This window comes from Mya arenaria, chromosome 4, assembly GCF_026914265.1.
Source record: "Mya arenaria isolate MELC-2E11 chromosome 4, ASM2691426v1".
Taxonomy (NCBI): domain Eukaryota; kingdom Metazoa; phylum Mollusca; class Bivalvia; order Myida; family Myidae; genus Mya; species Mya arenaria.
This window is the reverse complement of record NC_069125.1, coordinates 10,177,247-10,321,425: the sequence shown is the minus strand read 5'-3', so window position 1 is coordinate 10,321,425 and position 144,179 is coordinate 10,177,247. Positions and strand designations below refer to the sequence as shown.

Here is a 144,179-nt window from a genome sequence, read left to right as displayed (position 1 = left end):
TTGATTCAGAAGAGGGACTTAGTTAAACCATTTTTGGGTTAATCTAAGTTGTGTTAATATTTTATTATTGTTATGCCTTGCATTTTATCCGAGTTTTATTTATTCTAGGTTATTCATCCTACTTAATACCCATATTTGATGTTTGTTTAATTGCAATAAATGTAAGTTAAGCCAAGTCAAGCCTTTTGAACTTGCTTATATTAAAAACTAACTCGTTAGTTGCTTGAGTACGGATGAATATTGATTAAATATATCATGAGGACCATATTTCTACGTAAACTGATTATTTGTAGTTAAATGTTCGCAGACAAAATCGGAAAAGAGCTTTTAATGTCTACTAATATTCATATCCATAATGTTTACAAACAATATTAATTTATGGGGAAAATCTTTCAAATAAAATATCAAACTTTATTTTGAAACACAATGACCTTTCTATAGATGCCCCAAAACTTCAACGGACCTGGAAACCCTTCTCCATTTCGTTCAAAAAAAACAAGAGAGCTGAGCGGATTTTACTTACTATGACTCCGACCCTTAACCTATGACTTTCAAAATGCAGTCTCTAAAGAAATTATATACTTAAACATTTATTTTCATTACGATTATGAGAGCGATATTCAGCCAATGCATGCCATACCGAATAACAATTAACCTTTGCTACGGCCAGGATAAGCCAACTATTTTTAGCCATTAAAAATAATTGCGATTTCTCCAGATAAATTTACGACTGCAGTTATCCGCTTTTTAATGCTGTATGTATTTCATACGTCTGGAAGTAATGTGTCGCGAAAAGACACAAACCATCACCGTAACGTCACCTTACTTATCCCCTTATAAGGCTGATCTTCCGATACAGATATTAAAAGTATTGGGCTTGGTTTTACTAATGAACGTTATTGGCATTACAGCCTAAGTAAATATCAGATATCAGCCGTTGAGATTTACTTCCTGCGTCAGGAAACGCACCAAACTCCGAGTATTGTACAAGAGTGTACAATATAAAATGATGTTAAAACGCACCAAACTCCGAGTATTGTACAAGAGTGTACAATATAAAATGATGTTAAAACGCACCAAACTCCGAGTATTGTACAAGAGTGTACAATATAAAATGATGTTAAAACGCACCAAAGTCCGATTATTGTACAAGAGTGTACAATATAAAATGATGTTTAAACGCACCAAACTCCGAGTATTGTACAAGAGTGTACAATATAAAATGATGTTAAAACGCACCAAAGTCCGAGTATTGTACAAGAGTGTACAATATAAAATGATGTTAAAACGCACCAAAGTCCGATTATTGTACAAGAGTGTTCAATATAAAATGATGTTAAAACGCACCAAAGTCCGATTATTGTACAAGAGTGTACAATATAAAATGATGTTAAAACGCACCAAACTCCGAGTATTGTACAAGAGTGTACAATATAAAATGATGTTAAAACGCACCAAAGTCCGATTATTGTACAAGAGTGTACAATATAAAATGATGCTAAATCGCACCAAAGTCCGAGTATTGTACAAGAGTGTACAATATAAAATGATGTTAAATCGCACCAAAGTCCGAGTATTGTACAAGAGTGTACAATATAAAATGATGTTAAAACGCACCAAACTCCGAGTATTGTACAAGAGTGAACAGTATAAAATTATGCTAAATCGCACCAAAGTCCGAGTATTGTACAAGAGTGTACAATATAAAATGATGTTAAAACGCACCAACGTCCGATTATTGTACAAGAGTGTACAATATAAAATGATGTTAAAACGCACCAAACTCCGAGTATTGTACAAGAGTGTACAATATAAAATGATGTTAAAACGCACCAAAGTCCGATTATTGTACAAGCGTGTACAATATAAAATGATGTTAAAACGCACCGAGCTCCGAATATTTTTCAAGTGTGCACAATATAAAATGATGTTAAAACGCACCGAGCATTGTACAAGTGTGTATATTATGAAATGATGTTAAAACGAACCGAGCTCAGAATATTGAACAAGTGTGTACAATACAAAATGATGTTTAAACGCACCTTGCTCTGAATAAGAAACAATAAACGTAGAATGTCAACCTCTATATGTTTTCACTATATGAGATTTGACTATGCCTCATTGGTTTACGCAAAATATATGAATGTGTATATCAAGGCGTTGGTAACCGTGCTTGTAATAGAACACCGTTTCAACGAGGAAAGACGACTTTTTACCCCTTCAGTTAAAGAAACTATTCAGCTTTATATAATATTCAAACAAAATTAAAAGGTGAAAATGAATAGGAAAGGTCAGTTTTGTTAAAATAACTATGATGCATTGTTTTGATGACTTTATGCATAGTGTTTTGTTCAAACTTGGTTTGGACAGTCAAATTGGTCTTTGTCGTTCGACAAATTTTCGCGTCCTCGGATTTAAATTCCGTTTCGCGGGTTTTAGCAAATTTAGAGGTTCAAGCATCATTGTTAATAATTGTATAATTGTGTTCTGACCATGACAATTTAAATAATTGATGCATACACTATTTGCTTACGAATCTGACAGTATAAGAAGCTGTGACAAGACAGCAACTAATGTTCATCTCATTAAACTTTAATATTACTTAAATGGCTTGACATATCCATATCAAGATAATTCAAAAGAAATCTATTCCAAAGAAAGTCATCGTCTGTGCCTTCAGTTTCCAATAAAATAAACTAGAGTCATTTTTGAGGTCGGCTCAGAACTAATGCGGATATGGAGAAATCATAAGAGAGGTGTTTACCAGGCAAATTAATTATTTTTTATTTATTAAAAACTTTAACCATCCTCATTAACATGTTATTAAATATATTTAAGAGTCATTTTGAAAACAATTACACAAATGTACACATACGTTTGTCTTCTTATTTTTTTACTCTCGTATATACAGGACTACTTTCCTCAACGACGTGCACACCAAAATTTGGAATTCAACAACATTCAATCATGCGGAAATGAACAATTATTTACTTTTCGTCAATGTTCAGCTTATTTCCCAGACTTTTAACAATCTTTCACAAAATCACATACTAGTACTTGATGCAATATCCAAACTTTATATGCGAAAAATTATTACTCATGGATTACAGTTCATTTATTTATATGTGTCCTTGTGTTAGCGCTGACATGAAGATTATTTCTCAGGAAGTATTGCAGATGGTGACTCTTAATTTCATCAGCAAATAAAATGAAGCATATTGCAACTATCTGAGTTGAATTGTTTTGAGTCTTTGATTATGTTGATATTTGAGAAGAATCTTGCACAATCAATTCGTCCAACAGGATCAAGTATATGTATTGATATTAGGTAACCAGATAAACAGGTATTTCATTGATTTCTATTTAATGTTTTTTACATGCTTTTCGGATGTCCTGTTGCTTCGAAATCGTATACAACACCACGTAGTAGACAAGATATGTACAAGTTATGCGTCGAAAATTGGTGAGACACGTAATGCAATTTGGCATATGTCGTCGTGCGGAGAACATTTATCCGTCGAGACGGTACAGGTATTAAGTCCCTTGACGTTATCATGTCGCAGCATCGAATTGCAATTCATCTCGACGATGGGTTCACAAATATGCGCGGTGAACACCCGGCGGTTAAGTCGCTGGATGGATGCATGTTTATTACTTTAATAAAAGTGCGACATGTGGTCATTGGACAAAACGAAGTAAAAACGCATCCGTCGAGACCATGTAGGATTGGAGTCTATAGCGGGATGAATGTTTGTTCATAAAGCCATAGCACTGCACATTCGAGTCCCGCCTCTTTTTAAAACACATACACAGATATTTCTATTTGTTTTGCCCACCTCATTTTTTTAATATAATGATAATTATCGGCTATAGACTACAATGTCGTTTATAGAAGGGATAAATTATGATTTCTTTAACAGGGACGTATTAATAACTCGTATTAGCATTTTAAGTAATATCGTTGGAGTTATGCCATGATGACTTTTGTTTTGTGACGTCATACGACGTGTTTTCAGCTAGGAACGAGATGGCAGCATTATTTGGACCGAAAATATAACTAAGAAAATCGCCTGTCTTCGGATGATTATGCCCAATTCCCGGCTCAAAAATAGGACCCCTGCAAGGGGCAGACGGATAAGGCCCTGCAACTGGCGACAGGATGCGGTTACATTGTCATCTTCAGTGGATCGTGTACGAAATTTGCGGACACGTAACATTAAGCAAAGGCGCGCAAATCCGGAACCGGGTTCTCTCAACCTCCAGTTAGTACAGCGACCTTAACAACAAGATTGGAACAGCCTGCTGACGGACCACTATGCCAATCTATACTTTATCTCAAATACATAGTAGCTCTGTAGGTTGAAATGAGTAGGTCAACTCTAAACTTTGATATAAAGTAAAATGCATTATATAATGTATACAATATTATTGTAGATGTGTGTGTATTTAATAAATATATGGCTAACAGCAGCAGAACTGCTTGTTATTTAAAATGGGATGAAAGACTTCTTAGTTTCATTAACATAAATTAAAAACGTTCCCCTTTCACTTCTACTATGTGTCATTAAGTAAACTTTAACTTAAACGTGTCCGGCAATAATACTTCAAGTTGTACAGGCAGCGCCTTGGTTCATGTTATAAAATATAAGCATCTGATCTCTTTATAGATAAAATATATATGATTTTGCAAACAACTTGACCACATAAAAAGTTGTTTTCATAACTTGTACATATGAAATAAAAACTAATTGTCAATGAGATGTTTAACATTCATATCATGATTATTGTCTATTCATTTTTAGGAGGAATATTTCTTGAACATGCTCGAATGCACAGATTGAGAAAGTTTACAAGTCATATTTTGACACCACAATTGTTTATAACAGTTTTGATGAGTTTTCTGGGAAATTCACTAAATTGTCGATACACTTAGAACATATACACAATGGGTGCCGGTGAATTGGGTGTATAAGCCATATTTGATGTATTAGCCATATTTTGGGACACTTTTTTTTGAGTGCTTGTTCTTTGTGCTGACCTGACTTTCGAGTTCAAAGCTACTATACAATCCTACAAAATAGATGTTTGTTGCCTTCAGTATTCTTGTAAAGACTGCTGTCAACATATTTAGGAATACTTAAAGGCATCCAACTTACAAAGTCCTTAAGGAATTTGATCCACAACGTTTTAAGGAAAGTCCTCCAGATATTTGTCCCATTCATATATGTAAATGTGTATGCCCAGTGACCCCAGATTGTTTTGGTATCATTTGAAAGGGTTTTGTTTAAAGAAAATAGTAATGTAAATACTTATGTGAAAAACTATAGAAACAAGCTCAGTAGCACAAAGTTTAAACACAAACCCGGTTTAATGGCACTGGGTAAACGCCAAAGACATAGAACACAAAAACAAAAAAAATCACAAACAAAAAACATGGAAGAACAGCAAAAACCTCCACAAACAGCACAGTGCATACATACTATATATAATAAAACTAGGTATGTTTATCAAGGGTTGTTAGGTACCGCCTTGGAACGGTCAGGAAAATGTAAAAAAGAAATGAAAATATAACAAATGTTTCGCCTATGTCGTATTTCAGTTGAAATAAAGAGCAAATATATTAATAACCTTTTTAAAGAGACCAAAATTATATGGGGCCACCAGGCATCCAAAGTGAACATTAAGGTTAATGGAGGTCCTGGAAAACCAGCTGGATTGTGAGTCCAGTTCCTTCAGTGATATTTCTGCAATTCAGCTGACCCAAGCCTGTAGATTGCCTGTATTAAGGTTAATGGAGGTCCTGGAAAACCAGCTGAATTGTGAGTCCAGTTCCTTTAGTGCTATTTCTGCAATCCAGCTGACTCCAGCCTGTACATTGCCTGTATATTTCAACTGGTGCATTTATCATTTGTACGCAAAACTTTGAAGACATTGAAAAATATTTGCATATGAAGTATTTAAATAACCAAATAACTGATAAATTCTGACTACATCATTGCTTGCTACACAATAAGTTCGCTGTCACTAAGCAAGCATGACTGAATAATGACCCCTGGTTTAAAACATCAATGGTGAACACACAAGTTTCAATTACAAGTCTAAACTGATCAAAGTCTAATCAGCGGACATTTTCGTATCTTAAAAGAAACCACCCTTAATTTAAGTTCATAAAAGTTGTTGGCGTTCAATCTGGATGTAAATTATTCATTGCATGATTACCATATAAAGCTGAATACATGTCGCAGTTCTAACGGTTATTAGATGATTTAAATAAAATGTTTTTAAAGGATATATTTTCCTTCTCAATAATTCATTTTCTTGCCAAAATATAAGCCTGATTAAAGCACATTTTTGCTGCGCCCACTATGTTTTCTTTTTGGTTAATGAAATAAACATGGTATCTGATGAATGCGAAAGATATTTACATCAGGACTTTTAAAGGGTGGTATTCAATATGTAACTTAAGTAAATCTTATGGTCATATATGATTGACTTCATTCACTCTATTGGTCAGTTATAAATAACAAGCAATCTGATAAGCTACATCGTTCTTAGATCCAGTTAAGACCAGTATAGAATACCAGCCCAGGACTAATCCGCACATCAGGTTTAAGAGCTTTTATCTTTAGACTAGTTTACAATGGTAAATATTGTTTTTGTCCCAACATTTGCATAAAGGGTAGGAAGTACCTTGAAAGGAATATAAATGACTTTGTTAACAATTTCAAAAAAGATCTAAGCCACTATGCCCTGCTTTCGGCATGAATCCCTCATACTCAAACACACCCCGGGCTTATTTTCAAGATGGACTTTTATCAGCAGTTAGAACCCCTGTAACAAATGTATTTATGGTGACTTTAAAAGAATTGGTAGATTTTCATCCCCGCCCACCCCCTCTGTTTTCCCCTGGCCCTTTTATTGACTCAAATAAAAAATGTTGAACTAGGGTCTGCATTTGTGTATCAGTCCAGTACTGTCTGGGAATTAAGTTTATTCATACCTACAGTGGCTCGTCTAGAAACACATGTATATGGTCCATAATGCAATAGAAAGAGCATGAATAAATATTGAAACAAGTCATCAAAGAAAAAAATGAAAAAGAAAATGTCACCCACCGTCCTCATTTAACACAAAAACAAATGGATGAATATCAAGCAATTAATTTACATTGGCCTAATGTCTTGTTCTTGGATGTGATATGCAGTGTTTATTCCTCAGGATGTTTGAGAGATCAATGTGTGTTGCAATGTTTTATTTCCAGAACCATCGAGCGACATAACATTACAATTGACGGCTCGTCTTCCCCTAGTAACAGTAGAACCTGCACAAGAATTCAAAACCTTTATACCTAACATATCAAGCAACTCAGGTTTAGCTAAGGTGTTGATACTTTGCTCCTCTACTATATCATAACACTTCATCATATTTTCAGGGTGTTCATGAGAAAAAACACATTTACAAGTAAGATTTTTGCACATGAACTAAAGTCTTGGCTTATTTCTCTACAAATGTTGCTGACGACATCTTGGTTAGGTCTACTCTCCCCACCGTGGACTTGTGGCATATTGCTCTCTACTTTTCGGTCTGGCGATCTGCTGATGTGCATCACACTAATATGGCTCTTACTACCACCTATTTCACATTTAACACGTGCATTACATTCTTTAGCTTGATAGTCATTAGAACTAACACATTTGTAGCAGATTCTATTCTCTCTGAGAACCATCAACTGCTCTTATCTCGCTGACAAACTGTTAACGCTGGTTGACATGAGTTCTCGAAGTTGGATTTGTAGTATCATACCGAAAACTAGGGTCATTCCTTACCCTGCTCTGTTCAATGATGAATTGCACAAACACAATCTGTGGCTCGTGAGGTCCACTTCCCTTAGATAATGTGTGGTAACTTGCAAACTATTGGAATGATACCAGCAGCAGAATCGAAATAAGACAACGTTGTAGCGTATGCGAGATTTTCTTTCAAACCTTCAATTTCTCTTAAAATGTCAGAAAGATCATACAGTCTCCCGTACCCTCGTGCTGTTTATTTTGGGAATGCTTCTAATTTCTTAACAGTTGCATAGTAAATGTTCTCAGGAGCTCCGAACATTTCATCAAGATGACTCCAAATCCTTTGCTAACCCTAAAACAGGGTCATTTATGTAGGCTGCTTTAAGAGACACCGCTTGTCTCCTAGACCTCTGGCAAAACCACTATATCAACAAGTCTATCTCCACTGAAGGACATGCATCAACCTCCTGAATGACTGCACTAAAGGTCGATTTCCAGGATTGGAAATCTTCCGGCCTCTCGTTAAATGTTCAGAGTTGACGGAGCTATCATGTTCAGCTTCCGCGATAGCCACCTTCTTTCTCTCTTTTAATAGCCTCATATCAATCTCGATGTCTGCTTTCTTTCTAGCGCCCCAGCAGCGTTTATTTGCTGTTATTCTTCTATATCCACCCGTTTTCATTCTAGAGCTGCAGTCTCTGCAGCATAGGCTGCCTTAGCTTTTGCTGTTTTAAGATTACGAGTTGATCTTATCGACGATATCCTGGAATCTCGGCTGTTTTCCGACATGATAGAGGAATTCTCATACTGAATAGGTCTTAATTTTTCAATGAATACATTTGTCATTTTCCTATTTGTAGACACTTCGTTTGAGAGTCGTGTCAACAGATCTTGATTTTCTAGTGAGCGCACAGTTTCGAGGAAACTTGTATATTCACTTGCTTTAGTGTCATATTTCCGGAATGCCTCGGAAGCTTCAGATTTTAATGGGTTTAATGTTATTGCATCGGCACTGTCTACGTTTGTACTAAGTATGGAAGCCACATGATCCCAGGAACCACGTAATTGTCGATCAAATTTCGCAACAGTACCTTCATAATTAGCCATAGCTTTGCTTGATGAAGTTCTGCTAGTCCGGACACTTTCTCGGTACATCTGTGTCCGACTGGATATGCCACGGTACCGGTACCTACACATGTGGTGAGGAGGTATGTTAGCGGTCCGGTAGCTCAGTCGGTAAACCACTCGCACTGATAGCGAGAGGTCCCGGGATCGAGTTTCGTTCTGGCTGAACAATTTTCTCTTACTGTGACATTTGACGCTCAACGAGGAACCGTGGCAGCACTGTTCGGCAGCATAACGCGCTCCCAGTGTTAATTATGTGTATTCATTGGCACTGGTGTTCCTCAAATTCGAGTACGAATTTCCAGTTTGTGAGGAAGTATGTCACGCTACCGATATCTATACAGGTGTTGAGGAGGTGTGTAAGCGGTCCGGTAGCACAGTCGGTAGAGCACTCGCCCTGATAGCAAGGGGTCTCGGACTCGAGCCACGGTTTGGCTGCACACTTTTCTCACACTGTGACTGATAAATTCTTTGTCATTGACGTGTTGTTTTTTACTGTTCTGCCCTAGCGGAGTCAGCGAACCGAGTAAACAACAATTTCCAAGTTTAACTTTATTGGTGTTGAGTATGAATGTGGTAAAAATATGTTATACAGAAATATACCACGTGGGTTACATTTTGACCAAACAATTAAAAACATTATACTTTCATCATATGTAGTTCAAAAACTAAATTACCAAAAAGATAAAACATTGAATAATTCTAGATAATATCAACTTAGTTCTGTATGCATGGTATATGACACTAAAATACTTAAAATCTTGGTTTGAACAATTTGGGTACAAAATCAGAAATCTTTCTTATCAGATTTTACTTAAAACACAGTAGATAATCTTAATGAAACACCCATTCATGATTGCTGGAAAGTAAAGAAATTAGAGTACATACATCATGGTGCTCGTCAGGCTCGAAAATACTGCCTAAACTTCAAACATTCAGACGACAAACGTCATGGTCGCCGTCCACAAAATTAGTAATGTCAGGATCGCAAGATCCTTTTCTTCAAGGTTACATTACACTTATTTTCTTTAGCGGAGATGGGGGAGCAACACAATGATGTAGGTAAAAAGAAATATTAAGATTTTGTCAATTAAACCTCAACACATTATCATTCATTGTCGTTATCCGTGTAGTGCTTAGGGCCTCAAGTATTTGCAGTGCAAATTTCATTTAAAGCGTCAGATTACTCATATACAACAATAAGACAAACCATAACCTTTAATGTGAGCGACCAATATGTTGACGACGCAACGGTAATATATACGGCTAATAAAACGTCGATATATGAATATTAAACATCGACTAATTGAAAAACTACTGTCATCCAATTTGTTCAAAAATGATGAGTATTAATGATACTAACATTATTAATAAAATAATTTTTGATTGAATTTTACCTCAATAAACCCAATTGAAGTGCACGAGCACGAAAACATTCTTGTTCTACCATTTCACTTGGCAGGCTAAGAGTGAGAGTTAAACATGTCTTTAAACCTTCTGGTAGTATTGGTACTTCTTTTGATAGCAACAAAAATTCAGGCAAAAGAGAAAATTCGAGCCAAAGTCTATACAGGGAAAGCAGTCACAACATCTACAAAGTATTTTGGGAGTTTCTCTTATACAATGTCAAAGCATGTGCGTCTTGGCTTTACGAAAGGGCAAGAGCAACATTTGCGGATATGACAAAGTGTCGAAAACATGTTTCCATAGTTTTGACACCCAAGATGACGTCATCAGTACTTCTGAACTCACAAAGGTCGTGCTTATACCCGATGAAGGTAAGTAAATATTGATTGCAGGATTAGCCTTCGAATTTCTGGCTTTCCGTTAAAAGACACGATTACATACAAATGCAACCTTTTATTGAGGAATCTTCTTGATATCAAAATGCTAATAATTCAAAATGATAAATTCATTCAACCCACTACGCGCACGTTAGCACGCACACACGCAAACACACAACGCAACACACGCACATAGGCACGCACGCACGCAAACACACAACGCAACACACGCACATAGGCACGCACGCACGCAAACACACATCGCAACACACGCACGCACACATTGGAATGCAATCTATTGTTAAAGAAACTTCTGAGAATTAAATTGCTAATAATTAACAGTTATAAAACCGTAGCTCAGTAGGGCAAGTGGTGGTTTAACTAATTTAATTAGGGATAGGAATAACAATTCAACAAGGTAGCTTAGTGAATGATTAATTTTCGACGTTGGTCAAGCCAAATACCAGACCCATTATTTCTGTACAAGTGAACTGTCATGATATAAGTTAGTATAAATAGTTATTTTTAGCCTATTTCAAAATATGAATGCACATTACCAAGGGAGACAATTCAGCCCAATTCAAACGTATCGTTCCAATCAGATAACACACTAATATTGCTTTTATATGTTCATTTATCAAATCACGGTGACTCTCAGACAACAACAAAAAACTGTTTGAAAATTCAAATTTTAATTAAAATTATATGGCACAATGATCGTACTTTATTACATGAAAATTCTCCTATTTCAGCATACTGTTAGTTATCGTATATGCAAAAGAAAGGCTTTTAGTAACTATCTTATTCCATATTGATATATTCTGAATGTAAAATAGGTGTTTTATTTGTTTGCGTTATATTACACCAAAACTTGAAAATTAACATATCAAAACGTTCATTTCCAAAATCGTATTTGAATACCGTTTTCATGGACGGAACGAAAAATGATCAAAATTTATTTTTTTTACCGTACAAACTTGAGCATTTACAGTTCAATGTTATAAACCTAAACATTAACTTCAACCACTCACGAGTAACCTTATAAAAGTTTATTCAGAACTTTTCCATTATACAAAGGAAAGGGATTGAGCATTTTCGGTTGAATACATATTTAGTGAAATGAAAATTAGATAAATGACATGCTGAATTTGTCGGTATATCCAGTGGTTTTACCACGAATAGTAAATTGAGTTTTCTATTTTGTTCATACAGATGCCTGTCTGAGCACAGAGTTCCTAGTAGACGGAACAGAGCCAGTGTCCGACGCCCAGATAACCGCCTCGTCTGTATACGATGAGATGCATGATACAAGTGGTGCCAGACTCAATTCCTGGCCGACTCTAACCAATTTTGGGGGATGGACTGCTAGGATCTCAGACGAAAATCAGTGCATACAGGTATAAATGTACATACGATGTGCTATACATGCCGTCCGTAACTGCAATCAGAATAAGTACAGTATGAATCGTACATATTCGGAATTCATTGAGGTACATATGCGTATATACATGTTTATTACATGCTTTCTGGTGAATAAAATAAATTTTACAGTCACTTAAAACTTGATATGTATTACTGTTTCGAAATTTACTATCGAAAGCAATCATCAGGGCTTGGCCACAATGCGTGATAAACCTCGTGTCCGCAAAACGTAGCACATTTTCGCCCTGCTATATGCCGCATTTCGCCTTGCGGCATGGCGCATTTTCGCCTATTCGCCCCACCACGTAGCGCATTTTCGCCCTGCTATATGGCGCATTTCGTCTAATCGCCCCACCACGTAGCGCATTTTCGCCATGCTACATGCTGCATTTTTGCCCTGCTACATGCCGCATTTTCGCCTATTCGCCCCACCACGTAGTGCATTTTCGCCCTGCTATATGCCGCATTTTCGCCTATTCGTCCCACCACGTAGCGCATTTTCGCCCTGCTATATGGCTCATTTCGCCTTGCTGCATGGCGCATTTTCGCCTATTCGACCAACTACATCGATCGACGCTGTTGAATTTCGGATAAAATGTGACGGTGTTATTCCGATACTTATCAACGTTTTTAACATAAGCTGAATAACAACACAATCATTCATTCGGACCTCCTCGGCCATTTTTATCGAAAACAACCTCGGATGTATGCCGATTCATCAGTTGAAGTATTTTTTAATTATATCATTAATTAAATGTAGTGTTTTAGAGTTGTATTTATTGATCTAAGCTTAAAATTTAACCGGTAAATTGATTGCCAATGAAGTGAATTATTGCAAACATAATTAAGATTGCCAAGAGTTAAATCATAAAGTTTTACTGCTAAATTAAATTCATACGCGATCTACTTGCAGCGTACTTAAATGTACCACATTTTGAGTATGTAAACCGTCCAAATACATCCGAGGTTTTTGCCGAGGAGTTCCGAATGCACTCTCATTTTGTGAGTATGCGGAATCATTTTAAACGAGCGATTTCATTGGCCCCAAAACTCCACCAGGTCATGAGGTGATCCATGATATGGCTGAAAAGACCCCATGAATGCAAATACAACTACATTTGTAACGCGCAAAACGTATTGTTCAATTTTCGATTGTGCTTTACACAGTTCGTGAGCTGTTTACAGTCTTATATAGACTCTTCAATCATAGAAGTCTTAACAAATACGTTTTTAGTTTCATTCAGAGAGAAATGTCACTTTTGATATGTTCAATGTCTAAAAGGAAGACACACAACGATAAAATCAGTGTGTTTATTACGTGGTAAATTACGTCATATACGCTTCTTTTACTTCACCATTTAAAATGAAACAAAGGGCAGTCTATGTGGCTTAAAGAGCCACGCCTTCGTATTGTTGCCGGAGTTTGATAAGGTGATTATTTTTATCAAACACTTCGACAAACCTGTTTCCAAAATAATGTTTTGACAGTGCTCCGTCAGACGGCCGTATTGTGAAAAGGTTTGTCGAAGTGTTTTAAGAAACTACACTCTCAATCAAACTCTGGTAAAAGACCGAATGTAGGGCTCCGTAAGTGGCGTAGATTTCGCTAAGTTTCATTTAAAGTGGTGAAGAAATAGGAAAGTTGTATTTGTTTAAAGTCTTCATTCGATGGAAAATATTGCCTTCCGAAGTAGCATTTATGACGCAATGTATCACGTGGTATACCCACACTGAGAATGAGAACGAAATAATCCACGGGTAACGAGTCAGTGGTATGTATAGGAGGAGGACATTCGATTTCGTGTATCCGATATTTGTTCGATATGGATCAGGTATTTTATAGGTTTCGGATTGGGATCTAGCAATGCATACATTAAATTTTTATGCTTGCTATATTTAATTAAATGCTATACTTTAACAGGTGCAGTTTAATTGTCCAAGCCACGTGGAAGGCGTGGCATTGCAAGGTCGACCACTTGCCAATCAATACGTGACCTCTTTCAAAGTACTCTACAGTCGTGACTGCGTTAATTTTCTCACAATCAAAGACACCAATGGGACTGATGTGGTAATGTATAAAACTAATAAACACTTTATTTCAGTTGTTTTCTTTGGGTGTAAATGTAATATGATGCCTAACAGCCACGATTATGACCAAGATCTAACTCAGTAGTTAGGGTTCTTGGACGATTCTGTAGAACATCGGATGGATTCAGGATTTTATTATTTTCTATCATTAATCCACAACTCTGAAAGTACATTAACCTAAGCAGAGTACACAAGAGTTATCAATTTAGTTGCTATATTTTCTAAAATACATTGAGATTCCTCATAATTAATACTTTTTCTAGTGGTCGTAATATGACATAATCTAATCATATTAAAACAATATAAATATATTATACAAATCAATTAAAAACACAGTTCACATCACATTACATATAAACAAACTCACCAGCTGTAGGCCAAACTGTCTTTTTTTCTCCCACCTCAGATAAGTAGATCAAAAACAATAACTATGCTAGAAGTCCTTGTCTAGCCCACGGGCAAAGATAAAACAAGTACCCGTATGGAACTCCTTTTTAATGGTCATCACATTGTTATTACCTCCCTTGTTGAAGACTGTCGTCTGTAGAAACCTTGTCTTGTGGCAATATTTAGCATGCTAATTCATTATTTCTCGCTTCAAATGTCACCATAAAAAAAATTTCACGCACCTTTCAAGAAATAATGCTTCACTCTCCTCAGAACAATTTAAATACCGATTTGGCTATTAACAAAATCTGAATCACTGCGCGCATGTCCATGACAACCACGAATCACATATCCATACGCATTTATTTTCACTAAGCACAAAAGAGTTCCAGCAAAATAAACATTTTTACTTTATTTTGTTTAACTGAGGTGGGAGAAAAAGCATCTACCATAGCCGCTCGTGTAAGATAGGTTCAACCCAAACCGCGTTTCCGCAAAACACCCTACGCTCGGGTCGGGATGAACCTATATTTCACTCTCGGCCATGGAAAATAATTATAATCTTCCCATATATTGCTGAAATGTGCTTTAGGATTAACGCAGCATTCGTTACATTTACGTTAGGAATTACCTTGTTCAATATTATTTGAACTTTCCATCAACTGAACGGCAGATTTGAAACTGTGTGTCAGCCTTTCATTAGAATGTAAGTATGAACATTAATAATGATTTTGGAGACGACCTAGAAGTTAATTCTTTAGATTGTGTCCGAAAAATTGATAACAGTAACATAGCTTTTGCGGTTCATTCCAACCCTCGCGCAGGGTGTTTTGAGGTAACTCGGTAAACCTCGTTTCCGTAAAACACCCTACGCTCGGGTCGGGATAAACCTATCTGTCGAAAACAATGGTTCTTATGAAGGGTACCGAGTTTAATTTGAAAGAAAGCATAAAACACGGTATTTCTACCTTATGAGACTATAGTAGACCACAGTAGATCTTTTACCATTCACCATTCGCTTTCTGCTATTCAATACACGGTTACAATCTTGTTTTCAGTAAGTAGTATTTTCCATAAATTCATTATTTAATCAGTAGTTAAAGGTTTATCAGTCAAAATTGATGTGTGTTATACATGTGTATGTATCGATTTTGAATAAGAGTGTCACTTTAAAGCAATGCTGCCAAGTCAGGCTGTCTAATAAAAACTGTTTTCCTTTTAAAATGTACTTCAAAATGACCAATTCGAATCGAGCTTAAACTCTTTTAAACTGCATGTCGAAGATGATATATCTAGAAAAGGTGGCAAATTATAAAAGTTATATTTGCAGTCAAACGGCGAACACCAGATTTCATGACATCGAACAGTCTATTAAGCTATACTAACTTAATAAGCAATAAGAATGTGTTTAAAGCTGCACTCTCACAGATTTACCGTTTTTCCAACTTTTTTATTTTTTGTCTTGGAATTAGCAAATTTTTGCGTAAATATCTGCAAACCAGTGATGAAGGACTGTTGACAAAAGATCAGATCGCAGATTTTCATATTTCCATTCCAAATTTAATGTTTTATGGCTTAAACCGTTAGTAACGGTTTAAAAAATGCATAAAACATCAATTTTGGAGAGGAAATACGAAAATCTGCGATCTGATATTCTGTCAACAGTCTTTTATCACTAGTTTGCAGACATTTACGCAAAAAACTGCTCGTTCCAAGACAAAAAATAAAAAAGTTGTCAAAACGTTCAATCTGTGAGAGTGCAGCTTTAAATTTGAAAAGTAAAAATGCAAGAACTAAGTCTTCTAATTTATGGGAAGCTATACTTAAAGCGTGTTTCTTTAAACGTGGAAAACTATCTTAACTCTGCCAATTTATTGAAACCAGCGATTGTGAGCCCTACATATATGCTGTAAGGTTTAATTATAGATTATGCCAACCAACGCATATCGAGTTGTGATGTTCGAGTAGTTATCAAAATTATATTATATACTGGCGTTACTGAACAGAACAGAACAGGACATACATTTATTGTTAACTTGAACATATACAGTTCATCATTATTAAAATAACATAATACATGGCATGGCAATAGTTGATAAATGCGAGAGTGCATTATACATATATACATATATAAATTATCAATGATTTCAACATGTTAAAATCAATAAAGTTAAGCATTATTATTCAAAGCATTATATCGTAGCTTTAAAGCATGTTTGCAATACAAAGCTAGTTTTCGTAGGCAGTATTTTCCGAGTTTAATAATTGAATGACTTTAAACATGCTTGGTATTGCATAGTAAAATTTATTTATGTATTTTTTCCTAATATCATATGATATTGCGGACAAATCAAAACAAAGTGATATTCGTCTTCAATATCATTATGAACACATTAAACACATTTACGCTGTTTTCTTTCAATATTAACATATCTGCCTCTTTCAACATTTAACATATGAGACGACAACCTAGCAATAATATTCTATAAGTATATAGCTATACAATTTATCTATATACGATGACAAATGAAAAGTAGATTTTAGTTCTCTGTATAACACTATTTAATTGTTGTAAGCACTTGGCTTAAGGCTGCACTCTCACAGATTGAATGTTTTGACATTTTTTTTATTTTTTTGTCTTGGAATGAGCCAATTTTTGCGAAAATACATGGTTAAAGCCATAAAACATTAATTTTCGAACGGAAATATGAGTCTACGATCTGATTTTTTGTCAGCAATCTTATATCATTGGGTTGCAGATATTTACGCAAAAATTTGATTTTTCCAAGATTGTTTTTAAAAATGTTGTAAAATGGTATATCTGTGACAGTGCAGCTTTAAACCAACGCAATCATAACGCATTGCTATACAATGCTTAAATATATCCATAGATATTTGATGGAAACACCGACCACACTACGGTTGAAACATCGATGTTGCCAAGTCAGGTGACCGCTCTCTGTGTTAGAATTAACCAAGTCACTTGAAAGAACAAAATCTGCCTGCGGTTCGATATTCTTGGATGTCCAAGAAAATGAGCAGCAATGAAAACATTGAGCAGCTGTATCATTTTCTAAATATATCTTCGGCTTTGCTTGTATCATTTATTACGACGATGCACGTGGTAAATTGGTTGACAAGCAGTATATAAAAAAATCAAATTTTGGTACACAGTGTGTGTATACCACGTGATTAATTGCATCATAAATGCTACGTCGGAAGGCAATATTTTCCATCGAATGAAGATTTTAAACAAAGATAACTTCACTATATTTTCACCATTTTAAATGAAACATAGCGCAGTCTACGCCGCATACGGAGCCCCGCTTTCGGTCTTTTACCAGAGTTTGATTGAGAGTTTAGTTTCTTAAAACACTTCGACAAACCCTTTCACAATACGGTCGTCTTACGGAGCACTGCCAAAACATTATTTTGGAAACAGGTTTGTCGAAGTGTTTGATGTAACTAATCACCTTATCAAACTCCGGTAATGCAACGAAGGCGTGGCTCTTTAAGACGCATAGACTGCCCTTTGTTGCATTTAAAATGGTGTAGTAAAACAAAAGTTATCTTTGTTTTAAGTCTTCATTTAAAGCTAAATGTTGCCTTCCGACGTAGCATATATGACGTAATTTACCACGTGGTATACACATGATTTACATATGATTTTACACGTGCAAAAGTGTCCAGTGTGACGTCGGCGTGCGATTGTACTTCTGATATATCGTCTTTGTTGTAATTGATGTAGATTATGTTGTTGTAGTGTTTGTTGTTTTTGGTTCTTTTGATAATGTTATTATTGTTGTTTTGATTGTGATTCTAAACAGTTGACAGATACGAATTGATTGCAAATTTTGAAAATAAAAATAAAAATATAGTTTTGATTAAATGGGGCAAATGCTTTAGATTAAAACTTGAATCGAATGCCGAAAGATGGGTTTCTGATCTAAATTTTATCAACATTTGCTTTCATATTATTTCCCCCTCTCTCAAATACTCCTAAACATATACACAATGATTAAAGAAATGGTATGCATATATGTTAGAACAGATGTGTCGTCATACTTATATGCTGAATAAAAGTTGTTGTTGTTGATGTTGTTGTTGTTGATGATGATCGTGAGTCTGCACATGTGACGTCTATAAATGCATGCAAATTTTGAAAACAGCAGTGGAGACTAACAGGGGCGTACCTGAAAGAAGCATTATAAACTTAACGCCTGGATACTTCAGTGAGGTTTCGTCATTTAAAGATATTTCATTAGTTTATTCTTAATATATCAAATTGTGTGGGAGCCTGAGTCCCTCTTTCAAGAATATTAAGAAAGAGGTTTTCATAGATCCATATTCGAACGTTTTGGACGCCAGCATTCTTTTTAATTACGTAAAAAACAACCCTTTATATACATGTATGTTCACTACCTAAGCATTCAAGATTTCAAATTTTAAGCAATTGTCATTTCTGTGAGCTAATACTGTTTATAACGCACGGGCGTACTGGCGTATGGCTAGGTACGCCCCTGACTATTATGATTGAAACTTTCATTGATAGTAAAAGTAAGCGTAACACTGTCAACATTACCACGTCACCACATAATTAGGACATATCAATTGATTCTGACGGACCAGAAATAAAATCGCACTGTCCGCACATAAAACACGCCAAGCGCGGGATAATTTGGTATGTGCAATTAGGCTGATAAGACATTAGTCAGCAGTTCGTATGTTGGGATCAGAAGAGTGTAGTAATTCGCGGCTGTAGACTAATCAGATAACTATTTGTAAATACACGTGTGAAAACTACAGAAACAAGCCCAGTTGCCAAAAGTTTGAACATAAACATCGTTTGATGGCTGAGGGTAAACGCCAAAGACATAGAACACAAAAACAAAACATCACAAACAAGAAACATGGAATAACCGCACAAAACTCCACAAACAGCACATTGTATATATACTATATAGGAAAACTAGGTATGTTTATCAAGGATTGTTAGGTACCGCCTTGGAACGGTCAGTAAAATGTAAATTTACTACTGGTTTAAACCAGTTTACGTGCACAAACCTCACTCTTATCCCAACAATCCTGAATAAAGTAATAACGTTAAAGGTAAATCTTATCAAAGTATGCATTAACTTCAGGGAACAATAATACAACTAATAAAAAACTAATAGATACACCCCAAGTACTTCAATGATTGGAGATCCCAACTCTATCTGCAGACAGAGGAATACAGTTCAGAGTACCTAATACAAAAACGTTTCGAGATACAATGCAGTCATTGTTTGAAACTATGAGCATCACACACAGACTGCCTTCAAAACATGTCCAGGTTCTGTGTCACTGTTGTAACAGCCTGTTGTTGCTACGTATCTAAGAACTGTGTCACTGTTGTAACAGCCTGTTGTTGCTACGTATCTAAGAACTGTGTCACTGTTGTTATGGACTAGGTTTCAACATGCCTAGGTACTGTATCACTGTTGTAAGATCATAACCGGTGTTTCAACATGCCTATGTACGGTGTCACTGTTGACATAGACTGGGTTTCAACATGCCTAGGTACTGTGTCACTGTTGTAAGATCATAAACGATGTTTCAACATGCCTAGGTACTTTGTCACTGTTGACATAGACTGGGTTTCAACATGCCTAGGTACTGTGTCACTGTTGACATAGACTGGGTTTCAACATGCCTAGGTACTGTGTCACTGTTGACATAGACTGGGTTTCAACATGCCTAGGTACTGTGTCACTGTTGACATAGACTGGGTTTCAACATGACTAGGTACTGTGTCACTGTTGTCATAGACTGTGTTTCAACATGCCTAGGAACTGTGACACTGTTGTCATAGACTGGGTTTCCACATGACTAGTAACTGTGACACTGTTGTCATAGACTGGGTTTCCACATGACTAGTAACTGTGACACTGTTGTCGTAGACTGGGTTTCCACATGACTAGTAACTGTGACACTGTTGTCATAGACTGGGTTTCCACATGACTAGTAACTGTGACACTGTTGTCATAGACTGGATTTCAACATGACTAGGAACTGTGTCACTGTTGTCATAGACTGGGTTTCAACATGACTAGGTACTGTGTCACTGTTGACATAGACTGGGTTTCAACATGACTAGGAACTGTGACACTGTTGTCATAGACTGGGTTTCAACATGCCTAGGTACTGTGTCACTGTTGACATAGACTGGGTTTCAACATGACTAGGAACTGTGTCACTGTTGACATAGACTGGGTTTCAACATGACTAGGTACTGTGACACTGTTGTCATAGACTGGGTTTCAACATGACTAGTAACTGTGACACTGTTGTCGTAGACTGGGTTTCCACATGACTAGTAACTGTGACACTGTTGTAATAGACTGGGTTTCAACATGTCTAGGTACTGTGTCACTGCAGATACAGACTGGGTTTTACCATGCATAGGTACTGTGTCACTGTTGTCATAGACTGGGTTTCAACATGACTAGGTACTGTGTCACTGTTGTCATAGACTGGGTTTCAACATGACTAGTAACTGTGACACTGTTGTCGTAGACTGGGTTTCAACATGACTAGTAACTGTGACACTGTTGTCATAGACTGGGTTTCAACATGACTAGTAACTGTGTCACTGTTGTCATAAACTGCGTTTCATTATGACTAGGATGACTGTGTTGTTATGGACTGGGTGCGTTTTCAACATGACTAGGTGCTGTGTCATTGTTGTCATTGACTTGACAGCACAAGACGTGTGCGTGTCTTGATTGACATATGCAAATGTTAGAATGATAGCAAAACACAACGTGTAGGTGTACATGTGTACTACTTGTTGTGCAATACGTCATCCGAGTATGACACAACGTGTATGTGTACATGTGTACTACTTGTTGTGCAATACGTCATCCGAGTATGACACAACGTGTAGGTGTACATGTGTTCTACTTGTTGTGCAATACGTCATCCGAGTATGACACAACGTGTAGGTGTACATGTGTACTACATGCTGTGCAATACGTCATCCGAGTATGACACAACGTATAGGTGTACATGTGTTCTACTTGTTGTGCAATACGTCATCCGAATATGACACAACGTGTAAGTGTACATGTGTACTACTTGTTGTGCAGTACGTCATCCGAGTATGACATAATGTGTACAGTGCACATAAATATAACATGTACGATAGCAAGTGGAATTCACAAATGACGTAAACTATTAAACTACACGTACAAGTACGCTTACTTTTCGTGTTTGACAACCTATTTATTAATGCCCGTCCAGCGTATTTGATGTTTATGTGTCCTATTTCTGTGTGGAATCGAGATTGTAACGGAACGTATACCAATGGCTGTTTACAATAATCATTTGTGTATATTTTATTGCACATAAAGTACATGATTTTGTTCACAATACGCTGCATATTAATGTAATATTAAAATGTAAGTACACGTTGAGTTTTTTTACAGTCGAACCCCGTTTGCTCGAAGTCCCAGCGAAAAATCTAGCCAAGCGGGAATGCTTACATTCATTTTAAAGAAATCGGTCCTTTACATACAGTTCGAGCCAACTAGGAATTCGAGCCAAGCGAGTTCGAGCCAACGGGTTCCGACTGAACGGTTAAAGTGATTTGGAGGTCTATTGTAAATGTTATTTTGAATCATGAATTGTCTGTTAAAATGTTTGTTACTACATGGTTAAATCGACCTGAAGTTTTAATAGTTTTGAATGCAAATAGCCATTAACACTGTTGATGTGCTTATATTGACGTCCTGATAAATCTTTGCTATGGTATTATCTGACCGCTGTTTACATGTTGTCCTGGTTCAACGTTGACGTTCATATATCAGCGTGTTATAAGACCTAAGAAGTCTGTGACAAACAATAATGCGTAAATATAATGGTTTGGTTGTCCACATCTAGGCGACGTATCTGAGGCGAAACGTGAATGAAGCCTGTGCGTACGATTCGGGACAGCAGCTGTATACTTTGTGTTTGACGTCGGCATGCGTCGAGACCAACTTCCAGTGAGGATTGAAGTCGACATCGAGGTTGCTGGTGTCCATCTCATCAGCCTGTAGTTTAAGGTCGAGCGTAGAGGTGCTGTGGGTCCAGGAGTATAACGTCAAGTGACACTCGATTTCATCGCCGTTCTGTAATTCGCCGTAAGAGCAGAACGTCTTGGTTTTCACAGGAGGGTACCAGCTTACGAATCCGCTAGAGTTGATGATGACATTGGTGTCCTCGGATTTAATAAAGACCGTTTTCCCGGCCCTGTGAATAAACAATGTAAAAAGACATTTTCTATCGGATACTTAAAACTTTTAAATGATATGTTAAGTTGCATTCTACAAGCCTAACGGTCTACATACACGGTTGCTTGAAGGGATATATCTCGAAAGGCATTCAAGCGCAAAGTTAACAACGCCGCCACTGCCGAAAACTGATGAGTACCCCCATTCATACTTTTCGAGATTTTCTGACTTTGTTAAACTGAAGAATATCGTAGGGCATTTATGTTGATCGTTTATACGAGTGACCCTGAAGAAAAAATTAAAACGTTTAGGTTAAAGGTCACTTAGTATTGTTCAAGTCATAAAACACCAAAACAGCAGTGCATTCCCTTCAAGAAACTATGTCTACAGAATACAACAAAGAAGCAACAGACATATGGTATACATCATATATTTGCGATTTATTAACATTGCAAGAGTCGCAACTACCTTCTAAAGGTGTGTGTCGAAAAGGTAAATGTTAGAGTTCTTTTTGGCGATGCAAGTTACAAGTATCCTTTATGTAATCCATGATACGATACCCGTAAAACAAGTATAAATCGGCGGCTCTGTGATCAAAAGCAAGCTGCTCTGAGGATTAAGTTACCAGTGGCGTAGCTACACATTGGTCTTGTAGGCCTGTAGCCTGGGCCTACAACTTTTTTGAGAAAAAAAAAAAAAATAACCCAAAAAAGCTATAAAAACTAATAGCTACTCGAACACTTTGAACAACTCAAAAGTTTGTTGTTTTTAACCAAAGTTTGGTGTTTATTGAAACAACGTGCAGGCAGTATTGCTTGATTTTATTGTAATAACTGCAAATATAATCAAGTGAGTATAATGCACATATAAAAGTCCCCAAACTCACATAGAACAATCGGGCCTACAAGTTTTTTAGCCCTAGCTACGCCCCTGGTTACCTTTCACTGAATGTTTGAGACTGAGATCATTTGTAACCCATAGTCATGAACACTCACCCGTCAGCCAAAGCGAGGTCGGGCTTCCAGATAAGGTCAGAGGGCAGCCTGATCTCTTCTAAGCCACCCACGTGACCAGGCCTCCACTTGAGATTATCCGCCTGCCAAATCTCTGTTATGACTGTATCCAACGTAAGAATCTGGTTATCCTACAAGCAAATGATTATAATTGTTACAATCTTCAGTTTTTGTATTAACGCACACATTTCGGGGAGTACGCAATCGTGTAGACAATATATGTATTTGTTTGATGAACTCTTAACCTCAGCTGGTATAGCCATTCTTTCAGCTTTTAAGTTGCTTAACGTAAACGTATGCACGTGCATGATGGACGGTTATTATTCTTGACGTCGTATATATACAGGTGAAAAAATGGAAACAATATTGAAGCTCAGAACGTCGTTGTTTTATATAAGTTGTTCACCATGTCAATGATTCGTAGGAGATCGACGCCTATTGATACGTTGACCGCGTTACCGTCGATACTGTCGGGCATGACGTCTTTCTCGTACTTGTACATAAGGTCATCACGCAGGTGGTGGCGGTTCTTGTAAGTTTCGGATTTGCTGCACACAACTTTGTGTAGAAAAAAAAATTGTGTTAACATTTTACGAAGTTGACTAGTAAAAAGTTCTTCACAAAACGATTCAAAATCCGTATTGGAAAACGTATAACATAGAGTGAACAATATTAAAAATAATTATTAAAGATGCACTCTTACTCCCAAATAACATGTACCACAATTAATGCAATTGTTTTAATTTACTTAAAAGGATGAATAAAGGTCGAAAACAATGGTTCTTATGAAAAGATAACGTGTTTAATTTGAAATGAAGGTGCAGAAACACGGTATTCCTACCTTATGTGTTGATGGTTGATCATTGTAATTTATTTAGCACTCACCGGTCATTTAAAATTTGTACGTTTTCAGCTATTAAATACACGGTTACAATATAGTTATTAGTAATTAACATTTTTCAGGGGCGTAGCTAGTCTTAAACTTCTTGTAGGCCTGATGATTCTATGTGAGTTTGGGGACTTTTATATGCACATTACACACACTTAATTATATTTGCAATGATTACAATTAAATCAAACAATACACCCTACATGTAGTTTAAATAAACACCAACCTGCTTTGGTTAAAAATAAAACAAATTTCAGAGTTGTTCAAAATGTTTAAGTAGATATTTTACTGCATTTTAGGGTTATCTAAATTTGTTATTTTTAAAAGAAAGTGTAGGCCCAGGACTACAAGGCCTATATGAAGCTACGCCTCTGTTTGTCATAAATGAACTATTTAGTAGGTAGTTAAAGGTTTATCACTCAAAATTTATGTTTGTTATACATGTGTACCTATTTATTTTAAAGACGAGTGCCACTTTATGGCAAACATACATTTTGACTCCATGATGACGATTTAAAGCTGCACTCAAACAGATATACCATTATAATAAATAAAAAAACTCAAGTGCAGCTTTAATACAAGTTGAATAAATGGAAAGGTCAGCGTGGTTTTGAAGGACACAATTAATAGTAAGTATATCAAGCACTATGTTCTCAATGAATGCATGACCTTTGTTAAGATAGGAAATTATTCAATAAATTGATTTTTAAAAGAAATAACATGTTCTTACCATTTAAAGTGCAAGATTAAGAACTTTAACTTTATAAAATATTTAAATAAGAATTATATAAATTCATATAATAATAATAATAATAATAATAATAATAATAATAATAATAATAATAATAATTCATATTCGAAGTATCACATTATGAATGGAAATATATATAAAAAACACACACACACACTGAAAGCATTTCAAGAATTAAAAATATTGCATAAAAGAACTTACCAATGCCGATGCAAGACAAAACAGCTAGTACTTTGCAGTTCATTCTGTCGTCTGCTAAGGTTTCCAAAAAACAACTCAGAAGCAACGAGGACGGGCATGTCTATATATACGTGTTGTTTTCCCAGACCCTTGAAGCAATTTGGTCTAAATTAATCACATGATGTCAAAAGTCAAATATTTTAGGTCATTGTCAAGAGGTTTGAAAATGCTGTCTGTGACTTTTTTGGTAATGCAGTATCAATGACCTTGTTTGATATTATTGACAATAACACATTTGGTCTCATAATGGAAAACATCATTGTTTGTCCTGGCTCAATAGTAAAAATATTTTTTTTATATATTTTCCGACACTTTTAAGTTCTATTCAATGATGGGATTATGTCATTTGAAAGAATATCTGTATTATTCTATGATTTCATAATATTACTAAAATATAGCAATTTTATGGAACGTATTTTTTTTTTTCGAAAATAGTAAAAATGGGGTCGACGGGTTCGAGAAACAAAAATTAATAAAAACAACTCTCGCCTAAAGGCCTAAGTCGAAAGGCCATTGCGCAAATTTTGAGGTTGTTTCCGATACTTAATGGAAACTTGGTGATTGTAATCTGCTTAATGCAATTTTGGTTGCCAAAGCTCTTCTAAATGCTTAAATGTGAATCTGTGCTGTTGTCCCTATTGAGGATATCTGGCTACCAGGCGAAATCTTTCAGGGAATGTTTGGGTTACCTGGCTATCAGGCAATACCTTTCAGTTAATGTTTGAAATATCTTGCTACCAGGCAATATCTTTCGGTGAATGTTTGAAATATCTGGCTACCGGGCAATATCTTTCGGTGAATGTTTGAAATACCTGGCTACCGGGCAATATATTTCGGTGAATGTTTGAAATATCTGGCTACCGGGCAATATCTTTCGGTGAATGTTTGAAATATCTGGCTACCAGGCAATATCTTTCAAGCTATGTTTGAAATACCTGGCTACCGGGAAATATCTTTCGGTGAATGTTAGAAATATCTGGTTTCTAGGCAATTTCTCTCGGTGAATGTTTGGGTTATCTGGCTACCAGGCAATATATTTCAGTGAATGTTAGAAATATCTGGCTACCGGGAAATATTTTTCGGTGTATGTTTGATATATCTGGCTACCAGGCAATATCTTTCGGTGAATGTTTGAAATATCTAGCTACCAGGCAATATCTTTCGGTGAATGTTTGAAATATCTGGCTACCAGGCAATATTTTTCGGTGAATGTTAGAAATATCTGGCTATAACAGGCAATATCTTTCGGTGAATGTTAGAAATATCTGGCTACCAGGCAATTTCTTTCGATAAATGTTTGAAATATCTGGCTTTACCAGGCAATATCTTTCGGTGAATGTTTGATATATCTGGCTACCAGGCAATATCTTTCGGTGAATGTTTGAAATATCTGGCTACCAGGCAATATCTTTCGGTGAATGTTTGAAATATCTGGCTACCAGGCAATATCTTTCGGTGAATGTTAGAAATATCTGGCTATAACAGGCAATATCTTTCGGTGAATGTTAGAAATATCTGGCTACCAGGCAATTTCTTTCGATAAATGTTTGAAATATCTGGCTTTACCAGGCAATATCTTTCAGTGAATGTTAGAAATATCTGGTTTCTAGGCAATTTCTTTCGGTGAATGTTTGAAATATTTGGCTACCAGGCAATATTTTTCGGTGAATGTTTGAAATATCTGGCTACCAGGCAATATTTTTCGGTGAATGTTTGAAATATCTGGCTACCAGGCAATATCTTTCGGTGAATGTTTGAAATATCTGGCTACCAGGCAATATCTTTCGGTGAATGTTAGAACTATCTGGCTACCAGGCAATATCTTCCGGTGAATGTTAGAAATATCTGGCTATAACAGGCAATACCTTTCAGTTAATGTTTGAAATATCTTGCTACCAGGCCATATCTTTCGGTGAATGTTTGAAATATCTGGCTACCGGGCAAAATCTTTCGGTGAATGTTTGAAATATCTGGCTACCGAGCAATATCTTTCGGTTAATGTTTGAAATATCTGGCAACCGGTCAATATCTTTCGGTGAATGTTTGAAATATCTGGCTACCAGGCAATATCTTTCAAGCTATGTTTGAAATACCTGGCTACCAGGCGATATCTTTCGGTGAATGTTTGAAATATCTGGCTACCAGGCAATATTTTTCGGTGAATGTTTGAAATATCTGGCTACCAGGCAATATTTTTCGGTGAATGTTTGATATATCTGGCTACCAGGCAATATCTTTCGGTGAATGTTTGAAATATCTGGCTACCAGGCAATATCTTTCGGTGAATGTTTGAAATATCTGGCTACCAGGCAATATCTTTCGGTGAATGTTAGAAATATCTGGCTATAACAGGCAATATTTTTCGGTGAATGTTAGAAATATCTGGCTACCAGGCAATTTCTTTCGATAAATATTTGAAATATCTGGCTTTACCAGGCAATATCTTTCAGTGAATGTTAGAAATATCTGGTTTCTAGGCAATTTCTTTCGATGAATGTTTGGGTTATCTGGCTACCAGGCAATACCTTTCGGTGAATGTTTGGGTTACCTGGCTATCAGGCAATACCTTTCAGTGAATGTTTGGGTTACCTGGCTATCAGGCAAATTTTGAGGTTGTTTCCGATACTTAATGGAAACTTGGTGATTGTAATCTGCTTAATGCAATTTTGGTTGCCAAAGCTCTTCTAAATGCTTAAATGTGAATCTGTGCTGCTGTCCCTATTGAGGATATCTGGCTACCAGGCGAAATCATTCAGGGAATGTTTGGGTTACCTGGCTATCAGGCAATACCTTTCAGTTAATGTTTGAAATATCTTGCTACCAGGCAATATCTTTCGGTGAATGTTTGAAATATCTGGCTACCGGGCAATATCTTTCGGTGAATGTTTGAAATACCTGGCTACCGGGCAATATCTTTCGGTGAATGTTTGAAATATCTGGCTACCGGGAAATATCTTTCGGTGAATGTTAGAAATATCTGGTTTCTAGGCAATTTCTTTCGATGAATGTTTGGGTTATCTGGCTACCAGGCAATATATTTCAGTGAATGTTAGAAATATCTGGCTACCGGGAAATATCTTTCGGTGAATGTTAGAAATATCTGGTTTCAAGGCAATTTCTTTCGATGAATGTTTGGGTTATCTGACTATCAGGCAATACCTTTCAGTGAATGTTTGGGTTACCTGGCTATCAGGCAATATCTTTCGGTGAATGTTTGGGTTACCTGGCTATCAGGCAATACCTTTCGGTGAATGTTTGGGTTACCTGGCTATCAGGCAATACCTTTCGGTGAATGTTTGGGTTATCTGACTATCAGGCAATACCTTTCGGTGAATGTTTGGGTTATCTGACTATCAGGCAATACCTTTCGGTGAATGTTTGGGTTATCTGACTATCAGGCAATACCTTTCGGTGAATGTTTGGGTTACCTGGCTATCAGGCAATACCTTTCAGTGAATGTTTGGGTTATCTGACTATCAGGCAATACCTTTCAGTGAATGTTTGGGTTATCTGACTATCAGGCAATACCTTTCAGTGAATGTTTGGGTTACCTGGCTATCAGGCAATATCTTTAAGTGAATGTTTGGGTTACCTGGCTATCAGGCAATATCTTTAAGTGAATGTTTGGGTTACCTGGCTATCAGGCAATACCTTTCGGTGAATGTTTGGGTTACCTGGCTATCAGGCAATATCTTTCGGTGAATGTTTGGGTTACCTGGCTATCAGGCAATATCTTTAAGTGAATGTTTGGGTTACCTGACTATCAGGCAATACCTTTCGGTGAATGTTTGGGTTACCTGACTATCAGGCAATACCTTTCGGTGAATGTTTGGGTTATCTGACTATCAGGCAATACCTTTCGGTGAATGTTTGGGTTACCTGGCTATCAGGCAATACCTTTCGGTGAATGTTTGGGTTACCTGGCTATCAGGCAATACCTTTCGGTGAATGTTTGGGTTACCTGACTATCAGGCAATACCTTTCAGTGAATGTTTGGGTTATCTGACTATCAGGCAATACCTTTCAGTGAATGTTTGGGTTACCTGGCTATCAGGCAATACCTTTCAGTGAATGTTTGGGTTACCTGGCTATCAGGCAATACCTTTTAGTGAATGTTTGGGTTACCTGGCTATCAGGCAATACCTTTTAGTGAATGTTTGGGTTACCTGGCTATCAGGCAATACCTTTTAGTGAATGTTTGGGTTACCTGGCTATCAGGCAATACCTTTCGGTGAATGTTTGGGTTACCTGGCTATCAGGCAATACCTTTCGGTGAATGTTTGGGTTACCTGGCTATCAGGCAATACCTTTCGGTGAATGTTTGGGTTACCTGGCTATCAGGCAATACCTTTCGGTGAATGTTTGGGTTATCTGACTATCAGGCAATACCTTTCGGTGAATGTTTGGGTTATCTGACTATCAGGCAATACCTTTCGGTGAATGTTTGGGTTACCTGGCTATCAGGCAATACCTTTCGGTGAATGTTTGGGTTACCTGGCTATCAGGCAATACCTTTCGGTGAATGTTTGGGTTACCTGGCTATCAGGCAATATCTTTCGGTGAATGTTTGGGTTATCTGACTATCAGGCAATACCTTTCGGTGAATGTTTGGGTTATCTGACTATCAGGCAATACCTTTCGGTGAATGTTTGGGTTACCTGGCTATCAGGCAATATCTTTCGGTGAATGTTTGGGTTACCTGGCTATCAGGCAATATCTTTCGGTGAATGTTTGGGTTACCTGGCTATCAGGCAATACCTTTCGGTGAATGTTTGGGTTACCTGGCTATCAGGCAATACCTTTCGGTGAATGTTTGGGTTATCTGACTATCAGGCAATACCTTACGGTGAATGTTTGGGTTACCTGGCTATCAGGCAATACCTTTCGGTGAATGTTTGGGTTACCTGGCTATCAGGCAATACCTTTCGGTGAATGTTTGGGTTACCTGGCTATCAGGCAATATCTTTCGGTGAATGTTTGGGTTACCTGGCTATCAGACAATATCTTTCGGTGAATGTTTGGGTTACCTGGCTATCAGACAATATCTTTCGGTGAATGTTTGGGTTACCTGGCTATCAGGCAATACCTTTCGGTGAATGTTTGGGTTACCTGGCTATCAGGCAATATTTTTCGGTGAACGTTTGGGTTACCTGGCTATCAGGCAATACCTTTCGGTGAACGTTTGGGTTACCTGGCTATCAGGCAATATCTTTCGGTGAACGTTTGGGTTACCTGGCTATCAGACAATATCTTTCGGTGAATGTTTGGGTTACCTGGCTATCAGGCAATACCTTTCGGTGAATGTTTGGGTTATCTGACTATCAGGCAATACCTTTCGGTGAATGTTTGGGTTATCTGACTATCAGGCAATACCTTTCGGTGAATGTTTGGGTTACCTGGCTATCAGGCAATACCTTTCGGTGAATGTTTGGGTTACCTGGCTATCAGGCAATACCTTTCGGTGAATGTTTGGGTTACCTGGCTATCAGGCAATATCTTTCGTTGAACGTTTGGGTTACCTGGCTATCAGGCAATACCTTTCGGTGAATGTTTGGGTTACCTGGCTATCAGGCAATACCTTTCGGTGAATGTTTGGGTTACCTGGCTATCAGGCAATACCTTTCGGTGAATGTTTGGGTTACCTGGCTATCAGGCAATACCTTTCGGTGAATGTTTGGGTTACCTGGCTATCAGGCAATACCTTTCGGTGAACGTTTGGGTTACCTGGCTATCAGGCAATACCTTTCGGTGAACGTTTGGGTTACCTGGCTATCAGGCAATACCTTTCGGTGAACGTTTTGGTTACCTGGCTATCAGGCAATACCTTTCGGTGAATGTTTGGGTTACCTGGCTATCAGGCAATACCTTTCGGTGAATGTTTGGGTTACCTGGCTATCAGGCAATACCTTTCGGTGAATGTTTGGGTTACCTGGCTATCAGACAATATTTTTCGTTGAACGTTTGAAATACCTGGCTACCAGGTAATATTTTTCGTTGAACGTTTGAAATACCGGCAACCAGGCAATATCTTTCGGTGAACGTTTAAAATACCTGGCAACCAGGCAATATCTTTCGGTGAACGCGGAGGCATGAGCCTGGACACAATTAACACTTATAATAATATGTGGCATGAAAGGACATACATACATGTTATTCAGTGCGGAATCGAGAAATCTATCGTCGAAGCCCTTAATAAACATAAAGCGTTTTAAACATCAATCCCTTTAGCTATAACTGCGATATTTGAATGACAACTGCTTGTGCCAGCATACAAAACTAACCAGTTTTTCCTTAAAAAAGGTCGTAATTTGGATAAAATTAAATGAACAGTTATGTAACTGCATTAGAACACAGGTGGATGTTTAATGAGTTTTAACTGAGATACGTTGGAGCCAGTTTTTGTATCTTGTACAACATGTTATAGTTTCAATTTCAAAGTTTAAGTGCGAATCCATTCGCTTCATTATGGCTTAACACCGTCAAGATATTGAGTGTTTTAATGCCTTAAGCTTTATGTGATAGAAGTATTGAATGAAAATCCCAGCCACATCTACTGAGACCTCCGAATGCCTCTATTAGGACGACTGTTAGGCAAAGAGGGCTACTGAAACTAAATTTTAACGTTATTCGGTGGGATGCTGTCCGGGATTGAACCCGTGACCTTCAGCACCGAAAGCGGGCGCTCTACCATCGGATGCCAGCTCAAGTTGAACCGAGCGATGGTGACGCTGGTGCGATGTCAACCATAACTGTCTTCAGTGATAAATATTACGGTTTTCCCACATATTTGATTCAGTAAGTAAACATCCAGCCGTAATTGATTTTATCAGGTGAAACGGTAGATATAATCAGTGGCTGGTCCAGTTAGCGCGCAGTTGACAAAATATAATGTAGACCACAAAACTAATGGTTGTGTGACATCAAGCCATTTTTTTTAAGTTCATACCGCCAGCATCGGATTTTCAAACTCATTTTTTAAATAATAAAACGTATGATTTCAAATTAAAAATTACGATCCCAAAATGGTGAAAACGTATTGATATTTTTCTCATTAAAATGCACTTGTATGTATTGTCTCTAAATAGTCAAATTTGACTAAGATATTTTGTCGGTGATTTGTTGAAAATTTCGTTTGCATTTAAACGGAGAAGTTATTTCGACAAATGTCCGAGACAAAATGTTCCAGAAGTTCAACTCAACATTGCCGTGTGGCTGCATGTGGAAATCTTGTCAAATATACATCGCGCAATGTATATAGAGTAACGCATTTAATTACGTGCTTCTGTTTACAGAAGAAAGGCCCAAAAGTTCTTCGTTTCCATTTACATCTCCAAAAATATGGTAGGTAAGAAGGCACAACTTTTTTTGAGAACCGGGAAACTGTGCCTAACCGATCTAAATCAGGGTAAATCACAATTATAGATTTCTTTCAGCATAAAATGGTCAAATTTTAATAAGTCCACTCAAAAAGCACTTTTCGGGGAATTACGAAAAAAAGCAAACTGGCAAAAATGTGTAGGTTCGGGAGGAAAATTGTTTTTTTTACGCCTTTCTCGAATCCCTTTGTATCAACATCAAAAGGATATCTGAAAACAGGGTCACTGATATACAGGGTCAAGGACAAGTTTTGAAACATTCACGTTCACTTGAGTGGACTTGATGGCTAAGTACACATGTACTTACTAAGTTAATTATGTTATCCTCGTTCATGTCAAAAACAAGCGTACGACCCAAGATGTTCATGTATGTCTTCCAAGTTCAAGAGAAATCAGTGTCACGCAATATGACCTCGCACCAAGGGAACTCACTCTTGTCCGCTATAAGGACACTAGTACTGGTGGTTTCTGCCAAACAACCGGTCACAAAGGAGATAAATATACCGTCTTGGAGCTGTCTACACAATCGTGTTAAAATAAACTGATATTGACATCTGATAAACTTTCATTTTGTCATCTTTATGCAAATAGAACTCAAAAACATTTATAACAACATAACATTACACGGGCAGACCATATGCTCTCATCAAAATGAAAGGACTGAAAGTACATATGCTGGAGAAAAACAATTAGATGTAACGATTTTATGTTGTCTGAAGTGTCCATATACTCCCTTTAGTTAACACAGGATGTATGACATATTTACTGCTTTCATTGGAGCAGTACATGTTAACTATTTGCTCTTTGTTTTCAAATAATCAGATAATCACAGTCCATTACACGGTGTACATTACACAGAGCATTATAGAGTACATTACACTGTGTACATTACACAGAACTTTACAGAGTACATTACACAGTGTACATTACACAGAACATTATCGAGTACATTACACTGTGTACATTACACAGAACATTACAGAGTACATTACACGGTGTACATTACACAGAACATTATCGAGTACATTACACGGTGTACATTACAGAGTACATTACACGGTGTACATTACACAGAACATTATCGAGTACATTACACGGTGTACATTACACAGAACATTATAGAGTACATTACACGGTGTACATTACACAGAACATTATAGAGTACATTACACGTGTACATTACACAGAGCATTATAGAGTACATTCCACTGTGTACATTACACAGAACAATATAGAGTACATTACACTGTGTACATTATAGAGCACATTACACTGTGTACATTATAGAGTACATTGCACAAAGTGCATTATAGAGCACATTACAATGTGTACATTATAGAGTACATTGCACAAAGTGCATTATAGAGCACATTACACTGTGTACATTATAGAGTACATCGCACAAAGTGCATTATAGAGTACATTACAATGTGTACATTATAGAGTACATCGCACAAAGTGCATTATAGAGTACATTACAATGTGTACATTATAGAGTACATCGCACAAAGTGCATTATAGAGTACATTACAATGTGTACATTATAGAGTACATTACACAGAGTAGATTACACAAATTGCTTATAGAGTACTTTGCAAGGTGTACATTATAGAGTAAATTATACAAAGTGCATTATAGAGTACTTTAAAATGTGAACATTATAAAGTACATTACACTGTGTACATTTAAGAGTACATTACACAAAGCCAATTATAGAGAACATTACACTGATTAAATTATACATTGTACATTACACACCGCACATAATACAGTATATTATAGAGTACATTACACTGTGTACATTACAGAATACATTACACAAAGTGCATTGCATTACACAGAGTACATTACACAGTACAACATTTCGTATATTGCACAGAAAACATTCTAAAGTATATTACAAATGATTTATGACATTATAATTTATTGCCATTGCACTACTACATGAAGCACTATTAGAAGTACATTGACACCATCCATAACAACACTTCACTCAATTGTTGACGTCCTTCATATGTTGTCAAACACCACTTAAAATACTCGAGATATGCCGATTTGAAACATAACCTTGGCCTAGCCCAAGAGCCTAACCTCAACAATAGTATGGAAGGGCATTTAAGTAACACAAATTGGTCCATGTACTTGGTTAGTGCATTGGTGTAAATTCTAAGCGCCTATAGGCAATTGACAACTGTATTGGTGTAATTGTGTCCTTATTACTGACAAGTCTATGCATACAGCTTTTAGTTGCCTTCAAGTCTTCAAGTAAATGACAGATGATGCGAGTATAATGTGCAATGTGTATATCAATTTTATGTCAGGGCTATTCCATTTAAACATATAACCCCCGGGGAAAGGCACTTTTAAAATCTACCACCCTCCTACAGAAGCAAATTTAACCCTTAAAGGGTCCAGTTTGGAAAAAAGACACCCACCCATATACTATTTAAACAATTGCCTCCCCCCATGGGTTATATGTTTTACTGGAGTAGCCCTCATATTGAGCCTTTTGTACAGAACTATTTTAAGGTTAACAACATTGTTAATGTCATTGTTGTTTACTTCAAATCTTGACTGCTCTGAAAGGTTCAAGGATACACTTGTGATCTGCAGTATTTCTAGCAATATTTGAGACAAGTGTTTCCGCTGTACTTGCTTTTTATCTAAGCACATCATGAAATATTTCACCTTTCAGAGATTCAAAATCTACAAATAAGAATATGATAATACAGGATTTAACAGAAATGTTTCCATGGCGACCAAACTTTAGCTAACTATTCCAAATGAGTGTTAGCTGAATGCCACTTTAACGAAGGCCATTACAATGATTGAGGCCCTAACATTGATTAAGGCCATTACAATGACTGAGGCCTTTATGATGATTGAGGCCTTTATGATGATTGAGGCCATAACATTGATTGAGGCCATTACGATGATTGAGGCCATTATGATGATTGAGGCCACTACGATGATTGAGGCCATTATGATGATTAAGGCCATAACATTGATTGAGGCCATTACAATGATTGAGGCCATAACATTGATTGAGGTCATTACAATGATTGAGGCCATAACATTGATTGAGGTCTTTATGATGATTGAGGCATTACGATGATTGAGGCCATTACATTAATTGAGGGTCTTTACAATGATTGAGGCCATTACCATGATCAAGGCCATAATATTGAACTACAAGTATGCCCAATGGGATAAGCATTATGTTTATAGCATTAGGCATTGTGGTTTCCAGCCTTGAATTTTCGTTTCCTTCCCGACAGCAAAACATCCTAGAATCTTAAACACTAGTTCCATTTCATTCTGCTTGTTCATTTCTTTCTGAATCTTGTACATCTTGCCACTGGCTTGTCCATTGTGACAGCTCTTGTACACCATAAATCTGAAAGGAAGGTATTGAAGATACAACATGAACAATACAAAAGTAACGGGTGCTCCTTGGAACACTAACATTACCTGCATTTTGGGAAAACAGTCTAATTTAAGTTTGTCCACTATCAAATTAAACATGAAGAAACTATAGAATTGCAATACCTGTCATTCTTTCTTCAATAAACCAATGTAACAGCCATGTATATATACAACTAGTGGAAGCAAGCGACCATCTGACCCCGGACTTAAGTGGACACTTGTCTTAAGCAGACACTTTGACCTCTTCCCAGAGGTGAGGTGAGCACCTGATGCATGTTTCATAAAACTACACTCAACCACTATTCTACACTCAACCTATCACACAATCTTTCAATGATCTCCTTTATAATGAAGATCTTCACTTTTTCACAAGGGACCCCAATCTGGGAGACATACTTTTCCATGCTAGCCACCTTTTCATCACCAAGATCTTTAACATATTGCTGAGTGAGATTGGATAGCACACAAAAATGTTTTAATTATTTTCAGACTTTGAAAAATTGTTGCTTCAAACTTTTGTGAGTATAAGTGTGTATTAAATTTAATAAGGAACAAACTTTGTGCAATCCTAAGCCTGAATTCTTTAGAAAATATGATGAGAGATACAATGAATAGCTTAAACAACTTTGCAGTTCTTGACACAAGTTAGATCAAGCTTAAATAAGAGGCTTCACTCACCTTGCTGACATATCCCAAAACATTACGTTTGGTGGTTTCCAGGTGTGCTCTCTGACCCCATCGCACTTCAGACAGCGGAGGTTCGGTGTTGGGTTGGCGTGTAATCTCAAGGTAACACTGCCGCACCCACTCCTGCGTAACCAGCTTCTTTACGTCTCCAAACACCTCGTGAGGAAGGCTGGGTAAATCAAAAGTAAAATGAAACATACATGGTGCAGGCAATCCATATTGAGAAAGAACTTCACCTAGTTTTCCAGTGATAAAGTTGTAAAACCCAAGAAATAATAAAAAAAAATTGGTAAAGCTGTAATCACATTTCACATATGCATGATGTCAGTGTTTACAGGTTAGAGCTGCACTCTCACAGATTGACCATTTTCACAACTTTTTTAATTTTTTATCTTGGAATTTTTGCGTAAATATCTGCAAACCAATGAAATAAGACAAAAAATCAGATCGTAGATTTCATATTTCCGTTCGAAAATTAATGTTTTATGGCTTAAACCGTTACTAACAATTTAAAAAAAATGCATAAAACATCAAGTTTTTTAACTTAAATATAAAAATATGCGATCTGATTTTTGTCAGCAGTCTTATATAACTGGTTTTCATGGATTTTTGCAAAAATTGGCTCGTTCCGGGACAAAAAAATAAACAAGAGGGCCAAGATGGCCCGATATCGCTCACCTCAGTAAAGTTTTTTGCTATAGACTTGTTGAATATTAAAGGGCAATAACAGGGATTTGGCTTCTCTGATGTATGAAAATGTTACCTCTAGAGTGTTAATAAGGTATTTTCATATTTGCACTCTGTGACCTAGTTTTTGACCCCAGGTGACCCATATTCAAACTTGAGCTAGAAATCATCGAAACAACCTTTTTGACAAATTTCCAGGATATTTGGGCTGAAAATGTTACCTTAGAGTGTTAACAAGGTTTTTCCATATTTGGGCTCTGTGACCTAGTTTTTGACCCCAGATGACCCATATTCAAACTTGAGCTAGAAATTGTCAAAATAACCTTTCTAACAAATTTCCAGGATATTTGGGCTGAAAATGATACCTTAGAGTGTTAACAAGGTTTTTCCATATTTGGGCTCTGTGACCTAGTTTTTGACCCCAGATGACCCATATTCAAACTTGAGCTAGAAATCATCGAAACAACCTTTGTGACAAATTCCAGGATATTTTGGCTTAAAATGTTACCTCAAGAATGTTAGCAGTTATTTCAATATTTAGGCTCTGTGACCTAGTTTTTGGCCCAACATGACCCATATTTGAACGTGAGCTAGAAATCGTCGTAACAACCCTTCTGACAAATTTCCAGGATATTTGGGCTGAAAATGTTACCTCTAGAGTGTTAGCAAAGTATTTCCATATTTGGGCTCTGTGACGTAGTTTTTGACCCCAGATGACCCATATTCGAACTTGAGCTAGAAATCATCAAAACAACCTTTCTGACATATTTCCTGGAAAATTGGACTAAAAATGTTACCTCTAGAGTGTTAACAAGGTATTTCCATATTTGGGCTCTGTGACCTAGTTTTTGACCCCAGATGACCCATATTCGAACTTGAGCTAGAAATCATCGAAACAACCTTTCTGACAAATTTCCAGGATACTTGTGCTGAAAATGTTACCTCTAGAGTGTTAACGAGGTTTTCCATATCTGGGCTCTGTGACCTAGTTTTTGACCACAGATGACCCATATTCGAACTTGAGCTAGAAATCATCAAAACAACCTTTCTGACAAATTTCCAGGATATTTGGGCTGAAAATGTTACCTCGGGAGTGTAAACAAGGTTTTTCCATATTTGGGCTCTGTGACCTAGTTTTTGACCCCAGATGACCCATATTCGAACTTGTCCGAGTAATTACTGGGACAAACATCCTGACCAAGTTTCGTGACAATTAAGGCAAAAATGTGACCCCTAGAGTGTTAACAAATAAGTGTGGATGGACGACAGACGACGGACAAGCATCGATCCTTATAGCTCACCCTCAGCCTACGGCTAAGGTGAGCTAAAAAGTGTAGCTTTAACATTCACCTTTTTTCGTTTAGTATTCAAAAATATTCAACTTGTTTGATGCCTGACAACTTCCTCAACAACAATAAATCTCAACATTTTATTTGCCATAATACTGACAATTACAATAATATGCTTCAATAAAAATATGCAGAATTTAGAGATGAACATGAGAAGATCCTACAATAAATCCTAATTTCATAAAAAGTTTCTATATAATGTAACCTTATTTCATTAAAAGATTCTAATATAACCCTATTTCAAGAGAAGATAACATAAAACAAAATCTCTTTTTCACGAGAAGTTGTATAATGTAACATATCTTTATTTCATGAGATGATTATTGTAAAATATATCCTTATTTCATGAGAAGATTGTATAGTATATCCTTATTTCATGAGAAGATTGTATAATATATCCTTATTTCAAAGGAAAATTGTATAATATATCCTTATTTCAAAGGAAAATTGTATAATTTATCCTGAACTTACTCCTGGTCCACACCAAACTTCTTTAGAGCACTCCAAAGTTGATCTATAAAAACAAAAACACACAATTCAATGATGAAGTCTACAAAAGCAAATATTTAAAGACATATTATTTTTTATATAAAATTACATGTATGTCATTCTTCAGTATTTAAGTCTGAACACTATATAAGTGTCATGCAATTTCCCAACCTGAAAATAGTATCAGTTTTTTTTCCAGCTAATCTTGGAAAAGATTCTTTTTAATACTCAAAATTGGCAAGATTTAGTTTGAGTTTGTGTAAGTTTTGTTAAACCAGTCATCCGTTCTTTTTTTTTCTGGTGATTGGAAAAAAGTAGACTTTGGGAATTCAGCTGATATTTGGCCCAGAAAAAAAGGCCAAATAAATTAAAATTAATGCAAGCAAAATCAACCCTCAGCCTCATAAGACCAAGGAGCTTTGAATGACAGAACGTATTCTCAGTTTTTTTTGTGATCTTAATTTCAAACAAAGGATTTATAGAGAGGCTGATGATAAAAACAACCCTTTGATTGAAGTACAAGTCTCCAAAGCTGAGACAAAGCTTTTGAAACAGGTCATTTTACATGACATGTCCTCAGAATAAAAACAACAATCACTTATGTACATACTGTCACTGATGACATTGCCAGACATGAAGATGATACTGAGCACGATCATCAGCAGGCCGTGTTTACTGTCATCTTCTTCACTCCTGGAAATACATCAATGTTTCATTCAAGATTCAGATTTACCTAACATATTTTCAAAAAATTCAAATTTTTAAGCGACCACTCATATTTTCATCCAAAATATGGAAGAAACCAAAAAAACACTTTCTTGTGAAGCCCTTTTGCAAACAAGCAATGTGAAAAAAAAGTTTACAGAGTTCTTCTGTAGCAAGTCACAGAAACTTGAAACAGGCTTATGAAATGATTGTTTCATAGGATATTTCCTTAATCTTAGAAGAATGAGTAATGTTGTAACTGTCAAGAATTATCATTCTCAGTACTTATTAGGCCTAACAAAAAAAAAATACATTTGGTTCCGGTTACAAGACCTACCTATGAAATAGGCGCCAACCCTACCATTTTTATAGTCAGTTTGTTTTTTTAAGTGCTTTTCAATATGTAGTTTAAAACTTTTACTGCTTTATACAGTAGATTACTTTAACACCATTGTCCAATGATGAAAATATCATTCTTATATAAAGCCTTATAAAAAAATAGCCTACCTACCCTACCTATTTTTGAATAGGATGAAACTCTAACCAAACCATTATTTTTAGGCCTTACATAGGAAAGCATGAGGATTCGCCTTCAGCAGCTCCTGTCTTTAGCAAAATGGAAAAATTGTATCTACTTGCCATGAACACACTTTGGAAACCGTGAAACATCTTACTTGTGTTATAAAACAACTTCTGATTTAACTGTCTAAATGTGCATGTATACAGAAAAATCCTTAACTATAAAATACAGCAGTGTCTTACTTGGTATATTAAAGATATAAAATGAAAAATCAAGGCCCAAACGCTAGTATTGTTATTTTTCCACAGTTAACCAAAGAGCATTGCAAGCAGATTTTAATGATATCCCAGAGGATAATGGGACATAACCGAAAATATTCTATCCAGAGTTATGAAAATTAGTACAAATTTGTGTACTGTGATTTTAAACATGTGTGTTACGTTTCATGTTTATAACTGACAGTTTGCAAGTCATCCCCAACATTTAAGTTTTAGCACGAAAATAATCAAAGCCATCACAGCGAACAACATGAAGCACATGACAAACAGATTAGCACAAATACCAAGTAAGGTGGTTGGTCTCGGCGTCAATGTCTAGGCTCCTGTCTTTAGCAAAATTGAAAAATTGTTTTTTTACTTTGCTCTCACACTCAAAACTATTTTTGGCTTATATGTATCTATTTGCCATAAAAACACTAAATGGAAACTGTGAAACATCTTACTTGTGTTATAAAACCACATCCGATGTAACAGTAACTACTGTTTAAATGTGCATGTATACAGAAAAACGTTTTAACTATAAAATACAGCAGTGTCTTACTTGGTATATCAGATATAAAACCAAAATCAAAGCCAAAAAGCTAGTTTTGTTTTCTTTCCACAGTTAACTGGAGAGCATTGCAAGCAGATTTTAACGATATCCCAGAGGATAATGGGACATAACTGGACAATTTTCTATCCAGAGTTATGAAAATTAAATAGTACAAATTTGAGTACTGTGATTTTAAACATGTGTGTTACGTTTCATGTTTATAACTGACAGTTTTCAAGTCATCCCCAACATTTAAGTTTTTAACACCATAATAAACAAAGCCATCACGGCGTATTACATGAAGCACATGACAAACAGTTTAGCACAAATACCAAGTAAGGTGGTTGGTCTCGGCGTCAATGTCTAGGCGGTTAATGAGGATGTAGCTTCCTTTCTGCTTCTCCTCCAGCTCCACAAGGTCAATACCAAACAGCTGGAACAACAGCATGGTTTCTATGGCTATAGATTGATCTAATCCAAAGGTAACAACTGCCCTCGGAGCATAATCAAACGCTAGTCTGTTGTTTTTTTCAAGTCAAAGAAGGGAAATAATTTATCATTTTTAAAAGTCAGTGTAATGCTATACATGTGTCTACTGCCTCTGGCGAAATGTGTACCAAGATTCATTTGAATACCTTGAAACAGACTTTGACTTATGGAAAAGGTTAATGTTAGTCACTACAGAAATGCTAACGAAGACACCAAGGTTAGGACAATACCTCACCTTTTTCTTCTGAGCTATCAACTTTTAAAATTGATTGATACTGTAAAATGAGAAACCAATTCCAAATACACTACCCATTTAATATTGAATTAAAAATAAACACATACCCTCTCTCACAATATTTAAATATTTATCATTGAAAAGAATTAAATTTTAACAATTTTGAACAAAGACAACATCAACATCACAAAGAAATTATATTATTTACATTTTTTTAAAGTGCAGGCAGGTTTAATGAAAGAAGAGTCTTACCAGTTTCAACCTTTTGGCCACCTCTTTGATCACAATGGGAAATGCCTTACTGCTCTCTTTCAGCACTTGTTTGTTGATGTCTTAAACAAGGTCCATGGTATACATAAAAACAAAAAGTCATGACGAAGTAGGACACGTCTTTAAATGATTACAATGATATTACTTTATCGTCTTGTATAATTTTTTACAAGATCATGGAGATTTAAAATGCATTCATAATAAAAATGATATTTTATTGTTTTCAATATCAGTCTATGTGACATCCGATTGAATGACAAAAAAAAGAGTAATTTTTGCCAACTCTTTTTTCACTGATTCGCTTAAATAATGTCAACTAAATTTATCTAGGATTCAAAAGTACTATCGAATCTTTTCACAAATTTTGATGCAATGCAGCATTCCAAGTAACTTTTTGTTGACCTGGCCCAAATCTAAATGTAACTGTCCTGTCGCCAACTAGTTTTAAACTGCACGCTTCATGTCCCACATTCTAAGGGCATTTTAGAACACAGTATTATTGTTGACAAAAAAGTGGAGATATTAGGGCCCGCTTGAAAGCGTGGAACAGTAGAACTGCGAGCGCTGGAGGACGCTGTGGACCGAGCTAAAACCTCGAGTGATCCGATGTTTTGAATGACCCAAGTTTCCATTTTAGTCTGTTATGAATGTCTTACAATGTATTTTCAAAGTTTGAAGTTGTCAGTTTCTTTCGGCACCGATTATGTATTGCACTGTGGAAATCGCTGATAAATTCATAAACTGTCATATACTAAATGTGAAAATGTGAAAGTAAAACCAATAGTTTTAAAATTTAAAGCGAAGTTTATTTTTGCAAAAAAACACCATGAGAATATGATTAAATGCTTGTCATTTACTTTGACAATTATCTTCTCAGATGCCAATATCAGGTACATGTATCAACGGTCATGCATATTCAGTTAAATTGGGTTTTCACACCTTTTCAAATTTCCTTTCATCCGTCACTGCAATTTTTATAACTTGCGAAAAAATTAACAACTGCCAATTGTTTGTTTTTTAGGAACATTCTTTCAAGAAAATGTGTGAAATTTTGACGTCGAGGTAGTCATAAGGTTTTGTGCATGATTTGTGTATTTGGACTGGCAATCGTGCTCGATTCCTCAACTTATTTAGGTTTCGATCCAGCGGCAGTATATTTTATATGAAAGTAGAAGGAATAAGGGTCGGGACTAAGCTTCGACCTGGACTGAACACCAGTTTTCGAATGACCGCCTGTTAGGGCGACCGTAGTTTTACTGTAATATATATATATATATATATATATATATATACCTATTGTTGAGTGGTTGCAGTATCCTTTACTTCCATTTATAATATCTAAAGTTTACTTCTTGCATCTAGACGTTCTTGTAAACAAGAGGCCCATGAGAGCCTATGCTCTACTGGCATGGCTAATCTGTTCATTTTTTATCCAGCCCATGTATGGGTAATAGGCAACATACTAATAGTTGGAACTGGGAACATTTTGTGTTTGGGTTAGTTGAAAACACAATTGTTTCCAGACAGACATGCACACCAAGCCATCGCTCTTTGGCCAGTAGAGCTAAAAACAAAAGAATGGCATCTTTGTTTTCCTCAATCATGGGGGCATAACTGAACAAATATCTTAGCCAGAGCCTAATGGTACTGGCTAAACATGATCTGCACATAATTTATAAATAAAGCAAGTTTCATGGTTCTTGCTTTTGCTTTTAGAGTTATGACCAACATCAACTTTCTGCATGACATTAGTGCTTACAGCAATAACAATGTTAGACATCAACACGATGATATACCAATATGATTATACCTCAAAAAATAGAGAAGCTATTAAAGAAGCAGTCAAAAAACTTTTTTTTTAATTTAAAATGGTGAATACCCACCTGCTTTTTTAATAGGAATCTTTTTGTTATCAATAATGAGGAGGTATTTCACCGTGTCGTTGACGATTCTCTCTTGTTCCTCTTTATCAAGACTGGCCATTGCTTTTTGGCTCTGGGTTTCCTGCAATAGGTTGAAAGTAGAAGATACACAGGGCTTCTAAGTCATTTTAAGAAAATGTAATATAGATATACATGTATCTGTTTATTCAAGATAATCAGTTGAATGTTGATCCTCTGTAGTAGCATTAATCAGATGAATTATAATACTGTTTCACTATTTGTTGTCAGACCGCTTTCTGCAGGCCTTAATTCATTATGACCGCAGCGTTCCTTGTTATGATCACCAATTAAAGAATTTAATGAGAATCTCATTTAAAATCAATTTTATATCAAACACTATCTAAATTGGCTTTGATGGCTCAAAAGCACCGCTTAAGCAGTGGGGATACATGTATATTTACTCATAAATGAATTGCTGCAGGTTCAATTTTTAATGATTTACCACAGGGGACAGAAACTGTGGATTTTACTAAAGTGAAAGAAAGAGTATATGCCCGAACAGGGGTAATTGAACCGTTGGTACCTTTTGACCCGCCGTTGACGCCATACCTGCATCGCCATAAAAGCTAGTTCAATAGAAAGGCTGTTGGAAGTGCTCTATATGGCTGACACTACATGTACACTCCTCCCTCTTTAACCTTTTTTGGGCAAGACCAGAACCCCCTAAACTGGATGTACTGAGCTGTACTACAGGTTCCGTTACCGCCCGTTAACAACCCATTAAATTTAGGCTCAACTGAATTATTTCTGACTCCATTTTAGTAAAAGAAAGAGTGTATGCCCAAATAGGGGTTTAAACCCCTCATGTTTCGACCCGCAGTCAACACCAAAACTGCTGGTTCAGCAGTGAGTAAGGTTGTGCCCTATACAGCTGACACTACATTACATTGACACAGTAAGCTCCGGGGAATTGCTTTTACAGATATTGAAAGAGCAACAAACGTTTAATCATTTTTAATAAATAAATACTAATTTGTTGTGTGTAATATGGAGCAATAGCTGAACAACATAATAGTGTAATAGTGGTGTGTAACCTTTCACAATTAAAAAAATGTTTCAAAAGCTCCAAATTGATCACGCCGATTTTGATTTATGACTTACCTTTCCAGATGCCATTGCTAATTATTGGCTTAGACGAAATAGATCGTTGAATGTCTGTAAAGGCTTGTACTGATTAGTGCACTTAGTGTTAACAACAAACTATCTTTTCCGCCAAATTTCAGATAGAGAGTATTCAAGGGAAGTTATTCAGGTTGACCCACACCTCCTTGACAGCTGTCTGCATCTTGGACTTTTCCGCGTGGTAAGCAATGACAGAGGAAAATAGCTGCAATATATCTTGTTATATAATTGATATTTATGTTTGTTTAAGTAATTTTATATTTATCTTTTTTTCATGAAAATCGCGTTGTTTGTTGTTATACTGGCGTCATTTCGGATATTTTATAAATTCGGATGATGATGATATACCAGGGCTTTTTCACCAAACATTGGGAAGAGGCCTAGCCTTTTCATTTTGGGAAATTTAAGCGCGTGAAATCCTGCAAATTGGGAAATGTAAGCGCCCCAAATTGGCAAATTCATCAAAGTCTTCGTCACTTAGCTGTGTCTTGATGAGACTAATTTGCATGAGAGCATCAAACTGGGAAGAGGTCAGGAATGTTCTTAGCTTGTATATCATTTATGCAACTGAATCTAAATTGTGAAAAAAATATCTGGAAATTGGGAAAAAATGACATTTTCCGCAATTGTGAAGTAGCCGAAATTCGGCCCCTTGCAAAGAATGTGAAAAAGCCCTGTATACATGTTCAGGTATGTATAAAATTAGTCCATGTATTAACAGCCGCTTCAGAGTCTTTGACAATTTTTGTTATAGGGAACACAATAAATATCCAAATGTTAAAAAACGTTCCCTAAACGGGCATTATTGTGGCTAGTATAAAATATAATTTTGGCTAGTTGAAATTATTTATTGTGACTTTAATGAGCCTTTGTCATCAAGCCACTGTGTTACAAGCAGTTTTAGAAGTACACTGTTGCAGTATGCAGTTGTTGTATAAACTACCTGGAGTAATCTTAATGAAATGCCAAATTAAAAATTCATATCTTAGCTTCACTAAATGAATAATGCGTGTTCAGGGATATCGATACTTTTTGATCAGTTTGCATTTCTCAAGTTTCCCTGTAATAAACTTACAAAGTCATCATAAGACTCATTGATGTTCATTCACAGGCAATGAAATTCATTTTAAAAAAATCAATCAATTTTGTTTATTTGCTGAGTCTTTGTTTATGCACCAGTTAATTGCAACTGGGCCGTGTTTTTACCTTCCAGGTGGCCCCGCAGTGCCGGTGGCATGAGTGGGTTTTGTCTTTGCGTCAAAAATAGTGGGGAATGGACCTTATCTAGGGTCCCTGGGGTGCGGGGGCATTTGGCTGCGATTTTACCAGCAGTTCGTCTCCACAGGGCGGTAATTTTACCCGAGCTTGGCTGGACTGAAAGTCAAAGTCCCTGCTATTCCCTGGACCTGGGGGAGCTGGTTACAATTGACTGGTGCATTACATAGTACATGTACAAATTACTAGGCTGCATGTAAGGTGACATGTAAAATATGTTGTTATGCACAAAGCATAATTTTGCTATACATCTATATTTCAGACCAGCATTTTATACACATACAATGTCAAGCAGTTCAGGGGATGCAGCCCCCTTACACATGGTGACCCCATGCATTCGAAGCTTCCCTATCAGTGCCCACACTGGATATGATGTGTACTTGAAACTTGAAAACCTCCAGATACCAGGCTCTTTTAAAATAAGGGGCATTGGAAATCTACTTCGAAATGTGAGTCTTATTTAAATGCATGTTAATCATGTACAGGTAAGCCCTTATTCTGTCTGCCCTCATTGCTTATGGCCCCCTGTAGCTAAGATTGCTGCTAGCATGGGGAGTATGGTAAGTCTGTGTATAGTTGTACTACAGGTTAATTGACCTTAATTTGAGTATGGGTCATAATTTTTGATGCATGTCATCATGGACCTATACACCATAGGATTATGTCCATGATGTCATGAATTGTAGGGATAACTTTGTCTAGTGTATGCAGCCCAGACTTCACCGCCACACTTATGTTTCCAATCAATAACTTTTAAATTACTTGTTGTAGAGTATTCAAACTTGGTATGTACATTGGTCATGGTCAGAACATGACTCTTATTGATTTGGGGTCTATTGGGTCAGTACAATGTAGGTCAAAGGTAAAGGTCATGATGACATTTTGTAGAAAAATGGTGCATGCTCCGGACAGACAAAACATCCGATTGGCCAAATTCTAATTATTGCTTCTGCATGTAACACACAAATGAAATACCCTGTCAGATGTCTTTTGACATAGTTATAAGAATGAAATGTTGAAAATTGTAGAAATCATGATGACAGTTCTAGCCAATAGACTGAACAAGATCACATACATTATTGTATTGATATTTTGTATCATAATAATGATAATTTTATAACAAAGATGTTTAATATTTCTTTTAATGAATTGAAATAGGCTGCTGTTCATGGATGTAAGAAGATTGTGTGTCCGTCTGGCGGTAATGCTGGACTAGCAGCAGCATACGCCGCCAAGATGATTGGACTGCCAGCTGTTATTGTTCTCCCACAGAGCACACCAGCATTTGTAGCAGATAAACTCAGGACTGAGGTAATGATTAGACTGGAAATTGTGTTTAACTGTTACATGTGTAGTTATGTTTAGAACTGAAAAACTAAGTAAAACATATAAGTATTACAGACATTTGTCATAGTATTGGTCTTGTTGTTGGTGTCTTCAACTTGCAACACTGTTTAACTCAAAAACCTTTTAAGCTATTCCACTGAAACTTGGTACATATATTGAAAGAAACAATATATGCATGCACAGAAAGGTCCGTAGCTCTGGTTAACCAGTACAGTGCTTTTGTGCTTGTGCTAATATGGCCACTGCTATTATTTGTATGTTTCAGTTTGGAGCTGAAGTGGAAATAAAAGGGAAGATTTGGGATGAAAGTAACACGTATGCCAAGGAATTGGCCAAACAACCAGGTATACATGATTCAGATTGCTAATGATGGTTCAATTATAAAATGTAATCAAATAACCAATGACATTGAATTGACGGTGAACGTTTGTAAACGTTTTTTAATGGAAATATTATTTTATTTGAATAGTAACCATAAGTACGTGTGTATAATAGCAGTTGTTCAGTGATCAGACTATACTTATTTATCATATACCCATCATAAATCCACACGCAATACATATCACCAAATACGGTAGTCCGTATTCCACTCCAGTGCAATACACCCGTATTCCACTCTTGTGACGTCTCGTCACCAGTAATGTATATATAATAAAAGGATTATTAGTACTGCATTTTGATCCGTAATGTCATATTCAACTCGAGTGGATTTTTGCAGATTTTGATAACTCTCGGCTTGCGCCTTGTGCAATCCGAATTTGCAAAAATCCACTCGAGTTGAAGACAACCTCCTGGATCAAAACGCAGTACTAATAAACCTACTTTACTTTCGCTCTATTATGAACACAGCTGTAAGATTTATGAATCAATCTTGGGTCTGTTTCTAAGTAGCTGTAAATGTGTCCTTTTTGAGAGGCCATTCCCGTTATGGGGCTCACACCCATGACCTCTCAGGCGAGAGGCAGACATCTACACGGCAATACCATACTGACCCTTCCCATTTCAAAAGTTTTAAATGTTAAAGCATGTTGCCATCTTATGGTTTGGATACATATGGTTTATATGGCACCATTTTATGATCCTCCATACATAATTAACGTTCCCAATTTTCTTTTTAGATTTCCGTCTGTCCATCTGTATTTGAACTTTTCTCAAAATGTATTCCTATTTCTAAATATGTTTTCCCCTTTTGTTTTGCAGATGTGTTGTATGTTCATCCTTATGATCATCCTGACATCTGGTAAGTTTTAAATAATATAATATACATGTAGGTACACAAAGTTAATGGAAATAAATAATTTGTTTTCTGTCAGGATTTGACATTTAATACAGCATTTTATTAAACAAGTTCAGAAAATATCATCCAGTCTTTAGCAAGCTTTAACTTATAACATATTTACTGGATATGTGATAGTGTCCTTTCAACATTCTGGCAAAATGTGAGATATGAACAGATTTGGAAATGTTTCTTCGAGCTTTTTATATCTTTATACATATATATTCATTTTAAACTTCCCTTTTTCTCATTTGAAGATTGAACATTTCTTTTGTACAAAAGTTTAAAAATCAAAAGAATTGATATTCAGTCCAAAGAGCATTTATACTACCCTAGATTTTTATAATTTTCTTATTATATCTTTGAAGTTTTATAAATTTCAATTGTTAAAAAATGATGTTTCAGAAAACATTTTTTTTTTTTTTGTAAATTAAAAAATGGGTAAGAACGGTATATATATATAGCACTGAGGCAATGAAAGGTCTTTCCATGAATGAATGTACTGTTAACACAAATGCACCACGTCAAGCAAAAGTTGCAGCCTTTTAGTAAAGATTTTAGTGCTCAGTTTTTGCCATTTGATCAATTATATTTTTCACTATAATGACATAACTTACCTGAAAAGTACCATTCACCTTAAAAACATGTTGCAAAATTAACATACAGGTAGTCGTTCTATTTTTGGCTATAATAATAATAATATTATGATATTATGATGTCATATTTCATGCTTATGTCATTTTTGCAATGAAACCTATTTCTGCTTTATGTGGTTCAAAATGTTTCTGTTTACATAAGGAAAAGAACGCATGAATATAGGATTTTTGATGCGCAGCACCGTTTGATAATGGTTTTGCATGGAAGCTGAAATGCTAATTGTAGTATTATAAATAACTTTAACATTAACATGGTGGACATTTGGTGCTGATGGTGTTTTACGAATTAACAAAATGTTTCGGATCATGCTTGAATTATGAGAAAGTTTAATTTGATATAAAAAGTGCAAAGTGAATGAAATTAAATTCATGAAAATTTAAAATAGTTCAAATAATTGTATTTGTAATGGCAGATTGTGTATTTTTCAGGGAGGGGCACAAGAGTATGATAATAGAGGCCTCTCAACAGATGCCATGTCAGCCAGATGTGGTCATAGCCTCAGTAGGCGGAGGGGGGCTGTTAAATGGAATCCTTCGAGGTACCGGTAGTCTTGTTTTAACTATTTCTCCCACCTCAGATAAGCAGATCCAAAATTTTAACCATGCTAGAAAGTATTATCTTGCCCACGGGCAAAGATAAAACAAGTACCCGTATGGAACTCCTTTTTAATGGTCATCACATTGTTATAACCTCTTTTGTTGAAGCCTGTCTTTTGTAGCATCATAGAAACCTTGTCTTGTGGCAATATTTAGAATGCTAATTAATTATTTCTCGCTTCAAATGTCACCATACATTTTGGATTTTACACACCTTTCAAGAAATAATGCTTCACTCTCCTCAGAACTATTTAAAGACTGATTTGACTATTAACATAATCTAAATCACTGCGCGCATATCCATGACAACCACGAATTAACAAATATCCTTATGCATTTATTTTCACTACGAACAAAAGAGTTCCAGCAAAAAATACTTTTTTACTTAATTTTGTTTAACTGAAGTGGGAGAAAAAGCATCTTCAATGGCCGAGAGTGTAAGATAGGGTCATCCCAACACTCATGCAGGGTGTTTTGCGGAAACTCAGTAAGCCTCGTTTCCGCACCCTACGCTCGGGTCAGGATGAACCTATCTACACTCTCGGCCATTGTAGATACTGATAATCTCCTGGTATAAAAAGCTAGACATACTGTATTGTAGTTATCCTCGAAACCTTCATAAAGGTATTCATAGAAGCCTGAAATACATTTTCATGGCAATGTTAGGTCCTACATTGTGCAAGAATGATAACTTGTCAAACAAAGTATGTCTGTGAAACTGGTGAAAGCAATTTAATGAAACTTGATAGATGGTGAAGTGAAATGCAAAAAATTGTAACTCTTGGGCAGTTTGATGCCATGATATCATATCATTTTTTTAAAACTAAATTTGTCTTTAGAATTCCCTCTAAAGGATTTGAAGGCATCATTTGAAAAGTCTAGAATCGGATTTGAGAGTGTTCATAAATATGGTCATTTAAAGATCATTTAATGGTGGCAGGACAACGCAATGATATATAACTCTCGAAACCACAGCTCTGTCACCTTTGCACTTAAATGGCAATTTAAAATTGTGCTGAAACATTATCTTTTGCTAGATACAATATTGTACTATAATAAGGACAACAATTTTTTGACCCTAAATTCTCCAATCAGCACTTTGAGAACAAATGTTCTAGTTCAGAATTGTAATAAAACATGTTATCCTTTTATCAAAGTTAAATCTGGGACCAATATTAAAGTACAATTAACATTACTTATAGGGATGCAGGAAGTCGGGTGGAGTGATGTCCCTTGTCTTGCCATGGAGACAGTTGGAGCGGATTGTTTGAACGCGGCCATCAAGGCTGGAAAGCCTGTTACACTGCCAGACATAACAAGGTGAGGTGAGTTATGTAAGGTAGATGTGGTTATTATTCTTCAAGTATATTTTTAGCTAGACCGTTCAAAGAATAAGGTGTCAACATTGGCAGGTGAACACGTTTAGGGTGTAATGGTCTGCTGTAGGCGGTGGATGTGCATTCATTAAGGGTCCGCTGTAGGTGGCGGATGTGCGTTCATAAATAGTCCACTGTAGGCGGCGGATGTGCGGATCTGTTGGCCTTGTTTGGTGTCGCACGTTACAAATGGTGGCAGCGGTGTGATGTTGACAACTGCCGAATCGTAGTTGCCTTACCCACGAGTTTCCCAGGCCAAGACTGAGGATGAGTCTTCTCGAAGAGGAAAGTAATGTAACAGTCCGCTGTAGGCCGCGGATGTGCATTCATAGTATAGCATTCCGTTATAGATGGAAGTACGTTCATGGTATGTATGTTTACTTGGTTGGTAATAGGCAATTAAGCAAAGCCCAGGCTCCGTGTGGATTGAGAATTTATTGATATAAAGACCAGCAGACCCCTTCGGGTCGAGCATGCTTTTCTCTAAAGGGATCTGTTGGCCTTGTTCGGTGTCACACGTTACAAGGGATTATAAAGTTTAGGATTATCTTGAAGTCTGGATTGTGAGCTTTCAGGCAAATATAAGTTAATTGCTAGATTTTCATTCAAGTTTTTTTTTTTTTAAATGGGTGCGGGAGGTGACATTTCTTTTTTCTTTTTCACCATTGAATATTATGTTCATGCTCTTTCTTATTGCATATCATTTTGAGTCATTCACCTTCTCGGTTGAGAAAAGCAAAGGATTGTTTACATCTTCTGCAATTGGTCTTGTTTCATTGACAGAAGTACAATAATATTAAACATTGCACTGTCCATCATCTATTGACTTCCTATTTATAACTTTCACTATTGACTTGTTGCTAATTTAACAAAAGAAATCTGTTGCTAAGTCTACTATTTTTCCCCTGATAAAGCTGCACTTTCAAAGATTAAACATTTTAACAACTTTTTATTCTTTTGTCTTGAAATAAGCCAATTGTGTTAATGACTGAAAAACGGTGATATTAGACTGCAGATAAAGGATCAGATCACAGTTTTTAATATTAACATTCGAAGAAACATGTTTTATGGGCTAAAAGCGTTACTAATGCTTTAAGAAAAATGAAATGTTCAGCAGTTTTCCGAACAATTGAGATCTGTTCTATTGTGAGTTATCTTAGGGCTGTTCCAGGAAAAAAGGCCTGGGGGGGCAAGAACGACAGTCCAAAAATGGGGCACCACCAACACAATTTTAACTGCTTTTACACCCCCCACCAACAGAATTAAAATAGGTAATAGACCCACCAGCACCACATTTAGATTAAACTCAACACCACCCTACAACACAATTGAAATTAGTATTTGTTCATGTCATTCAGTAAAACTCTCAAGTCTTCTTTTTTATTTTACGCCTCAGTTTTGCTCTCAACCCCACTTCAGGTATTAATTCCTTCAACAAAATGTGATCTTCCATCACAGAAAGCAATGCTTCGCCATCAATCAGATTTTCTGAAATGAGATAAATACATGAATTGATTAATGTTCTCTAGAAAATGGTTGGGCAATTGTGCCTTAATGTTGGATATGAGACTTCACAATATAACATTATTGTACATGTACTTGCCTATTTGGACAGACAACTTGGGATTTGTACTCGCTCGAATCAATTTTGACTTGCATGAATAATGCAATATAATTTGTAAAATACCGGAAGATGCATCTTGTGCAAAAATTTTGATCAGGTAAAATGTTTTAAAAGGATTTTTCTCATATTTTTCACTTGCCCTTTTGACAGACAAGAGAAACTTAAATTGACTATTACACCAGAAGTTTTACTTGTCTCGGGCTTCATGCAAGTGGGTAATTCCTTCAACAAAATGCTGTATGTACTAAGTGGTGGTTTATGTACAATGAAACTCTCTGGATTTTTGTATTTTTTATTAAAGGGCAAAATACCAATTTGTATTACTAGACTTCCGTATCAAGCATGAACCTTAGAACGCTGATATTCATTTTCATTATATTGGTTTCATCTCTGTCATACCTTAACACTAAGCTCTTATGCAGCAGGTTAATAATTATGCAATTCAACACAGTATAAATTTTCATTCTTGTCTTGGATATGCAACTTCTGTCAGATTTATTACTACTCATTACTAGCCGGAGCCAGATTTCAACTTAAACTTGAGCAGCAGCGTCTGCAAATTTTAAAGATTGTGATTGAATTCTATTGTGTGACAGTTGTTAGAAATCTTGACTAGGCAGCCAAGTCTATCCCTCTTCACAGAGACAACCTGGCATAAGGCAAAGTCCAGGCCTATGAAAGGTCATTAAACTTAAAATGAGATCAGAATTTTTCTTTGTGCGTCTTTCTAAAAGTAAATATTTGGTAAAGCACTTCTTTATCTATTTTGCAATAAGCATGGTAAGATTAGCATAAACATTGTGCTAATGCAGTTACATGTATATTCCAAAAGATAAAATCAACACGCCCAAGCCCAATTTAATTTTTGACTCTCTGGCTTAGAGTAGCTTTGTCTGGCAGTATAGAAAAAATAATACATGGTACCATATAGAAAATGAATCAAATTTTAATGCAGCGCTCATGCATACACGAAAAACTTCATATCAAGGTAGCACAAAATGGTATTTTTGGTCTAGTAAAACATATTTTTGGTCCGGTCAAATGCATTCAGGCAACTTTAACAGAAACTTCTAAAAAAACAGACACATCTCTCTCAAACAATTCCAGATTCATTAAAAATGCTTTCTAAGTTTAAAGAGTGTGGCTGTAGACAAACTTGTTAACAGAAAATGCAGTCATGACAGTGCAGTATAGTATAAATTATATACAGTAACTTAAGTCAGTAAGTGATTGATGTGCAAAGAGGGATCTAAGAAGTTAATTACGAGTGTGATGGTATGATTTACATGTGAGAACTCTGAATTGATTGCCAAGTTCATGCACCTAGGTCCAAGTTGAAAAAAATCTATACCAATACATTTGAGTTAATACATCTTTGAACAGAAAAAAGAACTAAAGATACTGAATGACAGAAAAAAAGCAGGTTAAAAAGCATTCCATCACCACTGAAAGACAGAAAAAAAACAGGTTTAAAAGCATTCCATCACCATTTCTAATCTAGGGTACAACACAGTTATTACCTGTCAGACTAATTTTCTTCTACATGTAAGTGTCAGAGCTGTAAAGAAGTAAACGGTAAATATTTCAGCACTATATAGCAGCCGCCTTTTAAGCTATCAGAATAACCAACAAGTAGTAAATGTTGGATGGTTTTTGACACAAGTGACCTTTACCTTAGTTATGGGAGGTTTGGGATCTCGGTTATCAGAACTTAACTAATGCTGTCCTCTTAAATTAATATACAGTTAGTGAATTGGTTCCGACACTGAATCTATTCCGGTACACTTAATCACATTATTTATTGTACAAACGAAAATTGTTTAACTTGAAGATTTTTGGGTTATGATTTATTGAAAATAAAGTATTTATGTTGTTATGCATCATTTTTCACTTGTTTGTTTATATTTGTGATTAAGTGTCCCGGAATAGATTCAGTGCCGGAACCGATTCACTAACTGTAATTTATCACAAAAGCTCGATAAATATACAAAGTAACGCGTCTTACCCATGTTAAAATGAAACTGATATGAAAAAATCATGTTTTTGAAGCGTAATTAGTGACTTTGTTTTTGCTGTCCCGTTTGTTTACATTTTCCCCGCCTATACGTATGCGGCCATCTTCCCTTTTGATGACGTAATGATTGTCTAAAAATAGCCATAATCATAACTTGGTCAACATTTGTACAGAAAATGCGGTGATATATATATTTGCCATTTACTTTTGCGGCAACGTGACATGATTGTATCTGTATACCTTCAAAGGTCGTGGTTAGCGAGCTTAGGTTACGCTCCATCAAAAACTGGCGCACGTCTGAAACACTCATAGCCTCCATGGTGTTACCGTAAGAATAGCCGCGTCGTGAGAATAGCATTCGGACTCGTTTATTTCGTACCAAAATGCCGTTTTCGATCGCGCAAAGTACGCATCAAATGTCATTTTAAAACAAATTTATACCTCATTTTTGGGCTCTTACGAAGAAAAGACCCACCAACAACACAATTAAAATACGAATTTGCCCCCCAAACAACGGAATTGGAATTTGAAATTTACCCACCTACAAGACAATTTCAACACTAGTTGCACCCCCCACCCACTGAATTTTAATTCGGTTTCGTTCCGACCCCCCCAGGCCTTTTTTCCTGGAACAGCCCTTATGACTAAACTGAAAGCATTGATGCCAAAATGAGATGATCCTGATGCAAAAAAAAAAAAAAATGTCAAATCGGTCATCTGTGAGAGTTCGGCTTTAATTTTATTATACTGCAAAAATATGTATAGCTAATAAAAGTTCTGGTACCCTCTATAAGTTAAATATTTAACATGTGTTGCCTATTATAGTGTAGCAAAGAGCCTGGGAGCGTTGACAGTGGCAGATGATACCTTTAATATGGTAAAGCAGTGGAAAAACTTTCACTCAGTCGTTATACAGGATGCTCAGGCAGTGGACGCATGTTTCAAATTAGCAGGTAACAGCAGTGCTCCAGCTAGCCCGTTTTTCAATGGCACAGTGCCCGTGCCCCTTTTCTTACCGCCCTGCCCCCTTTTTGAGTAGTGCCCTTTTCACAAATGCTCTATTACCACCAAATATCCTGTTAAAACACCTACATGAAAAAATTCTCTCAAGGATGACACTATAAACATATATCTGTCCAGAACCATAACTATGTAACTGACACACAAAAGCTATTTCAAATTATTTGAAGTGTGTATAACCAAAGTGGGATGTTAGTGTGTCGGTGCACCCACAATTTTTGTCTTGATTAGGACAGTCACATAAGAGTTATTGCCCTTCAATTAATGAAAGTCTTGAACTGTTTGTTCGTTGACTATGAATCCTTTAGCAGGGAATATCAATTTTCAACTCTGCCTGATACACATTTAAAAGTACCTCATTTTGAACTTAATATTTTTAGGACAGCATTGAGGTATTTTCTCGTAGTAAATGGCAGAAGTGGAAATGTGATGATAAATTCAATAAGTAAAAGTAATGTTCATGATATGATATCCAAGATGGTTGAAAAGTTAAGCGCATTGCTGATAGTTTAAATGAATCATGGACGAACATGCACAATGTAAACTTAAGGTTATAATTAAGAATTTCAAGATATTAATATGTAGGATGTTTCAAAGAAATCATGAGCATCAGTTTCTTATCCATTTAATCATTTTTCCAAGATTAAAACTTATCATTTTGTTTAAAGTCTGTTCTGATTTTGTATAAAGACTGTTCCTATTTTTTTATGAAGTCTGTTCTGATTTTGTAAAAAGACTGTTCTGATTTTGTATTAAATATGTTCTGATTTTGTATGAAGTAAGTTCTGATATTTCATGAAGTCTGTTCTGATATTGTATAAGTATGTTTTGAATTCCAGATGACCACCGTTTCCTAGTAGAGCCAGCATGTGGTGCGAGTCTGCATGCTGTTTATGGCGACGTTATCTCCAACTTACAGAAGGAAGGCAAGCTGGGACCAGTCAAGTCAGCCCTCGTTATCGTCTGTGGGGGAAGCTCAGCTACGATAAAACAAATGGAAACATGGAAGAACATTGTCAACCTCTGATGATCAAGTGTCTAGAAATTTGCTAATTTCTCAGTTTCTGAGGCAGGGTTAATGCTGTGATATCATCATTCATGTATATAGATATAAGTGTTTTAAACTTTATCATTTTAAACATTGTTTTTGAATTGTTAAATCATGCAATATTCTATTATTAAGAATTGTCCACACACACACACACACACACACACCCCCCCTCCATCACTTTGACAATACATTTGTAATCTTGATTTTAAGACATTGCAAGACAGTCAGATGTTTTCATTTCTGTTTGTCAACACAGTTTGTGTTATTCTTTATGAAATGTGGTCATTTATAAACAGGTATACATTTACAATATATTGAGGGAAATAATTTAATCTATTACAAAGACCTGTAATTTTGGTGTGGAATAAATAACAATACAGTATTATATGCTAGTCCTGTTTATTATATTCAAGATGTCTTATTTTATTTTACCCATTTTTTTTTATAAGTAATATTTGTATAATTCTTCGCCTTTAAAATCAGTATGTGTATACCATGCTATGTCTGAAGGCAACATTTTGCTTGAAATGAAGACTTCACCATTTCTAATGAAACATAAGAGCAGTCTATGCCGCTTAAAGAGCCCCACCTTTGTTTAACTACTGGAGTTTGATTAGGTGATTAGCTTTCTCAAACACTACAACAATCCTGTTTCCTAACTTTTATTTTGACAGTGTTACATCAGACGGCGGTTTTGTGAAAAGGTTAGTCAAAGTGTTTTCAGAAACTAAACTCTCAATCAAAACTCTGGTAAAAGACCGAATGCGGTTCTCTGTAGGCGGCGAAGACTGCGCTGTTTTATTTAAGATGGTGAAGAAATAGTCAAGTTATCTTTGTAAGTATTCATTCAAAGCAAAATATTGCCTTCTGACATAGCATTTATGACGCAACTTATCACATGGTATTCACACGCTGAATATGGACATGAAATATTTTTATTTGAAATAAACATTTTTCTTAGAAATGTTTCATGAAGCAAATAAGTAAATTACATTACGTAGTATCATATTATTTGATGGGAAGTTTCCGGCATTGGCCAGGGAGTCACTTGTAGTGAAAGGTCAGTCTACAGACCATCCAATAACATGTCACTTTCACCTAGGATCTTGAAATTTGGTAGGTTCTGGCTGTCAAAATTAACCTTATCCTGACCTTTATGGATCAACATATGATTAAGTGATTACCGAGAGTGTATCAGTTCCTGTGTGCATTTCGTGCATTCTCAATCAAAAGTTGACTATCCACATATTTGAGTTAATAGCACACATATTTGTAAATTCACTCATAGCCAAGAGGTAAACATTCAGATATATCTAGATTAATATACCTGCCACGCTGACACTTTAAATTTACTGCAGACATAGGGTTACATAGGGATAGGATACACTCTATGTCAATTAGTCAACAGGAACTATATTACTTTTATATGCACCCATTCATAGCATGGACTAATTATAGTTTTTCATTCGGTGTAGGGGCAGTCTGGCATATGCCCTCCAGTATGCTGACCAATCGCCATCAATTATGTCTCCCCCTCTCTGGGGGAGACATATTGTTTTTGCCCTGTCCGTCAGTCCGGTAGTCCGTCAGTCCGTCCGTACGTCACACTTCGTTTCCGATCGATAACTGGAAAACCGCATGACCTAGGATCACCAAACTTGGTAGGGAGGTTGGCCGTGAGGTGTAGAGGATCCCGATTGTTTTTGGGGTCACTAGGTCAAAGGTCAAGGTCGCGGCGACCCCCAATATAAAAAACATTTCTGCTCAAAATCTTGAGAACGGTTTGACCTAGGTTCACCAAACTTGGTAGGGAGGTTGGTCATGAGGTGTAGAAGATCCCTATTGTTTTTGGGGTCACTAGGTCAAAGGTCAAGGTCGCGGCGACCCCCAATGTAAAAAACATTTCCGCTCAATATCTTGAGAATGGTTTGACCTAGGTTCACCAAACTTGGTAGGGAGGTTGATCATGAGGTTTAGAAAACTCCTATATTTTGGGGGGTCACAAGGTCAAAGGTCAACGTCGCTGTGACCTCTAATGTAAAAAAATATTTCCGTGCAATATCAGGAGAATGCTTTGATCTAGGTTCACCAAACTTTGAAGTGAGGTTGGTCATGATGTCTAGATGATCCCAATTGTTTTGGGGGTAACAAGGTCAATAGTCAAGGTCGTGGTGACCTTCCATGTAAAAATCATTTGCGTGTAATATCTTTATGTCTCCCCCATTCATGGGGAGACATATTGTTTTTCCCCTGTCCGTCAGTCAGTCCATCAGTCTGTCAGTCAGTCAGTCAGTACGTCACACTTCGTTTCCGCCCAATAACTATAGAACTCTTAGACCCAGGAACTTCATACTTGGTATGCTAGTTGGTCATGACTAGTAGATGACCCCTATTGAATTTGGGGTCACTAGGTCAAAGATCAGGGTCAACGTGACCTTGAGGTGAAGAAACGGTTTCCACTCAATAACTAAAGATCCTTTGGGTCCAGGAACTTCATACTTGGTATGCTAGTTGTTCATGACTATTAGATGACTCCTATTGATTTTGAGATCAAAAGGTCAAAGGTCAAGGTTACCTTCAGGTAAAAAATGTTATGTTGGCAGTGACCTTAAGCTTAAAAATGGTTTCTGCTCAATAACTAAAGAAAGCTTGTACCCAGGAACTTCATAGTTGTTCATGACTAGTAGATGACTCCTATTGATTTTGAGATCAGTAGGTCAATGGTCAAGGTCACCGTGACCTTGAGGTGAAGAAACTGTTTCCGCTCAATAACTAGAGAACGCTTGCAACCAGGAATTTCATACTTGGTATGCTAGTTGGTCATGACTAGAAGATGACCCATATTGATTTTGAGATCACTAGGTCAAAGGTCAAGGTTGCCATGACCTTGAAGTGAAGAAAAAGTTTCCGCTCAATAACTAAAGATCCTTTGGTTTCAGGAACTTCATACTTGGTAAGCTAGTTGTTCATGACTAGAAGATGACCCCTATTGATTTTCAGATCAAAAGGTCAAAGGTCAAGGTTACCTTCAGGTAAAAAATGATACGTTGGCGGTGACCTTAAGCTTAAAAATGGTTTCTGCTCAATAACTTAAGAACGCTTGTACCCAGGAACTTCATTCTTGGTACGCTAGTCGGTCATGACTAGTAGATGACCCCTATTGATTTTGAGATCAGTAGGTCAAAGGTCAAGGTTGCCATGACCTTGAGTTGAAGAAATGGTTACCGCTCAGTAACTAAAGAACACTTGCACCCAAGAACTTAATACTTGGTATGCAAGTTGGTTATGTAGATGATCCCTATTGATGTTGTGATCAGTAGGTAAAAGGTCATGGTCACGATGACTGTGAGCTGAAAAATGGTTTCCGATCAATAATTGAATAACGCTTGCGCCCAGGAACTTCATACAATGCAAACTTCGTTTACATTTTCCATGATTAATCAACAACACTTTCTTCTCTTCACTATTTAATATAATCGAATAAACCAAACTTCACTGTTGGTTTGTCTCCAGTCCAAAGTTACAAATTTCATGTCCATCATTTATTTTTTCTCAGCTACGACCACACAATAGGGGAGACAAGCGCTTTTTCAAAAAAGCAATCTCTAGTTTTTTTCAGAATGTGTGGGCATAACATCTCAGTCAGTTTCGATAAACAGCCACATTGTCTTAAGTCACTCCAGAGTGATGACCCTTGAAATGGCAAAAACTGTATTCACAGTCTATTAATTTGGCTACCATACAACCAATTTTTACCAAACTTGTGCCCTTAAAAAAGGACGGGCATATTTTGCAACAGTTGGCGCTCTTGTTATTCCTTGGTTCTGACTGGAGAAGGAGTCATTGTATACAGATCAGCCATACCATGAATGATAAGATTCAATTTAATTGGTTAAAATAAATCATGCTAAACACTATATTCCTTTCAAGTACAATAAATGAAACATAAATTAAAATAGTTTCATGCAACAAGGCTAGAGATAAACCGCAGCAAAATGTTCACTTGAAGATAACATTTATTTGAAAGTATTCATGGATTAAGGGCAGCTAACTTTGCAATAATGGGTCAAATAGTTATCATTATTTTGCAGTTCACAAAGTCCCACTTGCACAATTTCACATCTAAAGTTTCATTGGAATCCTTTTTGAAGTTACCTTAAAAGAAAAAAAGAATGGTTACTTCAATACAATGTGTCTGAGTGACAATTCCATCTTTCCAGTCTTACAGACTTAATACCAGCGTCTTCTAAGTCATGCCAGACAAGCTTTGAAAATCAACGCACAAGTGGAGGTAATTTTGCAAGAGACCAAGATTTAAATTTGTTGTGTGGCGCAGGGCTTCTATAAACCGGCAATTTGTCGGTCTGGACCGATCTTGACTCTGGGGGACTGGTTGCAGTTACAGAAAATGGCTAAAATATCGGTCTGAAAATTGTGTTTCTGTTTTTGTTTTATTTCGGTCCGAAACGGACAAGTCAGTAGAAAAAAACAGAAATTGTATTATACAAACAGTGTTTGTCATACCACATCCTTAACTACCAGGGGACATCCTACTGTAGCTAGGGGACATATCCTTGAGGGCGATTAACTGTCTGTGTTTATTGACTTTGCTGTTTTCATTACATCATTACATCAATGTGATGTCAGATTCGCCATCTTTTTCTTGTGGAAATAATTATCACACTTTTGCTATGAAAATCCATGATCATTATATTATTAATGAAACACTTTAAAACAAACTGCCCTACCGAATATAAAAGGGACTAGACACCAGATGGTCCAAAACTTGCAAATACAGCATTTCCTCAACACAAGCCTAGAATTACCAATATGCCGTAAAACAGAAACGCAGAAGTATGAGGCTGATAATACATTATTTTACATGATTAAAATTATATATTGTCGCTGTCTCAGCTCAGTTTACCTGTTAGTTAATAGGGCATAACAGTTTCCAAGTTCATAGTGCGTTAATGTAACCTTGTGAATGTCACGTGATTAGTTCAGATATGTATACTGACGCTATATAAATTTACTGGGATCTACATGATTGACATGTACTTGGTGAACAAACCAAGTAAATTTCGAATTGGAAAAAAACTGCAAAAGATACATGTCATAAGAGATGTGGTACATCGTCATCAGTAACTAGAACTCCGCGAGTCGGATGTGTCGCCTGACGAATTATTTACTGTCGACATTATAGCTGTTAGATTGGCATTTTATTCATTTATAGACAATGATGTTGCCATTTAACTTTCAAGTGTAGGTGGCATTTGAACCCTCAATCAGATATACCTACGGAATAAGTTTCAGGTTGAAACCTCCTATAGTTTACGAGATATGCCACGGACAAAACCTAAGCAAGAAAATTAACAAAGGGCAATAACTCTAAAAATATGGCAGCAAGAGTAACGATTCTTGTGCACTGCACTTGCCCTCAATGAGATCTATCTAGCTATGAAGTTTCAAGTTGATAACTCTTATATTCTTTAAGATATGCCCCGGACAAAACTTAAAGCATGAAAATTAACAAAGGGCAATAACTTTAAAACTAAGAAAGCAAGAGTTACTGTTATTGTGCACTGCACTTGCCCTCAATGAGATTTATCTAGCTATGAAGTTTCAAGTTGATACCTCTTATATTCTTCAAGATATGCCCCGGACAAAACTTTAAGCATGAAAATTAACAAAGGGCAATAACTTTAAAACTAAGAAAGCAAGAGTTACTGTTATTGTGCACTGCACTTGCCCTTAATGAGATCTATCTAGCTATGAAGTTTCAAGTTGATAACTCTTATATTCTTCAAGATATGCCTCGGACAAAACTTTAAGCATGAAAATTAACAAAGGGCAATAATTTTAAAACTAAGAAAGCAAGAGTTACTGTTATTGTGCACTGCACTTGCCCTCAATGAGATTTATCTAGCTATGAAGTTTCAAGTTGATAACTCTTATATTCTTCAAGATATGCCTCGGACAAAACTTTAAGCATGAAAATTAACAAAGGGCAATAATTTTAAAACTAAGAAAGCAAGAGTTACTGTTATTGTGCACTGCACTTGCCCTCAATGAGATTTATCTAGCTATGAAGTTTCAAGTTGATAACTCTTATATTCTACAAGATATGCCCTGGACAAAACTTTAAGCATGACATATAACAAAGAGCAATAACTCTTAAAATATGGAAGCAAGAGTAACAGTTCTTGTGCACTGCACTTGCCCTCAATTAGATCTATCTACATATGAAGTTTCAAGTTGATACCACTAATAGTTTAGGAGATATACCCCGGACAAGCGAAAATGGGACGCGGACGCCGCCGACAAAAGTAACCCCTATATGTCGTCTTTTCAGGCGACACAAAAATGATTCAACGTGTCAATGTGTTTTATACAACAATATCAAATTTATGTTATTTTTTGACAATTTTCCTTTTTTCTGGCAGTGGCATCATCTGGTGTCTAGTCCCTTTAATGGTTCACGTTGCAATCAAATCCTTCCACTGCTATGGACAAAATTTTAAGAAAAAGATCATTAACTATACAGTCAAAACCCATTGGCTCAAACTCGTTTGGCTCGATATTCCTCGATGCTCGAACTAGATGTTAAAGACTAATGTCTTTAAACTAAAGATAAACATTACGGCTTGGCTCGAAATTTCCGAGGCTCAAGCTATTTACGCTGGTCCCTGGGAGTTCAAGTCAACAGGGTCCAACTGTACTGACAAAAGCAGGTCTCATTTTCTGACATTGGGAGACATATTATTAGTCAAACTTAATCTAGATTAAGAGTGCTATCAAGCCACCTTTTGAATCGGTGTTATTGTAACGGCCTGTGAAAAAAATAACTGTTTATGTTTTTAAATTAATTCAGCTGTTAACTATTAATCAAATTTTTGTTCTAGATGTCAGGAGGATCAATGCAAATTGTACAAATAATGAAAGCAGGACATATGTTATAGGCATTTATTTGAGATCCAGCTCTATTAAAACCTAATAATGAACTTGTTAATTAAATGAAAACAAGTATGAACAAGCATTTTCAGTGAAAAGATATCCCCCGCCAACGATGGCTTGTTTGTGCTTGATGGCTTGTTTGTGCTTGAAGGTTAAAAAAAATCTCAGAAAGAATAAGATAAGCACATTGGTTTATCCCTTTCCGAGCCAAATTATAAAATATCGACCGGGACTACTTTATGATAAATATTTTAACGAAATAAATCAGAGGGATGATTAAATAAAACTGTCTTTTCCGAAACTGCTTACTCCGAAACATCAATCATTGCAAAATAGTACTCAATAGTTGAGATAAAAATGTAGCCGTAGAAATTCACCGAAGAAGTTTATTGCAGGATGTTGGTTCATATAACATTCAAGTTTCATTAAATTCTAGCAGCTAGTTACTGAGAAACGGCTGCAAACAATGATTTTTTAATAAATCAAGGGCAATAACTCTAAGGAAAATTGACCAATCCAAAAGAAAAATAGACAGGCATCATCACAGTATGTTGGTTCTTATTTATTCCAAGTGTCATGAAATTCTACCAGCTAGTTGCATAGAAAAGGCTGCAAACATGGATCTTTTAATAAATCAAGGGTAAATAACTCATTTAGAAATTACACAATCCAAAATATAAATAAACAGGCATCATCGCAGTATGATGGTTCATATTTATTTCAAGTTTCAAGAATTTCTACCAACTAGTTACTGAGAAATGGCTGTAAATGAGAGTTTTTCAAAAAATCAAGGGCAATAACTCCAAGTACAATTGACCAATCCCAAAAAAAAGGGGGATGATTAAATAAAACTGTCTTTTCCGAAACTGCTTACTCCGAAACATCAATCATTGCAAAATAGTACTCAATAGTTGAGATAAAAATGTAGCCGTAGAAATTCACCGAAGAAGTTCATTGCAGGATGTTGGTTCATATAACATTCAAGTTTCATTAAATTCTAGCAGCTAGTTACTGAGAAACGGCTGCAAACAATGATTTTTTAATAAATCAAGGGCAATAACTCTAAGGAAAATTGACCAATCCAAAAGAAAAATAGACAGGCATCATCACAGTATGTTGGTTCTTATTTATTCCAAGTGTCATGAAATTCTACCAGCTAGTTGCATAGAAAAGGCTGCAAACATGGATCTTTTAATAAATCAAGGGTAAATAACTCATTTAGAAATTACACAATCCAAAATATAAATAAACAGGCATCATCGCAGTATGATGGTTCATATTTATTTCAAGTTTCAAGAATTTCTACCAACTAGTTACTGAGAAATGGCTGTAAATGAGAGTTTTTCAAAAAATCAAGGGCAATAACTCCAAGTACAATTGACCAATCCCAAAAAAAAGGGGGATGATTAAATAAAACTGTCTTTTCCGAAACTGCTTACTCCGAAACATCAATCATTGCAAAATAGTACTCAATAGTTGAGATAAAAATGTAGCCGTAGAAATTCACCGAAGAAGTTCATTGCAGGATGTTGGTTCATATAACATTCAAGTTTCATTAAATTCTAGCAGCTAGTTACTGAGAAACGGCTGCAAACAATGATTTTTTAATAAATCAAGGGCAATAACTCTAAGGAAAATTGACCAATCCAAAAGAAAAATAGACAGGCATCATCACAGTATGTTGGTTCTTATTTATTCCAAGTGTCATGAAATTCTACCAGCTAGTTGCATAGAAAAGGCTGCAAACATGGATCTTTTAATAAATCAAGGGTAAATAACTCATTTAGAAATTACACAATCCAAAATATAAATAAACAGGCATCATCGCAGTATGATGGTTCATATTTATTTCAAGTTTCAAGAATTTCTACCAACTAGTTACTGAGAAATGGCTGTAAATGAGAGTTTTTCAAAAAATCAAGGGCAATAACTCCAAGTACAATTGACCAATCCCAAAAAAAAAATGAACAGGCATCATCCCAGTATAGTAATTCATATTTATTTTAAGTTTCATGAAATTCTGCCAGCTAGTGACTGAGAAATGGCTGTGAATGTGTATTTTTCAAAAAATCAAGGGCAATAACTCCAAGGACAATTGACCAATCGAATTATTTTTTTGGACGGGCATCATTCCAGTATAGTGGTTCATATTTATTTTAAGTTTCATGAAATTCTACCGGCTAGTTACTGAGAAAACGCAGGTGACGGACGGAAGGACAACGCCATTTCAATATCCCCCTCCCTATTTCATTGGCGGGGGATAATAATGCTAAGTCATATATGAAGAAATGAAACTAAAATATCTGATGAACTCGTGAATTAAATCGAAACAAGTCATAAATGATGAAATGAAACTGAAATATCTGACAGCTACAAAAAATCCTCGAAGAAAATACTGTTTGAAATCATGTTTATCAACTAAGCTACATATCCACTTTTATAATACATTTATCAAGTGATTGCTGAAGTCCAGTGGTTATACACAGTTCGTTGTGAGACATCCGCCATCAGTCCTAGGTGACCCAAGTTAGACCGACAACTTCATAACAACGCAGGCTGCACACAACATTGTCAACCTAAACAAACACCTGAAAGAGCAAAATAGCAAAATGTTATCATGATACCGTCTACTGCACAATCATTTGTAAGATTTTTAGACATTAAACTCCACTTGTCATTGAAGATCAAATTTGAGATTCTTAAAATTATTTTCATTTAAAAAACAATATTTAAAATAAAATGTGGATTTAAAAATGACTGTGAAAGTGGTTTATTCACCAATCACCATTTTTTTTATTCAAAGAAGGTGAAAATGCGCTGTAGTAGAACAGAAAACTTGACACTGTATAGAAGACACATTTTCATAATTTTCCAGCCTTCCACAAACCTGTTAATAATTGGTCCAGTTCACATCCCTTTGTTGATTGCCTGAACAACCTCAGTAACTTCAGGGAATTTCAACTTCCTTGGAGGTCCCTTTTTTAGTCCAGTCCACACAGTGACATCTGTCGAATAAAGATTTTTTGGTTAACAATTAACTTAATCATTTACCTTTTTTATCATTGAATATTAGTTAAGAAATAACAGCAATATCAAGGAAACGGCTAGATTTCAATCGATTTTAATATCAGCCATATCAAATACATGTATAAGAATTTTACTTTCAAAACACCCAACTACATTACATAATTGTGCATGAAGCTACCATGCAATTGCTATTTATAAAAAATGACATAATTTCATCTAACCATCTTTGCCTTCCTTGTGAATGATGATCTCAAAGCTACCACGTCGGGGGACTGAGGGATTGTACTCAACCTCGAAATCCCCATACTCTGTGCGCAAGTCCTCAACGAGAGCCAAGGCCTTGCGCTTGAACACCTGTCAGGATTTGCTGAAAGAGTAAGCGGTACTTGTAATTTTTTTATCATTTATGAATTGTACATCAGTTAAAGAATTTTTTTTTCTTCCAATTAATGTATATGCCTTATGCACCAGTCAATTGTAACCACGGGCCCCCCAAATCCGGGGGGATAGCAGGGGAAATGGGCTGTGTTTTTACCTTTCCGGTGGCTCCGCAGTGCCGGGTGAATGCGGTGGTTTTGTCTTCGCACTAAATATAGCGGGGAATTAGCTACAATAATGAGCGATCAGGGATACTTTTTTTAATTATTTTGACATTTCTTATGTATCCCTGTAACGCTACAACTCTCTACCATTTAACAACGGGTGAAATGATATACTGTAATAATATGCATTGATGTTGAATAATAATGACAAAGTTGTTCAATTTTTATCCGACAGTGATCTAAACTGGATTTAATTGGTCATTAGAGTTGTTATTTTCACATTATATATTATGGGTCACGAATACCGTTACACATGTACACAACCAGTCAGATTTGTCCCAGATTTACCGATATCGTGATACTTGATAAACAATCGACACTTGAAAGTGTTTTATGATAACTTAACATGTTTTTTGGGCATACTGACATAACTTAATATGTGTTTAAAGGTAGGCAATAATATTTTCTTAGAAATTTGAATATATAACGGAGATAATATCAAAATTGTGGCCGCGAGGATTCTCTGCACAAGACCGCTTGCTACTCTTTGGTGGGATGGCGGACGTCATGAGTCTGCCATATTAAAAAAATTGTCAAAAGACTCGTTGACGGCCATTTAGGTGGACTAAGCATGGAATGAGCCTTACCTAGGGCCCCTTGGGTGCGGGGGCATTTTGCGGGGATTTTACTTCCAGTTCGTCTCCACAGGGCGGGGATTTTACCCGGGCTTGGCTGGACCAAAAGTCAAAGTCCCCGCTATTCCCCAGACCTTGGTGGGCGTGGTTACAATTGACTGGTGCATTATCAGTTAAAATCCCAAAAAGATGGATTTGGGTTTAAAATCAGCATGCCAGTAAGCCCGTTTGGAAGAGCTCCATACTTGAGATCAAGTACTTTGAGGTACATGAAGTCATGGATTCAATTAACGCACCCGGCATATGCACCTTTTCTCCCAAGGTCTACTTCATGTATACAGTCATAAAACAAGTCTTCAGATAAAACGTAAATGCTATGGACTACTCATTACCAATGTAAATGCAATACATTAAACACATACTGCTAGCTTCTACTTATATGAAATCACACGAAGTTTAAGTCTTGAGTAAATCGCACATGTGTTTACTGTCATGTGTTCATAATATGATAATTATATTAGCTAGATTTACCAATGTTCAATGGTTATCTTAAAATCTGGACCAGATTTTGATATCTTTTGTTTCTTTGGACTTGTCTCTTCAATCTTATCCTCAGATTTCAACGGAGACGCTCGCTTTTTCCTTGTTTTCGCCGGCATTTTCTTCCGTTTCAGTATGAAGTCTTCTAGATGGCGGGAAATATTCGTCACCAATTTAATTACCACATCCGGTTTGGCACCGACTAAACCGTCCAAAAGACAAACGGGAACTCACTACCAGGGGTTGTCATTCCTAACTCCAAAAAAAGAGAAACAAATGAAATACAACGAACAGACAAAAGATAACCATCAATTCATGTACATTATCAAACAAAGTCAATTGGTGGCTATATTATAGGAATCATGCTCGTCGCCATGCCCGTTCGTCCGTTTGCACGAAGGGGTACTGGTAGGATGGATCCATTAGGGTCATGTATCCCGCATAAGACCCGTGATCATGATTTTAAGGTCAAGGTAACAGCAACCTTTCGAACTTAGTGTGTTCGTCCCCCCCCACACACACACACACCTCATGTTTCTCCCGTCCATGTGTTCCTCGTTCATTGCCAGATTTTAAAATGATTTGGCAGAAGTGAACACCAATTAAATATGAAGAGGTGTCGCGCACAAAACCCTTGTCCTTACCTTCAAGGTCTAGGTAACAGCAACCTTCGGGACGTAGAGTGTGTTCGTCGGTCCGCCCAATTTTTCTCCGGTCTATATCTTACACATTCTGACCACAGAACTATAACACAGTCAGAGTATTCATACATGTGCTATCCTTATCCAAACACTTTATCATTTCACTAGTAGGCAAAGCACAAACTATTTTTTTTAAAACAAGAGGGCCATTATGGCCCTTAATGCTCACCTTAGAATCAACAGGATTTTATTCACTCCCTGGGACATACATGTATATTGAACAACCTTGGTAAAATCCAGACATTGAAAGACTTGAAGAAACAGAGTGAGATACAAGAGATCCGGGTGCGATACCCTAGCTCTTTGCGAAGAGACCTCTTGGTTCTTTAACGTGCTCGGTGAAAACCACCGATACACGAGATACAACTTTCCTGGCTTGAGCCAGTACTCAGTACACCACTACTCTAAGCACTACCCTTTAAATGCCGAGCGCCAGGCAAGGGAGCTACTTGTACCAACTTTTAACGTATTTCGGTATGACGCGGCCCTGGATCGAACCCACGACCTCTCGCTCCGAAGGAGGATGCCTTAACCACTAGGCCACTGAGACGGTAACATAGCTAAAGAACCCCAGCGAACACTTTATATAGCACCTTAATGTGTGATACACATTAAAAGATACTGCATTAAAGTAATGGAAACCAGATCTAGTATTATCATTCCTAACTCCCCAAAAGGTAAGTTAAATAAAATACAACCTGGGACCAATAACAAACCCTACGCCCAGACAAAACCAAAGCGCCATGCTTAAAATGATTTCATAATTTTATTTACACATCACAATTATAGCTAAAATAAAATATGCATTATGTTAATGAAAAGAAAGATTAAATATTTGAAATTTTACGTAATACGTTTTTATCTTTTTATCAACACTTGTCTATAAAAGAACACAAACATTTTGTTACCAAAAAAAATCACAGAATTATATCACAGTTACAATGAAAAAAACACGTGCTATTATAATACACACACTTTCCTATATCACGTGTAGGTGAGACACGAACTATTTCTTGAAGAAAAAACATCAATGAAATCACCAAATAAAATACTCACATTTTACCAGTAGGCAAGACACTAACTATTTCTTGTATAAAACAACAACACCAAAAGTCACCAAATAAAAATACGCTCTGTGTCATTAAATGTATATATATAACCTTTACTGTTATAACATGTCATTCAATGCACATATTTGGTATAAGTAAGATTGGCATACAACCACAGAATCATTACACCACTGCAATGATCATCTATAGACGTGCTCTCACTTTCCGCACACTCTCCCATTTAACAGAACAGAACAGAACAGAACATAATATTTATTAGACTTAAAGTTGCACTCACACAGATATACCATTTTTACAACTTTTTTTTTTGTCTTGGAAAGAGCATCTTTTGCGTAAATATCTGCAAACCACAGATGTATTATTGCTGACAAAAATTCAGATTGTAGATTTTCATATTTTCGTTCGAAAATTAATGTTTTATGGCTTAAACCGTTACCAACGGTTTGACAAAAATGCATACAACATCATTTTTTTAACTTAAATATAAAAATCTGCGATCTAATTTTTTTCAGCAATGTTATATAACTGGTTTCCATGGATTTTCGCAAAAATTGGCTCGTTCCAAGACAAAAAATAAAAAAAGTTGTGAGAGTGCAGCTTTAGATTACATCGTGAGGACAAAATGATGCAAACATGTACAAGAATAACAAAATATTTAACTAGTAGGTTAGATAAAAACTATTTCTTGAAAGAAAACTCTAAAAATCACCAAATACAATTACGTTCTGTATGTTTGCATTAAACATATACACATATAAATGATTCGTGGACCAGATATGTTTTTCGGAAAACTTTTCTAAATTACCTTTGTAATAAATCAGCAATATTTATGGCATTTTAATAAATGCCCGTTTTTCATTCAAACGGTGTTTGTTTTCCTTCAATCCATACTAGTTCGACTTTCCTGTTTCATAACATAACTTTGACCTTGGACAATTACATAAATGATTCATAATATAACAAATGTTCGTTGAGCCGTCATTCGATACACTATTTGGTCGGTCGAAGAACACAAAGAAAAACTAAAAAAAAGTACCAAAAAGTACGTTTTGCACGTGTCCATAAGATATACAAGCATATCAAGGGTTCATTAAGAAAATATTTTGTTCAGCAATCATTCACAATTGTGTTTGACACACTTTTTCGGCTGTGTACTCGAATTTGCACACTTTGCATTTTATATACGGTTCAAGTAGCATTCAAATTCAAACATTGCTTGCTAGTCGGGAGGCATGAACTTGTTCAGATGACAGTGGTAAACTCTCCGATGACGATGAAGGTGCCCCGGAAACTGGTAGACCAGCAAGTGGCTGGCGTGCGGGGATATCAAAATTTATAATACCGATAGTATATAAAAAACACACACACACACACACACGCACGCACGCACGCACGCACACGCACAATTGTTTTAAATCGATATATTGTCAGTTAATCTGCATCAAGATCATGGAGGTGTTTAGTTTCAGGCAGGAGGCTAGATTTTGACCATATTCATCTGGATGGCAATTAGGGTATGAGGGTGCTTTAGCTGGAACTGAATGACGAAGAGGCGGTTATGTGCAGGAACATACAGGCCGATAATACTGATCAATGCCATAATAAATATTTGTTTTAATCAAACGACGGTTATCTAATCGAGCCTGAATATCTTCACAGTGTTTCGCTCGATATCAATGAGTGTGCCCTGGAACTGGGTGACCAGGAGGCGGTCGGCGTGCGGGGACAGGCATATCTTGTTGGGGAATGAGATGCCCTCCACAATCACCTCACCCACGATCTCGCCCTCTGTCGACAGTAGAACAACGCTGCAACAGAAGACGGATTAAACCAGACGTTTATAAATAATTACCAGGCTCCAATTTCTCGAAACTTCTAAAGCTCCTTATAACAGGATTAAGCTAAGCTCATTATTTTTGTTTTACAATAACTGCGTAACAGTAACTTCTTTAAGAGTCTTCATACTTTTGATAGGAATTATCTTTATGGTTATCACAATCGATTTAAGTACGTATTTCCGCTAATTGAAATAAGCAACTTAAGCCTGTCAAGCTTAAGAAGTTTCGAGAAATTGGGCCAAGAAAATAACTGGCTCTTGACGTCCATGAAACAAACGCGAGCAAGGTAGCATTGAATTCCGCCCTTTAGTCCGATTCACGGGCAGACGCCAGTAATGGTGTCACATTTTGAAGGCCAGGAAAAAGAGCCACGTGGGACGGGTCACATATACCACTGGACCAGGAAACTCTAGGCCATTTTTATCGAAAACAACATCGGATGAATGCCGGTACATCAGTTGAAGTAATTTGTATTTTTTGAATTATATCATTAATGGAATGTAATGTTTTAGAGTTGTATTTATTGATCTAAGTTTAAATTGATTGACAGTGAAGTATATTATTGCAAACATAATTAAGATTCCCAAGAGTTAAGTCATAAAGTTTAACTCCTAAATAAAGTTATTATGCGATCTACTTGCAGCGGACTTGAACGTACCGCATTTTGAGTATATAAACCGTCCAAATACATCCGTGGTTGTTTTCGATAAAAACGGCCGAGGAGTTCCGAATGCCACTAGACCACTGTCGGGGTTTAAATACAAGGCGTCTATATGTAGTATTAGTTGAAGTATTTCAATCAAACTTTTCACGCGGTATACTTTTTATTGGCTGTTAACTATCAAAGTTATTGGGCAACAAAGTAAAGAAAAGTCACTTCTTTGTCAACAAAACTGTGTAAAAAGGGAATACTGTATTACAAAGTTTCGATCATAACACCAATCATTAATAAAAAAAGAGCATTTTCTCTGTGCCACACTGTTACCTGTGTGAGCGACATCCGGCGACGTACACGCGTGGCCCAACGACACAAATGCCGCGGGGGTTCTTGAGGCCGTGGTAGCTGCACTCCCAACGCTTTTCGCCGTCCATAGTCAGACCGATCACAGACTTCTTGTACTTGTCCGAGACGAACAGGTTTCGCCCTGAAGAAATACAATATTAAATTCTTTATTTTAATGTAAATATACTTGGGAATGCACATTGACGTGATTAAGTAACACACAAAATACGAACGGAATTCAAAGGTGAGTGGGCAGGTTTTGCACAGAAGTTCCTCCTGATAATTTATGTCCCAAAGGATGTACTTCTAAAAATATACATTATTCAAGAGATTTCATTTCATCAAGGAATTGAAAAACTAGCGCCATTCAAACTTACCAGCGGTGTCCATAGCAACGTAGTCGGGGAAGAAAAACAGCTCAACACCGGTTCTGTCACGTGCAAGTGACTTTATTTCCCTCCCATCACTCCGAGAGAAGATCTTTATACAGGGGGGTTGAGTGTAACAGCAGACTGCGAATCGTTTGAAGGTGGCGTTGTAAGCCAGTCCCCAGCATTTGGCGCCGGTGTTGATGGTAAATGTCGGGAGAAAGTCCGTCTGACGAACTGCAAAAATGTTATAGAATTTATTCCCATAATTCGTAAAAAAGCTGTCCTGAATTTGGTGCCTCAATGTGGAAAATCACGAGATTTAATTGATAGACAATTAAGAGACAACAGATAGAATTTAAGATGGCGTGAACAGCATCAACGCTCATTGTATTATACTTTATAACAAAAATGAATAAAACAAATTGTTATTCAGACCGTTACGAAGATTAGATAAATTAGAATGTTTACAGTAGGGAAGCAACCTCTTATCTATTTTTAAGTATTTTTTTCCTACAATCGCATCATTCGCATATCCTCGAAATCATTGTGTGTATACCACGTGATAAATTGCGTCATAAATGCTACGTCGGAAGGCAATATTTTGCTTCGAATGAAGACTTTAAACATAGAAAACTTCACCATTTCAATGAAACATTGCGCAGTCTATGCCGCATACGGAGCCCCGCCTTCGGTCTTTTACCAGAGTTTGATTGAGAGTTGAGTTTCTTAAAACACGTCGACAAACCATTTCACAATACGGCCGTCTGACAGAGCGCTGTCAAAACATTATTTTTGAAACGGTCGAAGTGTTTGATGAAACTAATCACCTTAGCAAACTTAGGTAATAAAACGAAGGCGGGGCTCTTTAAGCGGCATAGACTGCCCTTTGTTTTATCTAAAATGGTGTAGTAAAAGAAAAGTTATCTTTGATTTAAGTCTTTATTTTAAGCAAAATGTTGCTTTCCGACGTATCATATATGACGTAATTTATCACGTGGTATACACACACTGGAAATCATAGCCGTCGTTTTACTTTCCAAATTTCATGACAGAAAGTGGGCTTGAGTACCTGCAAACACTTGTATCCTCTTTTCTCTGGGGAACGTGACGGCAATCTCATTCTCAGTGACGTTGGCGACGTCATACGGACGGGCCGGAAGCACCTTCTCGCCGACCCAGTGGTAGTTCTGATCGAAGAGTTTTAACTTCCGGAGCATCTGATCGACCAATATTATACGGCCGTCCATTAAGTAAGTGGCGCCTGTCAGGATGCAGTTCTCGCGGTCCTGAGCTGTGCGCGCCTTAATATGTTTAAACATGTTTCAAAAGTGGATTTTTCTGTACACTGGTATGTTCTAATGGTTAAAGCTGCACTCTCACAGATTGAACGTTTTGACAACTCATTTTTTGTCTTAGAACGAACTAATTTTTGCATAAATCCATGGAAACCAGTTATACTGCTGACAGAAAACAAATAGATCGCAGATTTTTATATTTAAGTTAAAAAAAGTTATGTTTTATGTTAGTAACGGTTTAAGCCATAAAACATTAATTTTCGGACGTAAACATAACAGTCTGCGATCTTATCTTTTGTCAGCAATCGTTTATTATTGGTTTGCAGACATCCAAGACAAAACATAAAAAAAGTTGTAATGGTAAATCTGTGGGAGTGCAGCTTTAAGCATATTATACACTATTATACAACATCTATAATATGATGATTAACCTGACGAATGATATAACAGTTTTATGTACAATATTTGTATCATAATTATTGGTTTCAATATAAAACCGACGATTAATTGACATAAGAAACAGTCTATATATAACATTTTGTTATGTGTAGAAAAGCGTAAACTGTATGAGAACATATTAATTTCCGAAAACTTCAGTCGAACCCCGTTGGCTCGAACTCCCAGGGACCGGCGAAAATACTTCGAGCCAAGCGGGATTGTTAGCTTTCAGTTTAAAGAAATCGGTCCTCTAAATCAAGTTCGAGCCATTGAGGAATTCGAGCCAAGCAAATTCGAGCCAACGGGGTTCGACCGTATTCATTTGGGATAAAAATGTGACACTATGCATTTTCTAACCTTGAAGAAGAACTCTAGTCCTGCGGGATTGGCGATGACCTTCCTATCCGATGACCGGCCTATAGGGGTCATGGGGGAGAGAAGGCGGGAGTTCGTCCGTGGGCGGCCCTCATCTTCGATGGCGTCAATAGTCGCATGGAATATATCAGAGTGTTTGGATGTCTTGGATCGGGGCGTGTCGTCGAGAAACTTCGTCGACGAGTTTTGGCGGGAACTGTTGATATTTGAAGAGTGGCGGGAAGAATTTAGATTCGAAGAATGGCGGGAAGAGTTGATGATTGGCGATTGACGGACGGGAGACTGTCTGGAGCGGCGGGAGTTTGAGCGGGAGACTTGAGACATACGTGAGGAGCGCGGGGTTTCGTCGATCATTAGGCGTTTGGTTTTCTCCTTTTCGTGGACTGTCGGAGATTCCGGGGTGTAGCGTTCAGATTCCGGTTCCGACTCGATCGTCATGTTTTGGACGTTAAGGTTGTACGGCGGCTGCACATGCACGTGCGAATGGGTGAACGAGATCTTTCCGATGTCCTTCAATGTTCCTAGGACCTGCTGCAGTTGTCGATCTGGTGTGAAAATCAGCAAGATATCCGTAAGATGGCGGGAAATTTCGGATAGGTTTTTCTCGCAGTTTCTAGCTTCTTTCTTGACGCTATTGACGGACATAAGAATGTCAGAGTCGGTTCCGTGCTGAGTGGAGTTCTTTAAAATATTCAAGGCATTACCAGTGGTGCAAATCATTTCCTCGCATTTAGCGATCTCTTTCTCGTGGCGTTGTTTCTCTTTGGATTTCAGCATCTTGAGTTCCTCAAGCATTCTCTTTTCCTGGGTCCGTAGGAGCTCGTCAAACTGTGACCGGATACTGACAATCTGGCTTTTAAGCTGGCTCTCCGCGTCATCGAGCAATTTCGTGCTGTGTTGTCGATTCTCGAGAATCCTAGCGGACCATCCGTTCTGATGACGTAGTTTTTCAGTCAAAACGTCCACTTCGGTTCGATACTTGGCGGCGGCGTCGACGCTCGTGGTGACATGGGAGCACTTCCGGTGATCCACGGTGACGCAGGATGAACAGCACACCTTTTGGTGATCCTCACAAAAGAACCCCAGCGTGGTGTTCTCGTGATCCGGACATGGTGGGCGCGGCAGGGTGTTCTTAATTGGCTGCTGGCGTAGTTCTTCAAAATCCATCAGAGTGTGGTTCTGCGAATACTTCAGGGACCGATGAAAAGAGACGCATTGCTCACAGAGGGCTTCAGCGCACTCCTTACACCACTTAGCCGCGATAACTTTGTCTTTCCGCCGAAAACAAGGATCGCATTTGCTGACGTCATTTCTAAGGCGGACGCTGTCCATAAGGCTCGTCAGTAGATGGCTTGCCGGAAGCATGTCCGACCAAGCGGTCGGGGGCTGGTGTGGATCTGGCGCGTCGACGTAACGCTTACATACGGGACAATCGAATGACTTTGGCGCTCTCTGGCCTTTGGTGGCCTTGGTCATGTGATCGGAAATACATGACTTACAGAACGCGTGAAGACATGGCAACTCACGCGGGTCCGTATATTCGTCATGACAAAGAGCGCACGTGAGAAAGTCCTCACTCACGTGACCTGGTGTGCGGTCCATATCGTAGGTACTTGGACCTGAAAAGGTAATTTCCAGGTAAGGCGCATGGACACCTGCTTGTTTTCAATATATCACAAAAAGCTTTCTTAATTTAAAGATTGTTAAGTAAACAAGTATACGGTCGGATTGACATGACTTTATTATGTGTTTATTTTTATCCAAATAATGTCAAAATAAATATATCTTTATATCGCTCGATGATTGATAAAGTCATTAGAACTTGGTTTGAATATTTATTAACAATTAATAAATTGACTTGTTAATATGGAATAAGAATATAGAGGAAATAGATACCTCCAAAAACCAACAGCGGACAGGAAAATAATAAAATAAAATAAACAAATCTATAAAAAGCTCGCTTAAAGAATGTCCGAATTGCTTAAATGTAGAGGGTAAACGATATAAAGAATTGTTTTTATTTTCTAACATTTGACATGTATCATATAACTACTTCAAATATCAAGTTTCATGTCGTTTCATTTTTGGAATAGCTTTACAAAACGATTCACTCATTTGTATCATTTTTGTTAAACTTTCATAACAAAAGGTTAATTATGCATTTTGGTTTCTATTAAATATTAAGTTCATATTTCAAATGTTTTTACAAAATATTTAACCATGTAAATAACTTAGTATATAAATGTATGTAATAATATAAATCGATTTTAACATTTACTTATTTAACTTGATTTAATGATCAAAACAAAAAATAAAACATAATATGGCTAAGGTACAGCTACAAAAATATTAAACTTTATAAATAGTTTGGGGTGTTTTTAAATTAATAGCTACGTGGCCACGAATTACACAGATAAAGGACGCGATAATATCGCCTATATTTTTATCTTTACATAAATCATATGCTTTTTTTTGTTTTTGTTATTAAGTCAAATGAGTTGAACATGAGTATGCATAAAGAGAAAAACAATGTTGCATCAATCTATGTTAAAGTGCTAAATTAATGTGTAAGTTCAAGTAATTTTAAGTACTTTCATCAATCATTGAATAGTTTGCAAATAAAAGACTAGTTCTAAGATGAAATGTGTGTTTGTCCAGAATAATTCGTAAGTCGGAACTATCAAACAGCAAAATACCAAAATACAAAAAAAAAAACACATTTTACAAATACAATCAAATAAAAATAAACACAAACATAAAAAATAATCTTACCTAAATCGATGTCCTGGCTTATTCTATATTTCAGAAACTTAAGACAGAGTAAAACTGAACCTTCGCTTTCCCACAATAGAAGTGAATTTAAAACAATAGAAATCAAATCATGCACGAAATCTCGTGTCTAAAGTCTGAAAACGAGATTGTAAGCTTGTTGGTGCCTAACGACCATAAGAACGCCATTAACGAAAATATGGAATTATATATGGAACTTTACCTGTTTAATTGATTAAGTAAGTGCAAAAATACTCTGAATAATATTTACCTAAATAAACCTTCCATTTTACCAAATGTCGTATAAGGGTGTTGTGAAAAAGTCAAAATAATGATGAAAATAATAATAATATGGAGCTCCTAAAACTTCCCTTTATCATGCCAGAACATGCTTATTTTCATTAATTTTTGGGGGGTCTAAAGCATTAACAAATATCTGGATTTTTTTTAAGATGATAAAAAGAGAAAAATACATTAATGTGGTATAGTCGTAGACTATTTACAGCAAAGTTTGTAACTTATCTGACCAGAAAACGTAAAGAGTCAAAGCCTCGCCCAATATCCGTCCCCACCTTCGACTGAGCGGCTCCTTTGCGGAACCTGCTATGGAGGACAACGAGGGTCACGTTAGCGAGGAGTTTCTATGCTGCCCCATATGTACAGAGGAATATGATGACCCGCGCTCCTTGCCTTGTCTACATACATTCTGCCAAAACTGTCTCGCCGATCACATAGAAGCTAACACACGAGGTATTCAGGTATGTACAAAACTGCCCCGCCGACTATATTGAACCTACATTCAATAAACACGCGAGACATTCAGCTATCCTTACATTATCCCAAAACTGCATCGCCGATCATTGATTTGCCCATGTGACATGGCACTGATTGTGGCACTGATTGTTGAAATTGAATGTAAAAAGGGCTAGTTTGCCCTCGTGTCATGGTACTGATAGTTGAAATTGAATGTTAAAAGGGCTAGTTTGCCCTCGTGTCATGGTACTGATAGTTGAAATTGAATGTTAAAAGGGCTAGTTTGCCCTCGTGTCATGTTACTGATAGTTGAAATTGAATGTTAAAAGGGCTAGTTTGCCCTCGTGTCATGTTACTGATAGTTGAAATTGAATGTTAAAAGGGCTAGTTTGCCCTCGTGTCATGTTACTGATAGTTGAAATTGAATGTTAAAAGGGCTAGTTTGCCCTCGTGTCATGGTACTGATTGTTGAATTTGAATGTTAAAAGGGCTAGTTTGCCCTCGTTTCATGGTACTGATTGTTGAATTTGAATGTTAAAAGGGCTAGTTTGCCCTCGTGTCATGGTACTGATAGTTGAAATTGAATGTTTAAAGGGTCAATTTACCCATGTGCCACGGTGTCACTGATTGTCGAAATTGAATGTTTAAATGTTTAGTTTGCCCACTTGTCATGGTGTCACTACTGATTGTCGAAACTGAATGTTTAAAGGGTTGGTTTCCTCATGTGTCATGGTGTCACTGATTGTCGAAATTGAATGTTTAAAGGGTTGGTTTCCCCATGTGTCATGGTGTCACTGATTGTCGAAATTTAATGTTTAAAGGGTTGGTTTCCCCATGTGTCACTGATTGTCGAAATTGAATGTTTAAAGGGTTGGTTTCCCCATGTGTCATGGTGTCACTGATTTTTGAAAAGTAATGTTTAAAGTGTTGGTTTTACCTATGTGCCATGGTGTCACTGTGGGCTGATTTGCCCATGTGCCATGATGTCACTGAGGATTGGTTTGCCCATATGCCATGGTGTAACTGGTTGTGGAAACTTAACGTTTTAAAGGTTGGTTTTACCTATGTGTGACTGGTTGTTAAATGTATGCTTAAAGTCATGGTTTACCTATGTGTCATTATCTAATTTAATGTGTTAAGTGTGAACCGATCCTCACAGATATGATGCAAGCAAATTTCTTTAGTATCAACCGCAATTCCATTATATCTTACAGGTTCCAAAGGGGTTTGACTGCCCAAAATGCCACCAGTTCGTGGACACGCCCAACGTTCTGCAGGGACCTAGCTCCTGGGCGGAGTCGCTTCCTCAGAACCAATTTATCATAGGTATGATGCTGATACGAATGAGATTAGCCGGAACTATTTATAGTCAACCTACCCAAATAAATCAATAACTGTATATTGATATAGAATCCGACATCGAGTTATTGCATCGATTGGTAATCAGGGACGTACCTTAGATATTTTGGGTTGTACGGTAGGTGTCGACAAATGAAGGTCTTTCTTTACTTCGGTCACAATATTTTTTGGGGGTGGAAGTGAGGGTGTCCTCTGATTTGTTTTTGAAGAACACAGTTCTAGGGAAACCATTTTCATGTATTATGTACGCTAACATTTAGTCAAACTTTAACCATTATAAAGAATGTATAATAAATTAATAATTATTATTATGTATAAATAGTAAACACACCCTTAGACTTCTTAAATAACTTTTGATTTCGAGTTTTAACCATTTGCATTTTCGATGAAACTTAAATTCGTTTGTATGCCCGGGCGTACTGAAGTATGCCTAGGTACGCCTCTGGGCAATATGAGTTCGTGGTGAATTGCTACTTAGGATTCCGAGTTCATGTTTCTACTATTTTGAACGTTACACAGATTAATCTAACAGAAAACAAATCAAGTGTTTTATGGGTCTCTTTTACATTATGGCTTACAGAAAATAGGTACCTATTTATATTAACTTAATGTATTTTTATTTTTTACTACCAAGTACAACACTAACAAATCAAAGCGCTCAAGGTGATGAATTAACGGTGTGTTTAGTCCATAGCGTTGCGGCTGGCATGATATAAAATCATTATAAACCCGGACATAAAATCATTCTTGTTTTGTCACAATTGTTTAATTTTTCATAAAATATACAATGACCCTGTAAAGAGTATTACAACGGATTGTTCCAATATAGGTCTGATCGAGGCTGTGCGCCTGCGCACTGACGGACGGAAGTGTGACCCATGTGACCGTCGCGGGGAGAAGACCCTGGCGACCACGTGGTGTGAGAACTGTGGGGAGGCCATGTGCGAAGATTGTCAGAACCAGCATAACAGTCTTAAGGTATCTGATCAACCAATAAGCTATTAGTTTCCATTGGTGATAATGTTGTTTATGTTGTAATAGTAGGGACATAGAGGATAAATATCAAATATTATATGTATGTATTTGTCCATGTTATTGTCAGTTACGTCAAACTTATATAAAACGATTCTACTATGTTAATCCATCTGTATTCAAATTCCATCAATTATTGGTGTGATAAAAAGGAAGTTATGAATGTTTGTAAATATATTATAGAAGCATTTGTCATACGCAAAATAATTTAACTTAATATAGTACTTATGAAACTTTCCCTCACTGCCAAAGTTTACATAATAATTATTTTGTATTCAATTTACATAATCTTTTTGCCTTCATTACATTATATTTTATAATATTATGTTTGTAAGTTTAGATACGTGACATGTTTATATATATAACTATATGTATTACGATGATGTACTCTTGTATAAGTCGAATAAACTGTCTGTTTTGTTCTGTTCTGTTCTGTTCTGTTCTGTTCTGTTCTGATAATGTTAAACGTTGATGTCATGTGACCTCATGTATTTTCTGCCGATCACTAGTATATTTTATCAATTATAGATAAAGTTATTGAAGTTTGTATTTTTTAAACTTAATTTGGACGTAAATGATCTTTTTTATATTACCAAAGCGCGTGTAGACTTTTTTTTATGAAAATAGATGTTTTTTAAAGATGCAATCTTACTCATAAATAAGATTTACCACAATTAATACAAATTCTTTGATTTACCGAAAAGGATTAAAGATATCGAAAACAATGGTTCTTACTAAGGACACCGTGCATAATTTTAAAAAAGTGCAGAAAAGACGGGACATTGTACATCAACCTTATGAGACGATAGTAGATCATAGAAAATCTTTTAGCACTCACTAATCATTTAATATTTGTGTGTTTTCAGCCATAAAATACATGGTTACAATCTTGTTATTTTTTCCTTCATAAATGCATTATTTAGTAAGTAGTTAAAGGTTTATCACTCAAAATGTATGTTTGTTATACATGTGTATCTGTTGTTTTAAATACGAATGACACATAAAAACATGCAGTGTTTATTTTGAATGATTCCCCACTCTAGATCTCGAGGACGCACATTCTGGTGGACATTGCAAGCATCAAGCTGAAACCGATCAAGAGCACATTGTTAAGGACGCCATGTCAAGAACATGAGGGGAAATTTCTAGACTTTTACTGCGAGGACCACGCTCAGGTTTCACTTTTAATTTGTATGTTTTTCAGAAAAAATGGCCAAGTGGGTCAACTTTGGGTCATTGTTGTCGCTGCAAGCTGCAGCGGCGTGCAACTTTTGTTAACATTGACCGTTTTGTTTTAACCGTTGAAGATACAGAAGAATATGTAAACGTGGTAGTTAATACTAATTTATTAATATATATGATATAATTCTCAAGTCCGTTTCTTGGGCAGAAATTAAGTACGATATCCTTATTTGAAAGGCCATGAGAACGTACTCCATGGTGGGTAACGAACCCTCAACCTCTTCTGTCAGAGGCGGACACTTTAAGCGTTAAAAAATAATTCTATGTTTCAACTAACCCGACCGACCCTATCTTTTCCTCCCGACCCTACACCATTTTTTTGCGTTTTAAGCGATATGTGGATTTTTCTAAATAAACGAATGTATTTGATTGTGCACATTTTAAAATTTGACCATTTTATAATTAAAGCTTTGTTTAATAGTGATTTACCCTGATATAGGTCGGTTTGGCACAGAATCCCGGTTCTCAAAAAGGTTATGCCTACCTACATACCCTATTTTCTGAGATGGTATTTGAAACAAAGAACTCTCTTTGGCCTATCCACTAGAACCCTGCGTAACTAGACATATGTCCCTCACTTTAAAATGGGTTATGACCCTTGACAAAATGAGGAAACGAACGAGGTAGCGTACTCGCTTGTCCTTGCTTGTACGCTGGGAAAAGAAGTCAGTGTAAACAAAATATCTAATCGAATCCTACAAAACGTGGAACAAATATAACCATTAATGAAACCATCATTTTATTGTTCAAAACAGGTGATTTGTTCAACGTGCGCCACGGGCTTCCATCGCGTGTGCACGAGCATTATGAGTGCAACGGAAGCGGCGGCCAAGCAGCGGGAGGAGGCGAAGGGCGTCTCAGAGAAGCTGCAGCATCAGACCAGCTGGGGGACCCGGATCCTGGACAACCGGAAGCACGTCATACAGACGCTTGATGACGCTTCAAGCAACGTTAAGAATCAGATTTCCAGTATCAGACAACAGATAAATGATATTCTTACTGGTAAGTCAATTACAATAGGCGTGGTGTATTTGTTACTGAACGATTAAAACTATTTTGGGGATGTTTTCTTTTTGATTTCAAAACATTGTCTAAAAAGTCATGTTGTACGATGTAAATGGATCGAATTTCAGCCGCAATATTCTGGAAACTTGCTTACCATATTAAATTGTGTATGATACCTAAAATATTCATAAAACCTTTCAAATCATTATCAAATAATAAGTAATCTGCGCCTTTTACGGAAATAACTTTTGTTCATTTCACCGAGCCTAGCTGTGCGATAAACTGCAGCTGTGAGGCTATTCGGGATACTAGTTTTTTTTATTCTACATAGCTGCCATTATTTACCTGGCAATTTTGATTATTTCTGTAACTTTTAGGCCATTATAAATTATCCGTTGTAGTAAGTAGTTAAAAAAATTAAAAAAAGAGAATTAATAATCCCTCAATTTTCAATATTTCCGATTATATCAAAACATAGAACTACATTGTATCTCTAATGACTTGACATAACTGCATGAAAAACCTTATACGAATATATATACTCAGCTATATATGGAGGGCTGCGGTCAACAAGGCCCGGTTAATTTACTATAATTATATCTTCCGACATTCAGTCCTTTGATTAATTTTTCACTACAGCCCAGGAGGAGCGTGCTCTGGTTCAACTGGAAGAGCTAAAGAAGGGCGAGATGAGCCACTTCCAGCGGGAGGCGGAGCGTACGCAGGACATCGTAAACACCACCAAGAACGCCACGGCTGTTCTCGAGAACTCCATGACGCATGGAACCGACGCGGACGTTCTTATAACTTACAACAAGGCCAAACGCGAGGCGAATTTCTGCGAGAAAAGCCTGAAAGAGGTCTCCAAGCATCTCCGTGACGTTGTTCTAGCCTTCTCAACGGATAAGAGTCTTCAGATGTTCCTAGGTACGCTGAAAGAGATGGGGAAGTTTTCCCTGTCGCATACGTCTATACAGATACCTCCCCCGTACACAGTCCGCGCCGACACAATCATCATACCGGATGAACAGATCGTAGAATCCCTCGAAGACTCACATAATTATAGTATCCCTACTAAGAAGACGCAGCGAAAGAAACGGGAGCCAGTGGATACTGATTTAAAGCTGTTCCCGCCTTCCCCGTCCATCACGCCAGTTCCAGTTCACCAAAAAAGCAGCGGTATTCCCCAGGGTCGTTTGGAGGCATATTTTAAAGTACGGACTGCCCAAGATCGCGATAACTGTTGTATAACCGGAGCGGAAGTGCTTCCAGACGGCCGTATCGTCCTCGCTGATCAGGTTCACCGGAAGATAAAACTGTACGACCGGGAATATCGATGGCTTGGTGAGCGCGTCTTGTCGGCCCGCCCGTTCGATATCGCAGCCATCTCACAGAGCGAAATCGCCGTCACCCTGCCGCGTGAAAAACGGTTCTTACTATTGCAAATACGGGAGACGGATATTCCTATCCTGGCGGCTATCCAGACCGGCGCGAAATGTTGGGGAATCTCATACTCCAACTACATGCTCGCTGTGTGTTGCTACGACTCTCCACCCAGCGTCAAGCTGATGTCACGTGACGGACGGGAGTTGAAGGTCATCAGCAAGGACAATGTAGGTCATAACCTCTTTTTCTTCCCCGAGTACATTGTCCTTGACCGAACCGCGGGTTGCATGTACGTTACGGACAGATACAAGAAGACGGTCATCGCTCTGACCACTCAAGGGGAAAAACTCTGGGAAGTACGATATGATGGTCTAAAAATGCCCAAAGGGATCACACTCCATGGAAACCGACTGTTCGTTGCCGGAAACAAGTCTCACAACGTTATCGCGATAAACACGGACGGCGAGATACTTGGTGACGTCATCGCTGACGGCGTGTCGAACCCGCACAAACTTGTTTTGGTTCCCGGCTCTGACAGACTATTGGTTACACAGTACAATATGACATTAATTGACGTAGAGAGAAACACAATCAAAGTTTTCGCAATTCCATGGTAATATATTTTTCTTCTTGAATGTAGCATTTGTGTAAGTTATAAAGTAATCATAAGACATTTGTAATTATCATATTATAAACAATCAGCTTACCAAATCTTGCCGTAGGTCGGACATGACTTGTAAAAAGAAAATATTCGAAAGTGTGACACTGCTTGTATTTCATTAAAAATATGTATCGCGTGTACTGTATCTTATAACATATGTACTATTATAAAATATTTAAATTTGCTGTGGTAAAAAGTATTTTGTTTCTTTGTTTCTTCGAGCAGTTCATTTATAATAGTGTTCTATGGAATCCTGTCAAGGATGTGGCTTTCTCGTTCCTCGCTCCTTGAAATTGTTGAAGAATAAAACATCGCGAGATTTCTTTGACACTTCTTCGCATCCATTTTTTATTCAATTTATACAGTAAACATACCTGTATCCGTTTTATCTCAAAATCGAGGAATACACACATGCCAGATTTCATTAAAACTTTCGCGCATTTTTTCGATGCATTAATATGATTCTTTTGATATATCAATGTATAAAGTTTAAACATATTTATTTTACAACGATTGTGTTATTACAACATTATATTAATCACTCTCGTTGGCCCGATTTTACGCGAGAGTGTGGTCTTGTGTTGTGGGGGAAACCGGAGAACCCGGAGAAAACCCACTTGTCCGGCTTGGTGACCACAAACAATATGTATATGCGGAAGTTTAGATGAAATCTCGCATTTTTAAGTGGATTTTGAGGAGGAAACTGATAGGTTTACTACGTAAATTGAACGTCCCTCTTTCGTTATTCAGCTATTTCAAGGAGCAAGGTACGAGATCATAATGTCCCAAGGATTACAGGATTCCATAGTTTACTGAAACGACTTTTCTCTCAGCGTATCCTCCTATATAAGTGTGTACACGTATATACTCCTTTTATCCATACAAATCTATTTTTTTAAGATTAAAGATGCACCCTTACTCCCAGATGAGATTTACCACAATTAAATATATTGTTTTAAAAAAGTATTTAAAAAAAGGAATAAATGTCGAAAACAATGGTTCTTATGAAGGATACCGAGTTGAACTTGAAAGAAATACGCATAAAATACGGTATGTCTACCTTATGAGACTATAGTAGACTACAATAAATCTTTTAGCATTCACCAATCATTTAATATTTTTGCGCTTTCTGCTATTAAATACACGTTACAATCTTGTTATCAGAAACTAATATTTTCCATAAGTGCATTATTTAGTAAGTAGTTAAAGTGTATCACTCAAATTTGGTGTTTGTTATACATGTGTATGTATTGATTTTGAATAAAAGTGTCACTTTAAAGTTAATGAAAAAATGTAAAACAATTAAAAATGTCTCGGTGAAATAAACATGAATAAAAGTTCTTAAATCTAAGATGAAATATTATCTTAATAGAATATATTCATGTAAAATTACGATCCGAATCAGACGATAATCCGGGAGAACTACGATTCCAATGTAGCCCTTTTTATTTAAATAAGATATAATAATGATTCGGTGAAAACTACCGGGATAAGCACAGTAGTCAAACAACGACAACTCTGCTTAGACGTACAATCGTAACAACTCGGCCATCTCCGGCAAGCTTCGTAAATTTTGTTTGATACTGGCCGAGGTGTTCCGATTGGCACAAGCTCTAGCCGCAATCGGAACACCTCGGCCAGTATCAAACAGAATTGACGAAGCTTGCCGGAGATGGCCGAGTTGTTACGATTGCTCTAGCAGGCCTAACATACACTTAAATGACGGACCACGGTGTTAAAAACAAGCAACAAAACATACTTTATATGCATCAATATATATTTTATTAATAAACCTTTGGAGTTACCGCCTTGGACAGTCTACAAAACAAGAGTTCACTGGGGTTATCCTTATTTGTCAGACTATTATTTTCTCTATAATATTTCTTTATTTAGTCCTATTTTGAAGGGATTAAAAATAACAAAAGAATATATATGTATGCCAAGAATCGGCTTGTTCTTATAACATACTAATTAAATATCGGGAAATATTTTACAAAACAACGTTACTTCCAAAATAGATAAATGGAACTCGTAAAGGCAATGTTAAACGTGTTTGAAAAGCTACGATACAATACAAAGCATACAAGACAGATAGACGTATTATGTAATTATATAGGGGCATTCTCTTATAGCTCAAACATTGCCAGTTATGATAATAAAACGACATAGTACGTTGACATCATTTACACGTATTCATAAGAAAAAAAGGTGAGAATATGCGCAGATTTTGTACAGCGATATTCCTTATCTTATATATTTCATATGTAGAACTCCAATATTCATTTGTCTAAAATACTTAAAAGAAATGTTAACTTCTGTCTTGCTGTTGGTAGTTTTGACTTGCGTATTTGCCCAGGAAACATGTGACAAGCGTTTGTCAACTCTGGAAGATAAGATCAGTGTTCTGTTAGATGCGAGGGAGAATGATCGTAAAGAAATCAAGGTACGGTAGCTTTGTTGTTAGCTTACTCATTGTACATGTGTGTGTGTGCGTATATTGAAGTTCTGGCCCAAATTCTCAAGCATTCTTAAGCTTACTAATGTCCAATTATGCGTTTGTTTGATGCCTTAACATATTTTCCTACTGGGTCCTTTGTAGGCGGTGATTGTTTTCTAGCCTGCTATCCAGCCAATCAGCGCCCAGAGATAGATATGTCCCGAATTTCGTTTATAAGCCTACGTGATTGAGTCAGTTCAGATATGTGGCCGTGAATTTATACGTAACGAAGGTATTTATTACAAATTAAACGTAAAGTTAGACGTTCCAGAAGTCGCTGTGGCTCCTTTGATATACATGTACATAAACTTTAACCTATACTAAATAAAAACAAAAGGTGACAAAATTAGAATGTTAAAGAAAGCAACGTACATGTAGGCTCAATGTCCACTTGCCATTGTTTTTGACAGGAATTACGTCAAAAGGTCAATGACATCAGCAGACACGTCTCTATGGTAACCGAGAATGATCCGAAGATTCACAAACGCCAAGGTGATTTTAAATTATTTTTATAATCCTAATTCCCTTCTGCTTTAATGAAAAATGTATGCTTGTACGTTTATGCTCTGTGGACCCTGTCAAATTGGAACGTACGTTTACAACCAATAGCTAGTTTACTTTACAACCAATGGCTAGTTTACTTTACAACCAATAACTAGTTTACTTTACAACCAATGTCTTGTGTATGTTTACAACAAATAGCTGGTTAACATATACAATTGGGTTAATCTTAACGGCTAAAAGTTAGTTTACGTTTATAACCAATAGATAATTTATGCATACAAACACTAGTTAGGATACTTTTAATACAAATCGCTGGGTAAGTTTACAGCCACTTTGTTAACGCTAACTTCCAATGGCTGGTTTGCGTTTTAACAGTCAATAGCAAGCGCACGTTAACAACCATTAACTAGTTTATGTTCACAACCAATAGCCAAATAACGTTTACAACTAATATCTAGTTTGTGTTGACAACCAACATCTAGTTTGTGTTTACAACCAATAGCTAGTTTATGTTAACAATCAATAACTAGTTAACGTTTACAGCCAACATCTAGTTTGTGTTTACAACCAATAGCTAGTTTATGTTAACAATCAATAGCTAGATTGCTTTTAGAACCGATTTCGAGTTTTACTGTTTAAACAATCTCATTAAGATCATATCGTGAAACTTCCCTTGAGTCAATAGTCTGTGTACATAGCTTAACGTCGTAAAGAGAGTATTGGCATTCTAATTTTAATGAGATTGCCGTTAAAACTAATATGCAGTGTACATAGCTTAACGTCGTAAAGAGAGTATTGGCATTCTAATTTTAATGAGATTGCCGTTAAAACTAATATGCAGTGTACATAGCTTAACGTCGTAAAGAGAGTATTGGCATTCTAATTTTAATGAGATTGCCGTTAAAACTAATATGCAGTGTACATAGCTTAACGTCGTAAAGAGAGTATTGGCATTCTTATTTTAGTGAGATTGCCGTTAAAACTAATATGCAGCCAATAGCTAGTTTCAATACACACTAAATATCTACGTCACTTTTATAACCAAAAGCTGGTACGTGTAAATATTCAATAGCTAATTTATGTTAACAGCTAATGGCTAGTTTACGTGTAAAACATATATATAATGACTATGCAACTTTTACAAACAATAGTGCATAATCGATTAAATCTTATTATGTAACTCTTATGATAATCTTTTAGTTTTTATTAAATGTGCATATTAAAATTAAATTGTGATATTTTTCTAAACTCTGTGATATGCATTGGATGTAAGTTATGGTATACTTGTGATAAAATACAAACAATACACTGACTGTGATACTTATTTAAAGCAATATGATTATATACATGTGTGGTCTTAGTTATTGTTATGTAAGTTAAAAATGCCTATATATGTCATCCCACCGACATTAAGGACCTCGATGGAAATAAGGGTTCTCTGTGACCTTTTTTTAATAATCCTTGGTGCTGAGGTGCAGGGCATGGACCTGTCATATTTGCATGTATATTTCATATTTACAGTACATGTTGTTTTGATTGTCCATGTTATGCACTCATTGCCGAAATAAATCTATCTATCTATAATACCTGGTAAGCCTTTACACCCAATAGCCGGTTCACATTTACAACCAATAGCTGGTTCAAGTTTAGACATGAAAGCAAGGTTATATTTACAACAAATAGCTGGATAATTTTTACAGCTAAGAACTAGATTACATTTACAACAAATGGCTGGTTAACGTTAACAGCTAAGAGCTAGATTACATTTACAACAAATGGCTGGTTAACGTTAACAGCTAAGAGCTAGATTACATTTACAACAAATGGCTGGTTAACGTTAACAGCTAAGAGCTAGCTTACATTTACAACCAGTAGCTGGTTAACGTTTACAGATAAGAGCTAGATTTCATTTACAACCAATAGCTGGCTAACGTTTACAGATAAGAGCTAGATTTCATTTACAACCAATAGCTGGTTAACGTTTACAGATAAGAGCTAGATTACACTCACTTACAACCAGTAGCTGGTTAACGTTTACAGATAAGAGCTAGATTACACTCACTTACAACCAGTAGCTGGTTAACGTTTACAGATAAGAGCTAGATTACACTCACTTACAACCAGTAGCTGGTTAACGTTTACAGATAAGAGCTAGATTACACTCACTTACAACCAGTAGCTGGTTAACGTTTACAGATAAGAGCTAGATTACACTCACATACAACCAGTAGCTGGTTAACGTTTACAGATAAGAGCTAGATTACACTCACTTACAACCAGTAGCTGGTTAACGTTTACAGATAAGAGCTAGATTACACTCACTTACAACCAGTAGCTGGTTAACGTTTACAGATAAGAGCTAGATTACACTCACTTACAACCAGTAGCTGGTTAACGTTTACAGATAAGAGCTAGATTACACTCACTTACAACCAGTAGCTGGTTAACGTTTACAGATAAGAGCTAGATTACACTCACTTACAACCAGTAGCTGGTTAACGTTTACAGATAAGAGCTAGATTACACTCACTTACAGCCAGTAGCTGGTTAACGTTTACAGATAAGAGCTAGATTTCATTTACAACCAGTAGCTGGTTAAGTTTACAGATAAGAGCTAGCTTACATTTAAAACCAGTAGCTGGTTAAGTTTACAGATAAGAGCTAGATTACATTTACAACCAGTAGCTGGTTAAGTTTACAGATAAGAGCTAGATTTCATTTGCAACCAGTAGCTGGTTAACGATTACAGATAAGAGCCTGGTTAACGTTTACAGATAAGAGCTAGGAGACAGTTACCACTAATAGCTGGTTAACGTTTACAGCTAAGAGCTAGGTCACGTTTACAACCAATAGCTGGTTAACGATTACAGGTACGAGCTAGGTTACATTTACCACCGATAGCTGGTTAACGTTTAAAGCTAAGATCTAGGATACATTTACAACCAAAAGCTGGAGAACGATTACAGCTAAAAGCTAGATTACATTAACAACCAATAGTTGGTTGATGATTACAGCTAAGAACTAGGTGACATTTACTACCAAAAGCTGGTTTACGTTTACAGGTAAGAGCTAGATTATATTTACAGCCAGTAGCTGGTTAACGATTACAGGTAAGAGCTAGATTACATTTACAGCCAGTAGCTGGTTAACGATTACAGCTATGATCTAGGTTACATTTACAACAAAAATTAATAGCTGGTTAACGTTTAGAGATACGAGCTAGGTTACGTTTACAACAAATAGCTGGTTAACGATTACAGCTAAGAGCTAGATAACATTACAAACATTAGCTGGTTAACGTTTACAGATAAGAGCTATATTACAGTTACAACCAGTAACTGGTTAACATTTACAGCTAATAGCTAGGTTACATTTACAACCAATAGCTGGTTAACGATAACAGCTAAGAGCTAGGTTACATTTATAGCCAATAGCTGGTAAACGATTACACCTAAGAGCAAGGTAACATTTACAACCAATAGCTGGTTAACGATTACAGCTAAGAGCTAGGTTACATTTACAACCAGTAGCTTGCTGAAGTTTACAGCTAAGATCTAGGTTACATTTACAGCCAGTAGCTTGCTGTCGATTACAGCTAAGATCTAGGTGACATTTACAACCGGTAGCTGGATAACGTTTACAGCTAAGATCTAGGTTACATTTACAACCAGAAGCTTGCTGACGATTACAGCTATGAGCTAGGTTACATTTACAACCAGAAGCTTGCTGACGATTACAGCTATGAGCTAGGTTACATTTACAACCAGAAGCTTGCTGACGATTACAGCTAAGATCTAGGTTACATTTACAGCCAGTAGCTTGCTGTCGATTACAGCTAAGATCTAGGTTACATTTACAGCCAGTAGCTTGCTGTCGATTACAGCTAAGATCTAGGTGACATTTACAACCGGTAGCTGGATAACGTTTACAGCTAAGAGCTAGGTTACATTTACAACCAGTAGCTTGCTGTCGTTTACAGCTTAGATCTAGGTGACATTTACAACCGGTAGCTGGATAACGATTACAGCTAAGATCTAGGTTACATTTACAACCAGAAGCTTGCTGACGATTACAGCTAAGATCTAGTTGACATTTACAACCGGTAGCTGGATAACGTTTACAGCTAAGATCTAGGTTACATTTACAACCAGTAGCTTGCTGACGATTACAGCTATGAGCTAGGTTACATTTACAACCAGAAGCTTGCTGACGATTACAGCTATGAGCTAGGTTACATTTACAACCAGAAGCTTGCTGACGATTACAGCTAAGATCTAGGTTACATTTACAGCCAGTAGCTTGCTGTCGATTACAGCTAAGATCTAGGTGTCATTTACAACCGGTAGCTGGATAACGTTTACAGCTAAGAGCTAGGTTCCATTTACAACCAGTAGCTTGCTGTCGTTTACAGCTAAGATCTAGGTGACATTTACAACCGGTAGCTGGATAACGATTACAGCTAAGAGCTAGGTTGCATTTACAACCAGTAGCTTGCTGACGGTTACAGCTAAGAGCTAGGTTACATTTACAACCAGTAGCTTGCTGACGATTACAGCTAAGAGCCAGGTTACATTTACAACCAGTAGCTTGCTGACGTTTACAGCTAAGATCTAGGTTGCATTTACAACCAGTAGCTTGCTGACGTTTACAGCTAAGATCTAGGTTACATTTACAACCAGTAGCTTACTGACGATTACAGCTAAGAGCTAGGTTACATCTACATCGAATAGCTGGTTAACGTTTATAGATAAGATCTAGGCTACATTTACAACCAATAGCTGGTTAACGTTTACAACTAAGATCTAGGTTACATTTACATCGAATAGCTGGTTAACGTTTACAGATAAGATCTAGGTTACCTTTACAACCAATAGCTGGTTAACGTTTACAGCAAAGAGCTAGGTGACATTTACAACCAATAGCTGTTTTACGTTTACAGCTAAGAGCTAAGTTACATTTACAACCAATAGCTGGTTAACGTTTACAGCTAAGAGCTTGGTTACATTTACAACCAATAGCTGGTTTACGTTTACAGCTAAGAGCTAAGTTACATTTACAACCAATAGCTGGTTAACGTTTACAGCTAAGAGCTAAGTTACATTTACAACCAATAGCTGGTTAACGTTTACAGCTAAGAGCTAAAAGACATTTACCACTAATAGCTGGTTAACGGTTAGAGCTAAGAGCCAGATTATATTTACAACAAATAGCTGGTTAACGATAACAGCTAAGATCTAGGAGACATTTACCACTAATAGCTGGTTAACGCTAACAGGTAAGAGCCAGATTACATTTACCTCCAATAGCTGGTTAACGTTTACAGCTACCAGCTAGGTCACATTTACAACCAATAGCTGGTTAACGATTACAACTAAGATCTAGGTGACATTTACAACCAATTGCTGGTTAACGTTTACAGCTAAGAGCTAGGTTACATTTACAACCAATTGCTGGTTAACGTTTACAGCTAAGAGCTAGGTTACATTTACAATCAATAGCTAGTAAACGTTTATAGCTAAGAGCTATGTGATATTTACAAACAATAGCTGCTTAACCTTTACAGCTAAGAGCTAGGTTACATTTACCACCAATAGCTGGTTAACGTTTCGAGCTAATATCTAGGTTACATTTACGACCAATAGCTGGAGAATGATTACAGCTAAGAGCTAATACCTGGTTAACGTTAACAGCTAAGAGCTAGATTACATTTACAACCAATAGCTGGTTGACGATTACAGCTTAGAACTAGGCGACATTTAAAACCAGTAGCAGGTTAACGTTTACAGCTAAGAGCTAGGTTACTTCTACAACCAAAAGCTGGTTAACGATTACAAATAAGAGCTAGATTACATTTAAAACCAATAGCTAATTAACGATTACAGCTATGAGCTAGGTTACATTTACAACAATTAGCTGGTAAACGTTGACAGCTAAGAGCTAGGTTACATTTAAAACCAATCACTGGTAAACGATTACAGGTAATTGCTAGATTGCATTTACAACCAAAAGCTGGTTACCGTTTACAACTAAGAGCTAGATTACATTTACAGCCAGTAGATGGTTAACGTTTACAGTTAAGGGCTAAGTGTCATTTACAACCAATAGCTGGTTGATGTTTACAGCTTAGAACTAGGCGACATTTACAACAAGTAGCAGGTTAATGTTTACAGCTAAGAGCTAGGTTACATTTACAACCAATAGCTGGTTAACGATTACAGCTATGAGCTAGGTTGCATTTACAACCAATAGCTGGTAAACGATTACAGCTATGAGCTAGGTTGCATTTACAACCAATAGCTGGTAAACGATTACAGCTAAGAGCTATGTGACATTTACAACCAATAGCTGTTTTACGTTTACAGCTAAGAGCTAAGTTACATTTACAACCAATAGCTGGTTAACGTTTACAGCTAAGAGCTAAGTTACATTTACAACCAATAGCTGGTTAACGATTACAGCTAAAAGCTTGGTTGCATTTACAACCAATAGCTGGTAAACGATTACAGCTAAGAGCTATGTGACATTTACAACCAATAGCTGGTTAACGTTTACAGCTAAGAGCTAAGTTACATTTACAACCAATAGCTGGTTAACGTTTACAGCTAAGAGCTAAGTTACATTTACAACCAATAGCTGGTTAACGTTTACAGCTAAGAGCTAAGTTACATTTACAACCAATAGCTGGTTAACGTTTACAGCTATGAACTAGGTTGCATTTACAACCAATAGCTGGTAAACGATTACAGCTAAGAGCTATGTGACATTTACAACCAATAGCTGTTTTACGTTTACAGCTAAGAGCTAAGTTACATTTACAACCAATAGCTGGTTAACGTTTACAGCTAAGAGCTAATAGACATTTACCAGTAATAGATGGTTAACAGTTACAGCTAAGAGCCAGATTATATTTACAACAAATAGCTGCTTAACGACTGCAGCTAAGATCTAGGAGACATTTACCACTAATAGCTGGTTAACGTTAACAGGTAAGAGCCAGGTTACGTTTACCACCAATAGCTAGTTAACGTTTACAGCTACCAGCTAGGTCACATTTACAACCAATAGCTGGTTAACGATTACAACTAAGATCTAGGTTACATTTACAACCAATTGCTGGTTAACGATTACAACTAAGATCTAGGTTACATTTACAACCAATTGCTGGTTAACGTTTACAGCTAAGAGCTAGGTTACATTTACAATCAATAGCTAGTAAACGTTTAGAGCTAACAGCTATGTGATATTTACAAACAATAGCTGGTTAACCTTTACAGTTAAGAGCTAGGTTACATTTACCACCAATAGCTGGTTAACGTTTCGAGCTAAGATCTAGGTTACATTTACGACCAATAGCTGGAGAATGATTACAGCTAAGAGCTAATACCTGGTTAACGTTTACAGCTAAGAGCTAGATTACATTTACAACCAATAGCTGGTTGACGATTACAGCTTATAACTAGGCGACATTTAAAACCAGTAGCAGGTTGACGTTTACAGTTAAGAGCTAGGTTACATTTACAACCAATAGCTGGTTAACGATTACAGGTAAGAGCTATGTGACATTTACAAACAATAGCTGGTTAATGATTACAGCTATGAGCTAGGTTGCATTTACAACAAATAGCTGGTTAACGTTGACAGCTAAGAGATAGATTACAATTACAACCATTAGCTGTTTAACGATTACAGCTATGAGCTAGGTTACATTTACAACAAATAGCAGGTTAACGTTGACAGCTAAGAGCTAGGTTACATTTACAACCAATAGCCGGTTAACGATTACAGGTAAGTGCTAGATTGCATTTAAAACCAATAGCTGGTTAAAGTTTACAACTAAGAGATAGATTGCATTTACAACCAATAATTGGTTAACGTTTACAACTAAGAGCTAGATTACATTTACATAAAGTAGATATTTAACGTTTGCAGTTAACAGCTAAGTGACATTTACAACCGGTAGCTGGATAACGTTTACAGCTATGATCAAGGTTACATTTACAACCAGTAGCTTGATAACGTTTACAGCTAAGATCTAGGTTACAATTACAACCAGTAGCTTGTTGACGTTTACAGCTAAGAGCTAGGTTACATTTACAACCGTCAGTTGTACAACCAGTAGCTTCCTGACGTTTACAGCTAAGATCTAGGTTATATTTACAACCAGTAGCTTTCTGACGTTTACAGCTAAGATCTAGGTTTCATTTACAACCAGTACCTTGCTGACGTTTACAGCTAAGATCTATGTTACATTTATAACCAGTAGCTTGCTGATAATTACAGCTAAGAGCTAGGTTACATTTACAACCAGTAGCTTGCTGACGTTTACCGCTAAGAGCTAGGTTACATTTACAACCAGTAGCTTGCTGACGTTTACAGCTAAGATCTAGGTTACATTTACAACCAGTAGCTTGCTGACGTTTACAGTTAAGATCTAGGTTACATTTATAACCAGTAGCTTGCTGTTTTTACAGCTAAGATCTAGGTTACATTTACAACCAGTAGCTTGCTGACGTTTACAGTTAAGATCTAGGTTACATTTATAACCAGTAGCTTGCTGATGATTACAGCTAAGAGCTAGGTCACATTTACAACCAGTAGCTTGCTGACGTTTACAGCTAAGAGCTAGGTTACATTTACAACCAGTAGCTTGCTGACGTTTACAGCTAAGATCTAGGTTACATTTACAACCAGTAGCTTGCTGACGATTACAGTTACGAGCTAGGTTACATTTACAACCAGTAGCTTGCTGACGTTTACAGGTAAGAGCTAGGTTACATTTACAACCGTCAGTTGTACAACCAGTAGCTTGCTGACGGTTACAGCTAAGATCTAGGTTACATTTATAACCAGTAGCTTGCTGATGATTACAGCTAAGAGCTAGGTCACATTTACAACCAGTAGCTTGCTGACGGTTACAGCTAAGATCTAGGTTACATTTATAACCAGTAGCTTGCTGATGATTACAGCTTAGAGCTAGGTCACATTTACAACCAGTAGCTTGCTGACGTTTACAGTTAAGATCTAGGTTACATTTACAACCGTCAGTTGTACAACCAGTAGCTTGCTGACGGTTACAGCTAAGATCTAGGTTACATTTATAACCAGTAGCTTGCTGATGATTACAGCTAAGAGCTAGGTCACATTTACAACCAGTAGCTTGCTGACGGTTACAGCTTAGATCTAGGTTATATTTACAACCTGTAGCTTATTGACGTTTACAGCTAAGAACTAGGTTACATTTACAACCGTCAGTTGTACAACAAGTAGCTTGCTGACGGTTACAGCTAAGATCTAGGTTATATTTACAACCAGTAGCTTTCTGACGTTTACAGCTAAGATCTAGGTTTCATTTACAACCAGTAGCTTGCTGACGGTTACAGCTAAGATCTAGGTTATATTTACAACCAGTAGCTTTCTGACGTTTACATCTAAGATCTAGGTTTCATTTACAACCAGTAGCTTCCTGACGTTTACAGTTAAGATCTAGGTTACATTTATAACCAGTAGCTTGCTGATGATTACAGCTAAGATCTAGGCTACATTTACAACCAATGGCTGGTTAACGTTTACAGTTAAGAGCTAGGATACATTTACAACCATTAGCTGGTTAACGATTACAGCTAAGAGCTAGGTTACATTTACAACCAGTAGCTTGCTGATGTTTTCAGCTAAGATCTAGGTTACATTTACAACCAGTAGCTTGCTGACGATTACAGCTAAGAGCTAGGTTGCATTTACAACCAGTAGCTTGCTGACGATTACAGCTAAGAGCTAGGTTGCATTTACAACCAGTAGCTTGCTGACGATTACAGCTAAGAGCTAGGTTGCATTTACAACCAGTAGCTTGCTGACGTTTACAGCTAAGATCTAGGTTACATTTACAACCAGTAGCTTGCTGACGTTTACAGGTAAGAGCTAGGTTACATTTACAACCAGTATTTTGCTGACGATTACAGCTAAGAGCTAGGTTACATTTACAACCAATACCTGGTTAACGTTTACAGCTAAGATCTAGGTTACATTTACAGCCAATAGCTGGTTAACGTTTACAACTAAGATCTAGGTTACAGTTTACAGTAAAGAGCTAAGTGACATTTACAACCGGTAGCTGGATAACGTTTACAGCTAAGAGCTAGGTTACATTTACAACCAATAGCTGGTTAACGATTACAGATAAGAGCTAGATTACATTTACAACCAATAGCAGGTTAACGATTACAGCTATGAGCTAAGTTACATTTACAACAAATAGCTGATTAACGTTGACAGCTAAGAGCTAGGTTTCATTTACAACAAATATCAGGTTAACGTTGACAGCTAAGAGCTAGGTTACATTTACAACCAATAGCTGGTTAACGATTACATATAAGAGCTAGATTACATTTACAACCAATAGCAGGTTAACGATTACAGCTATGAGCTAAGTTACATTTACAACAAATAGCTGGTTAACGTTGACAGCTAAGAGCTAGGTTACATTTACAACAAATAGCTGGTTGACGTTGACAGCTAAGAGCTAGGTTACATTTTTACAACAAATAGCTGGTTAACGTTGACAGCTGAGAGCTAGGTTACATTTACAACAAATAGCTGGTTAATGTTGACAGCTAAGAGCTATGTTACATTTACAGCCAAAAGCTCGTTCACGCTTACAGCTAAGGGCTACAAAACATTTACAACCAATAGCTGGTTAACGTTTACAGTTAAGAGCTAGGATACATTTACAACTGATAGCTGGTTAATGTTTACAGCTAAGAGCTCGGTTACATTTACAACCAGTAGCTGGTTAACGTTGACAGCTAAGATCTAGGTTACATTTACAACCAATGGCTGGTTAACGTTTACAGCTAAGAGCTTGGTTACATTTACATCCAATGGCTGGTTAACGTTTACAGCTAAGATCTAGGTTACATTTACAACCAATGGCTGGTAAACGTTTACAGCTAAGAGCTTGGTTACATTTACAACCAATGGCTGGTTAACGATTACAGCTAAGAGCTTGGTTACATTTACAACCAATGGCTGGTTAACGTTTACAGCTAAGATCTAGGTTACATTTACAACCAATGGCTGGTTAACGATTACAGCTAAGAGCTTGGTTACATTTACAACCAATGGCTGGTTAACGTTTACAGCTAAGAGCTTGGTTACATTTACAACCAATAGCTGGTTAACGTTTACAGCTAAGAGCTTGGTTACATCTACAACCAATAGCTGGTTAACGTTTACAGATAAGAGCTTGGTTACATTTACAACCAATAGCTGGTTAACGTTTACAGCTAAGAGCTTGGTTACATTTACATCCAATAGCTGGTTAACATTTACAGCTAAGAGCTTGGTTACATTTACATCCAATAGCTGGTTAACGTTTACAGCTAAGAGCTTGGTTACATTTACATCCAATAGCTGGTTAACGTTTACAGATAAGAGCTTGGTTACATTTACAACCAATAGCTGGTTAACGTTTACATCTAAGAGCTTGGTTACATTTACAACCAATAGCTGGTTAACGTTTACAGCTAAGAGCTTGGTTACATTTACATCCAATAGCTGGTTAACGTTTACAGCTAAGAGCTTGGTTACATTTACATCCAATAGCTGGTTAACGTTTACAGCTAAGAGCTTGGTTACATTTACAACCAATAGCTGGTTAACGTTTACAGCTAAGAGCTTGGTTACATTTACATCCAATAGCTGGTTAACGTTTACAGCTAAGAGCTTGGTTACATTTACATCCAATAGCTGGTTAACGTTTACAGCTAAGAGCTTGGTTACATTTACATCCAATAGCTGGTTAACGTTTACAGCTAAGAGTTTGGTTACATTTACAACCAATAGCTGGTTAACATTTACATCTAAGAGCTTGGTTACATTTACAGCTATTAGCTGGTTAACGTTTACAACCAGTACCGTAACTAGAATCTAGTCGACTTTCATAAGCGATAGTTGCTTTACGATTATGGCCAATAGATTGTTTACGTTTACATCCAATGGCGTGTTTTCATTTACAGTTGAAGGCGGGTTAACGTTAACAGCCAATAACTAGTTTATGCACTCTTGCTAATTCATATCGTCTGTGAGTCAGATCATGCATTCAAGTCAGATTGCAACTTAAGGTTTTTAACTAATTGTTTCATTATACGAATTGAATTTACAGCCATCTATGCGCCCGCCTTCACCGCCTGCATTTCACCGAGAGACCTGACGAATATTCACCAACATCAGACCATCATTTTCGACCATGTCATTACCAACTATGGTAGTGCGTACAGGTTGTGTCCCCTCTGATCATTTCGGGAGTTGTTTTCACCCATTCCCCTTTAATTAATAAGAGCAGAATGTATGAACTTCGCTCATGTAATAACGATGTTATAATTCGTAATTAAGAAAAGAAATCATTCGTAACCAAACACTTATGCGTTATCTCTAACGAAAAGTTTGTAATTAAGACCTATTATTTTGTAATCACGAAATATTTGTGAAACTACAATCATCAGCAACTGTGAATCGTGTTTACAACTTAGTTTAGAGTATTAATCATTTTTCATTCCGTTATTACAATTTGATATATCGCGATAACGAATGATCATTTAGTAAATTCCAAAGGTCTCTTATTTAAAAGTTGCTAAAAAATGCTACGTCGGAAGGCAATATTTTGCTTCGAATGAATACTTGAAACAAAGATAACTTCACTATTTCTTTACCATTTTAAATGTAACATAGCGCAGTGGAAGTGCCGAAAAACAGTTTGTAAACAAGGTGTGAGCCGCAACGAGCGTTTGAGTGCCTTCGGACGTAATAGTTATCAATAATCTATTCATAAAGACAAAATGCCAAAAAGAAAAAGAAAAAAAGTAATAAGAAGAAAATTATGTTTTCAATGTGTGTGTGTTTTTTCTCCCAATTCCTTTAAAAAGGTTGTGATTGGTGCATCATTTCCTTGATGGTTTATGACAGCTACATAACTCCTGTTTCAATAGCCATCCGACTTATTTCGACTGCATTTATAGTGTCTATTTCAAACGACCCGATTGTTTAAAAATACTAAAATGAATCGTCAAATTCTTCTTTATTTATGTTTCATAATGATTCCATGTTAGGATAAAAAATAAAACTATAAGCTTTTTAGATATTGATACGATGCGTACAATTTCAATAATGTTTTTTCGTTATGACGTCATGGCGGTGACGTCAAATATAGTATTCAAAATGCGCAATGCATGGTCTTACTTGTAGAACATATATCTTCCGCGATTTGAGAGATATTATAATGATTTTTTTAATACAGCTTTCAGAAAGGTCATTTCATTGAAATGCACTATAAAACAATTTAATCTTGAGTGTACGTTCGAAGGCCAAAAATCGTGCGATGCGTTCCAATTCAGTGTGTGTATACCACAGTGGCGGTTATATATACGGGGGGGGGGGGGGGAACAGAGGGCCAGTCCCCCCCCCCCCGGCGACCCGGCAAGCAATGTTTTTTGGGGCACATCTTTATCGATTTGACTGTACAAATAAGTTGTTTTGTCACAATTAAATTGTGATAATATATATATATATATATATATATATATATATATATATATATATATATATATATATATATATATATATATATATTATATCAAATTTTATATAAGCATTTGAGCAAATAAACAATTGAACCTTATTATCGAGTATAATTTAGTATACGACACGAAAAAGTCTTGAAAATGACATCGGGGCCCGAACATTTGATAATGAAAAATCGGCGCCGCATTTTACACAGACAGCAGATCAAAAGTAGACAAATATGGTTGCAGTTATACGCGTAAGTATTTGGACTAACGCGTAAGTTAACAAAAGTTTAAATTAAAAACGGTGCCGCCTTGAAACTTTCCATTTCGGCCTTAATTATCGTCTAGTTCTCGGCATTATGCTAGAACCTTTGTAAATTAATACATAATGATTTATTTGAAACCCTTTTTGTGATTTGTTGTCAAGTTGTTTTTACGTCAGTTAACTTAAATGACAATGACATCCGAAGTACCTACAGTATCGTTGAGTGCAATCAATATACTGTACCTGGTAGGTTTATACAGCATTTATTCTACGGCTTTTATATGTGTCTCAGGTGGACGAGTGGTTAACGACTTAGCCTGTTAATCCTTCGACCCTGGTTTGATTCCCCAAACCGGCAAGATATCGTTGTTGTTTATGAAAGGTTTTTCTTAGATCAGTAAATGCTATCTTTTTAATTTAATTGATCTGACAAACATCTTTGACAGTGAAGACAAATGTTAATTCCAGGTCATTATATGATTAAAATAATGCATTTAAAAAAGTTTGATATAATTATAATTAGTTGTCCCCCCCCCATTTAGAAAGTCCTGGATCCGCCTCTGTACCACGTGCTAAATTACGTCATATATGCTACGTCGGAAGGCAACATTTTGCTTAAAGACTTAAATCAAAGAAAACTTTTCTTTTACAACTCCATTTTAAATAAAACAAAGGGAAGTCTATGCCGCTTACAGAGCCCCGCCTTCGTTTTATTACCGAAGTTTGATAAGGTGATTAGTTTTATCAAACACTTCGACAAACCTGTTTCCAAAATAATGTTTTGACAGTGCTCCGCCAGACGGCCGTATTGAGAAACGGTTTGTCGAAGTGTTTTAAGAAACTAAACTCTCAATCAAACTTTGGTAAAAGACCGGAGGCGGGGCTCCGTAAGCGGCAAATACCAACAAAAAAAACTGTTTTGAAAAAAATATCTCGATTATACGCTTATTTTAACGTTTAAATCAGTGTTATGTAACCTACAGCACGAGCACGGGAATATTCACCGCGCCCACGCCAGGCATCTACATCTTCTTCCTCGAGATAATGGTCACGAGCCATTACGAGATGTACTTTGAGATTGTACAAGACGGCACCCGCATTGACGATATGTACGCTGACTCTTCTACAGGAGATGGCTTCAACAGGTTTAACATTACTTTAGATCATAACCTACAATTACAGCAAATGATAATTATCGCGTACTGGCCTCAAATCAGTACCACACTTCATGTTTCCAGGGGCAGATCCAGAATATGACGTTAGAGGGGGCGTTACTTATAGGTGTACCTTTTGACTTGCCTACCTCAGAACCGAAATATATTGTTTTAAACGTGTTGCCAGATGAGTTTTAACCATTTCTAGTCCGAAAAGGTGCGTTTTGTGCGTATTTTATAACTTTTTTCTCCTCTATTGAAATAAAAATAAAGTACGACGATACGGAGGGCGGTTACCCCCCCCCCCCCCCCAGACCCCCCCAGACCCCCTCCGGACCCGCTAGTGGCTTCACAGTTGTACAATTCCACAGACAAGACGCGACAAGCTTCACTCGCTTTGCTTCTTTTCAACATTAAGATTGTACTGTAACACACTATGTTCTTATATTTCATGAAACGCCCTCAAGTTGATATCATTAAAACTCAAGGATATAATTTTAGGTTTTAACCTACATTTCAAGCCAACGGCAAGGTAATCGCATATCGGCCTCCAATAAGTACCACTTTCACAACTAACATATATGGCGCCATAAATTGGTTCCCCGTCTACTTGGTAATAGTTATAACATATTCGCTGATTCTCAATAAAACGTAGCATTGGAAATAGGAAAAGATGCAAAAACTTGTTTTTTCTCTTTAATACGCCTCGTAAGAATCTTACAGCTGTCAAAATTATTTTCCAAAATTACTTTAAAGCTGCACTCTCACAGATATATAATTTTTAAAACTTTTTTTATTTTTTTGTCTTGGAATGAGCAAATTTTTGCGTTAATATGTGCAAACCAATGATATACGATTGCTGACACAAATAAGATCGTAGATTTTCATATATCCGTTCGAAAATTAACGTTTTATGGCTTAAACCGTTACTAATGGTTTAAGAAAACTGCATAAAACATCAATTATTGAACTTACATATAAAAATCTGTGATCTATATTTTTGTCAGCAGTCTTATATAACTGGTTTCCATGCATTTTTGCAAAAATTGGCTCGTTTCAAGACAAAAAAAGTTGTCAAAACATTCAATCTGTGAGAGTGCAGCTTTAATTCACGTATGTTTTATATACCTATATACTTATCAATTGAATTGCATTTAAATGCACCAGTCAATTGTAACCACGCCCCCCCCCAGGTCCGGGGGTAAACCGGGGATAGCCGGGGAAATGGGCCGTGTTTTTACCTTCCAGGTGACCCCGCAGTGCCTGGTGAGTGCGGTGGTTTTATGTTCCCGTCAAATATAGCGGGGAATGGGCCTTACCTAGAGTCCCTTGGGTTCGGGGGCATTTTGCGGTGGTTTCACGAGCAGTTCGTTCCCGTAGGGCGGGGACTTTGCCCGGGCTTGGCTGGACCGAAAGTCAAATTACCCGCTATTCCCCGGACCTGGGGGGCCGTGGTTACAATTGACTGGTGCATACTACATATAATTATAACAAGTATGTACTATAATCAGATGTACGGTACATATTTCCATCGCACAATTATGCTTTTAGAACAACAGAGATGGCTAAAAACATTGGTAAAAAATTAATGGTTAAGATGGGCAGAGCGGGAAGAACGAGGTGCCCTTTCTTAGTATTTAAGATTTTACCGAATTTGTCATAAATTTCTGAGATTGTAACCTGCTTTCAGCAGGCGGGGAACCAATTGATGACGTCATGTATGTAGTTGTACAACTTCATATATTAAAGATTACGTGTGGATGTTTATAAAAGAAAGCCGATTGGCAATTTGATTGGCTGGAATGTAGGTTATAATCTAAATATAAAACTAAAATTCAGTTCGCTCGCTCCGCCCCTCTTCACCATTAAGATTTTGCACAAAACTAATGTGTTCCAACTAGTACGGAGAGTAAAAAAGGGTAAAAGCATTCATGACCTCATAACCCATATATTGTCTACTTAAACATGCTGTATTTTAATCCTTACAGTGACAGTGCTTTGTGGGTGTTGCACCTCAACAGAGGGTCTGAAGTCTTAATCCGGTCCTCTACGTCTTATATAGAGGGTCATGTCGGTCAAATTCACGGATATTGCCATTCGTCCCTCAGCGGATTTCTCCTGAACGAACTAGAGAACTCTGGATAAACCTGGCAGATATCGCTTCCATTGGATTTTGTTTACAAAATAAAATTTGAAGAAATTCATTGTTATGTTTATATTTTAAAAATCAAGCAGTAATTATATTGTAGTATTTCGTATTTGGGTCATGTCGGTTTAAAAAATATGTAACGAAGTTGGAAAACCTTAGTTCTAACACTATCTTTGCCTGATAACGAATATTATCTAGTTAACCAGTTCTTATGTTACTTATCAAACGGAATTCGCAAACCATAACTAGTGTTGTATAGCTAAAAAGGGTAATAGGTGGCAGTTCTGGGCACTTTCAAGCCTGTTTTTAGTCTTATGATATCTATCTTACCGAATATGTTTGGCGAATATTAACTAGATAGCTAGATAATTATAGCGAAAATTTAGTGGTTAACACGAAACAATTCGCGAACGCTAACAGGTTATCTTACGGCAGTTGTACCAGGTATGCCACCATAGCTTTACCGTGCCCTATTAACCTGCTTTTAATCATGTGGAAAACAAGATAAATATTTAAACTAGTTTTGTATTTTTATTGTTCAAAGAATACAAACATATCACAGTTTGGGTAAAACTATTACATGCACTTATAAAACCTTCAAAATAAACAAGTACATAATTATAATTAGGGGAACAGTGGCGTAGCTACATATAGGCATTGTAGGCCTTGGCCTTCAACTTTTTTGAAAAATGACAAAATTTAAATAACCCCAAAAATGCAATAAAACTAATAACAACTCACAAGTTGTATATAAAGTTATTATAACATGTAGCCAGGTACCTTTTTTAAAATGAAGTCGTGTACTTAATTCTATCATCATAACAAGTATTAATCACATGACTTGTTTCAAGTGTAATACGACCATTACATATTTCCTTATATAACACTAGTTTGATATAACTTGACATTGTTATTATTTCGCCCCACTACTTTTACCTGCAACTAATTTTTTTTAATTAAATCGTCATATGTCATGTGACAAAAAAAGAATCTTACATTCGCTCCCATTTAATACTAAATTTGGTCAAAGGCTCCCTGCATAACTTTTACTAAACACTACATTATTTTTTCATATTAAATGACAACATATGTAAGATCCTATTATCTACTCTGTTTCTACATACACGTGTATGTATAATATAAATGCATGGAATATATATATATATATCATATTTTAAATATTATCATAAAAAAATAGATAATTATATCATGGAACAAGTGAAATGTTGTTGTTGTTTTTTAAACGAAGGGAGATAACTCAGTTTCCAAGTCATTTAACTTTGAAATATTAAAGGGACTAAACACCAGATTGGCACTAAAAAAGGTTTTTTTCTGAAACGAATCTCAGGACAATTATTTAATAAAATGCTTTACTATTTGATATCATAATTGTAAAAAAAATACCAAAATGTAAAAAAAAATCCAGTCAGAAACCGGGTTCGAACCGGTGTCGCCAAAATTGCAGTCTAGTGTTGTATCCACTGTGCTACGAAGGCTTACTCTAAACGGTTGGAATATTTAAGCTATATACCTAACTTGGTAATATCACGTGATAACATCGACTATCCAATCACGCATAAGGAATGAATTCTACTAGGTAGATATACCTAGTAATCTTTTTTAATGGAAAAATACGAAAAAAACTGCAAAAAATAAATGAATTGTAAACTATGTGGTACTTCAGTAACAAGTTTCAATCCATTGTACACAACAATACACAACAATACCAAGTTTATGTCAGTTTTCGACAATTTTCTTCTTTTTTTCGCTATTTCATCATACGGAGTACAGCCCCTTCAATGTTACATTGTATGTCCTGTTACAATATTGAACTACATAAATTATATAAACTATGAATAACATATTTTTGGTTCATCTACAGTTTCTGTCTAGTTTCAGTTTATATGTAGTGATTATATATTTGAATGAATAAGATGTTGACTAAAATAAACTGGTACTCATGTCTAAGGAAATGACAGAAAAACCTTATCTAAGACAATTCAGATTTTGTGTGTATGAAAAACTTACAAACTTCTGACATCATCAATGACATCATTTTAATAAAAAAGATAATGATAACTGTGCGAGAGTCTCTTCTTAAAAAGATGAGTTGACAGGTTTCCTCTGTTCAATTTTCAACATATTCAAAGTTTACAAATATTGGCTTTGAACTTGGCTGTAAACATGTACATTCCGTGACTCAATGGCATAATATTTTACTTGTAACTTTTCCTATAAAGGCATTCTTCTGTCTGTATGCATTTGAGCATTTATAGTATTTGCATGTAAATGTAAATTAAATGATATTAAATATGTATGAACTTTTATCAAGCTTCGTCAGTGGAGTACTCAAGCTCGTCACTATCAATAGGAGACACTTCTTCTACATCATCATCATCATCTTCATCATCATCCTCTTCATAATCATCCTGATACTGTTCTTCCACATTCCTTAAACTTTCTGGCCCATCTCTCTCGCTGGCAGCGATATCTAGATCAGCTGCATCAAACACAGCTCCTCTCTCACTCTCATAACTGTCCTCCACACTTTCCTGGTCATAAGTCACTTCATGGTCAAAACTCACCTCTTTTTTAGAAAATTTGTCACTAGTTCTAACCTCTGAATCATCTTTCCGGCTCTGAATCAGAGACCTTTCAGTGCTTTTTCTAAAATTAGAAACTAATTCCACTTCCTGTTCCTGCTCTGGACTGGTTTGTGCCAGTCTGTAGTCTGGTTTAATGTTTTCTTCAATCCCATCATCCCTTGCAACATCCTGTACTTCCTGTGCAGGGGATTGTGGGAAAGATGAAGATTCTGGAACTGCAAATTCAGCTCTGCATACCTGATGCACAATGTTCTCATTTATACCATCAAGTTCATTTTCTATTTCCTTTAGACATTCTGTCAAGATCTGATCTGAAACTCTGAAAAGAACAAGGTGATGTCCATTAAAGTCATTCTGATTTTGAAAAATATCAACAAATATAAACAACTTTTCAAAGTATCAAATAGCTTTTTAAAAACTAACACTGATTTTCACCGTTTGAAGAAACCAAAAATAAATTTTGTGAAGATTAATTTTAGTGGCAGAAGTTCTTATAATGATAACTTTAACATGTAACATTCAAATATTTTGAAAATCATTGCAAAATTGTATTACTTGAAATCACGGACCTATAATAGTTTATACACATGTAGATGGGTGCTTAAAATACAGTAAATAAAAATTATTTCTTATGTTTCTCAGAAAACAGGAAACACTTTCTCTCCTATGTTGCCAAGATTGTATTCCAATTGAATTGTTAATCTGCTTCATTAAGTTATCATGCCCGACTTATTTATGATTTTCAGTTTGTACTTGGCTATATTATTGTTCTTGCAGCTTTCTAGTGCTATGTTCATTCATAGCTGTGATAATGCGATGTGAAATATTAAGCCACAACATCTTTACATTGCAAACATCCATTTAAATATTTTTGATGTCGATACCATTTCCTGTTGTTTGCCATGCCCTGATGAAGTCCAGTAGGGGCCAACATGGTAGCAGGATAATAAAGCTTACTGTTTCAATGTTAGAAGTCTTCATTAATTATATTATACTCACTCTTCTACAAGTTTCCAAGGATCAAATCGGCCCGCTTTTTGGTGCGAACTTTTCTTCAGGTGTCGCTCATATTTCTCCAGATTGTTATGAATCTCTTTGATAGAGGCCTCGGGCAGCTTCAACTTTGTCTTGTATTGTGTCCTGAAATGTGTTTAAGATGGATGATATTTATCCTGATATCAAAATAAATCAATCACTATCCCTATGCCTTAATATTTCTAAGACAGACAAAGAATGCCAGTTAAAGTCATAGGCCTTGTAAAAAATGCTTTATACCAGAATAATTATATTGACAAGGCGATACAAACATGCAAATTACAGAAAAAAGGGATTTGTTTATTATCATCATTTACAGTGAGATAAGTTGATCATTCCAAAAGAGGCAAATAAATGCAAAAACAAATTCCTGAAAAAAACAGTTTATACTACCCATTTTATGACAGTTTGATTGTATAAACACCAGCTGTTAGCTCATCTAAATAATGTTTGAGTCCCTTTCCTTGGGGAAAAACCAGTACTCTGTTTTGGGAGGCCACAAGAACATGCCACTATAGCAGATCAAAGCAACAAACTTTTGGTTGAGTGAAGGACATCTATACCACTTCTCCTCCTTACTTTTTCTCACAGTTTATATTGTATGTTGTAAACTCCAAATTGGTAAACTCATGATCAACTATACTCATACAGGAACATTCTGTTGTTGTTGTATTTAAAATGACACTTGTTCTTGTTTTTATCCAGGAAACAGACTCAAGGAGTTCTTCATATCAGCTCAATAAAGCTGTTTTCACAATCAAGCTAAAAATATAAGAATAAACTAAACTAATTAAATGTACACATTTTCTCACCGGTGATGAGGTAGGGCAGCTGAATGATAGAAGATAGAATCTTCGTCTGTTTCCAGGGGAATGTTCCTCTGCTGATAAGCCACAGGCGGGGCAGACTTGGTAAATATAATAGGGGCATCTGTGTCCTTGTCATAGGCCCTAGAATAAATGGGGGATAATAGCAAAATGAAGATATGCTCATAAAAAAAAATGGTTTGGCTTATTGGATTTGGAGAAAAAATTGCAAGTATGTTCTTGTCGCAGGCCATAAATCTAATTCTGATATGCCAAAAAGCTTATATCATCGTATATACCATAGGCAGGGCAAAGTTTATAATAGGAAATCGATGTTCTTTTTTAAGCGCTTGAATAAAAAATAACATTATAAGTGAACTTTTTTTTTTATAAGTGGTTTTTGGTGACTTTGTGTGTACATAAGATGCCTCCTTAAAAGGTAAAATATCTTCCAAATTTTTTTAAGTGACAGAGCATATACAAAATAAACTATGATAAAATCATTGCTTTAGATAACACACCTTCCACTCTGTACTCTGTGAGATTGGGCTGGGCCATGCCTTGTGATCTCAAATGCCATTGGTCCAGAGGGCCTCTCCACCTTTCTTGCCTTCAATCGTGAAGAGCTCTCCTCCTCAAATTGAAGAGTTCCCCATCTTCTTCTGATGTCCATCTGCTCCAACTAAAATGCAGATCAGTTAGTTTTTATCCTCTTACAAAATGTGTGCAAAACACTGTTGCTATTTGGAACGAATGATTAAGCCGTCCCATAAGACTTATGAGGTATAGTGGTATACCATATATATTTTGATCATAATTTTATATTTTCACTATAGGTGATGAGGTTGGTCACAAGATGTTTTTTTACCATAAAGACTTTACCTGTTGAAAAAAACCTTTTCAAAGTACTATTTAGTCAAATAGCTACAAGTTTTGTATAATTGATAAAGCTGTTAATAAAAACTAGCAAAAAATTGGTGACAAAATTTTTAATCTTTTGAAAACCGAAAAAGAAAATACATTTTTTTTTATTGGAATCTACAGTAACCTTTACGTATGTCAAAGCTTTATGCTCCTACCTCCATTTGTTCAAGGCGTTGGTACATGTTCTCCATGGTCGGGTTATTGACTAGAGCAGAGGCGTGTCTGTGGGTGTGGTCGTCACCTTCGAGTGATTCGAGCTCACTGGCTGTGTCGTGCAGAATGTCATTCAGTATCATGTCTGTCAACATCTCACCATTCCCCTCAGCCTGGATAACAAGAATGTTAATTATGTTAATTCATGTTTAAATCTTTTTTTACTTTAAAAGTAAATGAAACAGCTGTAGTTACTCACCATTGTCTTTAATTGGACTCAGTGTTCAACAGTTCTATAATCATACTTCATTACAAGTAGTCAAAATAAACAAAATATACTATTCAGAAGACAAACGAAAATTTGAGTCAACCTGAGTAAGTTGGGTAACCCCAAATGTACAGATTTTAAGGATGGCCTTCTTGAAGATTAAATAAAAAAGGACATAATCCAAGCTTCCAAGAATTCTGAGAAGGATTTCTGGATTCTACTGAAACCAAGTAGGAAGTTTTGGTTTTATTGAGAATGTTAATGTAGAAACTGTAATTACATGTTGTCCTGCCAATGCCCGCCTCAAGTTGATTTCTGCCATTTCCCGCTCTCTGCTATGCACCATGCTGGCATCCTGGAAGGACAACATCGTATATGATACCATTCTATTAAAATCAGCCCTAAGTAATTGGTCAGCCAATAGTCTTGAAAAACATATGAACAAAAATTATATTTTTGGCTACTTAAATTTGTCATATATATAAGCACAAACAGTTACAAGTCACTTAAAAAAGCAACATTAGCATATAAATACCGGCTTTAAAGCTGCACTCTGAAAAAATCTGATTTTTTTTAAATATAGATTTTCTGAGTCTGAGCCTAGACTTTGATTTAAGACTATTTGTAATCATGCTAATATGCAGTAGGCTGGGCAAAATTTATAATAGGCACATCTATGTCCTTTTTATAAGCCCTTAAATAAAATGGTCATTTTAATTATATTTAAATTAATATTTTAATAAGATAGGATAAGGATTATTTTGAAAGAAAGGTGCAGAAAATTTGGTATTTCCACCTTATGAGATGAAAGTTGATCACTGTAAATCTTTAAGGACTCACCAGTCATTTAATATGTGTGTGTATTCAGCTATTAAATACATGGTTTCACTCTTGTTATCAGTAATTAAATTTTTCCATAAATGCATTATTTAGTAAATAGTTAAAAGGTTTATCACTCAAAATTGTTTGTTATACATGTGTATGTATTGATTTTAAATATGAGTGTCACTTTAATATACCAGTACCTGGGTTTTTCTCTGCAGTCGGCCAAGTCTTGCAGTCATTTTGTGAGCATCAAACCTGGACCTTCAAGTAAAAGCATATAATTAACATATAAGGCTTGTACTGTATGAACATTTACTTCTAAGGTAGGGTTTAAGCCAGGTTTTACAAGCACAGGGTGCTGCAGAAAAGTGTGCCAAGGCTATGATGAACTTGAACATTATTATTTGACAGAAAATGTTAGGAATTGTGTTAAATCAAAGTCATAGGTTTCAACTGCCAGATATGTTAAGTTTGTATGTATTTATTGTCATACCATATATTATAAGTTTTAATAAACACAAAATAAATATTTGAAATATTTAAGTATTTAATTCCATGATGGCAGAATGTGCCCATACTGTTCTCCATGAGGGTAGAAGGGTTCTTCCAAATAAGGACAGGGTGTAGCACCCTTCCATAACTCTTAAGCTAATACTGTAGTGGTTGTTTTACATGCTTTTTGTATGTGAGTTCTCAGAAATGGAAACAGTAAGCATGGACAGCCAAAGTGATAAATACAATAATATATCATTATGTACATTTATAATTCTGTCTTCCAAACATTGACTTGTAGACACTAACTAAACTTTTGTTTGATCTTACATAGAAAAAATCATACGTATATTTTAAGTCTGTCGGCGCTAGGGATGTATAATGACTGATTGACCTTTGTCTTTGTGACCTTGATGAAATGGATGACATCTCAGTGTAGTGACTTTGACCTTCAACTGAATATTTCATTGTCTAGAATTTTAAAATATGAATCACATTTTTTTTTACCCTACCTTGTACCGGGTGACCTTGGTGGACTGATTGACCTTTGTCTTTGTGACCTTGACCTTGGACTGGCTGACCTGACCCTTGACCCCTGGCCATCTACACCCTCTGGAAACAGCTCCCTGAAAACAACAATACCATAAGATAAATATTAAACAATCGGTTTATTGCAAAAGAATAAAATAACGAAGATTACACGCTCTCAAGGAAACTAGGCAAAAAGGATTATTAAGAATTTGGGCAATGCTATGATTAACTATGGTAGCTTTTTACTATAAACTGAATCCTTTTGATTGTAGTAAACATTGAGAGCATATGCTTATCTTTGTCTTATTCAAAACAGAAATGAAGGAATGACTACTCGCCACTCGTCAAATCTAGGGTTTATTACATAGGGTTGTTTATTAGTCATAATCTTTATTGCATTTCTGGTGTCTGTTATTACGATCAGATCAAATTTCAATGAATACTCATCGATCAAAGCATAACCTGTGCAATCAGACTGTCCCTTTCTTTGAACACAACCCTAAATGACAAGTTACTAATAAACAATACACAGAAAATTTGCTACCCTGCTATGGCATCAGCAGGGCCATAATAGAAGCCACACAGTTTTTAAACAAGGCATTCAAGTCCTACATACTGCATGAGTTCTGTGTCCATATCCTGTATAAGACAGCCACGGTGGCGAGATTTGGGGCTATATGACCTGCTTCTGTCAAGGGAAGCAACTCTCTGTTGGGATCTGCTCCTTTCAAGGGAAGCAACTCTATGTTTTGACCGGCTCCTGTCTCTGGACCTGCTGCGATCCTTGGAACGCGCCCTCCCTGGGGACTGATGGCCACTTCCCCCAGGTTTCCATGGCTCCCGACTGCAAAATAATTAAAACAAAAACATCGGTTTATATGTTCACTAAGACTGCAAAGTCCTTATATTAGATATTTGATTGCACAAGTACATGTAGTTCTATACTCTATCCAAAAAAAAGAAGATAAATTCATGTCATAAGAATTGATTATTGATACATTAAAGGGAGTAATACTCAGGCGAGTGACATAGAGCCAGTGTTGACCTCTGGTATTCATATACATATTCAATTGCACTCAATTCTTGTCTTAATCAGTTTAGATAAATTGTCAATTAATATTAACATACTTTAATATGAAACAAGAGTGACACTCACAAAATACGCCCATCAAAAATTTCTTGGATTCTAAGACAACTTACTGTCACATTGGCCCTTTGAGAAGCAAGCTTTTCAAGAAGCAAATGATTTGGCACAATATGGCATTAACAGTAGAAAAAAATTATTGGTAAAGATTTTATAGCTACAAACATTTTCAGCAAGTTTGGTGAAGGTCAGATGAGAATTGTTCAAGTTAAAGAGTAGACAAAGCTTAAATGGCAAGGGCAGTAATCCTGAAGTGCTTCGGGGCATTTGGCTGATTATCATACTTGACCGATTTATTTTATCAACAAATATTTTCAGCAAGTTTGGTGAAGATCAGATGATAACTGTTCAAATTAGACAGTGGACAAAGCAAAAATGGCAAATTTTGACCAATTCAAGGGCCATAATCCTGAAGAGCCTGGCTGGTTATAGAACTTTGCCAAGAATATATACCAACAAACATTTATAGTAGCAAGTTTGGTGAAATTCGGATAAAAACTGTTCAAGTTTGAGAGTAGACAAAGCTAAAATGGCCAATTTTGATAAATTTAGGGGGCCATAACTCTGGAGTGCCTAAAGCGATTAGGCTGGTTATCGAACTTGACCTAGATATTTCACCAATAAACACTTTCATGAAGTTTGGTGGAAATTGGATGAGAAATGTTCAAGTTAGAGAGCGGACAAAGCTAAAATGGCCAATTTTGACAAATTCAGGGGGCCATAACTCTGGAGTGCCTAAAGCGATTTGGCTGGTTATCAAACTTGACCTAGATATTTCACCAACAAACACTTTCATGAAGTTTGGTGGAAATTGGATGAGAAATGTTCAAGTTAGAGAGTGGACAACATTGTGGAGCCGCCCGCCCGCCCGCCATGGGTGTTCCCATAATACGGCCATCGTAAGATGGGCGTATAAAAAGTATGTATTAAATCAAGAAATGTAAATATTACTGATAATTGAAACCCAAACTGAAAACATAACATGATGACCCACCTGTAATGTAGATCGGCAGGTTGCGTTGCTTTCTGGCATGAGGACAGCGTCGGGTCAGCAAAGTGGGACTCTGGGACGGCCAGCAATACTGACTTCTGCGCTCTGTCTCGTTTGTACTGAAGGCCCTGAAGAAATAACATACATTTCATTTCATGACATTTATTCAAACAAGTTCTAAAGTGACACACTTATTCAAAATCAATATATACACATGTATAACAAACATCAATTTTGACTGACAAATCTTTAACTAGGTACTTACTAAATAATGCATTTATGGAAAATATTAAAAATATTAACTACTGATAACATGATTGTATCCGTGAATTTAATGGCAGAAAGCACCAAAATATTACTAGTAAATGATTGGTGAATGCTAAAAGATTTACTGTGGTCTACTATAGTCTCATGGGGTAGAAATAATGTGTTTTATGCACATTTCTTTCAAATAAAACACGATATCCTTCATAAGAACCATTGTTTTTGACAATTGTTCATCTTTTTCAGTATATCAAAACAATATTATTAATTGTGGTAAATCTTATTTGAGAGTAACTGTGGGTCTTAAATGTAAGTTAGTGTTTGTTCAGCAAAGTTGGACACTGGGATTGCCAGGGTCACAGACTTCTGGACAGATCAGAGAATAGATTTGCGGGACTGCCATAGTCTTATACTGAAGGCCCTAGAGAAATATCATTTTAAAAGTTAATTAACATTGGGCCTGTTTCAAAAAAAGATATTAGACGATTTTTGCCGCAAATTGAAAATATCTCATGGTCATTTTTTAATGTTTAAACTACAAAATTGTGCAAATTCAACATTTGACATTTGAAAAAAGATAAAAAATTATATAATTTACATCTTAGATCCCATAATAAAACAGCCTCCTGGGCCTGATGTCTCAAACAGTCTTGAACTTGTAAGTGTGGCTAATCCAAGTCAAAACGAGATTAACCTTAATGATAATTTCATTATTTCCTTCTAGTTTTCCATTCAAAAAGATTTGAGATGTTTAAGAAGTTCCATGAAAGTATAATTTATACCAATGTAGTTTCTTCAATACAAAATAAAGGAATCTTTATTTAAAGTCGGGTATATCTACCGGTAAACATGAAACATTAGCTCAATGAGCTATTATCCGACATGTAATTGGGTTTTAAAAAGATTTTTAAGCTAAACTGCCGCTTATTCATTATATTTAAGGTTGTTCAAGAAATAACCCCAAGGTATAATTGTGCAAGATTAAGATTTTTTATTCAGGATCATATGGAGAGCATCATTGAGTCATTTTATGGTAAAGCATACTATAGACACTCGCTTCTCACTAAGGCGAACCAGGTTCCATTCCCAGCCTGGGCGCATGTGGGTTTGGTTTGTGGTCACTAAGCCAGACAAGTGGGTTTTCTCAGGGTACTCCGGTTTCCCCCACAACACAAGATCACACTTCCGCGCAACATCGTGACAACGAGTGATGAATATAAGTTGCAATAGCATGTTTCACAATCGTTGTAAAATTAAATAAGTTTAAACTATGAACAAACGATTATCTAATACCTGCACGTGAGTACCACAAGCATATTCCAATGCTTGTCACTCTTTCTCTGTAAGTCTTAGGGTAGGTCATTACTCGAAAAAACCCAGCTAGAGTGATCACACATGCTACTCCTTTTTTTGAAAAACAACAACAATAGAACTAAAATTAAACCTACCTTTGGCAGTATAAGGCTTGTGTTGGCAGGTTCGGACAGTGCACTGTCATCAGCGCTCACGTCCCAAGCCACTCCCGGTCTGCTACGATTCCCAACCTGGTTTCCCCGCATCAAGGCCTCTAAACCTGCTTTCAACACCTGCTGTCGCTCAGGAGTTACCTTTCCTTGAAAGCAATGAAAAACAAATTCAGACTATATTTATATGTATTATAAGTATATAAAATTGGTGGTCGAGGGGGTGGGGAGAACTTTCTTGAGAAAGCAGGAAAGAAATAATAATAAGTTTAACACACAAAATGGTATAGGTTTAACACAAAAGTCATAAGTTACAAGTATAAATTATATTCTTTTGAATATTTATGATTGATCAATATCAAAGAAAAATTGTTCTGAACTCTCTAATTTAAGGTTTTTTCTAAGACTATGCTAACATGTCAGATAGAAAGTAAGCAACATTTTTCAAAACAGATAAACAGATTTTTTTTTATCTTATTCAAAGCAATTTATCCTTTAAAAGGGGGTTTAAAATAAAGTTTTTATTTAGGTGAAAAACAAAGTAAGATTATATATCTTACTTTGCTGTCTCTGTTTTTGATGGACTTTTCCCTTGATGAACTGTTTCTTCAGTAATCCTGGAATAAATTTATGATTATTTAATAAGTTTTATAACGTAATAAGTTTTTTTACGTAAATATGAACCCTGGACTGGTAACTTCGTTCTTTGTCTTTGTAGTTTATTTTGGACACTCACAACAGTGAATTTTCAGCGGAGATCATATCTGCAAGTATATTTTAAATGCCTGTGTTTGTGATAAATGATGGGCAAACAATGAGGACCAAACAGAAATTTTTAAAATTATAAACATGAATAATATATCTACTGATCACTTCATACCCAAATTAGTAACACCTTATTAACAACATACATGTTAAGCATATCTACTTCAAACCTTTAGGTCTGTTTTCCTTTCCTGCTTGTCTCCCCTGCATACCAAATTGTCTCCCCTGCATTGCAGGTTGTCTTCCCCTGTCAGGCCCAACTTCGAAGGCAGGTTGTCTCCCCTGTGGGGATTTCCGTCTCCTCTCCTCAACGGACTCAAGAGCCGCAGCTTCTTCACTCCATGCCTTGTTCAATTCCTGGGATAAGGGTGCAAAAATAAAAATGAATTTTTAGCATAATAAAAAATAATTGTAAGATTGGGTATATATTTCACTGCCAGGAGTAAGTTTAGTCACTTTTGGTGTTAACAAGGTGAAATGTATTGAATGTTAACTTAAATTTCATGCATATTATTGACCAAAAATGAATCAATTGAATAATCGCACCAAATTTCATCCAGATTATGTCATATCAAAATTGATTTTTCATTCAAGACCTCTCTTTGTTAATTTTTGTTTTTAGAGATCTCTAAACAAGCCAATGCCACCACAAACATAGCAAGTATAAGATATAACCTACGTTTGAAAAACAACATGATTATAAAAACATCCCTTACATCGACCCTGTCCAGCATTTTCACGAGGTCTTCATGTACCGATGTTGTGTCCTTTTCTGTTCGGATCTGGGTCGATAAGTTGGCCAGTTGACGGATCAGTTGGGAAAGCTCCTGGAAGGTTACATTATACTGATTATTTACAAAGCTGATTTCAAATACATACATGTATCAATGAAGCTATTGTGTTACATTATTGACATCCTCATATAATAATCCAGTTACCGAACTACTTGAATATATAAAGAAGATTAATGCATAAGTATTTTGTTTATAAACCAGGTATTTCACAAATTTCGCAAAACTGCAAAAAGTCTTGTCAAATACTTTTTTCGAGGAAAAAATAACTATTTGAGTTAATCAATTGAAGGGACTAGAAACCAGATGGTCAAAAAATCGGCAAATACAGTACCGGTATTTCCTTTATAAAAAGGCCTAGAATTCTCAATGCCAGCTAGTTGGAGGCCAATAATAATGATTTTACATGATTTAAAGAATTAACGCAATAATTATGTTGCTGTCTCATCTGAGTCTCCCCATTTAAAAATAGTGCATAATGGTTTCCCAGTTTAAATCATATCTGTTTATGAGTACAGATAAATATACCAACTCTAATTTTAAACTAATTGGAATTTATTTGGGGAGAAAACCAGTAAATTTTGAATCAGAAAAAAATGTACAAAAACTGCACCAGTCAGTAAGGTTCAATATAGTGTACACAGCAATGTCAATATTATGTAAGCTTATGACAATTTTCTTTTTTTCTTGCAATTGTATTGTCTGGTGTCTAGTCCCTTAAACACCTTTCGTAAAACATGCAAAAAAACGTTATACAGTGGCCTAAATGGATGTATTAACAATTATCAAGATAATATTAAAACTACATGACTCACAAACACTATGAGGCAGATATAAATACAACAACACTAACTTACCTGGTACCCTGCAGGGAGGCCCCGACTGAGGTCCTGTTGGGGCAATTGCTGGGAAACAAATCCCTGAATAGCCCTCACAGCCCCTCTATGGGCCGCAGCAAGTCTTAACATCACCTGGCTCTATATAAAAATGAGTGATATAAGTAACAGTGTGTGTATACCACGTGATAAATTGCAACATAAATGCTACGTCGGAAGGCAATGTTTTGATTTTAAAAAAGACTTTAAACAAAGAAAACTTTACTATTTCTTCACCATTTTAAATGAAACAAAGCACAGTCTACGCTGCTTACTGAGCCCTGCCTTCGGCCTTTTACCCGAATTTGATTGAGAGTTTAGTTTCTTAAAACACTTCGACAAACCTTTTCACAATACGGCTGTCTGACGGAGCACTGTAAAAACATGAATTTGGAAACAGGTTTGTCGAAGTGTTTGATGAAACTAATGACTTTATCAAATGTTGGTAATAAAACAAATGCGGGGCTCTTTAAGCGGCATAGACTGCCCTTTGTTTCACTTAGAATGATGGTGTAAAAGAAAAGTTATCTTTGATTTAAGTGTTCATTTTAAGCAAAATGTTGCCTTCCGACGTAGCATATATGACGTAATTTATCACATGGTATACAAACACTGAGTAAACATGGATAAAAGTTTAAAAATTAAAAGATACTAATAATAGGTTTACAAAACATTATAAAGGAGAAATATTTCCAAAATATTAAATTCTATATTTGATAGTACTGAAAATTTATAGCGAAGTACTGTGTTTTAAAAAAAAAGTTTTACAAGTAGATCTATTGATTTATTGACATTGTAAAAAAAATCTACTCTAGAAGTCTTTTAAATTGTGGATTTAGGTAGAGACAAATGCTTAAGTTTTATGTAAATTCAGTTTATTTTTGACAAATCAGCGTGCAAGGCTATTGAAAATCAATGCCGGAAACCAACAAAATACTTTTTATACTTTGAAATTTTATCTCATCTGACCCAATGACACCTACCTTCTTTGTGTGCTTGACATTCCCTCTATTTCTGACCTGGTCTTGCAGGGCTCTTACTTGCTGTCGGAGATTGTACACCTGCAAGGATTTATAAAATTAAAAAATTTAGTAAATATCATCCATACTTTAAATGTCATTAGCTGTCATCTTGAGCTCCGTTTCTAGCCACACATGTTGTCTGCTCCATAACCTCTTTGCTCATCTAGCAGGGTCCTTCTCATCTGTGAGGTAGACCTCACACTTCATGAGGCAGAGTAACACATTACTAGGTTACTGCTCCAAAAAATTATATTTCTGTTCTTTCTCAATTCATAGTATTGTATGTTTATATGCTATGAACATTGTATTATGTTTCATGCATACTATATACTTGAACCCCTTCCTACCAGTCTAGCCCAACATGTTGTCTGCTTCTTCATTCTCATTGCACAACAAGCTTGGTCCTCCTTCTCTGTGAGGTAGCCCTCATGTTTAAAACCACACTAAGTAAAAATATACATGACCCCTACCTGTCTAGCACTGCGTGTTGTCTGCTCCTCCATTCTCATCGCTCGTCTAGATGGATCCTCCTCTTCTGCCAAGTAACCCTCGCGCTTCCGAGACTTTGGTGGCTGGCTGACACCAGACGATTGCTCTGTAATAAAATGTAACATAACTATTGAAATACATTTACTTGAGCATAATTGCAACCTTCATGTATACAAATAAAGCTTAGGTCCATTTCCTGTTAGGAAACCATCATTGGTTTGCATTGTAGTGTATGTGGGTTGGGTAAAAATCAAGTGCCCAGTTACTTCAGTCGGTGTGAGTGCCTTGCTGGTGTTCCAGCCTCAGACCTAGAGCATTTTGCCTCCCAGGTAAACTTTAGCATAAAGCATTATGACACATTACAAAAATGTCAAATAATGGGGACAAAACAAGATTTCATTTCTTTGTATATTGATTACGGGTTAACTTTGGACAAATTGATTCATCTCTTCAAATCAGAGTATATTTTGTAATAAGAGCCTATTAAAGTTTGCTGCCTTGATCTATTTTTCAATTATGGGTATTCACATTTCAATACAATATTCAGCTGCCATTATTTTAAGGTAAAAGTGTTATACTGTTTAGTTTCTATTCATATCGATTCTCATATAAGATAACCAATAAAACCATTGCTTAAATCTTCCATCTTTTAAGCTACCTTGCATGGCCCTCTGCTCAATGACTTGTATCTGTTGAAGGTAGCCCTCCATTTCCCGCTGTAATCTCATAATCTCTACATCTGGATCGTCCGACGGGATTCCGCGGTTCACCGGGTACCGATCTGTGTCACGAGTGGGCGGGGAATTGGTGGTGGCTTAAAAGAAATTTGATTTTATTCTTTTATTTTTTTATGGAAAAGTTTTTTTTACTCTTAAAATGTAATTTTTTCTAGTTTTTTGAAGTAAATAAATGGCTTTAATCATGTTATTCAATGTATGTTGTTTCCATAAAAGCAAAACCTTCATGGTTCTCAATTAAATCTATTTAGCAACCCCTGGTCAAAAGATTTTAGTTTTGGCTAACATTTATATATATCTGATATCGAACATAAAAACACTGGACCTTTGTTTTTCATGAAGCTTGGATATTTGCCTCACTTTTCAGATTCCTTTGAAAACCCTATGACCGTAATAATTCATCCAAAAGAAACCTAACAATTTACAAATAATCTGAACAAGCATACCTGGAAAGTCAGCTTGGTTGTTCCGTGGCGGTGTCCGTGACCGGCCCGCAATGACGCCAGCGTTCCAGCCCTGTTCCCGAACCTTGAGCACGTCCCGCGACACCTGCTGTTTCTTCTGTAGCCTCATACCTCTTTCCTGGGCTTCCTTTGTGTACACAACTCTCGTACCTCCTACTTTACACAAAACATTATGTTATAATCTCAGCAGTGTTTTTTCTCTCATTCTTTTATGTTTTTATCTGTTCTTTTCAAATATTTTTGCTCCAAGCCCTGGATTTGAACAACCGTTAATGAAGGTCCTAGGGCTCAAACAACAGTAAATGAAGGTTTAGAGCCCCAACAACAGTAAATGAAGGTTATAGAGCCCCAACAACAGTAAATGAAGGTTTAGAGCCCCAACAACAGTAAATGAAGGTTTTAGAGCCCCAACAACAGTAAATGAAGGTTATAGAGCCCCAACAACAGTAAATGAAGGTTTAGAGCCCCAACAACAGTAAATGAAGGTTTAGAGCCCCAACAACAGTAAATGAAGGTTTAGAGCCCCAACAACAGTTAATGAAGGTTATAGAGCCCCAACAACAGTAAATGAAGGTTATAGAGCCCCAACAACAGTAAATGAAGGTTATAGAGCCCCAACAACAGTAAATGAAGGTTATAGAGCCCCAACAACAGTAGATTAAGGTCTTAGGGCCCAAACAACAGTAAATGAAAGTTTAAGAGCCCAAACAGCAATAAATGAAGATTTTATAGCCGCAGCAACAGTTAATGAAGGTTTTAGAGCCCCAACAACAGTAAATGAAGGTTATAGAGCCCCAACAACAGTAAATGAAGGTTTTATAGCCCCAGCAACAGTAAATGAAGGTTATAGAGCCCCAACAACAGTAAATGAAGGTTATAGAGCCCCAACAACAGTAAATGAAGGTTATAGAGCCCTAACAACAGTAGATTAAGGTCTTAGGGCCCAAACAACAGTTAATGAAAGTTTAAGAGCCCAAACAGCAATAAATGAAGATTTTATAGCCGCAGCAACAGTTAATGAAGGTTTTAGAGCCCCAACAACAGTAAATGAAGGTTATAGAGCCCCAACAACAGTTAATGAAGGTTTTATAGCCCCAGCAACAGTAAATGAAGGTTTTAGAGCCCCAACAACAGTAGATTAAGGTCTTAGGGCCCAAACAACAGTAAATGAAAGTTTAAGAGCCCAAACAGCAATAAATGAAGATTTTATAGCCGCAGCAACAGTTAATGAAGGTTTTAGAGCCCCAACAACAGTAAATGAAGGTAATAGAGCCCCAACAATAGTAAATGAAGGTTTTATAGCCCCAGCAACAGTAAATGAAGGTTTTAGAGCCCCAACAACAGTAGATTAAGGTCTTAGGGCCCAAACAACAGTAAATGAAAGTTTAAGAGCCCAAACAGCAATAAATGAAGATTTTATAGCCGCAGCAACAGTTAATGAAGGTTTTAGAGCCCCAACAACAGTGAATGAAGGTTATAGAGCCCCAACATGTCTCAACTTAGTGAAGGTTGAAAAATATAGATGATCGATAGCTTGTTAACCTTTTGTTACTCTGGACTTGTACGGTTTAGGAGAGGGAGTTCTGTTGCCATCTGGCTGGTCTCGCTGCTTCTTGAGGTCTCTCTTGGCAAGGCGGACAGCCAGAGCCATGCGATCTTCTGTGATTGACGCCTGTGAGGCCCTTCTAGCATCGCGGCTTTCAGCAGGCATGTGATGATGGACAGGAATATTAGTCAAGCCTCCAGCCCGCTCCACAACAATTGGGTTGGGCTTGTGGTACCTAATTTAAAGATAGTTATTGTTAATAAACTAAATAAGAGATCGTTATTGTTAATATATTAAATAAGTATTTTGGACAAGCATGAGAATTTTTATGAACTAAAATTTATGCTTACTTTATTTAAAACCATAGTGTATTGATCATTGACCATGGCTTCATACTGTCAGAAATTTGCTAATTATTATACTGAGTAAAACTTTTTACATGTGCTGTAACGCCATCCTGAATAAATGTTGGGCTTTTTACCTGTCCTTCAGCCTTTCAGTATACAGTTAGTGTATTATTTTATTAATAAAGGTATTCAAAGTCCACAAAATCACCACCACTGTTCAGTGAAGTGAAGTGAAGTGAAGTCTTACTTAAATCAAACTCTAAATACTATTTAGTTTAATGAAAATGCATTCTGTGAATGATGTAATACCTGACAGCAACATTTGATGCTGCTAATGGGACATCCAGGTTAAATTTAAGTTGATTCTGCATTCTGGTTGCAGTAATCCAATTGTTATGTTTGTAGTTTCCAACTCTGAAATAAAAATAATTAAAAATACTTTAATCCATGACCGCTAGAACACAAGCACAGTGCTCTTCAAAGTACGCTTATTGGATACATAATATCTAATATGGCTTTTTTAAAATATTAATGCAATTAAAATTTGGTAATAAAAGAGAAATTGGTGTGAACTTTTTTTTAAACCATTTTTGTATAAATGTTACAATTTCAACCTTATTTCCCCCTGCCCTTGAATAGAAATTCATATGAAGACAACACATGAAATATCAGCATAAAATGTTTAAAATATTAAACATCTGAACCCTAAATTACAGTTGAATTCTTGAGTTATATTTCAGAATATATATACAATTTTGAATACATTAGTTTCGAGACTTTCTTCTCCTTCAATGACCAAAGATTCTTGTATGTAGAGGACACATCTTTAAAATACAAAAAAACAACATTGTAGCATCCACACAAGATAACATGCTTTGTCTGTAAGATGTATTAATAAGTGGAATGGTGTCGGGTTAACTTGACCCAATTCAGTCTACTACTGAAAAGAAGTGTGCCTGTGGATTGCCGATGTTGGTAATGCGCATTGTTCACACTTAATTTATGGATTATTTTGAGTTGTTTAAGAGTTCATAGTAAGCACAGAAACACCCATGCTGATTTAAAATTTTCAAAGGTTGTGATGTTTTTAATTCATATCACTAATTACTACCTAATTACTTTAAAACATTGTAATTAAAAGGATGTTGTAACACATGAAAAAAAGTAAAATTTATGCACAATATAAAACATGCTGTGGGTTTTATATGTACTGTCCTATGATTCTTTGTGTTGTGTATTAAATCATCATCTTAAGATATAAACTAATAATAATACCAATGATGGCCGAAAAGGTAATTGGGCTGAGTTGACCCAGATTCAACTGGAATAGCCTTCCGGAAGAAATGGTTCGATGTGACACTGGAGTGTTTTCTTAGGGTCCCGGCCCATTTACCAAAAGGTGGAAAAAACACCGCACTGTTTCATTTTTATAAGTTTAATCTTATTATATACTAGGTAAACATTCAACAGATAGAGGAGAAGTGAACGAGTCATTGCTCAGTGGGTTTAAAGGCTTCAAAAAACAGCAGTAAGCAGTAAGTATCCTTCGAGTTTGCTTTGACAAAATGTCAAAAGCTATCGTGACAAGCATCGACATGTTATACTTGATAGAAACGCACTTTTATACGGTACTAAAATCTTACAAAATATAGACAAATTGCCTAAAGTACGATCAACAATAACTCGCCTTAAATATTTACCTTTTGATTTTTTTGGAACCTTTAAAACATTTTTTGTGATTTTTAAAAAAATTATGTTGACAACCAAACCGCCAAGTGATCAAGATCGTCTGAATGATCAGACGCTCTTAAAAAGAAATTGTGTCGTGAAAACAGCTTTTTACGCTTGATTGTTTGGAGTTCATTCCCCTAACACTAGACTGGTACCCTTCGTTACTTTTTGGTAAAAATCTAACGACAGGTATGCGCCAATCCGGATCAGCAGGTGCTCGTCAGTTGTCAATGTCAACAAAATGGCGGCACTTGCACCAAAGTTATGAATGAGACGACAGGATTATCGAGAAATTTCTCTTGTTGACTGATTTATTTAACAAGATAACCGCCTTGATTCATTTATCTCAGTCAAGGTTGATATGAATTCATTAGCCCAACTGAGTGGTCGTCGTGGCTCGCAACTGATATATCATAAAGATTTCTTTATTGAAGTCTAAAAACTCTCATTAAGTGATTAACGTAAACATGAAAACAAATTTTAATAAAACAAAAATAGTATAGCTTGATCCTGTTGTAAGAGACTTATGAATTTTCGAGAAATTGGTGCCGGAATTTGGCTGAACTCACACCTGAAGGACGGCATATCAAGTTTATGGAGATGCTTTGTAATCATTTAAAAGTGTCACAATAATACATCTGTGCAGATGTAATCAATTCTATCAACCCATATTTATTAGCTGGATTATATTCCAACTATATTTATGGCGTTACACCTGCATTGATAATCAAACAAAATGAGTGGATTGATGTCTGTAAGGTAAGATTATATCCAATAAGCAATTATTTAATAAGTAAATTTATCTCATATACATATACAATACTGGTATTCATTAAGATAAAGCAAAATATTTTCATTCGTCTAGCGCCCAAAAGTCACATGGTCTCAGTTTCAGATTTTGGTTCAAGCATTAAGCTAAGGTAAAGAATATTTAAAACATGTATACAGGTATATAGGGTCACAGACATTACAGACCATAGACATTACAGACCGGACACAACAGACCAGAATTGGGGATATAACAAACCATATTTAGGGACATTATGGACCATGATATATAATTTTTCTAACAGTTTGTTTTAACTTTATAACATACCATATTTGCAGACAATGATATATAATTTAACTCATAGTTTGTTTTTACTTTATAATGTACCATATTTCGGGACATTATGAACCATGAACTATACATCACCACGGACCTATAAACCATATACATTTATATGGTTTATAGGTCCATGACATCACTCACTGTTTTAGAACAAAATTTATCAAATGCCATATTTAAGGTCAATTATAGACAATGATTTATAATTTTACATACAACTTATGTATACTTGCGAATGTGAATATTTATATGTTCTTATAGGTGATAGATTGATTTCTGAAATAAACTTTGGATTGTCATATTTGTTTGTTTTCCGTTTCATCTGTTTTTATTGAAAGGTTCAGTGACAGAACCCCATCATACTGGGTTTTCACACTTTCATGATTGCTAATTAAAGGCTGTCAGTATAATGTTTGTTTCTTTTATTATATACCAATTATAATTACCGGCCACAATTACAACTAATTAACACTGATTTATGCAACAGAAATTCCCAGTTTTAAACATCAGTTGGAGTGAATAAATTAAAAAAATAATGTTAATAACATTATAAATCATGGTTTGTAAGTTTCTCAAGATGGTCAGTATTGTCCCTAAATATGGTCCGTTATGTCTGGTCAGTAATTTCCATAGTCTGTTATGTCCGTAATTTGGTATTTAAAGGGGCCTTAACTGTATCATACACACAGTATGCCACAATATAATATATACAATTTTATAAACAGGTTGAAATTCAAAAAATCTTCAAAAAGTTTCATATAAATTCACTTACAGCTGGCTTTATACTATTTCTAGGCATAATTGTAAATGTATCTTAATGTTAATTGCTTGGCATGAAATTTTCTAACAAGTCCTGCTACATAAATAAATTACCAGTATATCAATATAATATTGATTCGCATGTAATTCAAACTCAAGACCAGTCAGTCGAAACAATATATTTATTGTAAAAATAGAATTACAATGGGCTATAATATTGACAAAAATGTTCCAAAATTTTCGCAAAGAAAGGTTTGATACTTTTCTGGTTTGTAAAAAAATGACAAAAATTTAAAAGCCCCTGAATGCTTTTCTAGTTGGCCACCGCTGGGATTTGAACCCAGAACTCTTTCTACATGGTAAGAAGTGTTTTTCTTAAACTACAGTGGCTGAGTAAAGAGCAGCATGGAGCATTATGTCGTAAATATATAATTTCTTACCAGAATAAGTACAAAAATCATTAATAATAGTACAGTAACGAGGGCATACAGTGATTTTATTAACCAACTATGTAGGTAATTTCAATGTCAAGTGTATTTTGGCTAATAAAAGAGATATATGGTAATCCATCAATGTATAAGTAAGTTATGGTGCAGACACGAGCATGTGAACTCTTGTGTGACCTTGACCTTTGAGGTATGGACCCGGGTCAAGGTCACTGCACATCGGCTCAATGAGGAAAACATTTGTACAAAGTAATATGGTAATCCATCAATGCATAAGTAAGTTATAGTGTGAACACAACATGTTACAGACAGACAGACAGATGGACAGACGAACGAAGTGCATTCTTATAAACCCTTCCCCACTCTATGGCGGGGAATTAATAATCCATCAATAAGAATAGGGTTCAATCCAAAAAAATCCACTTATTGATAAAAAGAGCAAAATTAATTTAAGATTTAACAAATATCAATACTGAAATCTTTATTCATAAAATAATGGTGAATATTCAATGAAATAGGAGAATTTCAAGATACTTGTAAAAATGGGCATAGACTGCATAGTCCACACTGATACATTGTAAGTTGTTACTTTTCTTCAAACAAATTTTGTCCAACACACAGGGGGCAGAAACAAATTATTTTTATTCTGTCCTTTATGTATATATCTATATTCCTTTAAGCTAGAATATATACAAATAATTTGTTTCTGCTCCCTGTGGTCTAACATTAAAAAATCCACATTATTACCAATATCACCAGATATCACATGCTATGTACATGGAATTTGATTATAAGTTTACAATAATAACACAAATAACTACAGATAACATTAGAAAATCCATGAAAATGTGCAAAAACATCAAAAAAGTATCCATAACAATTTGCACATAATTTTTATGCAGTTATCATATTTTTGAAACCTCAAACTATTCGAAAAAAACGAGGGCACATATGTCAAAAATATTAAAAATGTCAAGAATAGTCATATATAATCAAAGAAAAAGGTATAATTAATCTAAAAAATGCTATGTGCCATGCAATGAATAGTTAAAAATAACACATTTTATCCAAAAAACGTATCAAGGTGACATGCAAATTTTGTCCCAAAAAAGACGGTACCGACTTCTGAAGTATAATTATTCAACTAAGTTTGTCATTTTGGTAAATAAAGAAATAAGATTTCGATTATGTATATTCGTCGGAAATGGAGTGAATAACATCAATATACCAACATTTTATACAAAGGAAAACAAAAACGTTTTTTTACATCGTCTCTCCTGATTGTTTACTACTTACACCGCCATTTTGATTTGGTTCCCGTATTCCGAATACTTTTCGATTGTAAGACGGGCACCTGGTTTAGCTGATACCGGTCTCTTTTTGTAGAAAAGAGAATAAGGGTACCAGTCTACCTAACACTATCGCATTCGGAACTCCTCGGCCATTTTTTCAAAAACAACCTCGGATGTATATGGACGGTTTACATACTTAAAAAGTGGTACGTTTAAGTCCGCTGCAAATAGATCGCGTAGTAATCTTATTTAGTAGTTAAAATTTATGACTTAACTCTTGGGAGTCGTAATTATGTTTGCAATAATACACTTCACTGGCAATCAATTTAAACTGAGAGCAATGAATACAACTCTTAAACACTACATTTAATTAATGCTTTTATTAAAAAAAATACGGACTACTTCAACAGATGTACCGGCATACATCCGAGGTTGTTTTTGAAAAAATGGCCGAGGAGTTCCGAATGACACTATCGTTATCTGTATCGTTACTGTATGAAATATCAGTAAGCAGGGAACCAGACTAATTTGAGCACTGCTGATAACGTTTAATTAGGAATTTAGGAGGCTCTCGTATAATTCAGTTCAATTTATTTAGAATAGCAAAAACCTGCAACTATCGCAGTTCATGATATTAGTGTTAGTGTAAGCAATTGTGTAATGTGTCAATTCCGTGGAGACTAAATCAATCATCGAAAACACATATATAAATTCGATTTATGATTTTTTTGTGTTAACCCTCGTTTACAAAAAGAGGGGTACTGTATTCGTAAAATGCGTCTGCGACGGTTTAGGTCAAGTTATTGCGTCTGATGTATGTAGAACATATCTTTATTTTTATATTTCCCAGAAATGATGACGTCCTTTTGGCTGCACTGTCTTTAGCGTTCTTCGTCTCTTCATCGCCATGTACCCCACGGAAAACATCAAACATCATGTAACAATTTGAACGTCACTTACAGCATAGAAAAACATCAATTGAGAGATGGTGTTTTCCAATCAATAGCTTCGTGGCCAGATGTTCTCTAGTTTAAAAAAAGCGCCGAAATATTACTTATTATTTATCTGTACCCAAATGATATGCTTTTTGTATTGATCATTAAAGTGAAAAAAGATAAACATTTTCAATCGAAAGGAAGGTAATCTTAAAGTTAAGAAATTTTAATGCCTTTGATCCCATTTTTGTTCAAAATGATCCGATGTTTTGGCAAAACGAAATGGGGTTTTCCAGACAGGGAAATAACGAAAGCATTTCACATTTCAGAGCAAATGTTTCATGAACTGATCGGACATCCTGTATGGCGTTTGAATTTTGTGTGGACCAGAGCAAATCGAGGATTTTCAAATTTTCTGTTCATTAATTTTACCGTAGATAAAAACTGTCGAATGCACCAACAAGTTTCAAGGAGTGTATTTGAGTCATTCTATTTTTCCACAAAAGCATACTCAGTAGTAATACGTTAAATAAGCATATGCATAACTTTTCACTGTTTAAACCTTAGTATTAGGAGATATTTCGACTCATCTTGAGTGGTTGCATGTTTTTCTTGTTCAAGCAAGTGGACAAAATCAACAAATCTAACAGATGATGTTTTCTTATGTAGACGGAGACCTAGTCTCCCAGCCTGATGACATTATCATACATATTAGACTTCTGGCCAATCTCTATATTACCTTAGGGAATCAGACCTGTTAAACACACATACTTGTATATACTTACCTGTGGTCTGTATTGAAAATAAATGTGCCGAAAGTAGAAGTAAAATGAAATTATTGTAAACGTCTGCTTGTCAAACTCTTAGCATGTGATTGAAAGATCTAAACAAATGTTTTGAAACCTGAACAAATACTCGAAAATAATTCATAGGTATATAATCAGAAACTCCTTATCAGAATTTAAACAATCCTTTCATTCAGAATTCTTTCAAAACAAGGCCATGAACGCCCATCTATAAAAGGTTATTGTCACGTTTACCACCAAATGGAAAATCATGGATAAAGGTATAGCATATGATTCAATGGCTTCAAGCCAATGATAATGATCAGTCACTTTCAAAGGGTGCTTCCGAACGTGATTTTCGTACCTGTCCGCTTTCATATGAAATATAACATCGACAAATAACTTTTAAGATCTACAGCATCTCGAAATTATTTCGTATTAGACAAAAGGGTACAAAAATGTAAAGTCACAGTCTCGCCAATGTCAACAATATATAGGACCATACAATCTACTATTGTATCAGTCCAGACATGAAATGAGAACAACAATCTTATCGAATGGAACAAGACGATAAGGGAACTGAAACGAGGCCTCATACATCTATATAGACCCATTGCTGGACATATACAACTCATAGCAATGAATAAGTACGTACTAGTGGTGGTTTTAGCTACTGTGTTCGCCCTGGGCGAATCCATGGTATGTTTTAAAGGCATATGTGACCACATAGAGAAGACAGACCTTGTATGTAAAGGATCAGTCATCAAGAATGGGGGATTCTGTGGCTGTAACGACGTCTGTTCTAAGGTATGTTTGTGTGAATCGGAAGAACTCGGCCATTTGACATCGAAAATGTGGACGGTTTACAATGTAATATTTTTGATTAGACAGTTAAACTTAAGGACTTTTCTCTTAGAAGTACAAATTAGTTATGCAATTAAACCCTTCACTGAGAATTCATTTGAACAACTCGGCCATTTTCTATCGAAAAAACAACTTCGGATGTGCGCCGGTGTACTAGTAAAAGTAGTTCGTAAAACTTATAATAATATTAAATAATTCTAGTGATTAAAATAAAACGTGCAAACTGTATTACTACAAAAAAGTTTAATTAATTCCCACTGAAGACAATAATTGCATAAATAATTAAGTTTCTTAGGAGTGTATTCCTTAGGAGTAACTGCTTAATTGAAATGACTGCGCGATATGACCGCAGCGTAGTTAAATGTAATGCATTCTGAGATTGTAAACCGTTCTTATACATCCCAGGTTTTTTTCGATAGCAAATAGCCGAGTTGCTTCAAAATTGTATTAAGCTGTTAGATTTGCGCACGTTATTTAAGTGCTTTTTGCGATTTTGCTTTTTTTATTTCCGTGCCTTAAGTGTCTTTCTTATAACTCCGTTTGTGTTTTTGTATGTGACAGCAAGAAGGAGAGTCGTGTCAAGCTGAGCTTATCCGTGGTCGCATCCCTCTCGGTAAATGTGACACGGGTCTCCAGTGCCAGCACCAAGAACATATGATGATCGGAGTGGGGAAATGTGTGAAGGACGGGAATAAATCAAGTAAGGCAATTTGCATTTGAAGGCCTAGTTTAATCCTTTTGTAAGTGACCCCCCCCCCCAAAAAAAAATAAAAAAAAATAAATAAATAAATAAATAAATAAATAAATAAAAATAATAAAAAAATCGTGTATAACAACCTCTATGTATTGATCTCAATCTAATTGCCTAATTGTCTTATCAGATCCCACATCTGCTGTGCAGTTTTGGAGGTTTTATTTTAGAAATGGACCCTAAATGGCCCTGAGCCAATTAACAAATACACAGGAAATTGAGCCCTACTGTGACATCAGTGCAATTAGCAGGAGATGCACAGCAGGGGATTGCCATTCCAAACATTCCTTAAACTAGGCCTTTAAAACAAAATGACGTATTGTTCCGTCATAGCACTCTTGCATTAGAATCGTTATGTAAAAACATCAATAAATGGTGTATTAATATCAATTCCCCACAGAAAACTGACGGATTCAAGAGAACTATTCAGATGAAGACATTCCGAATTTAGATTACAATCGAAAACTGTCGGCTAGGTGAACCGTCGATACAATTTCGAGCGATCCCAATTTTGAGCAAAGACAGAAAATACTGCATGAGGATGAGGACCATTCCTTTATCAATACTGTCTTTCGATATAATTGAATATACTTACGACCGTTAACTACCACTGTTAACGGTCCGCTCTGAAGTAACATAACATCGGAATATACCTTTCTATCTCCCTGAACACATACTACTGTATGCAAACAGTGCTTGTCAATCAGTGAAATAAAGCCCTCTTGCTATGCTATTTGTACCACCAAAACATCGGGTTAGAACAGTCAGTTTCAACACTTCAAAGAGTTTTCGTCCCTTGACTTACACAACATGGTAACATATATGATATACATGTATACAGTGTATACTATTAAAATTTCAAATATGATTTAGCGAAGTGAAAAATACATTGACATATTGTAAAACTTTTTTGTGTAAAAGTGTAACATAACCTTAATAATCAGAGATACAGATTGTGGTCATAATTGTCGTAAATTCACTTTACAATTCGTCTTAGAAAAATAGTAGAAACAATACTATTTCAGAGCGGGAGCAGACAGAATGTCAGCGGCAGCGAATTAGGTCGATGATTGTGATGATTGTGTACCGTGGACAGTGGTTCCCCAAGTGTGACGTAGAGGGGCTCTTCATGCCAGAACAATGCAACAACATTAGTAGGGCTGATCTAGACTTCGTCCTACATTTGTACTAAACATGCCGGCTTCTCGTCACCATTTGCTGACGTCGACGGCATAGTTTAATATCTTCATTTTGCATTGGTTTATTTTGTTCCTATTTCCAAATGATTATCACAAGCCCCTAGCTAATTGAGACGGATCTCACCTATCTTAACATATCTATGTGTTTAAGGGCAGTTAATGATTATGTTGTTTCCCAAAATCATTTTAAAAAATAATTTTGCAGAATAACTTAGTCAGATCCTTGATTCATATGGTACATACTTGCAAGACTAAATTGGCCTTTAAATGCTCCAGTTAAATACAATGTCGAAGGACGTTTTACCGAGAATGTAATCATTCACAGAGTCACTCCGTCTTTAACATTTTTAGACATTTGAAATTGTCTTAAAACACAAATCCAATGAAAATAACGATAAGGAAACTCTAGCACGGCGTTCATTTTCATTTCAGACGAGTGTTTTTGCGTGGATGTTCAAACCGGCGTCATCGACGAGAGTACGAGAACAGTGGGTTCTGCCAACTGCGAGACAAACCAATCCGCCACTACCATTGCGCCTTAGTTGTGTTTTGTTTCTTGGTAGCTTAGTGTAATAAAACACACCTTTGATGTATTTCTTCTCTATGGAACCTACTATACTTATCTCTATTGATTTAAAGTTTACCACGTTATATTAAAGTGACACACATCTTCAAAATCAATACGTGCACATTTTTAACAAACAACAATTTTGATAAACCTTTAACTACATACTAAATAATGCATTAGGAAAATATTTATTACTTATTATTATTTTATTATTTATTATTATTAAGATTGTACGTGTATTTGATAGCAGGAAGGGCAAATATATTAAATGATTGGTGAATTCTTAAAGATTAACTGTGTTCTACTATAATCTCTGTAAGGTAGAAATAACGTGTTTTATGCTAATTTCTTTCAAATTAAACTCGGTTTCCTTCATTATAGCTATTGTTTTCGACATTTATTTATATTTTTTTGGAGGAATGTTTTTTAAAGATGAAATAATTTTACCAAGAAAATTAACCGAACTTGACCTTTTAACTATTTTGATAATCTTAAAATCTTTAGTGAGAAAAAAAACAGTTAGTTCTTTCACTGTTTCGTGTATAATGAAACAAACTATGTCACTTATCTTGTATCGTTAACAATTCGTTAGAAAGATGATTTTCATTTTTTGAATTCGACAGAGGGCCGTAACTGATTTTGGAAAAACTCGTGGACCAACCCTTTGTATAATTTATTTTATAATGTCGGTTCAAATATTGTGGTAAACTTCGCATTGATATTCTCATTGTCATTTTGTTCTGATGCAATAAAATAAAAGATTTATTCCTTCCTTACTGATTATCAGATCATTTTTAATGTGGTACGATAGCAAACATAGCATTAAATGGTACCACATTCATAGCCATATAACATATTCAACACATGGTTATAACGATCAAAGTCATGGTTAAAATAGTTTAAAGGTTTCTATATTTTTGAGAGTACAAGATACCCGACATTCCAATTTCATCTAAAATTTATAACCTGAGATGCCCAGGTTAATCCATTGTAGGTATTATTGTTGTGAACAATTATGTTTTCACATTTTATTAATATTTTTTAAAGAGAGTTATTATCCCCGTTAAATATATTCATCAGCCTTTAATGTCGATTAACATTGGGCGCCAACCTAGTTTTCCATACAACGCTTATAGATTTGTACATTAGTTGACATCTGATATTGTTCCGAAAATGTCTGATAAGATTGGACTGTGAAAAAGTCTACATTGTTCTTTATTATAAAGGTTTAATTCTTTTATGCTACAAATAACGTATGTATAATGATTAATATTTACCTTTATATCCTACCCTCACAATGGAACTGGGATTCCCTTGTTTCACGCCCATATTTGACGTAACGAAGGAAGACAGCTGATATTTATTTACAATTCAGATATCGCATTCATGTCGGTAACTCAGGTAGGTAATCAATAGGTATATTGAAAGCTTTAACGCGAACATCTACTTCCCGTGTTACCAATGTTTGGATGTTAAAGAGCACAGTGCTTGTGAAGCCATTCACAAGATGGGTGTTGGAGCATCTGTTCTTTATGAGGAACAGGAGAATGAAGTGAGTGGAAGATTAGCCTCAGAAGAGGCTTGCGACGAATGCGGATATGCGAATGCAGCTTCATCGTGCTCGCAATGCGCGAAAATCATGTGTTTCGACTGTTGTCCTCATCGACATAACGCTCTGTTTGATGCCAAATGTGTCGTGTACAGTGACAAACAAATCATCTGTATTGACAAAAAAAAGCTGTTAAAATTAGAGGCGAAGTGTGGAACATTTGACGTGAAGAGGAAACGACTTATGGTTATCTGTGAGTTTTACTTCCAGGATAAACATTGCAAGTGTTGTACCAAAACAACGGAATGGCAGTCTTGCTCAATCATGGGTCACAAAATGAAATTCGGACCTATAACCAAAAGGATTCATGAATGTGAAAAGTCCTTCAAGTTTGTGGGAGATATGTGTTTGTGCAAAGGGACGCAAAGATCTTTCTTCACAATTCCTTGCACGAAATCTGTCTATGAGCTGGAGGCACCGGGTGACTTTCGATTAACTTTTGTGACCAATGGAAGTTGTTTTGGTATCGCGAGTTTCAATAATGGCCTTGCGCTTTCAATGGAAATAACATCGAATTTTATGACGGAGTCATCGTGGCAAGTGAGATACTACGACTTCAAAGGGAATCTAAAGCAACAGATATACTGCGACGACGACGGGAAATCCTATTTTTCTTCACCAAAATATCTTTGCTCCAACCAGAAGGAGGATTTATTGTTTGTGTCTGACAGCAACAAACATTCAGTGATGGTTTTTGATACACAAGGCCAACTTGTGCGAAGATTAACCGATGGCAAGCTCACAGTTCCACTTGGATTAGCGTGCGATGATCTAGAAAATCTATACGTAGCCTGCGGAACAAAAGTTGTACAAATTGAGAAAGACGGAAAGGCCTACAAGGTGTTACTAGCAGTGGTTAGTCCGGAAAGGGTTCTTGACGTGTGTTTTGACACAGAAAGAAAACATTTATTTTTCCTGCAAAAATCTGGAAAATTCACCGAGTTCTCGATGATTCAACCGATTAAAGTAGAACTTCCAAAGACTGCCAGGAGTCATTGATATTCCTCGATGTTTCTCCGCATTCTGTGATATAACGTTAGGATATGTGCCAATTTAAGATATGTCCATCTAAGGAATGTGATAAAGTTAATATATCAGTTGAACCGATTAATCCTTATAGAAATGCATTACTTAGATTCACTACCACATATATAGAACAACTATGGCATTGAACTGCATGCATGTAAATACATTCGGAGACAGAAGAGGTGAGCTCATACCGCCGCAAAGATTCCGCACATACTGCATTGGTTTTCTTCAACTGACAAATTAGATAGAAGCTTTAAAATATGATTACAAGTACGACATGGGTGCAATCGAATATCTTAAAAGTATCGCAAACTTACTGTTCGAAATCCCTTTTTGGACTGTACCAGTTGACTTTTCGTTGCCAAATAATATTATAAACGTGATTTTATTAACTGATTGACAAGTAAACTTGCTTAGCTCAGTTGCTAACAGGAGTATTGTTCAAGTGGTCTAATTCAATGTCTCGACGTGAAACACTTACTAGTACTATATTGTTATCATTATTTGATGCAGAGGTCAACTATTCGCTTATATTTTTGCCCATTTGTATAAAGTTTTATACCCAAAATACATTTGTGTTCTTCTTAATTTGTGTCCTTCGGACTCAACACACATTGACCAACCCAATTGCGTTCATACCCCGATAATGACATCAACCCCGCAATTCATTCCTTAAAAAAATATTTTAATACAGTAATTATTAACGTTTCGAAGCTTTATCCAGCATTTGATCAGCCTTGTTGATGTCAATCTGCCTATTTTTCCAAACAACGCAGATGTGTTGTTATTTTATCTAATATTTAACATTTTAAAACATAAACTTGTTAAGTCTTTTTGAATCAGTTATAAACAATAGATCCGACATTTTTGGATACCAACCAAACGTTAATCTCTTTTATTATTTTACACACATTGTGAAACAAGGATCACATTGTTTCTTTGACATACTGAAGAGAGATAGGTTTGACAAAGGTTTCTGATATCGCATTCATACCGGCAATTTAGATAGGTGTAGGTGTATTTGAAGTTTAACGAGAACATTGGGGCATCTTTTGGAAATTTGGACGAGGACAATGGCGTCGATGAAAGATTAGCATCAGAAGAGTCTTGCGACGAATGCGGAAAGCCGAATGCAGCATCAGCCTATTGACAATGCTCGAAGATCGTGTGCTTTAACTGCTGTCCTCATCGACATAACGATCTGTTTAATGCTAAATGTGTCGTGTTCAATGACAAACAAAGCATTCATACTGACAAGAAAGGACTAGTTAAGTAAAAGGCAAAGTGTAGAACATTCGACGTGAAGAGGAAACGGCTTTCTTTTCTCTGCGAATGTTTCTATCGGGACAAACACTGCGAGTGCTGTACTGAAACAACGGAATGGCAGTCATGCCCAATCATGGGTCACAAAATGAAATTCGGAGCTATATCGAAAAGGATTCATAAAAGTGAAAAGCACAATAGTTTTGTGGGAGATATGTGTACGTGCAAAGAGACGCAACGATCTTTCTTTACCTTTCCTTGCACGAAATCAGTTTATGAGCTGCAGTCACCGGTGGAATATCGAGTGGCTTTTGAGACCGACGGAATTTGTAATGGTGTTGCGAGTTTCAATAATGGACTTGCGCTGTCTATGGCAATACAAACGAACTTCAAAACGGAGTCACTATGGCAGGTCAGATACTACGACTTCAAAGGGAATCTTAATCAACAGATATACAGCCACGACGATGGAAAATCCTATTTTTCTTCACAAAAATATCTTTGCTCCCACCAGACAGAGGATTTATTGTTTGTGTCTGACAAAAGAAAACACTCAGTGATGGTATTTAACACAGACGGTCAACTTGTGCGAAGGTTGACCGATGAAAAATTGACTGCACCCCTTGGACTGGTATGCGATGAACTTGAAAATCTATACGTAGCCTGTGGAACAACAGTTGTACAAATTGAGAAAAAATGGAAAGGCTTACAGAGAGTTACTTGCAGTGAAAAGTTCTAAAGAGGTTCTTGATGTGTGTTTTGACACAGAAAGAAAACATCTGTTTTTCCTACTAAAATCCGCAAAAGTCACAGAGTTTTCCATGATTCAACCGATTAAAGGAGATCCTCCAAATACTTCTAGGCTTAATTGACATTTCCCTTCATTCTTAAATCTTTGTTAAATTATAATTTATAAATGCAAAAAGAATATATTTATACAAAGGAATGTCATCAACTGTTGACGAACCACAGGCAAGTACACATACTCAATGACAACAGTAAGATACGTGCAACAAGTGATTAACAACAAGTCTGTCGGTCGAGATCCCAAATCAAAGGAAACCAACTGCATTCACCAGCGGTTTGGCATTTACATTGACGTTTTACTACGAAATGAAGTCTCAGGAGCGGGCACATGTCCATTAAAGTATCCACACATGAACAGTTTCATTGATTTTTTTCATTATCTGGCCTGTTAAATCAGAGATTAAACTAACGCTTAAACACCACGGTTACAATCGAATATCTTTGAAGTGCCGAAAACGTTCTGTCTTTTACTTTTGGGCAATACAAATTGACAAATGATATAACAATCGTGACTTTATTAACTGATTGACGAGTATGCTTTGCTTAGTTCATTCACAACAGTAGTATTGTTCAAATCGTTTATTTGAATCTCACAGAGTCAAACAGTTACAATATTGGTGTCAATATTTGTTACAGATGTCAACCATACCCTTTCAGATGATCATGCTCTTTTTCATACCCAACTTTTTATGACATCGAGTCAAAAATTTATTTCTTGCACTGACTAATGATATGCTGTGTTTGCACTTACTTAACATTATCTGCTGCAGCATCCTGTGTAACTCAGTGTGTTGCGGCATAGGGTTCATAAATTACGACCTCTAAATCTGCAGTCAGTTATTGATTTAGTATTTATTATTGATTTGAAGGATCTCTATAATCTTGCATAATATCTCGTTTTCTACAGGCCATTAACATATTATAAAACCAGGACTAGTTTTAACACAATTAGTTAACATTATAAGTCATTAAATAAAAGTCAATTTGAAATCATTAAATGAGGTGATTTTCACATTTAAGAATTCAATTTTTGATAAACGTTTGTTAAAATAGAGTGAATAAATCTTTTAAAAAAATAACCATAATCAACCAATACAGTAAGGATTTTTAATCAGGTTAAATATATTGTTGTTTTCTTTTCTTTTAATATTTCAGTGGATCTTCCTTTTCAAGTATGCCATTTTGTTCAAGTTTTGCGTATCGTCAACGTTCAAATAAAGATTTGATCTGGCATTACTATTCAAACAATGATGTTAGCTTGAAACTTAAATGGATGCATTTATGACATTTATTTACTGGAACTGATTGGTGGCCAGTAACACATTCCTGGATTCAATTATTCATAAAAATTGAGTACCTGGAGAGTGACGTGCATAAACAGGCTACGGAGATTGAAAAGCTAAAGGGGAGATTCAGAGCAGAAATTTATTTGCTTGACAAGACATTGTATGATAGGATGAAATCGGACGAATCCTATACAGATAAAGCTACAAATAAACTCGAACAAAAAGGTCGCAGAAACAATATTAGAATTTCAGGAATGAAATTTTCGATACTATCAAGCAGTTATCAGATGTATCCAATGAAAATGAAATTGAACTTTAAATGAAAAGAAGGGCATCGAATCAAAGAATTAGGACATTGATAAAGCCCCTCGCTTCGGGAAATAGGAGCAGGGCAAGCAAATGCCGATTATTGAGAAGTTTGTGAGAAGGCAAACCGAAATCGCGGAATCCTCAATCTTTGTTTACGAGTGTCTCAGAAACCTAAATCAGTAAGTTATGTTTTCTCTAAGATTTAAAGATAAGGCTGCTGTGAAAACGGCTTGGTCCTGCGAAGGGAAAATATACCCGCATTACATTAAATTTGTATGTTTTTGAAGTAACAATAGTTTAACAAACGAAAACAGTACATGTAAAATCATCTAATCTGGATTAAAAATCTAGATGAAGTGAAATTGAAATTAAATTTGAATGCCTAGAGAATATATAAGCTTCCTTGAGAAAATATGCGATATCGTCAAGTTCGAGCTTTGATCGAGACTCTCCATCTCACTGTTAAATGAATATTGAAGATACGGATCGGGTTCTGATAGTATTCAAAGTAGTTCTTGATAAGAGTACGGTTAGTGCCACCAATACTGTTATGGGTATTCCTTGCAAAGTTGGAGGAAATATGGAGACATATGGGATAGAATCTGGTAATGTACAATATCTTTTTATTTCACGCTCATTTCATGATACGGGGGACCAGTGGTCTCATTTAATAATTTGATCTGTCACGGTGTTGGGTTGTAAAGTCATTGCGAGAAGGGGAGGGGGTCAAGATGTGGAGTTGGAGTAGCCTGTATCTGGTGGTATGCTGATGTGGTAGATCGCGAGATTGTCGATTAGAGTGGAGGGAGCGGAGGCTGCCGTTCGAAAAAATTCTGGATGTTTTGTGTGCCATGAGGAAAAGGTTAACGGGATGCGGTTGGGGTAGGACGTACAAATAAAACCCCCCAAAATAAACAATTAAATATAGATAAACAGAACCGAAAAACGAGGCCAATGCAGAATTCCTTTACAAAATTCAGCACAGGAATCTTATAATATTAACATTTGAACAACAAGATGAACATCAAATTGTTTTGATAATGCACAACAATGGATTTACCAAAACACTAAGATTATGCATGGTGTGGATAATCACAACATTCTGTGTTTCATATTCAGCTATATGATTTTTTCACTTGCAATCTATGATAGAAGCAAGATTCAAGTCAAACTATCGCATTCATAACAACACTGAATGAAGTAGTAATAACGTGCACGTAACGCATATTGCATGCGACACAGGGGTGCCTCCTGAAAACTATCAAATCTAGGCAAATCTTTCAAAACTGATTTTCCTGTGCTGTTACTTATAAAGTAAATATAAAGAATCGCTTTTCACATGAATTTTAGTGAGAATGGCCGCAGAATATTCAGAAGAAACGACACAGTTGTCCAAAATAATCGCCATTTTGTTCAAGTCAATTAGAGACACAGTGACCGCTCTGTATTAGTATTTCTATGTAGTACTGAAAATATTTATGGCAGAATTTGTACACACTTACCAGCTTTAGTAAATCCGACGACGTTACATTCGATAGCTTGCAGCAATTCAAGCACTTAAAACAACAGAAATATGCATAGGTTTGACGTCCATGGGATCAATGAATCCGGATACAAACCGATGTTGCAGATGCTGATGAAAGTAAACCGCAGGTTACCACAGGCTTCATCAATGGCGTAAGAAAGAATTATGC

At 36.2% G+C, this 144,179-nt stretch overlaps 8 protein-coding genes and 2 long non-coding RNA genes across 12 annotated transcripts; 4 read left to right on the top strand and 6 right to left on the bottom strand.

Annotated features, from left to right (window-relative positions):
- Nucleotides 1-21,957: 21,957 nt before the first annotated feature.
- Nucleotides 21,958-25,775, bottom strand: LOC128232584 (neuronal acetylcholine receptor subunit alpha-10-like). The gene is made up of 4 exons (XM_052946232.1): nucleotides 25,703-25,775; nucleotides 24,268-24,419; nucleotides 23,844-23,992; nucleotides 21,958-22,867 (listed from the first exon to the last, which is right to left on the bottom strand). Exons 1-4 carry the CDS (start codon nucleotides 25,743-25,745, stop codon nucleotides 22,513-22,515), a joined length of 699 nt encoding a protein of 232 aa, XP_052802192.1. The 5' UTR covers nucleotides 25,746-25,775; the 3' UTR covers nucleotides 21,958-22,512.
- Nucleotides 25,776-33,675: 7,900 nt separating this feature from the next.
- Nucleotides 33,676-45,956, bottom strand: LOC128231346 (non-structural maintenance of chromosomes element 3 homolog). The gene is made up of 8 exons (XM_052944030.1): nucleotides 45,829-45,956; nucleotides 44,668-44,788; nucleotides 42,767-42,846; nucleotides 42,123-42,223; nucleotides 40,366-40,448; nucleotides 39,738-39,780; nucleotides 37,222-37,399; nucleotides 33,676-36,514 (listed from the first exon to the last, which is right to left on the bottom strand). The coding sequence occupies exons 1-8, from the start codon at nucleotides 45,841-45,843 to the stop codon at nucleotides 36,431-36,433; spliced, it is 705 nt and encodes a 234-aa protein (XP_052799990.1). The 5' UTR covers nucleotides 45,844-45,956; the 3' UTR covers nucleotides 33,676-36,430.
- A 2-nt stretch (nucleotides 45,957-45,958) lies between these two features.
- On the top strand, nucleotides 45,959-58,470 carry LOC128231345 (serine dehydratase-like). The gene is made up of 9 exons (XM_052944029.1): nucleotides 45,959-46,030; nucleotides 47,387-47,573; nucleotides 48,283-48,435; nucleotides 48,737-48,815; nucleotides 49,672-49,711; nucleotides 50,833-50,942; nucleotides 52,203-52,320; nucleotides 56,840-56,967; nucleotides 57,874-58,470. Exons 2-9 carry the CDS (start codon nucleotides 47,409-47,411, stop codon nucleotides 58,059-58,061), a joined length of 981 nt encoding a protein of 326 aa, XP_052799989.1. The 5' UTR covers nucleotides 45,959-46,030; nucleotides 47,387-47,408; the 3' UTR covers nucleotides 58,062-58,470.
- LOC128231347 (uncharacterized) lies at nucleotides 53,306-56,358 on the bottom strand. The gene is made up of 3 exons (XR_008260356.1): nucleotides 56,255-56,358; nucleotides 55,521-55,558; nucleotides 53,306-53,864 (listed from the first exon to the last, which is right to left on the bottom strand). It is a non-coding gene; the product is annotated as an uncharacterized LOC128231347 (long non-coding RNA).
- A 9,458-nt stretch (nucleotides 58,471-67,928) lies between the features above and the next one.
- On the bottom strand, nucleotides 67,929-69,943 carry LOC128232776 (uncharacterized). Its single transcript, XR_008260570.1, has 3 exons — nucleotides 69,775-69,943; nucleotides 68,288-68,433; nucleotides 67,929-68,044 (listed from the first exon to the last, which is right to left on the bottom strand). It is a non-coding gene; the product is annotated as an uncharacterized LOC128232776 (long non-coding RNA).
- A 1,302-nt stretch (nucleotides 69,944-71,245) lies between these two features.
- Nucleotides 71,246-79,732, bottom strand: LOC128232775 (E3 ubiquitin-protein ligase TRIM33-like). Its single transcript, XM_052946505.1, has 6 exons — nucleotides 79,647-79,732; nucleotides 76,857-78,493; nucleotides 75,836-76,067; nucleotides 74,773-75,000; nucleotides 74,378-74,537; nucleotides 71,246-73,362 (listed from the first exon to the last, which is right to left on the bottom strand). Exons 2-6 carry the CDS (start codon nucleotides 78,474-78,476, stop codon nucleotides 73,188-73,190), a joined length of 2,415 nt encoding a protein of 804 aa, XP_052802465.1. The 5' UTR covers nucleotides 78,477-78,493; nucleotides 79,647-79,732; the 3' UTR covers nucleotides 71,246-73,187.
- A 48-nt stretch (nucleotides 79,733-79,780) lies between these two features.
- On the top strand, nucleotides 79,781-88,394 carry LOC128230433 (E3 ubiquitin-protein ligase TRIM56-like). The gene is made up of 7 exons (XM_052942696.1): nucleotides 79,781-79,882; nucleotides 80,174-80,401; nucleotides 81,611-81,722; nucleotides 82,585-82,733; nucleotides 83,831-83,962; nucleotides 84,785-85,031; nucleotides 85,674-88,394. The coding sequence occupies exons 2-7, from the start codon at nucleotides 80,249-80,251 to the stop codon at nucleotides 87,035-87,037; spliced, it is 2,157 nt and encodes a 718-aa protein (XP_052798656.1). The 5' UTR covers nucleotides 79,781-79,882; nucleotides 80,174-80,248; the 3' UTR covers nucleotides 87,038-88,394.
- A 974-nt stretch (nucleotides 88,395-89,368) lies between these two features.
- Nucleotides 89,369-107,261, top strand: LOC128232969 (complement C1q-like protein 4). 2 transcript variants are annotated; one of them, XM_052946790.1, is made up of 6 exons: nucleotides 89,439-89,524; nucleotides 89,681-89,810; nucleotides 89,989-90,070; nucleotides 102,240-102,354; nucleotides 104,887-105,048; nucleotides 107,046-107,261. In XM_052946790.1, exons 3-6 carry the CDS (start codon nucleotides 90,031-90,033, stop codon nucleotides 107,200-107,202), a joined length of 474 nt encoding a protein of 157 aa, XP_052802750.1. In that variant the 5' UTR covers nucleotides 89,439-89,524; nucleotides 89,681-89,810; nucleotides 89,989-90,030; the 3' UTR covers nucleotides 107,203-107,261. The 2 variants fall into 2 exon arrangements, with proteins under 2 accessions (XP_052802749.1, XP_052802750.1); XM_052946789.1 differs by lacking the exon at nucleotides 89,681-89,810 and having other exon boundaries at nucleotides 89,369-89,524.
- Nucleotides 107,262-107,723: 462 nt separating this feature from the next.
- On the bottom strand, nucleotides 107,724-127,514 carry LOC128229984 (protein moonraker-like). Of its 2 annotated transcripts, none has more exons than XM_052941944.1 (22): nucleotides 127,445-127,514; nucleotides 126,054-126,158; nucleotides 125,394-125,632; nucleotides 123,834-124,007; nucleotides 123,309-123,464; nucleotides 122,632-122,756; nucleotides 122,123-122,200; nucleotides 121,122-121,241; nucleotides 120,190-120,300; nucleotides 119,644-119,830; nucleotides 119,269-119,325; nucleotides 118,694-118,857; nucleotides 116,985-117,109; nucleotides 115,463-115,690; nucleotides 114,828-114,941; nucleotides 114,024-114,084; nucleotides 113,279-113,353; nucleotides 112,733-112,903; nucleotides 112,175-112,335; nucleotides 111,660-111,797; nucleotides 110,812-110,952; nucleotides 107,724-110,131 (listed from the first exon to the last, which is right to left on the bottom strand). In XM_052941944.1, the coding sequence occupies exons 2-22, from the start codon at nucleotides 126,113-126,115 to the stop codon at nucleotides 109,534-109,536; spliced, it is 3,285 nt and encodes a 1,094-aa protein (XP_052797904.1). In that variant the 5' UTR covers nucleotides 126,116-126,158; nucleotides 127,445-127,514; the 3' UTR covers nucleotides 107,724-109,533. The 2 variants fall into 2 exon arrangements, with proteins under 2 accessions (XP_052797904.1, XP_052797905.1); XM_052941945.1 differs by having other exon boundaries at nucleotides 123,834-124,004.
- A 5,899-nt stretch (nucleotides 127,515-133,413) lies between these two features.
- On the top strand, nucleotides 133,414-136,207 carry LOC128232999 (uncharacterized). Its single transcript, XM_052946843.1, has 4 exons — nucleotides 133,414-133,607; nucleotides 134,226-134,364; nucleotides 135,441-135,569; nucleotides 136,047-136,207. The coding sequence occupies exons 1-4, from the start codon at nucleotides 133,440-133,442 to the stop codon at nucleotides 136,154-136,156; spliced, it is 546 nt and encodes a 181-aa protein (XP_052802803.1). The 5' UTR covers nucleotides 133,414-133,439; the 3' UTR covers nucleotides 136,157-136,207.
- Nucleotides 136,208-144,179: the final 7,972 nt, after the last annotated feature.

Bases quoted from the DNA above. Each gene is read 5' to 3' on its own strand.
- LOC128231346 (XM_052944030.1), bottom strand. The intron at 42,847-44,667 runs GTGGGTATTCAC...ACCTTGTTTAAG, and splicing joins GATTCCTATTAAAAAAGCAG to ACATCAACAAACAAGTGCTG. The intron at 40,449-42,122 runs GTATTTGTGCTA...ATGTATTTCCAG, and splicing joins GAGACCAACCACCTTACTTG to GAGTGAAGAAGATGACAGTA.
- LOC128232584 (XM_052946232.1), bottom strand. From the start codon at position 25,745: ATGAACTGCAAAGTACTAGCTGTTTTGTCTTGCATCGGCATTG. The intron at 23,993-24,267 runs GTGAACAACTTA...ATTTGCTTGTAG, and splicing joins TCCTACGAATCATTGACATG to GATAACCAGATTCTTACGTT. The intron at 22,868-23,843 runs GTGAGTGTTCAT...GTTTATTCACAG, and splicing joins GACCTCGCTTTGGCTGACGG to GGCCGGGAAAACGGTCTTTA.
- LOC128232969 (XM_052946789.1), top strand. From the start codon at position 89,387: ATGTTAACTTCTGTCTTGCTGTTGGTAGTTTTGACTTGCGTATTTGCC. The intron at 102,355-104,886 runs GTTGTGTCCCCT...TGTAACCTACAG, and splicing joins AACTATGGTAGTGCGTACAG to CACGAGCACGGGAATATTCA. The intron at 105,049-107,045 runs GTTTAACATTAC...TAATCCTTACAG, and splicing joins ACAGGAGATGGCTTCAACAG to TGACAGTGCTTTGTGGGTGT.
- LOC128230433 (XM_052942696.1), top strand. From the start codon at position 80,249: ATGGAGGACAACGAGGGTCACGTTAGCGAGGAGTTTCTATGCTGCCCC. The intron at 82,734-83,830 runs GTATCTGATCAA...TCCCCACTCTAG, and splicing joins ACCAGCATAACAGTCTTAAG to ATCTCGAGGACGCACATTCT. The intron at 83,963-84,784 runs GTTTCACTTTTA...TGTTCAAAACAG, and splicing joins ACTGCGAGGACCACGCTCAG to GTGATTTGTTCAACGTGCGC.
- LOC128231345 (XM_052944029.1), top strand. From the start codon at position 47,409: ATGTCAAGCAGTTCAGGGGATGCAGCCCCCTTACACATGGTGACCCCA. The intron at 47,574-48,282 runs GTGAGTCTTATT...GAATTGAAATAG, and splicing joins TTGGAAATCTACTTCGAAAT to GCTGCTGTTCATGGATGTAA. The intron at 48,436-48,736 runs GTAATGATTAGA...TGTATGTTTCAG, and splicing joins CAGATAAACTCAGGACTGAG to TTTGGAGCTGAAGTGGAAAT.
- LOC128232999 (XM_052946843.1), top strand. From the start codon at position 133,440: ATGAATAAGTACGTACTAGTGGTGGTTTTAGCTACTGTGTTCGCCCTG. The intron at 133,608-134,225 runs GTATGTTTGTGT...TGTATGTGACAG, and splicing joins GTAACGACGTCTGTTCTAAG to CAAGAAGGAGAGTCGTGTCA. The intron at 134,365-135,440 runs GTAAGGCAATTT...ATACTATTTCAG, and splicing joins GAAGGACGGGAATAAATCAA to AGCGGGAGCAGACAGAATGT.
- LOC128232775 (XM_052946505.1), bottom strand. From the start codon at position 78,476: ATGGACCGCACACCAGGTCACGTGAGTGAGGACTTTCTCACGTGCGCT. The intron at 76,068-76,856 runs GTTAGAAAATGC...AAACATATTAAG, and splicing joins GACTAGAGTTCTTCTTCAAG to GCGCGCACAGCTCAGGACCG. The intron at 74,538-74,772 runs GTAAGTTTGAAT...GTATTTCTTCAG, and splicing joins CGTTGCTATGGACACCGCTG to GGCGAAACCTGTTCGTCTCG.
- LOC128229984 (XM_052941944.1), bottom strand. From the start codon at position 126,115: ATGCAGAATCAACTTAAATTTAACCTGGATGTCCCATTAGCAGCATCA. The intron at 125,633-126,053 runs GTATTACATCAT...TCTTTAAATTAG, and splicing joins GCATCAAATGTTGCTGTCAG to GTACCACAAGCCCAACCCAA. The intron at 123,465-123,833 runs GTATGCTTGTTC...ATTTCTTTTAAG, and splicing joins CAACCAAGCTGACTTTCCAG to CCACCACCAATTCCCCGCCC.